Here is a 117,229-nt window from a genome sequence, read left to right as displayed (position 1 = left end):
ACCTGCCTGCCCTGAGCACCTCAGCCTGCACCTGCCCGGGATCCCAGAGGATTCTCCCCAGAGGATGTACAGATATCTGAAGGGAGGGTGTCAAGAGAAGAAGCCAGGCTCTGCTTAGTGAGGTCCAGCAATGGGACAGGAGGCCGAGGGCAGAAACACAGAAGTTCCAGCAGAATGTGAGGAAGAACTTCTTTATTGTGTGACTGAGCACTGGAACCGATTGCCCAGAGAAGCTGTGGATTCTCCCCCACTGGAGATACTCCAGAACAGCCTGGATGCAATCCCGTGCCGTGTGCTCTGGGATGACCCTGCTTGAGCAGGGAGCTTGGACGATGGAGGCTGGACCACCTGACGCCCGTGTTCCCTTCTAACCTGACCCCTTCGGTGATTCTCCGCAGGGAACAGCCCAGGCAGATTCCATACGGATACGTAGGCGTGCCTGCGCCCACCCCCGCCCCCTCACAAGCTGTCGCCGGGCGCTCAGTGCCGACCCCGGGGGCCGCAGGGCCCTCCCCAGCCATGGCGGTGCCCGCGCTCCCCTCACGCCGCCGGCTCGCGGCGGGGCGGGGCCAGCGCGCCCTCCCGGCGTGCCCCGCGCCGCTGTCATGGCGGCTCCCTGTGGCCGGTGCCCGCACATGGGCTGAGGGCTCGCACGGGCAGCGTGTGCGCCTCTGTGGGTGCCGGGGATCGCGGCCCCGAGCGCGGTGGTGCCGGGAAGCGGGGCGGGCCCGGGCGGCGGGACCATGCTGGCCCTGGAGCGCGCCCTGCTGAGGGGCTTCCTCAGCGCCGCGGAGTCCCTGGAGTGGAAGCAGGGCGAAGTCGCGGCCGCAGGTGAGGGGAGGTCCCGGCGTGGGGATGGTGCCCGCTCCTTGTGCGTGCCCGAAGCCACCGGGCTGAGCCGGGGCTGCGGCTGGCGGGTCCCTCCCGCGGGCGTTTTCACCTGCGGCGCCTGTCAGAGCCTCGCCGAGCTCCCGGGGGCTGTGCCCGCGCTGTAGCGGGGGGAGGCCGTGGGCTTGTCAGGCTGGAGGAGCTCCGGCACTGCGGGCAGGGCTGGGGCGGCAGCAGCGGCCGGGCCGCCGCACGGTTCCTTGGCCGCTCTCGGGGCCGCAGCGGGGCCGGTCCGGCAGGCGCCCCGGCAGCCGCCTGATGCCGGCACTCGGGAGGCTTGGAAGCACGGAGGGGCTCCCTCCGGCCGCCTCCCGAGGGAAAGGCTCCTGCCTGCCTGCCTGTTGGAGCTTGGCAGTCAGGTGGAACACGCTCTTGGAGCAGAACGTGGGAAGGAAGAGTCTGGCACGAGCTGCCTTTGCTATATTTATTAGTTATTCGGTCACAGTTGCTTGAGGGATCAATGGAAAATTGTCTCTTGAGGGGACTTGGTTAGACGCAGCTTTCCTGCAGGGGAGCGCAGCAGCTCTTAAAATGTAACCCTTGTCATGTAAAGGTGCTTCCATGTTTCAGGCAGACTGAAGTACTCAAGTCATGTGCCATGTTGTAGCATATTGAAAATCTCTTTTATCCTTACCTAAGCACTTACTGATTTTTGGAAAAGAGCCATACAGGACTAATTTACTTATGTGACTTTTCAATTGACCTTAGTTATTGTACTGTCCAGGAATGGTAGCTGATGTGACTGACATTTCTCACATCTGTCTTTTCAACAATGCTGTTTGTGGTATGGAGTTTTTCTGATTACTTTTTTTTTGGTCGGATTCTTTGTTAGCTTTGGTTTGTTTTGAGGAGCTTTATAGCATGCTGCTATAAGATGTGGGGAAAACTTGTTGAAGAAAGGCGTCTTGCAGTGGAGATAGAAAATGGTGGGGTTTGTGATGATTCTTAGTCATCATTTACATGGACCTCTCCTATTGATGATCCTGAAAATGAATTTAAAAGTTGTGACCTTGAATTTGTATAGTGTCCTATAAAAAGCTGCACAAAGAATCAAAAGCAGGTTTTACATGCTACAGTTATGTTACTGGAAAGAGAAGAACCTCATTGTTCCTCATTCATCAACATGTGTCCTCACAGCCCATAGTTATTGTACAAACTACAGCATTGCCTGTCTGGGCAACTATAATCCAATATAGAAAAGGTGTCATTTGGTGATAGAGTCTCTCCAAAGCACAGATTGGAGAAAAGCCTCTTGTTATTTCCATTCTCTGTGAGGGCATGATGTCAGCAGCATTGTGGTTCCACTGTATATGTCCTTCCAGGTACAGCTTAAAGTGTTTTTTAAATAATACACAGCACACATTATCTCTTACATCATTGTGGAGAACTGAAGTAAACTTCAGTCAGCAGTGTGGTGCAGGGACTTTAGAATGAATGTCTCTGTCACCCATTCCTATAGAGTCATCCATTGCTGTTATTGAAGGTGTGCCTGTTTTTGTAAAATTTCAAGTCCTTGTTTAGTTGGATGAGCTTGGGGGTGGTGTTCAATTCAGGTCTTTGCACAGCTGCTGCTTGTGTGGCTCCACTGCTGTGCCGGTGTTAAATTGGTTACCTGGCTGCTGATGTTAGTGCAGCTCAGGGAGCTGCAGTCCCCAGCTGGAGTCACAGGCTGATAGTGAGGCACTCATCCTGTGCACAGCTCTGCATTTGCTCAGCTGAACCATCACCAGCACCTACATCATCTGGTCAGAAACCAGTTAGTGCATCTGCATGAGCTGTGGCCACAACTGCAGGGTAGGCAGATAATGGTTTTGCTCAAGAATAGTAGATTTTAACATGGCCAGGTTGTTCCAACAATTGCTGTACTGATTGCACTGTAGCATATCTGAAGATAGCTTCTGTAAATAAAGTTGCAGCCTGGGTCAAGAACTTGATGAATCTGAAGCTTCTTAGAAATATATAGCATTTCTTGACTTCCCTTTGTATTGAAATCAGGCCTAAGAGCCAGTCCTGGGTCTAAATCCACCTTAGTAGTTACCCCTAAGGATCTGCTCCACGTGCAGGCTTTTCATTGAGGTAGTGGAGTTACCATAGGAGATAGTTCTTTTGTAAAGATAAAATCTCATTGCCCATTGCTTGTCAGGATTCCAAGCTTGTAAATGAAGGACTGAGCAGTTTCTGCAGTTTTGCATAAGGCTTTATTCACTGAACTCTGCAAATATTGAATCATTTTTATTTGTTGCATTTCCCCTAAGTAGATTCTCTGGTCTGTGACATTACTGTCTTATCTATAGCAGTTTACTGTTCATTTAAAATGTTTTGAAGGAAGAACATCCTGCTGTTATAATTGAAGTATTTCAAAAGGCCATCCATTTGTTTTTCCTGAAATTTTGTTTTATCTTCATCTGATTGTTTGTGTTTCACTGTAACTTTAATACAAATTATTTTGAATGAAGTGACACCTGCTCAAGTGCTGCTCTTGAGTTTCAGTGCAACTGCACTTTCCCTGCAGTGTAAATGAAGATACATTCTTTAGAAGGGGAGTGGTAGATATTTTCATTTCAATATGTTCGATAGGTCTTGAAAGACAAAAATGTTTGAAAGTTTACACTGATTTCTGTGTTGTTTTTTTTTCTCTTCCAGAAAGTGGATCATTATTGCAATTGATGTTTGATGGGAAATATGAGGCAATATTTTCAAATTCAGCCGTTCAGAATGTTTTCAGTGCATCTTCTATGACAGAGGAGAATATTGACACTTACTTGGAGAAACAGATTCTGGCATACCTGGATTGTTCTGCAGAGGTTGATAACGTGGAAAGGTGGAAGTTATTATTTATTATATGGAAGTCCAATAGAGGCTATGTTTGATTTTTACAAAAGGCATTTAAAATATGTAGAATTTGTATAGGGCCTTCAAAATCTTTGTACTGACAGGAAAGCAGAAAACAAATTTCTTGTTTTATTCTCCCTGCTCCCTTGTGCATCTATTAATTTCTGTCCAGTGAAAGAAACCCCTGTGATGCAGGGGTTTGTTGAAGAAGTTAGCTTTATTTACAGTGATTATCTCAGAAAGTTCTGATGTGCAGAAGTCACACATGTAAATTCATTTTGCCATATATCATCAAACAATTAACAGTTTTCTCTCTGAAATGTTGTATTACATTTATGTGGTTGCCTGAAGTACTGTGTAATGTTACTGTGCAAGCAATGCCTGTATTTCTAAGTCTGACTTATACTGAGGTTGTTCTACTCTTCTTAATGTAAAAACAAGTAAGGTGTTACTCATGGATACTGTTCATCAATTAATTATTTTCTTCCCAAGACTTTCTCTGATACAGTCTCTCTTAATTGTACTCTATGTGCTAATTGTTGCTGTTAAAGAGTTTGCATTTACTGTTCACGTTTTGCTGTGTAAATAATGAACAGACTGAAATCCAACATACTAGGGATAGTAGAAGCAGAGAACTATACATGTGTTGTATGTGTATGTATATATGTACATATATATATATATATAGTGTTTTAAAAGGTAAAAAATTTCACCAAAAGATAAGAGAAGATAAAGATTAAAGAATAAAAGTAAGAGGAAGGTAATTTTAACCAGTTAGTGTTGGCAGAATCCAAATATGTGTGTTTTGGTATGACACACATAAGCCTAAGAATTTTTACTAAAATATCAGAGAAAAAAAAAGAACTGGCATGTTTGAAAAACTGAGCTGAGATTTGTTCATGATCATGATGAGTTCTATGAGTTTTTGACACACTTTCTGGTGTGGTGCACAATAAAATGCACTCCTGCTTTCTGAGTTAGTGTTCAGAGGTTTTTCCTGTGCATGGTTTTTGTTGGGTGTTTCTTGTTTCTTTTGTTTACCTGACTTTGTTGTGCTGTTAGTATTAAATCTTAGCTGGATAAATTTTTTGATAATTCTAGATTCTGTTACCTTGTGGTAATTTGAATAATGTGATAAGGAGAGAAAAATCAGTCAGGACTTGAAACAGACTCAATCCTGATCTTAATTATTGCTTCAAATATGTGTTGCTGCCTTTTTAAGCCATTCAGCTTCTTGAAAGTGATCACAATCTGTATCAGTGGAACTTTATATTTATAGTGCACTCCTACTGCAGACAGCAAAGGAATTTGTTGCTTGGCTGCTTGCACTCTAGCTCTATGGTCTTTGTGGTTTTTCTTTTTTGCTCTACAGCTCTGGGCTATATTAGAAGCCCCCTTGCCAGAATATATGGAGGCAGATCTGCAATATTTAGCATTTCAGAAGCAGACAGAGGGTTTTTTGCCCAAGATGATAGCCTGAAGTTTTATTCAAAATGAAAGCAAAACCTGTCAGTGTCTGTCAGAAACACTACAAACTTTTGTTTGTAGCACCCAAGTGAATTTTTCTAGCTCCACTAGTAATAATTTAAGAAGTTTTGGGGCTGAAGGAACTAAGTTGTGGCTTTCTCTTATATAAAAACTTCTACTGAAGTTGCTTGTCTGAAAGACAGGTACTTTCCTATTTTAGTGTACTATCTTGGTCCTGGATGACTTTCTGGAGTGTGTTACATAGTTATTTTTCCTACCTGCAGACCCTGTGTCCTGTGAACGCCTTATGGAAGGAACCTATGTAACCTCTGCATCCATATTTAGCATTGCTTATGATGAAACTAGGGAGGGGATTTCTATCTTTTTTTAATGCCTAAAATGTAATTTTCTTTTTTTCCACTGAGTGATTCAAAGGAAGTGCAGCAAACCTCTTAAGTTCTAGCCCAGAAAATTCAGTAAGACACTGATTTTCTTGTGACTTTCTGTAGATGGGAGAAGTAAAAATATTTTTTTTTCTTGAATTGAAAGTTATAATTCTGGAGATTTAAAAACACAGTAGGAGTTGAATTCAATCAGAAAGAGAAAGTTTGATGATGAATCTTACCCTTTTTTGCACAATATAAACAGTGCAAAGTACAGTTCTGTAATAGTGTTAAAAGAACTCTTAAGGAGTTTGTTTTCTGAAGTTAAAACTGAGCAGCTTGAGGGCAAAACATCTCAAAATTTGTATCTAGATGGTAACTTCTTTGGACAAGTTCTCTGTAACTTTTTCCACTTTCAAAGCCATGGTTCTGTAACGAAAATTACTTAGCAGCATTTTAAAAAATCGTGCAACTTTTCTACCCTTTTAACTGATTGCCTTCTTTTCCCTGCCCCAGACACATTGGCACTTTAATCCTTTATGTCCTAAAAAATAAGCATTCCTTGTAATAATTGTGTTGAATAGGATTTTTTTGTTTTGCTTTTTTCCTGCTATTGCTACTCACTTCAGTGCTTAAAAGCTATTTTCTACAGAAAATGTAGCTTCATGGCTGTGTTCTAATCAGCAAAATTTGGAGGATGAAGCAATAGGATATGTGTTAACCATGCAGAGGGGAAAGGCCTTTTTGGTTTTTTTCCTAAACTCCATAGGAGGAAGGTGCATTCTTTGCCTGGTGTACAGTTTGATTCAAAAGACTGGAAGGAAATAGTGTGCAGGTTCCAAAATCTAAAGGAACAAGGAAATGAGCTCTAACACTGTTTTTCGTTGAGCCTGTATTTACTACTTCTACATATTCAACATATAAATGAATACTTGGAAAAAGAAGTCCATGCAATAAAGCTTGTTATGGTTTCCCAAATTGAAAACTGAATGGTATTTCCCATGGAACATCTGATGGTTGGTTAACTGGTGTGCTGTATGGAATGAAAACTGAAAATGAAGACATCCTTGCTGTTTCTGCATCTTGCTTTGATGTTCATGAATTAAAAAATAGCAAAGTTAGACACTGAGTAGTTTTGGCTACTATTTTTCAATTTATGGCATCACTAAAAAGAGCAGAAACCTGTAACTTCTTAAGCTGAACCTGGCCATTAAATATTTTTTCTTTTATTTTGTTTGTAAATTCTAGCATTGTATGCACATCCCTTTTTTTTTTGGAAATACAAATGCACTATTGTTTTTTATTTTTGAACAGCATTTGATACAGCAATATGAATATTAAGCATGTGATTCTGTATTGTGAAGAATGATTTGACTCAGTGTAAACAGTGTTAAAAAAAGGCAACACAACCCCCATTCACACAAAGAAAGGAAAAATGAGATGAATGGATACATATATCTAAGGATAAATGCAAAATAAACTATGTAGCTCACCCTAGCAAGGGGGACATTGGCAGCAGTCTCCGTGTTGCTTTTCAGGCAGCCTTTGGGAGGTGAGCATCTGCAGGTCTGCATTGTGAGTGTGAAGGGCAGTCAGGGAGACACAATGCATTTTCTTGGGAAAAAACCCAGGGGATAGGCAAGGGAGTTCAGCATTTGCAGGGATTACAGCTTGAAATTGGTTTTCTGATGCAGAGTGAGTGATAAGGAGACTGGGAGTTGGTCACGAATCTGAAATGGGGAAAAAAAATAATTTGGTGATGACAAATTAAACAGTGGAAAAACGGTATCCCAGCCACAGTAATGGATTTGGTTATCAGTTGTTCCAGAGGCATTCTGCATGGATAAAACTCTGTCTCTACAAGCAAGTTTGCTTTCCAGATAGATATCAGTAATGTTAAAATAAATAAATAAATTGTTACTAGTAGAAACTGTGTAAATTATAAAATAATGAAAATTATCTTCAAAAGACTGGAGTATCAAATAACAGTGCAGGGATGGTTGATTGTTCTGTGTTACCTTTCAGAAGCTTTGAAGTATAAGTTATCATGGGAGAAAAATGAAGAAATTTATACCAGTGTTGATATTTCATGTGTAATGGTAATAATTTAGCATACAATAATTGTGAGTGCTTTGTATTCTTGAGTTATTTGAAAGTTTAATGGTGATCTTGGTTATGTATTCACATATTCATATTTCCTAGCAGATAGTTACTGGCTGAATAATGACAGCCAGGAGATGTTACCTTGTCTTGTTCGACAGGAACTCTTTATGTCAGTCCTTGTTCTCTGAAAGATGGTTTTGGGTTTTTTTTGTTTGTTTTTTTTTTTAATTTTCAGTTAAATGTTCCCCACCCCTGCTTTCCTATTGTTCTGCATCTTTTGTTGCATTCTTGCCCACAAGCTGCTTGTTTGTGTGTGGCTTTTCTATTTTACTTTTGTTTTTAAGGGGTTGTATAACACTTTATTTTTTTGCTTTGATTGGAGCACTCTTACATCTCTAAGTTTCTGTTTTTACAAAAAGAAAGGACTAGGTTTTTCTGTTTCAATTATGCTCCTTAACATACCAGTGTTTATATCAAACCTGCACAATGAAAATGTAACTTTTTTGTAGTTAGGAGACCCATTTTCTGTGTGTTAGTTAATATAAGTCAATAAGGCTCTGAGCTATTAAGGTATCATAAAACAAACAAGAAGTCTGTGTATAAATCTCAAAAGTCTACACCTGTTAAATTAACCATTAAATTCAGAGAGATTGTGCCCTGCCTTCTGCAGACCACACAGATTATTTGCTGAAGAAATCATAGTAATGTAAAATGAGCTTAGTCTTGTAGATAAAGAAAATTTTGCAAAACCTGGTTTCAGAAATGAAAGTCTCTTAATTTCATCTTTCAATAAATTATTATTATTTAAAATAAAGGCCATGATGATGCTATTTACTGCCAAAGTATCTGAACCAACTTGAAGGGAGTATTCTAAATTTTTGATTTAATTTTTTTATTAGAGTGAGTGCAAATAAACAGTTATGTCAAAACAAAAATAAACTTGCTCTTTTGGAACATATGCTAATGCAGTATTTTCTCTGTGAAAATGCTGAGAGTTAGATGTATAGTAAGAAACTATAACAACCATGCAATATGCAAACACTGGATTATCTGCATCCTTTGCTAGTCTTCTGATCTCTGATAGTTATGTACAGCCTTAAATTGTGAAATATATAAACTCCACCTCCAAGATGTTGGGCATTAGTTACAACCTTTATAAACAAAACATGTTTCAAGGACTTTTGGTTTCCTATGTGCATTCTTGAATATTCCATTCATTGAACCCTCCTCATAGGAGAGTGATTTTTTGGGGGGTGTTTTGTTTGTTTGGGGTTTGTTTTTTTTTTTTTTTTGTTTGTTTGTTTGTTGTGGTTTTTTTTTTTGTAAAGCTGAGGGTTTTGAGCTAGCACAAGATTTAATCAGCTCTTGTAGCTTTAAGTGAAAATGTAATATATTGCTAATTGCTGTTCTTATCTGTATTGCAGGCAGAGGCTGATGTTTCTGCTTGGTGTGGGGAGTTTGCAGCTCTTCGTTCAAAGCAATTGGACTGGGCCTCCTGTTCAGTTAAAGCTTCAGGATTTTTTGCCACCTGCATTGTTACAGAAATTCTGTGAGGTAGGTTTGGATTTTTATAAGCTGTCCTTTTATTGTCTCTGCTTTTCACAAGTAACCATAGCACTGTGTCAGAGAAGGCACATCTTCAAGGTGGGGTGCTGAATGAATTGCCATAATCATCAATCCTACTGGCTGCTATTGCAGCATCTTCAGTTTTATCAGCAGTGTCCTAAAAGTAGTTACTGTTTCTGTACTTATTTCCTGCTGGAAATGTTGGGTTTGGATGGAGAAGGTATCTTTAATATAGGCACTTACTCAAAGGGCATTTTCAATCAATAAACTTTTTTATGTGTTTATTTTGGGATACATTCTTAACTGAATCGAAGAAAGATGTTTATAAATGGCTTAGAAATTTCCCCTCCTTAAGGAAAGGTAGAAGTTGCATATCTTGCAAATAGCAGAGTGTTTGGCAGATGGTAACAGTAGGTTTGTATGCTCAGTATCCTGTTATGCTCCTGAATGCCAAGTGAGTGGAGATAATATTAGTACAAAAATGCTAATTTATATAGAGTTTTTGGAAAGAGAAGGGAATGTGGGAGATGAAACTGAGGACTCTCAGTTTTATTTATTTTGTCATTATTTTATGTAGATTACTGATCAACCCCCTAACTTCTTTTAGTGAGATGTGTGTGTTGTTCCTCATGGCAGTACCACAGTCCAGACTCTTCTCACATGGGGTTTTAGCACAACTTCTTGATTTTTCTCTTGGGGTCAAAGCTGTGGTAAAATACTGATTGCTGCATTGTGTCAGTGAAGAACATATCAGTAGTTTCTGTTAATGCTGAATCTATACATGAGTTTGAATTTAGAATTTCACTAAGAATAGGGTATGGACCATGAGCAATGTAAGTGCTGTAAACTGAAATGAGGGGAAGTTGGAGTATATGAAAAGTTTCACATAAAACTGTTGGCTCTGCTGCCTTACTGTGGCATGTTTTTCCATAATTCATAAAGTCCTGCCGTATGTTCATTTGCAAGGTATTATTTCTAAATAACTAATTCAGATACAGTATTGCTCCTGTTTTTTTAAATAGATGTTTATAAATTTAGTTTATCTTTTAGGGCTGGCACAGTATGTAGGGGGATAGAATGTAAGAAAATAAAGGTAGTATGGAAAGTAATCTTAGACATAAGGCGTTTCAGCTGGGTTAATTATTAAAGATTAGGAGCAGGCCTGATTTTAACAGGCTGTGCCTGTAGCCAATAAGAAGAGTGTTATAAAAGAGTGGATTGGCTGGTTGAGGGGGAACTGGAGTCAGTGGCTACTGCAAGAAAAGGAAGAGTCAGTGATTAGAGGAGCTGCCTTTGAGAAACATCAAGGAGATACAAAACTCTTGCAATAAGGGGACAACAATATGGAACCTTTGCAATATAATGACAACAACAGTATGTATAGATAGGCTTATTTTTTGCATGACTTTTGATACTTGAAATTCAAATCTTGTCTTCTGATGACTAAATAAGTAACAGTGGAAACCAAGTGTACTAAACCTTTTGGGATGTGAAATGAGCAAAAGTTTTGAAGTGTGCTACCTCTGAAGGAAAAAGTAGTTCGTTTTGCCTTTGTATATGGTAAAAATAATAAAACCTAATAATTTGTTCATTATATTAAATATTATGATATTCTTACAAATTTTGGTTTCTGTTTACTGGAGAACTCTGTATTCTATGTTAGTGTGTATGCACAGGTTGCAGTCTAATGCAGTCTGCAGCCCAAGATGATACTTATGGGATTGCTGTCACTGACAGAGTTCAAAGACCTGGAAAATACAGTATTCATAATTTCTATTTGCCATTTCATAGAATCATTAAATGTTTTGACTTGGATGGGACTTTAAAGATCACCCAGTTCCAAGCCCTTGGCCATGAACTCTGGTCTGCCTTCCACTAGACCAGAGTTCCAGCCAATCTGGCCTTGAACGCTTGCAGGGAAGGAGCATCCACAGCTTCTCTGGGCACTCTGTTCCAGTGCCACAGCACCCTCACAGCAAAGAATTTCCTTGCCTATTGAAATATGAATCCCAGTATAACCAGTTAGATTGTGCCTGGGTCAGTGTGACCCTCGCTGCTGGGCCAAAGGCGGCACTGTGGTGCTTTACCCCAGAGATACCTTGCCTGCTGGAGATTGCAGCGGGGCACTGGTACAAGTCCAGGCTCGTCAGGACTCCGTTTACCTCAGGAGAGAGAGCTTCTGGCGATGGTGAAGAGAGAAAGGAGAAGATTCCGCTGGAGGGTTGCCAGATGTTTATTCCATGGGTACAGAGGTCTGAACCGGGGCAACTGCTGCCAACAGAATGGAGGCCGCATGGTCTCATTAACCTTTTAAGCTCCGGGACAGGGGAAGGGGAGGGGACAGGTGAGCTACCAACCAGGTGAAAGGGGCAGGGTCTCAAGGGACTAGGGACACCTATCCAATGTCCCCCAGGCCTGAGGGACCAATCACAGAACGCCTTGCTGGTATGTTAGGCTGATTGACAGGGCACACTCAGCAAGGGGCGAGGGGGAAGGGAGAGGGTATAGGCACACCTGGGAAGGGACCCGGAAGTTTAAAACAGGACATTGCAACACACCGCAACACTTGCCTAAACCTACTCCCTGTCAGTTTTGAGCCACTCCCCCTTGTTGTGTCACTCACTGCATGCCCTCCTAAATAGTCTTGCTCCCTCTTGTAGGTCCCCTTCAGGTACTGGAGGGCCACAATTAGGTCACCCCAAATCCTTTTTTTTCCAGGCAATTTAATTTAATGTCTGGAAGAATGATATACTAATTCCCTATTGAGTAAGGAAATCCTGTTTACTTTGTTATGTTTCTGCAGTGGCTGGGAGTGTGATGCTTTGAAATGTGTTTGCTTATGCAGGGGTTGTATTGCAGAAACTAAACTGGCAAGAGATTATAAGGGAAAACAGACTTTATTTCTAATGAGGGCTCCGTCAGACTTCCATATTGCTTCAGGGTTTAGCTATTTATGCATTCAGGCAGAAGTTTACCTTTATTTCTATTACTGTTATCTGTATTGTCTTCTGACATGTTTGTGTTGGTTTTTTTCCCAAGAGCACTACGCACTTACGTGCTAAAATATAATATCCAGTTCTCCTCTTTATTAAAAGTCTTAATTCAAAAGGTTTTGAATTATGTTTTGAATTCTCTTTATGTACTTTTCATTCCAAGGATTCTTAGTATATGAGCACTCTGTAAAAGTTAACATCTCAATAGTGACATTTTTTGTTTCCTTTAATCCAATTTTCCTTTCATGCATACACAGATATTCAGAGAATGTGGGTTAAAAATGGAGCTCTTAAGTTTCTCTGTCTGTTGTAACCTTGCATATTCTGTCATCAAGGTTGATACAATCTCTTTTTAAACAGATCATCCATTTTCTAGGTTTTCAAACTAAAATGATTTTTCCCACATCAAGGTTAAAGAATTACATCTTTGTGTTTCTTTTAGCCTGCTCTAAGTAATGTCACTAAATTTCACCTTTACAATGTCTCATTTATTTAATGAATATTTAAAAAACTCTTTATTTTCAGCACACTTATTGGATTAATCTTTGTTTCCAGGGTATATAACTGCTGCCATTTCTGTCCTTGGAAACGTTCACCTTTGGATCAGGGACATAGCTTCATTTTTGCTCTTAACTAACTTCTTTTCTTACAAGTGCCGTAAGGCTGCATGAGAGTGCAGTTATTTTAGTGAAGAATAAATAAAATAACCTCTTTAAGATGAGTTGTTAGTGGGGCCTCTTGGATGTCTTCAATAAACAATATTCATGAGTGTGTGTCTATTATTTCCCTTTCCTCCTTCAGTCTAGCCTTCTCTCTAAACTATGGTTACATTCATGTACTCTATTAAGATTTGGGTTTATATCCTGCAGAACGCACTTGTGATTTTCAGAGTCCACACAAAAGTAGCATTTTATTTATTAGATGTATTTCAGTTTTCTAAAATAACTGTGAGACTTTATCACACCACTGAATAGTCTGACTGATACCATGCTGCATTTTTTAATGAGTGAATGTGGTAAAAAAAGATTTAAAAATACTGAATTCTACTTAAGGTGGATTAGTAGGTCTTGTTTTGATCTTGTTGGGGTTAGACTACAACATTATTAATGAGCTCAGTGCTTAAAATAAGTGGCTTATAGTAATGGGCTCCTTGTGTCTTAAAAAAGTTGTCACTGCCTCTGCATGTAAGGGAATAAAAGATTTGAAACTGTTGGAGTTGGAGCATCTTTATTCTGCCTTAGGTTTCAGAGCTTCTCTGTATTACCTCATACAGCTGAGCTCAGTATTTTTAGAGGATGAACTGGAAAATTATGTGTAGTAGTACTAATGAAGACCACTGATGATTAAGAATGTTGAGAGGACAAGCTGCTTGATGCTTTATTTGTTGTCTGATTTCATATTCACAAATAGAATATATCTGGTAACAGTGAGAAGCTCCATCTGGAGGATCTCAATCTGTTAATTGATAATACCTGTAAACAACTGGTGGGAGTTCTCCAAATACATCTATCAACAGTTCTTGCTCTTCTTTTTGTAGCTTCCAGGCTGATCCAAAGGATAAGTTTTGGAATACAGTTTAATAATTCATTTTTTAAAATGTTTTTATTACTCATTCTTTTATGCATTATTTGATCCTTTTGCTGGAAGAGACTGAAATATTGCCATGCTTCTGTTGGAATCTCTAGTCATGGTCATAATTAATATGAAAAACACTAATGTACTATGTGGCACTACTGTCTCAAATCCAGTGTGATTCCTTGGTCTTGTTAATTCAGTCTGTTGAGAATTCCTTTTTCAGGTCCAGATGCTTCTATTAGCATGCACTAGCTAGGAAGAAAAAAATCTGTGCTTGACCAGCAAGATACAGGCTTTGAAAGTTATGCAGATTTCTCCCTCTTGTGGGGAATGTAAGGATGCATGATAAAGGCTAAATCTGGAGGCAGAGTCTTGTAAGCAAAGATAGTCTGCTAAAATTGCCTACAGTTTTGCCCTGCATTCTCTTGGTATGAATATAGAACAGACGGGGGAATCTTAATGCAGTCACTTCAAAAATTCCCCCTTAATAGCAGAGCAGAGTCACCTCATGAACAAGAGAGGGTTTATGAACAACAGCTTTCGTAACCAAAGTACTTCTTTGACATGTAGTGCTGTCAAGCAAGATTTGCTTGCAAGAGCTCACCATGGTTATCTTTAATCTGGACTCAGCTTTCCATAGGTAACGTGTAGGTGATTTGGCTTGTAAAACTGGGGACAGCCTCCTCTGTCATCTTGCCTACTTTTCAGAAAGTTGAAGAGAGAAGTATAAACATAACAGAGAAAAGTTATATACAAAAGCAGTATTTCCATTGCATTAGAGTGTAAAGAGTGAAAACTGTTTTCAAGGACCAAACCTTTGGCAGGTAACCTCAGTACATCCTCTGGTAATCTGAAATGTAGCTCGCCTTGGCTTTGCTAAATGACAAATTGTTGTCGAGTAGTCTTTGTATTTTTAAAAATATGAGAAGCTCAGTATATATGGCTTAGTAGCCACAGGCAGCAGCTTCCTGATCTGATCATTTGTTTGTCTACACCCCACCTTTGCTTCCGTTTAATCAAGTCTTCCCAAGCCTTTAGCCTGGCTTTGTCTACTTCTTTATGTCTGCACTTACCTTTTTATATACAGGGGAAGGTTCCCCAAGACAGGGAGAGCTGATGAAATGTTACAAAGGCCAGAGTGGTTCTCAATATAGAAGTAAAAGCATGCTGAATGCTCACTTTGCTTCTAGTCTATCATTAGCAAGAAAAGAACACTAATTCCCTAAACTAAAATTCTCATACACTCTATTTTTAGAGCTATTGAATGTGAATGGCAGGAGCTTTCTTCTGATTTTTCCCATTACTCAGGTGGCTCCAGTTGTGCAGGGAAATACTTTTTGAAATACTGTGAAAATTGAAATACACAGGAGTACTGTCCAGCTTGCAGTTGATTCAGGGCTTTAGTAGTAATAACTAAAAAGTAGCCATTAAGTTACTGTTTGTAAGTTGAATATAGAAATAAATAATCTCTGTGTTTCAGAGATTAAAAAATATTGATCTTGAATTGAGCTTAATTTGTGTGTATTTTGTGTGTTGATTTGTGATGGTCAAACAGAACCACTTGCCAATCCAGCAGAAGCTAGAGGACTACTCCAGTGATTTCTCTGCATGTGTTATGAAGTAATTATCTAGTATAATGTGTCTGTGCTTTAAGAATTACTCCTGAATAAAATAATTATGCTTTGTGATAAGTTTGATGCAGAATAGAAAGACTCAAAAATCTAACTAAGGAGCTAAAAATGGCTAAGGAGCATTATGTTAGCAAATCTTGGGTTGTGTCTGTTTCGAGATACATGAAATTTTGGAGCTACAAGATAGGTTCAATGCATTTTATGTTTAGGTGTTTAAACACAAGAACACAAGCTCAGAATTTCCTTTTGCTCTTAGCCAATGTTTTCGAGATTTGGTGGACTGCTGTTCTTAACTTTGCAGTCCTTGAAGCCATAAATCCTTAAGTATCTTCTTACTTGTAGCTGTTCTCTCACCTTAAAGACTACATCAGGGCAGTGAATTCTGCATGGCATGGATAATACAGTCTTAGAGCACAGGCTGGAAAAATGAATGTTGGTTTAAACTTTCTCAGGTAAAGGATGCCTGCATTTCTGCATGGGATTTATTTCATGAAAAAGAACATGGATTTGTTAAAATAGAAGATTGCATTTCTTTGGCTCTGGGACTTGTTGGCTTATTGTCAAAGCTGTAATATGTCATCTCAGCTTTCCCTTCTTCCTCCCTCATTCTTGTTAATGTTACATTAGCAGGACTGAGATTTGTGGTGAAAGGACCTGAAATGTGAATTTGAGATTAATTTGCTACTACAGTGCGTAAACAAGTACAGATAACTCTAGCATTGCAAGGCTGTTTCTGAAAAAGGTTTTATAACAAATCTCCTTTGCTTTCCTGTTGGATATTTTAAGTGTGGTCTACTCTGATTATAGAAAGAATCAAAAACATGCAGATAGGAAAAAGTTTACATTAAACTGAAAACTGTATTGAGTGTCCCACTATGTGTGTGTATTTGAAAAATTAATATTTATAAGTACTGATTGATGACTTTCCCCTCTCAAAATTACAGATGTTGATAAGGTTATTCCTTTCTGAATGGCCAGAGGTGCAACAGATCCAGTATATTTCCAGTTGACAGTTTTTTTCCTTTATTCTCTAGTGGTTTGTCTGACTGTTGTGATCATAATTTTCCACAGTGGGATTGGAATGCCTGCAGTGATGTCGTACAGGAATTCCCCTTTGTCCCAAATCATTGTCTGCAAAGTAAAAGTATTTTCAATGTTAATGCTAACTAAAAAACCCCATAGTAAATCAGTGTAAACTTAACAGAATAAACTTAAAGATTACTCTGTTATTAAAAGGTGATGTTGGAGATTCATATAGCATAACAATTTTTGTCTTTGATAGAACCTGTTGATACAGGTATTGAGAAGAGTTTCAAATAACTCAGGAATTATTTGTTTAGTTTGAAAAGCTGAAATGTGATTCAAGTAACTTATACCTTGGTTGTGTAGGCTGATTCAGAATCTTTCCCAGGCAAGTGACTTCAATGCAAGCTGTCATTGAACCTTCTGTTCTGCTTTCTCCTTTCCATTCCCCTTTGCTGCCCCTTTTATACCAACTGAAAACTAAAACCTTACTTTTTTGTTCATTAAGGAAATCTGTCATATGAGAGCCAGGAATAGACTGATAAATGGACATCTCCCTGAGCCTGAAGATAAACTGCTCAAATGCTTTCATTGTGTTAAAGGCAGGGGAGAATAGGTGACTGTCAGATGACAGTCACCACTGAGAGTCCCTGGAGAGCCACCTCAGGGCCATTAAGTGAAAGTGTTACTGTAGAGAACATCATACAGGAATGCATCCAAAGCAGAGAGAGTTTTTATTTATCAGACAAAGGGAATAAGGGCTCTGATATTGCTGTTCTGATGCCATTCCAACAGGAAGCTCCCTCAGGGGAAAGAAAACATAACATACACTGACAACACTGCAGGAATATCTAGTGTGTTTCAGTGCTGTAGGTTAATTTAATTATAAAATTGTTTTGTTTCTGTGATTGCAAATTGAATGGCATGGATTTACCAAGCTTTTCTCCTTAGATCATGGGAATGAATGTATTACTGGAATGTGGTTGGGGTTAGTTGACTGGATGACATGGCATTTCAGGTGGGAGGAAATCTGTGTCCTGCAGATTGCATTGATGTTATGTATCAGGACAGCAAGAAACAGTGTAGAATTTACCATGATTTGGTAAAAGGTTGAAACTCCTAGAGACAGAGTTTTAGGTTTTGTTTTGGTTTTGTTTTTTGGTTTTTTTTTTATGTTTTGAATAGACATTTTCCCTAAATACTTTAATAGCTTTTTTCTGTTCTATGTTACATTATTTTTTAATAAACTTAAGTTTCCTGAAACTTGTCTTTTTTCCCCCCTTCTTTTAGCCAAAAATGCTGCATGCAGCTATTCTGAAGATGTTGGTTCTAGATGGTGAATCAGTTTATAGTTTGACTTCTCATCCTATTTTGCTGCTTATAGCCAGGATAATCCTTGTGAATTCAAGACACAAACTCACATCTCTCCAGGTAAGAAGTATGTGACTAATGACTATGACTACCAGCGACTGCTTAATTGGTTCTCTCATTCTTTTCTTCGTACCTCATTGAATCATTCTGACTTCTATTTCTTTCCTTGTAGCCCTGAGGTTCTTCCCTCTAAGAAACAGTTAGGACAAAGTGATTTCAATTAATCACAAGTATCTTCTTCTTAAAGATAAGCTAGTTACTCACTGTCTTCCCTAAAAAAGAGGAAAGAGGTGTTCATTAGCTGGAAAAGTGAGAAAATTTAATACAGCCAACTTTATCCAGACTTTATACTTGGTGATATTATTTGTTAGGGGATTGCTGGGAATGCCCAGTAATGCAGCTTACATGTCCCTATACCCTTTTAAACAAGTTTTTGGATACTGTTAACCATTACTGTGTGAATTCTAACTCTAAATCTCTGTGTTTGTGTGTTAAAAACAAGCAGACATGGTGAAGCACTCTTAGAGGCTCTGTACCTCCCCTGTAGTTCGGCTGCAGCCTGGTTGGTAGCACGGCTCTCTGGAAGCGACGGACTCTTAACAGCAGCAACTTCTTTTTATTGAATTCCAGCTGAACAGAATTTGGCTAGAGATCAAAATGCCACATGGCCTCTCTTTATGCTTGGCTGACAACATCCATTCCCAGCTGGGTCTTTGTATGAGTGATGAATTAAACTGTGTGGGAGATGTTGGCTGTACTGCGTTTCTGGAAGCCAAGTTCTTCCATCGTTTTCCCTCTTATTCACAGATGAGTGCTGTTGAATTTCAGCAACTGGGTCAGTCAGATAAACAGCAAATGTACCTGGTATAGAGAATTCCCCTGATGCCTCCCCTAAGAATAACATAATGGGGAGCTTTATTCTACAGGGTTGAGGTTCAGTTATTTTTGTCTACATTAAGTTTGAATAGTAATTCAAAGGCAACAGCTGATAGGAAGTACTTTCATCAACAGGTTGATGTAGTAATTAAAGCTTGACCTTCTTGTTCTTTTCAGCTTAATTCAAAGGCGGCCTCTCAATACTTCTGCTGTTTTAATAGTAGCGCACATAAATTTAAAACAAAGTAAAATGCTTCAAAATGTATTATCTAGAGCATTAATAAAGCCCTGTATGATACCTCACATGTAAGATTAAATGCTTAAAAATAATCTGTAAGTTTTCAACTTGGTTCCCAGAAAACATTGCTGATAGAATACTGTACACAGCTCAGCTGGTTTATCTGAAACTTTAAAAATGTATTCTCACTGATTCTGTGATTTCTAAGTGGTGAGCATAAGGCCTCAGGACATTGTATCATTAAACTGGATACTCCATTGTGTGGGAAAGTTAATAGTTCATTGTATAAAGCTAAATTCAAGTAATATGAAACTTGTTACTTAAATTGATTAGATTTCTAAATAAATGATGAAATGTTGGGATCTGACCTCTTTCATGAAGCCTGTTTGTGTGCTTTACTCTGTCCAGCTTGGTATCAAAAGTCATCTTTCATTGCTCTTGGAAAGAGATGCTATTATTCTTTTTGATAGTTCCTCTCTAGGGACATTAGCATCAGCTCCATGTAATTAGTTTAGATGTTTGTGCTTGAATACTGCACAACCCGTAGGTCAGTCTGGGGCATACCTGCATAAAAAGTCCAGAAGATGGGTGCCTCTAAAACAATCAAACATCTTTCATAGAAAATGTTTGGTGTGCTAGCTGCACCAGAATAAATAACAATCATTAGAGCCTCTGTAGAGATGTACTCTACATTCACAGATTATAATCTTAAGTATAATTTTGAGACTAGAGTACTGAAATTAACTTTTCCATGCATTTTCTCCTGTGGCAACTAGAGAAGAGGTTAATAGACTGTGGGGAATTTATGGTTTGTGTACACAGCTTTCTAAAATCAGATATTTCCTGGGCTGTGGTTCAGCTCTGCGTGCTGTGGAGTGATTGCTTAGTTCAGTAACATCTTTGCCCTTCTGAAGTTCACATACAGACATTAGAACTATCAGTTGGGATTGTAATGTATTCTCAAGAGCAATTCTGCTCCCATTCTGCCTCTCTCAGTCTAATTTATGCTGCCACCTGAAGAAATAAAAAAAGGTCAAATAGAAGAGGTAAGAATGCATAGAAGGGTGACAGTGGATTATCAGAAATACTGAATGGCTTCTGTACAAACAGTAACTAAGTAGTTAGGACTCTTCAGGCTGGAAGATTGCTGAAGAATGAGATCATGGCTTTCTATTAAAATAATCTATGTGACAGAAAAGAAGATAAATAAGAAACAGCTGGATTTGGGGTTTTGGTTTTATTTTGGTCCTTTTCTGTTACAAGAGTTAGGAACTATGAAATCCAAGTAGCAAGTGACTGCTCCAGGATAAGTGTATGCAAGTATTCCTTTTTTCTGCCGTTCACAGTATTTGTTACCAGATGGTGGTACTAAAGATTTGCAGGGTTCAAAGAGCAGTTAGAGAAATTAATAGAGGGAAAATCCATAAAACCCTTGGAGCACCATAGAACTGCCTGGATCTGTTCATCTTTATGCTAGGCTATGTTTTTTTTTTATAATAAAACAGCTGTTTTAGACAGGTTTGATTTTTGAAAACTAGAATTGAATGGATCACAAAGTCTGTATTTTAAAACCACTTTAGTTTTTTTCTTTTATTTTCTTAAAGGTCTATACTTGCTATGCACTTGAAGTATCCATATTTTCTTTCAGACTTTACCTTGGTGGACTCTAAGATGTGTAAATATTCACCAGCAGTTGTTGGAGGAGAGATCACCTGAGCTATTTACTCTTGCCCAGGCCTGTATAAAACAAGGTATATTTCTAATTACTTATTTTATTGACTTGCAGCATCTCTTTTAGGATATCACAGGGGAGGGGAATTTGTAGTCATAACTGTTAAAATGCTCATAGACATTTAGGTAACTGCAATGACTAGAGAGGGAGCAGAATTTCACTTAAGTTGATATGGACTCGAAAGGCACATGCTATTTTTCAGCCTCTCAGATGAAAATGTGATTGTAGACAAAGGTTTTTTGACAGTGACTTGTTTTGAGACTCTTGGATACGGTTCTCAGAGATACATGATGTAAAATACACCTGAATATTTCGTGAGTTTCTTTCTGGTAGTTGTTGCTGCCTGGTGTCTCTTACCCGTTTATTTTCTCACTGAAGCCATCTGTAATTTCAATCAAGTACCTTCATAGTCCATAAAATACGTACTTCTAAACCTTTTATTGTCTTTGAGTAGTGAGTGTCTTGAATCACCCACTTGCTTGTCTATATCAAGTTCTCAAGAAAACTTTGTGTTACTAGAGAAAAAGACCTTCAAATTCAGGAGAAATTACATTTTTCTCAAATGAAAGACGTCTTCTATCACCTGAATAGAAGACAGCTGCAAGGATTCCCTGCTGTTCTGAAGCAGCCATTATGCAAAACCAATGGGATTTGGTGCAGTTTCCCATCCCTTTGGCCATGTGCCAGACGTGGTGTGGGTGCCAGAAGGATGTCATAAATTTGGGACATCAGTGCTTCTGGGCCACTGCATCAGGACTAGTAATGATGTGAAGCTTTCCTCAAAGGTCCTTGAAGTCTCAAAGTGCCTAAGGCTAAATAGCATTTACTCACAGTGCTTGATAGGCTGTGACTGCTTCTCAGTGTGCCACTTGAGCTCATCCTAGGGCTTTAGCACAAGTAATCTTGTATTCACGTCATTGAACCTTGCTAGCTGTGGAAAATCTAGTTGTAATGCACAATTAAACACTATAACATGATTTTTTTTCCTTTGAAATTATTTTGTGCCGCTCCATTCAAAAGCTGAGGTTTTGTGTGGTTTCCACCTGTACTTGCATGCCCAATATTTTATAGGCTTGGAGTAATATTTTTAAATTACTACTTTGTGGTTTTTTTTTTTTTTTAATTAAATCTCATCTTTGAAAAAGTTGTTACTAGCCAGGATTTATCTATGCAAATTTTGATTTAGTGAATTAAAAAAGCTGTGTAAAAACTATATTCAGACTTAGCAGCTTTCTATATTAAGTGAAAGGTTTTAAGGATTAACAAGTACTAACAAAAAAAAAGCCTAGGAGGTTTGAACAATAAAATCTCTTCATGCTAGATTTGACTGCCAATCTCTAAATTAAAAAAAAAAATTAGAGAAAATGTTTAAAAGATCCTCGATAATACTGTTTTTTATAGTAAGACTTTTAAACACCATTAATAAAGCTTATTTGAAAAATGAAGCATAAGAAGCCACCTCGGTGCTGTAACTGGGTAACCAGTCCTTTTTAAGTACTGTGATGCTGTAAGAGTTTTTTGAATTCTTATTATCTAAATATTTTTGCAAAATACAGAAATAAAGCATGAAGCCCAAAACTCACTTCCATTTAAGACTAATCAGATGAATAATTTTCAACTTAACGTCTGTATTTGCAGGAATATTCTCTTGTAACTTACTGTACTTTGATAGAACTTATATATATAAGAAATACAAATGCTTTTATGCTGAATGAAAAAATTCAAGTCTTCTTTCTCAAAGACTTCAGATCTGTTCACAGAGCTATTTTTTCCAGTACAGATGGAGAACATGATCTTTATCACTCAGGAAGTTGATGATCATTTAAAAAACAAACAAAAATTCAACACACAAAACAGCCAAACAGAAAATGGCTGAAAATGACCATTCAATGCTTGATCTGCTGTTGAAACTTTAATTAGAAGCTTTGTACTTAAGGGATGGGTATTAGTTCAGTATTTTGTTCTTATGTTCTTTAAAAGGTCCAATACAATTGGAGTTGTTTCTTTTCTGCAGAGGTGATATTTCCCACTTCAGCTTTGCTGTTAAATATAAGGAAAGATTGGACTTTTCTTTTTTCTGGTAATAATCCTTAGATGTAAAACTTGAAAAATGCTTTAAATCACATATATCTTCTATACACTGTTAGTGAATTTTTAAATGTGTGAAAGTGTAAAGAGCAACAGACTTTCTCTCATGGTAGATTGCTAAAATGGTATTTTTAAAATACCATTCTCTGGAACTGCATTCTCATATCTTTTTTTTTTTCTTAATTTGCAGTGACAGAAGCAGAAGCTTTGTTCACAGGTGGTGAAAGCTGGCACTTGGCAGTTCAGTTCCATCTTGAGTCTGCCTATACATTTTTGTTTTACTATGAATATAAAAAAGCTAAGCACTGTTTCAATATGGCTAAAGACATAACAAAACTGCAGGTTAATCTTACAGGTAAGTTTTGCTTGTAAAGTATAAGAGGATGATTGGTTGGACCAAACTAACCTATGGCTTGTTGTGGCCTTTTGTGACATTTCCAAGGAATAAATAACTGTACTTTGAAAAATCTTGATGTTTAACAGGTAGGTCTTACTTGTCTTCCAAGAATTAGTATTGCTTGCAAGAGAAATAGGACATCTAGTTAAAAAAATCATTCCAGAATGGTTATTTGAGGAGTTGGGGTATTATAAGCATTCTTCCTAGTGTTTGATGTCAAATTCTATGTCTCGTTGCATCTGCTGCTGTCATGATGAATATTTTTTGTTTTGTTTGTTTGGAGACACTTACAAAGGTGTCTGCATGATATTTGATGCAGTCTTTCACCTTTTGTGCCAGTAGCCTAGATCTGCTCTGTGTAAATAGCTTTTAGAAGTCACTCCCAGGACTGGTATCATCATGGAAAATAAGTAGGGAAGTTAAATTTCTGATGAACAGAAATCACAAGGATTCAGTCACTATGGAGACTTTATAATTATCCTTTCAGAACCTATTCTTTGGTGTCAGGGGGATCAGAGTGCTGCACTTAAAACCTTCCATGTATAGATATTGATCTATGGTCTAGCTGGTCCTGCTAGGCAGTCAAAATGACATAAGATCACACCTTTTCTTTGTGAGAACTTGTGATTATACCTGAGTAGAAATGCAGAAAACCTTGATCTGGTTTTTTCTTGTGGGAAGTGCTAAGGAGCTGAAACGTGCAACTTCCTTACTTGTTATATCACTGTATGTCACAAGGCTCATGCTCCTTCATATCTAGGTTGGAGATGCAGCTAATCCTATTTATATCATGAATCATTTTAATAATTTAATTTAAAATACCCGAAGCCATCAGCAGCAAAAAAAAAAAAAAGCTAAAGCACACAAAACAACAAATAATAACCCAAAGAAACACAAGCTCTCAGAAATTATGTGGAACTCCATGCTCAATTATTCAAAAGTTTTAAAAGCTTACTTTGAAAGATGTGTAATGAAAATAAAATATAATAGTTTGTATCTGAAGGAAATCTATATATTTCAATGGATCCTATCCTCTTTTCCCTGTATGCATGTGGTGTGTTCCAAGTATTTATTGCCAGCTTGGTATTATAAAGTACTTTTCTTTAAAATGAGTCAAAAATTTTCTTTTTTTTTTTTTTTAATTAAAAACGTCAATACCTATGATGATACTCTAGCTACAAAAATGCAATTAACTGAGAATAAGTAAAATCAACGAGACAGTCTTGGTGTTGGATTTTTTTTTTTCCTTTAAAGGAGATCTTCAGGTTTTGAATTAATAATTTCCTTAAAACCAACTTAGGAAAAAACCTTCTTGTTTGGAGAAGGAGAAAAAAGATTGGATGCAGTGGAATTATTTATATTTTTTATTACTTTACCAAGAGGTTATGATGGTCCCAGAGAAAGATTGTGGTGATACAGTATCTTGGAAAAATGTTTTGAAACTCCTAAATGTTCTGTGGTTTATCTCCATAAATCTATTAACATAGTTATGTCTAACCTGAAGGCAACTGAACTGAACATGTGGGAATTGTTGGCATTCTAGACAAATTCATTTGACATGCATGTTTGGGCTAAATGGCAGGAATGTTGCATCATCGAAAAAGACTTTGGTTTAATGTAAAAATCCAAGCTCTAGCAAAGACATTTTTAAGGCTTTTGGGAGGGATTTCCTTTTTAGGAAAGGATTTGGAGAGGTTTATATGCATTAATGGTTGTAATCCTTACTAGCTGAGTATTGTATTACAGCATGGAAATATGTATTGTTCTTACAACAGAGTTTTTAGGGCCGATATTTTCCAAAGTTATTTCAGTAATGTGTGAATAAATCATACTTGGTTTGTGTAAGTTTTTTAAGTCCCATTAATCCAAGTATGTATAGTGTTCATCTTTTATAGAAAAGCATCGTTATGCTCCTCACATTGAGGCATAACCATCAATAACTCTACAAAACAATTTCCAATATCCTTCTTTCATATAAATTTAGTGAAATGAAGAGTAGTAATCCAAAATAAATTTAAAATCGACAGATCTAGAGGATTAATAATTCTGAACTCTGAGATCTGTTTATTCTTTTCATACCCAGTAACGCATCTCTGGGAATATGAACACATCACTTTAAATATGAAACAGAAAGTGAAGTTTCTGTGTAGGTTCCTTTTACTTTGGGAGGATATACCATAGAATGTTAAGGGTTGAAAGGGACCTTAAAGATCAAGGACAGGGGCACTTCTCAGTACAGCAGGTTTCTCAAGGTGTTATCCAGCTGGCCTTGAACACTGCTGTGGTGGTAGTGGTATAAACCAACCAAAAGTTTTTCTCAGCTTTAACACACGTGATACATATTTTTCAAGTAAAAACCAGTATTTTGTCCCTGTAATAGCAAGAAAGTCTTAGGTTTAAAAAATGGGGTGGGAGGTGTGAGAGCATAATTAAATCCCAGTTTCTGAGTGGTAGTAAGCAATTTTATTGCTATCCAGAATAACTTTGCAAGTGTTTCCTTCAGCTGTTTAGGCAGTAAGACATAACATGAAGTGAATTACAGCATAGTGATTTTCAAGCAATATTAAAAAGGAGGATTGAATGCCACTGTGTAAAATTAGTAGGAATCATTAGACAGTATTTTGCTCTGTGTGTCTCTCTGCAGTGTGCTGTGTGATTTTCAACGTGATATTTTTAGAACCTTTTTCATTTCTTCATAAACTCTTAATACAGGGCTTTTCCACTAAAAGGGGTAATTGGCAGAAATGGAGAAATCAGTTTAATTTCTGGCTTCCCTGCTCATCTCTTTCCACTTTCAGGAAGAAAAGTTGTGTGCCTGCTATTTCAGTCCCTCTGCTGGATGAGGCTTATGGACTGTGGCCTCAGTCACATGTGCAGTCAATCATCTTTACCTCAAAGATTTTATATACTGAAAATTTTTCAAAATTATCACAAAAATAAGAACTTTATTTCATCTTAATTGGTTCTGCAAAAGCAGCAGATGGATTGCTAGCAGTGGATTAGCTCTCATTCCTCCATTTTACATTGTATTACAGTAATAATGAACAAGCCAACCTTCAAATTTTATAGAATAATTTTTAGCTCCATTTTTGGCTCTGATTATGAGCTAAAATTCTGTTATTTTAAGTTATTATCCTGAAATTACTCTCTTATTTCTCTGCATTTTACAAGCAAGTTGCTAACAGAAGAGGAACAGATGTTTTTCCTTACAATTTGGTATCAATGTCAATTACCACTTTAAAAACTAATAAAAATTGTCAGTGGGTCCAATAAGGAACTGAAGAAACAACTCTGGGTGGGGTCTCACGTTGTGCATTCTGAATCTTGGTTAATTCTTTATAGAGCCTTCACTGGTTTGCTGTTTCACTCACTCCTGATATTACTTTTATGGTATCTTATGTGCTGTATTCTGGCAACTTCATGTCTGTGATCCTTCTTCAAAGGATCTAACTCTTCAGATGAAGACTTGAAATATTTAAAATGATGGCCTGTAAGATATTTTTAAGATATTATGGGATTTTCATTTGCATAAATATCTCCATGTAGTCACTAACTTCTAGCAGGCAAATTGAACAATTGTTTCTGGTTTATTGCTTGGAAATAAGCAGAGAAGTGGTGAAACTTGATGACTAGGAGTTTTCAAAATGCTGGGTTATGGGGAATTTCATTAAAAGCAGCTTTGCTAGACCTACATAGCTGTGTTTGTAACGTGTACTACTTTGTGTGTTTGCTGGCAGTGAGAACACTGCAAAGAGATCAAGCAGAGGCTAACCACTGCTACATTTTATAGGTTAATTCTCCATGTATTTCTCTATTTTGTCTGGGGTTTTTTTGGTAGTAACTCTCTAGTATACTATTAGAGAACTAGTTTGTTGTGTTCATTAATATAAACATATTTTCTGTAGGTGCTTTGGGGAAGAGAACACGATTTCAGGAAAAATATGTTGCACAGCTTATTTTGGATGTCCAAAGAACAGATGGATTCTTCCTTCCTCACAGTGAACTAAGTCCAGCTGCAACACCTCTAGAAAGCTTGACAATAGTATGTATCTGAGAAGAATTGTTTTAATTTCTTAAAATGAAAATGTTCTGAGGCTTTTGTTGGGTGTCTACTAGAGAAAAGTGTGTTGTGCCTAGAGAAACTTAGCTGGGGTGTTTGAAAGTTCATGAAAGAACTGTGGCTCAGTAGTTTGCGCAGTATTAAAGGACATGGGGTAAAGCAACATATGAATGTCTGCAAGACAGATGTGGCTACTCAGCTAAGAGCATGTTTGCAAATATCATCTTCTACAGCTCATGCATTAATTTTTAGTGACTAAGAATGATGGAGCTAGGAAAACAGGTGAGAGGCAGATTTTCAAAGTAGTCTGCAAGACATCACAGGATTTCAGAGATTCCTGTGGACTGACAGACGTATTCAGTTACAGTGCAAAGATAGGAAATTGCTCTGTTTATTCCTGTGGCATGAATTATGTGAGTTGGTCCTACTGATCTTAAGGGTGTACATGATGACTTCAATTATAAATTGCTTGAGAATCACAGTATTGATTTAGGATGACATTTTTCCCCATAAGGAGATTTAAATTTATTTGAACTTCCTGAAGAAGCCAGAGATGAATTGAGCCATTATGGTCCCAAGTTTATACTTCAAGTAGGAAAGCCTTTATTAAAAAATACTGTGCCTTGGTAGACTTCCAGGTCAAGCAGGGATCTTAAGCAAAAAAAAATTGTCAATAATTCTCTATTTCAAAATTGAATGCATAAATATCTTAGGAGACTAATCTAGATTTTTCTTGTTTGCCCATTACCACATCCTTGGTGTTGCATTTGATTTGATGAAACAAGGTTGACTAAACATGTGACAACTTAGGCTTATGGTAGAGCTACATATGGCAACCCCTTGTGGGATAGTGAGAGCTCAGGGGAGGCTGCCTGGTGAATGTCACACTTAGTTATAGACTTCAGTTACAACTTACCTAGAACTAAATGATAGGATGCATTGTTCTTAGAGTTCCTAATTGGGATATTGTTTGAGTGTTTTTTCCCAGTTACTCACAAATTTCTGAAGTATTTGCTCCCAGGTCAGTTGCTGTGAAAGGAAAGCCTCAGGCTTGAGGTGATGAATAAGGACTCTTGATATGAAGTGGTATGTTAAAATAGTTTGATCAGTTTTAAACAATTCAGAGCTGTTTTTATATTTTAAGGAATGGAAATCAGGCTTTCAAGTTCTGGCATACAGTTACAGTTGAGTTCAGTTGATCAATATTTGTAGTGAAGCTAAAGTAATTAGGACCATTTATACAAGTTAGGTTTTTAAAATTATTTAGACCTGAAGGAGGAAATTGTAATTTATATTACACCTGATGAAGTATCATTATACTAGTTCAAAATTAATTTTCCACTGGAAGTGTTAGATAATCCTTCTATAGTTTAATACAGTAAGAGAAGAAAATGATGGTAATAAATTTGACTTTAAAACTGTGAATATCTTACTTATCCTCTTAAAATGAAAACTTATTTTCTTCACATTCTCTGTCAAATCACAATTTCCTTTCATTTATATAGTGATAAAATACTGTTGGTAAATGCATATAACTCACTTCAAAGCATTCCTGTTTGCTCTTTGTTCTTCTGTGGACCTTCATTTTGATCTTGCCAACGGAAGATATGAATGAGAAACAGCTACTACTGGGAAATTGAAGGGAAATTAATAGGAAATTTGAAAAACTGTTAATATAAATCCATTATCTGTTTTTAATAGTTTGTAAAAACTACTACTGGTAACTAAAAACCAGTAGTATGATAATTGGTTTCAGGACCAGTTTTGGTTTGGGTTTGTTTTTCAAGGGGAGAAGGAAGAAGTAGTATTGCAGCTACTTCCTCTTTGCTTGCAGCCAAGGAAATCTTTCATTGTTTTCAAACAAACACCGATTCTATGAATGGTAAATAAAAAGTGGAAATGGTAATTTGCACTTTTCAGACATAGATTAGATTATATTATTTTCTTCTTCAAGTTAAATAAATGATAGACAGTGAACTACAGGTAGCTTTTTTTTTTTTTTTGTAAAACTAAAGACTCTTTAAATAGAAAGTGTGTTCTGGAGGAAATTTTATGGAAAATCACAGGTAGTTGTCCAGGAGTAAAGGTTTTCAGAATGTGCTCGCTCAATGAGATCTTTTTAGTCTCTCTTGTTTTTTTGGTTTTTTAGTTTACCTTTACTGCCAGAAGTCATGGCTTATGTAGTTGGCTTTTACTGATACTTAAACAGGAATCCTTCAATTCCCAGATGTCCAAGGTGGCTAGCCTGAAAACCCACATTAATGACCATAACATCAATTTGTTTCAGTTGTCTGTACATATATAGTAGAGGATGAAATTGTTGATAATTCTATGAGTAACAGCTTGAAAAGGGAAGCTGCCTTAAGGCTTATTTAAATAGAAAATTGATATTAGCTAACCTTAGAGTTGCTCTGAATGCTGTTCCTCATGCATAAGAAACAATATATTTGTAGGAGAGATGTCTTGGGTGATAATTCTTTGTACTGGATTCATTACTTAGTTATTCTATCATAATGGTAAATTACTTTCCATTGTGTCCTTCTTTAATGGTAGTATTATCCTTTTTCAAACAAGTCTATAATTTTTCATATTTTGAAGGCATAATTCTGTCTATTTTATAATGTTCATTTTTTCTTCCGGCAGAATTATGATTTAAATGATGACACGCTGCTTAATGAGATCAAATTAGCAGATGCTGATCAGTACCAGGTACCTGATTTGTGTGCAGAAGAGCTTGCTGTAATCCTTGGAATATGGTAAGTTGGTTTATGGTTACTTTAAAAAAAAACCCAAAGAAACAACTGCATGAATCATTATTACAATGAAATAATGAAATGGTGAATTGAGGGGACATTTTTTCCTTATTATATAGTCTGGCTAAAAGGCTAAAAGATTTCTATTATAGATGGATAACATTTTCAGTTCTCTCACAGTGAGCAGTAATGTCCAGTTGAGAATTTTAGCAATAATTCATTAATAGCTATATTGTGGTTTTATCTTTAAAAAGCTTTATATTCTTTGTACTTAAAGTTAGTTACATTTCAGATTCAGCTGGCATTAGCTACCATACAGTGATAGCACTTCAGTGAATTTTGAAAACATTTTAGATTCTGCAGTTGGCAGCTTCCTGTGAGAATCAACCATCAAGCAAATGCCCTACTAGTCACTGAAATTGAGTATAAATTCAGTGTCTTTTACTAGTTAAAAACTATAGTATAAAGTCCTTGTGATTCTGCACCTTTGTTTTTTGCACCTTTTAGAAATTATATGCTACATGGGTTTTGTAAATAGCTTAGGAGAGCAAAAGGCAGGTTTGAGGTCTGAGGATCAGAAGTTAGGGCATGTGGAAGTATAATATAGTCAGTCAGTGACTCTGGTGCAGTGTTCACCATCGCTGACTTTCAAAGTGCTTTTCTGATCTCTGAGTTGCAAAATGATGGAATCTTTTAGATCCAGTTTGAGGACCATGTAGTGAACAGTGGGTTGACATAAATTCTGAGCCCACTCACTTTTAGTCTTTCACACTCTGACTTAAGTCAAGGCGAAGCTTTTCCCTTGCTGAGAACCATTTTCACGAGCACTGTACTTTTTAACACAGTATTGTTTTATGTTCAGGTTATATAATCCTTCCTGTTCCCTCCCTTCTGAAGGAAATTTTAATTTATGTACTGCTCTTTTTTGTTTTATTTTCCTTTTTTTAAGGGTACACTTTCAGTTTTACATTGGCTGGGTGCACAGTAGGTTTTTTGATCACAATGTTTGAGTTTGAAACCATCACTGTCATGTTCTGAGCAGTGGCTAGGAACCATATTGCCTGCCAGTTGTGTTTGGCAAGACAAAACTAAAGACAACCAACCAAATCAGTGTTGCTTCCCTGAAGGATTGGTAAACGCCATTTAGTGAGTGGGGTGATGTTTAGTGACTGAAGCTGTCGCAGTAAGAGATGGAGACAAGATTTGAGATCCAGCCATGTTGCAGAAAGGGTGTTTGTTGTACTAGGATGTCAGCTTTGAGAATTCTTCTTGTAACAGAGGAGAGTTTAGGCTTGGATTGCTGGCTGTACCCTTGGTGTCCATACCAGCTATTGTATGTCAATTTATGAGGAAGCATAGACGTGTTAAAGCATTTAAGAGCATTGGCTTTTAAGCAAAACATTCTTCTCAAGCCTTCTTCTATAGCAGGTTCTGGGCTTTAGTGCATGAGGACTGCAATTCTGGAGGGTAAATGCTTCATTTAATAATTAATAAGTTAGCTTTAGAATTTCTGTAATCTGTTTCATTTTTAATAGCTTTAGCAATGTTCCTTAATGTATTTCATCTTTCAAAATCAATTTTTGAAACATGTAGTCATAATCCAGAAAGTGATGCTTTGATGACTATTAATTCCACTGTTTCAAATATGGGTCATTAAGTCCCAAAGTTTGTAACTCATTAGTTAAGCTGAATACTTTATCCATTAGGTTGTCAAGGTAGACCTGATTAATCAGATTTAAGAATTGGTTGTAAGCTGCTGACAATTAGCTTTTGCTGTTTTACTAGAAAATACCTCTTTCTGCTGCACACTGCGTCTTATTCCAAGGTTCTGTTTAATCTGTCTAAAGAATGTCTGTTTCTCATTGTTGTCTTTCCCTCTTTTATTTCAATAAACTCCTTAAGACTCAAAAGCAGTGAGAAAATAGCTTACAAAACTGAATGATGTGATGATTAGTGACTTCTCTTCATATTGCTATGAAAAGATCCCTCATCTTACATCTTACTTAGTAGATCCTAAGTTCCACTCAGATTTCAACTCCTGAAATTCTCTGGGATGAACTGGTTTATCTGTCCTTGAAACCAGAACAAATGCAGGTCATAGAAATTAAATTTCTGTAAAGCAGTCTGACAAGAACTAACAGAGTCATTAGAAATGCTTAAAACTAAGGTACAGTTCTACTCTAGATTCAGATTCACATTATAGCTTTAAATTTTACTAGATTCGGTACGGAAAAATAATTAAAACAATTTAGTTGTTCTTCTATCTTTCAAGACTTACATTTTTGCACTTCAGGCTTTGTAAATGGATGTGGCAGAAATGGAAATCAGAGATCTATTTTAGCACTGTTTTTATCTGGAAGAGCTGCATCTATTAGCTTCAAAAAGGAGTGACAAAAATTGATCTGGAATAAGAAGAGGATTAATCCTTCCTGTTTGAAACAATTTATTTTTAGGATGATGAAAAATAAGTTCTACTTTTGTCACAATTTAGCTGTCCCTTGGTTTACCTGTGCTTTTCAAAGGCTATGGTCATGTCATTTAACATTCTCGTTGCCTAACTGCTGTTGAGTTGCTATAATCCTTGAACTTTTCTTGCTGCCTTTTTTTCCTCTTTTTTTTTTTTTTTTGTGTTTGTCTCCCTCCCCCATGCATAGAGAGACTTGCTGTTGTTTACCTGAAGTCTGTTGACTTGAGCTGACTATGTCCAGCCAACTAGAAGTCTGTCTGCTAGCAGCTGACATTGAATATGATAAAAAGGTTTAACTGGAGCAGTGAAATTCTTTATGACTTTCCTGTTTGCATGAAATTTTGCACAAGGCAGGGAAAAACTAGTGAGATAGATATCTATATATAGTTATAGGTATTTATCAGAATTTCTTTCCTAGATGTTACCTAAAAATTTCAAAACAGTGCACCAACAGCATATGCTTCTTTTTTTTTTTAATGTGGGGAGATGAGGGAAAATATACTGAAGCAATAGTTAATAAACTTTCCTTTATGTCCTTGTGGCCACAGTCAAATAGCTTGCTGAAGCTGATGGTGTTGTGAAACATCAGTATAAATGGTATGAAGTGTGTGTGGAACCTCCATCATGGGAAGCCAGGGGAGCAGACTGGGTAACAACCTGTCTGGAGAGGTTGCAGGAAGAAGAGCTGGAAGAGCTCTCAAGCTCTTCTAGAAATTGTTCTAAGTAGTGTGTGTGCATTTAAGGAGAAGAAATCATGCCTGAATATCCAGGCAAAGTAATCCCAAAGTAATGTAGGTTAAGTTAAGTAATAGGTTACAGACATAATTTCAGTCTGTAACCTATTATCACAATAAGTATCTTTGCAATTTTAGCCTAGAATGTGAAGTCTGCTGAAGAATTTAGTGTGATAAATTTGGGCTTATGTATATAGCCATTATATGGGTTTGGTGATAATCCATCATCTGTGGTACAGTTTGGGATATGTTTTCACTTGGTATCTTTGGTTTTAAAAGGGAGCTTGGATTATAGCTTTTGTTGGTTTTTGTGCAATTTGCTAATATCTCTTGTAGTATGTTTGTAAATGTTGGAGAGCTGTTGTATATGGAAAACATTCACCCACACAGAGTTGTAAGCCAGATTTCTTTATCATCTCTGTAAGCATATCCAACTCTGAATAAAATAATTTTAATTCTCACCTCTGTTTTCTTCTGATTTCCACCCTGTGAATAGTTCAAGGTAATGGCAATGCAGGTTAGTGAGAGATGGACTCCTGTGCTCATGTATTTTGAGTGACTAGGAGGGTGTTTGGCTGAGATAACCCTTCAGCACTACTTTAACATTAGTACTTTCTTGATTTGTAGAATCTGCATTCAGTTAGTTATAAGATTTTAACTCGAAACAGATCTCTGTAAAAGCAAACAATAGATTTTAAACTTTTTTTTAGTATTAGTGAAATTGTTATTCCCATAAGCTCAAACCAAGGAAGACATTTCACTTGATGATGGTATTGGGAAGGTACTTATAAAATATCTTAGTCCCCTAAAGGTTCCTTATTTCTGTGTTCTAGGTCTAGGTCATTTTCTGCGTGTACCATACTCCCATTTTTCATTTCCAGAATGTCCTTCAGATTTCTGCAAGTTTGAAAAATGTGTTCTGAATAATGTTATTCTAAAGATGAAATCAGCATTGTTTTATTTTTCTTTTCTCTTTACAGTATAGACTTCCAAAAGAACAATCCAATACACAAATTGACTGAAGAGGAACTTCTGGCTTTTACTTCAGTAAGTAACTTACCTGGTACTTAATAAACATTTTTTTACTTAATATTTAAGTACCAAGCAATAATCTATCAGTCACCCTAATCAGGAAACTGTTTGGAAACCAAATTGGTGTTAGTAGTCAGATGTTTCATTAATTTTTTCTTAGTTCGAAAAATTAAACTGTGCTGAATTTTAACATTATTCTCAGCCATCATCATGCTGGAAAAACTTGACATCTAAAAACTTACTTTCACCTCAAAACAGATACAAAACATTTTCATGTGTTTAAGTTTTATTCACTATATGAATTATAGTGTAATATGTGATTTTACAGCAAACTCTTCTGGTAACGTTAGTGTTGAAGGTGCTTTTCTTTAAACACTGTTCAGGAAGAGTCCTAAAGCAATTTTGGCTTTATTCTGTCAGATTTGTTCAGTCTGTATCCCATGTTCTGCTTTGACATGTTTCTTCCCAATTCAGTGGCTGATTTGCTGCAGAGCAAATCTGTAACTTCCAGTGAAGCTTTGAAAATTCTCAGTATTTTTTATATAATCATTTTTTATTGTTTTTTTACTTAAGGCACAATTTGCTTCTGCCTTGATCTTTTCTGCTTTTGTGAGGTTTTCAACATTAGTTTAGATGGGAGGATGTAAGGGAAAGACATCATTATGTTGTCTTTTTTGCCTACTTTCCTGAATGTTAGACTTAAGTTTGGGTGCAGGAAAGAGGACTTTCTCTCCTACTTAAGCCTTGTAGTAAGAGACTGTAGTGCTGTAGTAGTGTCATCTGAAAAAGTAAATTATGGCATCTCAGCAAAAACCCCTTGGATTTCACTTGAGCTAGAATCTTACCACTGACAGTTGTAGTTATGTGAAAAGATCAAGGAGACTAATCTAAGGTTAACTAGGGTAATGTTTGGCTGAGGGTTTTTTGGAAAAGGAGGTTGTGTCTGTGAGAAAAGATAATCCTAATCTTACTAGATACATGTAAAATAAGTTGGTTTAGAAGTACTGTGTGTTTAGGTCCCTCTGCTAGTGCAATATGTGTAAGAGGGGATGCATGAGGGAATTTTTGGGTTTTGTAGTTTTCTTTTTGTTGGTACAATGATTGTAGTGCTATAATTCCTCATTATATAATTTCTGAAGTATTTGGTTTTCAATTACAGTTTTGTTTTGGGTTTAGTGCGCTTTGTTTTATTTTTGTTGGTTTTTTTTTTTTTTCCCAAAAGGTAGGAACAGAGAACAGGAAAAAGTTGAAATGTAGAAAAAATGAGACTGTCTGCTCTCCTCTTGTAGTAATTGAAGTATCCAATAAGAATATTTGAGAATGATAACCATTAAAGGGGAAGAAAAGATTACAGAAATAACAAACACATATAAAGTAAGGAAATGTACACACAAAAGAAGCCTGTAGGAGTGACACCAAACTGGTGGACTGAGTACTGTAAGCTTTTTTTTCAAAAATGGTGAAACTATTCCAATACAGTTTTCCCCCCAAAAGTAATGTTAATACAGATGTATGAACTTGTAAGACATGCATGTAATTTCATTAAGACAAACCCTACCAATTTTGTTGTTAAAATAATGTAAAAACAGTATATAAAACAATAGAAGTAGGGTTTTCTCTGAAAACTCAGAACCTTGCTTCTCATATTTTATTTCCTAACTCTGTGCACTATTTTTTGTATACCCTTAGCTTGTGTCTCCTCACTACCACTATTGTTCACATCATTATTGGGTGGAAAACCAGCCATTATATACCTGAATCTTGAGATAACTTCTCCATTTATTCTGTCATTTTTATATTAAATGGAGCGATATTGTGATATTAGAATATCTTTAACTAAATTGACCCTACTCCTGTAGTGGTCTACTTCCAGAATACAGCAAGTATATAATTTGAATATTTTTAAAGTTTTACAACAGAGTAGAAAGAGTCAAGGTAGGCTGTGCACTAGGGAAGAGATAATCAGCCTTCCTGTCATCCTTTATCTGACATTGATTGACAGATAACCTGTTAGAGCAGGTGTAAGAAATCTGTTGGGTGAATTTTTCATCATGATGGGAAAATCAAACTGCATTTTTCTGCCATCTAGTGGCTGATCTCTCAAAAATCACAGGACAGCTGATTAACTTACTCTTTAATTATTTTATTGCAATGATTATGGGGAGCTTATGTTTTCATTTATTTACTTATAGTTTTTACAGAGCTGCTAAGTCAGCTATGGCTTGCCTCACACTTGTAAGATCAGCAGCCACTATCATGTTAGATCTCCAGAGAAACAGCTGAGAGATCTGGGTAGGCTTTCCTATCACCTTGTACTCAGAGTAGCAAAAAATGAAGTAGTATGGCAGTAGATGAAGAGGAATGTAGACCATACCAGTAAGGCAAAATTCAGTCAACAGCAGTGGCATAAAGAGGTAGCTGGTAGTCTAAATATTAAACAGTGATTTACTGAGGAGTAATAATTCTCGGTATCAGAATAGTGTTCCTTTAAACTTTTTTAAACCTTTTACTTAATGTTTCCATTAATTGGATGTAGGGACACAATTGAATCTTAGAATTATTTCCTCTTTTCATCTTGACCTATGATCCCAAGACACAAAAAGAACAAGTATGAATGGTAGTAACACCATCCCAGATCCTTCCTGGAAGCCAAAAGCAGGAATCAGATATTAGCTTATAATAGTTCTTTTCAGTAAATGTACCTTTTGTGGCTCTTGCATCTGAGCCTGTAATTGTGAATAGTCACTACAGAATTTCATGATGAAATCTCTGAGCTCTTCTGTGTCTCAGATCTGTCATTGAGGCAAATCCATCCCTGTGTTCCCTGGCAATAGGGATGTTCTGTGTCCATGTTAACACGGCCTTGGTGTGAGTATTAACACAGCCTTGGTTCCTACAGTGTCTGCTAGCTGAGGAAATTAAATGGCACCATAGCTCTTAGCACTTGGATTGAAGGTATTTCCAAGCTTTGGTACTGGCAAAACAGGCAAATGAGCACTGTATGAATGCTGCTCTAGTAATTTCTTTAGCATCAAACTGCTGTGTGTGTGTGTGTGAGCAGGCATCTTCTCAGCCTACATGTGGATTCCTAAATCTGCAGGCTGGTTAGATGGTTGTCATGCATTCATCTGATATCTACTGAAATTCATGTTTCCTCAGGAAAGCAAGGCATTTCAAGTTATCTTAGGAAACTTGAAAAATTACAAGGCATTTTTAATTGATCGGTATATCATCAAAAGATCCTCTTGCTTTAGGCACTGAAAAGCAAGTGCATGTGACCTGAAAATTCTCTCAAGCAGAGAGAATTACGATCTAGGTAGTACAGGAGGGAAAGGATGATCATATGGATCTCAAGTAGATGATATTATCCTGCCTTGTACTAGGTGCAGTTTGGAAAATTCTCATTCTAGACTCCATTTTATATGTGTAAAAGTTGAAAATTACTGGATCTGGAAGAGCTATCTATACCTGTATCTATATCTATTAAACAACATAACTTGTAATGCTAAAAATACCACTTTCAATGCACTGCTTGGCAACTGCAGTCAACTACCAAAGGATTGCTGCATTTAATTTACTGGAGTCACTTGGAAATAGTTGCTGTTGTCCTAAAAGCACTGTCTTTTGTAAAAAAGAATTGCTTTCAGTGTTGCTCATTTTGGAAGCAACTTGTGAGGGTGTATGTAGTCTCATTGACTGGGATAGCAGCTCTCATAACAAGAATTTGGACTTGAATTTTGTGATGTTCTAGTCAAATCTCAACCCATCAGTATAATACTTCAACTTTCAAGATGTTAGTCCAGAAGTGAAATTAGATGCACTAGATTTTTTTTTTTACTTATAGTTCAATTGTTGATAGAGTGTCTTCACATAAGAAGTAATGAAGCTTGCGTTCTACATGTTAGCATAAGACTGAACACAAAATTAAACATTTTTTTGAGGGGGATTGAATATTATTTTTTCACACTTAATAGCTTAGGGTAACAACTATAAATTTTTAAAATTAATCTATTATGTTAAGCACTTGGCCTTCTAAGAAAGCTAAGATATATTTTAGAAATCAAATATCACACAAGCCACTTCAGAGACACAGTTAAGTAGCTGGTGAACTTTCTGATTACCTAACTGACTATTGCATTCAAAAGCCATTTTAAGAGAGGGATGGCGGGACAGTAAAGCAGTAGTGACACTCGGTGTTTCTTGGTTCCTACGGTGTCTGCTAGCTGACACTGTAAATTAAATTAAATGTAAGTAAAGTAAATTAAATGGCACCATAGCTGTTATCAATTGTATTTAAGGTATTTACCAAGCTATTTACTGTTTTAAGAGGGGGATGGTGGGACAGTCAAGCAATAGTGACACTCAGTGCTTCTCTGGTACAATTACTGGTTTCTTCCCTTTAATAAATTTTTTGCTGGAGCTTTCTGTGTAGGATGTAGGAAGTAGACTATGCAAGAAACCAAAGAACTAAATCACTGCTGCTTACATGCTTTTACATTGGGATTTTGTAGATTAGTTTACTCCCAGGTCCCCAAATCAGTTTTTCAATGCTTAAATGTGCTTAATTGCCTTTAATTTTAGTGGATTATTTTTAATGGGAAAATATAATAGTGAAGTTCTGCTGCATTTTATATTGGTCAGCAGTTTTTCCCTAGAATTACACAAGTACATCACTGAGCTGTAAATCAGTGGCCAAAATACATTTTTAAGGAAAAAAATCCTTTTAGGAAATGAGCAAAAGTAAGCCTTAAAATAATTTCTGTTAAATATTTGTTGTTTGCATTATTTCAAATAGGTAATGCAGGTCAGACAGTATACCAAAGAGATGAAATGAACAACAGTGCTATGTAAGTGTGCATGATATAAAAAAAAAAAAATCAAGATTGTATTTAAGGCTTTATAGAAATGTTTTTGATGTGAACATAAGTTTTACAACTGGGGACTGCAAACTATTTCTGAAATGTAAAAAAGTTCCAGGAACATATGAAACATATATTTAAGAACTGATAAATATTCCTTTGTTATAATTTTAATATTATGCAATTCTTGTAGAGAAATATAGAAAATATTAAATACTGGATGGTGTTGCATTTTTCTTCTGCAAAAGAGAAAAATGTTTTCTTTAAAAAAAAGGCTAATAAGATTAGACTCTGCAATACAAGTTCTTGGAGCTTCATAGAAAGCTTACACTATAGCTTATAGTTTACATATCGGGAAAACAATGTTTCCTAGTCTAATATGATGGTCCAACAAATATCCAAGATTAAGGAGCTGCAGCTGGTCCTTAAAATTACCCATTCCATCTGTTGAAGTCCTTGAACAGTCCAGGAGAAATGTTTTTTGTGGTAAATGTGATGAGCACTTAGCCCAGCGTGGGAGAATATTACTTATTCCCCTTATTGGTGTATTATGATCAGGGGACATTGAGTGTCAGCAGTATTAACCTGTAGGGGACTGAGAGGAGAAAGTAACCAGTAACTGTGAGGGAGAAGTCTTGCTTTGTGCATCCCATGTCTTAGACCTGTGTTTGTATCCTTTGGAACCCATGAAAGATGAGAAGGAAGGGAAATGGAACCATGAAAATTTAGTTGCTTTGGTTTCTTAAAATCCTGAGCCTTCTCAGGATTTATGGAGAAGCTGAGCAGTCTTTTTTTAATCAAGTGGTGAAAGAGGGGAAAAGGAAGCTCTTGCAATTCTTCTCTCTGTGGACATTTTGAACAGGTGAGGATAACTTTCTAAAGAGGGAAAAAAAACTAGGGTAATAACTTGTATCTTGCTTGGACTACAGAATTGAAGTTAATTACCACCTCCTAATGAAAACAATGTATCATGCTGAAATTGTTCCTTTAATACTGAGAGGGATACCAAGGTCCAGTGGAGGATTTGGAGAATGTGGAACGAGTCTGCACAATCCAAGGAATACTATGTATTCCAAAGATAGACCAGATGGGAATGTTTTTCCCCAGTGTTGAGCTACTGATTCCATAAGAGACTGTTTTTACTGAGGAATTTTAGAATGGTTGGATTTTTTTTTTTTCCAGAGGTGGGCATTTATTGAGTGTAATAGAAGCTCATGTTGTATGGTACCTTTGAAAATCACAGTGAAGGATTACAGTGCACTTTTTATTGAGTGTGTGTGTGTATGAATATGCATATATGAATACTTTTTCTGCTTTTCACTGTAGAAGGGGGCATTGGGAGGAGGGAGTGGAAGGTGGAAATGGAAATGCTTTGTTTTTCTCATCTTTTCTATGGCATTTGTGATATTAATGTGGAACTAGGGAGCAATCAAATCACAGCATACGATATTTTTAATGTTAAGCCTTCCTATCAAAACTCTATAAAACTAACATGCCAATTTGGTTTCTAAAGAGAAGTTGTTTATATAGCTTAAATAAAAGCAGTGCATTTTTCTCGTCTGAGAAAATGGCTGCAGTTTTTTTATGTTTTATACGCAGCAAGAGTATTGAAAAGCTCATTAAGAGTGCCATGTGTCTCTACTGCTGTAACTTTTGTGGCTTTATAAAAAGTTTCTTTCATTTCTTTTCTAAGCTGTGTTGCCCATTTTGAATAGCCTCTGTTGGTTACAAGATTATAACACTGCAAAGGCTTTCTCTCAACAAAGCCCTGCTAGTTAACAAGTGAGACTTTAAGTAAATGAATTCAAAGCTAGTCCATTCTTTTTTTTTTTTCTTTCTTTTTTTTTTTTCTTCTAAAGGCTTTATTCAAAAGTCTGAATCATTTTACAGGAATGTCAGGATCTAAACACTTGCTAATTTAGTGCATGTATGCCTTCTGGCCGATCACACAGGTCTGGGAAATCAGATTGAGTGTAGCAAAAGAGAAGCTGCCTCTTTCTGCTGCATGTGCAAGGACTCCGCTGGATCTCTTGGAAGCTTGTTCACAAAGCATCTGGTACTTGGGTGTGCAGTGTTTTGTGGGTAGGAGACTGGCCTGCTGTTGTCAGTTATGTTTGCTGCATTTGGATGTTTCAGGGTAAAGTAACTGGGTGCTGTAGTACATGTGTTGCAGGGCAGGGGTGAAGCTTGCATTCCATTCCAAAACTGGGATTAAGTAACAGTCTGTCTGAAGTTGGTTTATTTTACAAAGTATCAGATTTCAGCATAATTGACACTTTTATCCCTTTCAACTTTGTTCTCCTCTGTGGTCTGCATTCTTCCCTCAGTCCATGGGATCCACAGCTCTGCTTGAATTATATCTTGCAAGAGATGATTCCTGATTTATTGTGTGCCTTTCTGAGCAAGAAATTTGGGATAGCCTTTCCTTTCTAGCATGGTGTGCTCTTTCGTATAACCCGTACAGAATTACTCAAGCAATAGATTTTAGTGGGCTCACTGTAACTGCACTGGTAAAAGAACACGGAAATAATGTTTATATATTAATAGATTTTTTGCCTGTCTAAGGGTTTGAGAAGTTAAGCAGACAAATTTGATGGCAATTAATAGCATTTTTTCCCACAGCAGCCCTTTCTTTTCCTCCTCCTCCTTTATCTATCAGCAGCTCACTTATTTTTTCTATCAGCCTCTCTGACAGCCAGTTGACATGTCCCAGGCTTCCCTTCCCCCTCTCATGTCCTTCACCAGTTATAACTATTATAATTTACGTCAGCAAGAAAATTTTCATTGCAACAAGAAGGTGAAATAAAACCCCCTATTCAACAGAATGCTGTCTGAGATATCATCTGAAGGAAATAAGACATTCTCACTGTTCTATCTGATGTTTAGTAACCCCTTTTTGGTGATATTATAATCATCACTTCACATGTTATCAGTACTAGCAGTCACTTTTGTTAGTGACTTCTATTCTGTGTATAATTCATTATATTTAGTGACTGTTTTGCTGGAGAGGGCACAGATGAGCTAAACAAGGTATAAATCCAATCCTCCCTTTTTTCAAAGTAAATTTTTTATTGTTTTACTACTGTATGAGGAAGAATTATTCTTAAAATTTATATAGCTATCATAATGTCTTGCTCTCATCTTCTCTACCTACCTAAATATCATCCTTTCATTTTTTTTTCTTCCTAACCCAATACTTCAAATATTACTCTAATCTTGCTTGTTCCATAGCATCTGAAAAAATAAAGGTGATTGAATTCTTGTTGCTAGTGTCTAAACAAGTTGAGTTTAATTTTCTCTGATGATATCATGTCTATGTTTCAACTGGAAGTAGAATATTTTTCATATCAGTTCACCAAACAATCTTTATGGTCTATGTTAAAGATGAAATATAGAACAAGTGACATATTTTTTGTGACTTAATACACTTTAGGATTGGTTTGATTACAATGTCATAGTCTTTGATTTCAGTCATGAAATACTGCAGTAATGAAATATTGCAGTCCCACCCAAGGTGTCTGAAATGTGCAAATCTGATACTCATTGATTCATTTGTCATCAGTAAAATGTCACTGTCCTGTTGTTCTTGGTTCTATTGGATTCAGTCAATTAGAGCTATTCTATTCTAGCTACTTTGGGAACTTGATAAGTAATAAAATTACCTTACCCTATTTCTGCATGACTCTTTTTCTGTTCCCCCAAAATTGGGGATGAAAAACTGAAATGGCTCCAAATTCTTCCTTTCCTTAATTCTTTTTTTCCTTTGGTCTTTTTTCATATTGAAGTCAGGTAGCCAAACTACTGGGAAGGATTTCTAATTGGTATTTTCTTTTGTACATTTATTGACAGACAGCTCAATATTTTTGAGGAAAAAAAAAGTTCAATCAAGTTCTAAGTCTATAAACCAATGGGCTTTTGAAAGGAGATGTAATGGAGAAAGATTTGGTGTAACTATTTTTGAAAAACTATTTTGAAAAACTGAAAGAAACACACCTTTTATTCATGGAAATACTGCTTTACTTGCTTAGCTGTCCTTGTTTGAGTAAATCCTGTTCTGTTCAGCAGTGATCTTGGTTATGGTTTTGAGCATTGTCCCGCCCTTGTATGAGGAGTTTGTTGTATGTTGTGGAAAACCATGGTGCCCTCTGGGCTACAGAAGGACAAGGATTCTCTCAAAGGAGATCTGATTCTGGTATTTCTACAGTATTTTCTTTGTTTTATCAGAGGCAGCACATTTAAATAGAAGAATGGAATTTTGAAGTACTGTTGGCCAGAAAGTAAGGTGTTATGGGTAAATTAACTTGTGAAACATTTAAATACATTTATATAGAGAGTATATGCACGTTTATTTTACACATATTTATAAAATGCTTGAATTCAGGTACTGATCACATATTATATGACTAAAGAGGAAGCTTTTATTCTTTCCAGTAGAATCCCATTGCTCAGCTGGATTTTTTTCTTACAGAAATAGATTTTTACTGGTATAATTTACAGACCAATAAAGCAAAGTATTATTTTTTAGGACTTATTTGTAACATCAAATATGCAGGAAAGCTTCATAATGTAGATCACATGTAGTGTTTGTGAGCCTTATGTAAAGTACTTTCCGATTTATGGCAAAATTATAAGTTATGTATATATGATAATATGGTGTAACATAAATACTTTTGACATGTTTGCATTGGCTGCATTAATCATAGCAAGTAGAGCAGTTAGTTATGAAGACTATTCAAATAATGGCCAATAAAATGCTTTTAAGCATCATGTTCTGCATGTTCGAATTTGCAAAAATGTTTTAAAATATTTGCACTAATGCTTTTCTATCTGGGAAGCTGAGATTTGGGGCCTTTTCTGAACAGAAATAAAAATCATGCCACTAGGTATTAGTTGATATATTTTGACATATTTGGGATTTTACTGTGTTGTCTATATTATCCTCATGCATGTCTTGCATTAATTAAATTGGAGCTTGGGCTTTTTTCTTCTTCTTGAAGACTTCATGTCTTGTGTCAGCTAGATTTTTCTTAAGTACATTTGTCAGAATTCATTGGGCAACACATTCTCCAATGAATTCTGTCTAGTCTAGGCGAAAGATGAAAGAGAAAATATTTTTACAGATTTCTATAAATAGACTGTGAAAGATTTTTCTGTGCTATGAGATTAGTTGTTTGATTTCATAGTTGCAGCATTAGGAGAGGGAAAGCCTATGTCTTGGGTATTGTACCTAATTTGGTTTTTGTTTGCTAGAAATGACGTTTTCTTTGGTTTTTAGTTTCATACCTATCTGTCAGAGCATTATTGTGTGAGAATAAAGGAATGAAATATGTTTAGAAATCAGTTTGTTTTTATTTTGAACAGCTTGCATGGTCTGAAGCAGTTAGTAGCTTAGTTGTAAGAGTCAGAAAGCAAGCAGGACATTTAGAGGCTGGGGTAAGGACACCATTCTCATCTTACAGCTTATTGTGCAAGAGCTGCAGTATGTGTTTCTATGTGTCTGTATATTGTGTCTTTTCCTGATCTATAATAGGCAAATGTTCATTTCTGTGTGTTGTAGCTGTAATAAAGCTGGGAAGTTGCAAACCATAGGGGTAGATAACTAAGATTGCCTCTTTTGTTTTTCCAAGTAAAATGTCTATGTATCTTCTTCAGACTAGACAGAAGGTGGACATTTTTTATGAAGATGGTGGCGAGGCACTGGAACAAGTTGCCCAGAGATGTGATATATGCCCCATCCCTGGATGGGGCATCCCTGGAAACATTCAAGGTCAAATTGCATGAGGCTCTGACTAACCTGTTCTAGTTCAAGATGCCCCTGATCATTGCAGGGAGACTGGACTAGATGGCTTTAAGGGTCACTGCCAACCCAACCCAACTCATTCTGTGATTCCTTGTCCAGTTTTCATAGTGATTTTAATAATTGCTGTGGTTTCTGTGCATAATACACTGGTCAGACACTAGACTGCTGTGTTTGAATCTTAATCCATTACAGCTCATGCTTGTAGCTTCTTTCCAGTCAAAGCACAACCCAGACACTGCCTTTTGTCCCTGATAAATATATTCAGATTATAGCTTCTCTCTTCACAACTCTCTCAGATTTAGGAATGCTATTCGCTTTGCCCACCAAGAGAGGATTTTCTTTCATGCTCTCCAGCAATCTCTCACTCTTTCCCCCACTAGTATTAGTCACTTGTGCTTGTGTCAGCTTCCCTTTTTGTTTACTCATCCATGCCATGTTCCTCTCGGCCCTTCTTTGTCAGTGCTTGCCTTTGTTTATCTTTCACTCTTGCTGTCTTCTTCCCTAATTTCTTTCTTGTTTGTATTGTATTGTATTATAATGTATTGCTGACTACTTTTAGTCCATTCCTTCCTCATTTTTGGTTGCTGCTAAAGGAGTTACTCTTCTTTCAGGACTACTGTGTCTTCAGGCTCTGAAAGGAAGGTGGTGGGGTTTTTTTTGCTCCTGGGTACTAAACTTTTGCACATAAGGTTAAAAGCCAAGGTGCTGGTGGCCTCCAACAGCTTGATGCTCTTGCATGTGAGAGCAGTAGCTCTTTAAAGAGACAAAATATTTCTGCTGGTGAAGTCAGGAAGGAACTGAGTGAAATTGAAATCAAGTAGCTTCTAATGGACGTTGAGACTTGCTAATGCACTCTTTCTGGGGAAACTGTCGAGGCTAACCTAGAAATCTCACTGGAACTGTCATCTCTAGCCATCTCCTATCCCCTTAGCCCACCAAGCAGTAAGTGAGGCATGCTTGTTGCATTAACATGTCACATTACTTGTGCACACCAGTATTGCAGTGTGTACACTGCTGAACCACAGAGACCATTGTAGGCACAATTCCTGCGGTGGATGCTGGCATTCGAAACGGGGAAAAGCCAGGTAAACACACTCCCTGCAGAGCCCTGTCTGGCATTGTGTGGTTTTTCTTTTGCTGTGTCTCACTGTTCTACAGACAGCAGTTCTTACAGACTGAAGGTTGGGAGAGTGTTTTATGGAACTTCTGTAATTTGTTCTGACATAGATGAATAATAAAGTCAGTGGCAGCCTTACTATAAATCACTGGTCTAGGCATGTAATTATTTCTGAATTTTTTTGGCTGTGCCTGTTACAGAAAAAAATGTGGTAGCTGATTTTTACTAGTTAACATCATTATTGGATTGGTTCACGAATGGGACATGTGTATTTTATAATGTAAAAGTTGTATGCAACTGTTATTCTTCTTGTGCCATTGACTGATGTTGAATTTAAGAAATTATGAAAACATTGAAATTAGTTGTTTTCAATAAGATAATTTAATGCCTTCTAGTGAGTCTGTGAAGGGAATTTTTAATGCTTCATTGTTCTGTGTAATTTTTATGGTTTTGCTCCAAATCTGTCTGAGAACAAGTATTTTTGCTGCCCTATATTCTCTGCTTGCAGAAGAGTCTCAGTTGAGGTATTTTAAGGATAGTTATTGTAAATGGATATTTGTGCTGAAGTTATCATTGTGGAATTAAAGATAAAAGTTGCTGTTAGAGTACAAATCTATGCAGCATCACATAACAGCAGTATATAAAGCAGCATTGTTCCAGAGGCTGTTGACAGGCCAAGTAAACAGGAAGTATCACTGGCAGTCTGTGGAAAAAACCGTAGTGGTGAGCTCATAAATGTGAGTAGGCAGGCAGAACAGACTAATCCCACCACCCTGGGTCAGTTGCATAAGGATGCAGGATCTGTCAGACCTAAAGAATTTTTCCAGTGATCTGGAGTTTTGAAAGCAGTGAGTTTGCCCTGAAAAGTTCAGGCAAGTATAGCAGAAAAAAGGGAATGGGGACCTTAATGTGTAGGTTTACCCAGATTTTGCTGAGTAAGAAGTACTACTTTAAAAAAAAAAAAAATTACCGACCCAAAGCAAGTATTGAGAAATGATGGGTTTTGTCTGTAGCTGCAGGCAGTAGTAACAAATCGAAAGATTAACAGTCATAACTGTCTCCCTGAAGAAAAAATTTCTATCAGCAGAGGATGAGTTAACCTGTAGCACTGTCTGTTCCAAAAATGCTCTTTGTCAGAGGAGAGGCAAGGCTGAGGGGGAGTAGAGCATGAAAGGCAGAGGGTTTAGGAGCCCACTGTGGTAGTTTGCAAGAGGAGTAGGGATTTACTTCTTCTCCCACATGACCAGTTATAACAAGTTAGAAAATATCCTTCAGTGACACAGTTTTTCTAAATTTCAGCCTTTTTGTCAGTCATTTGCTTTGTTTGTCTTGAGACTAAATAGATTGAAAGTCCACAGATAGCATGTACCATTGCATGCAGTCCTGAAATTATCTATTTTTGAAGTATGATATCTAGCCATTGTCAAACCAGATTCACTATTTTACTACCTGTGCACAGGAAAAAAATGCTCCTCTGGTTTTCAGGTTATAACCTTGAGATCACATGATGTATTGAGAATCCTGGCACAGATGGTGAAATTACAGAGGCTGAGCAGTTAAAACGAGAAATTTGCTCTTGTTAAATAACTAGGGAAATCCTTATCGTTGGTACCAAAGAGTTAAATTCTAGTCTTTTGTATCCAAAATTGTGATTTATTTCTGTTGAGATTGGGCCCTAGGAAATAAATGCAGTACTGTGATGTGGTATGGAAGTCTGTACTTACGCTGTTTCAGGAGTAATTCCAAACCACAGACCTGAAAAAAAACAATGCTACTACAGTCAAATCTGGCTGAAGTTGTTTGCAGCATAACACAGAATAAGTGATGTATTTGGCACCACAGAACAAGTGTCAGTCATATGGCTGGACTCCATTCTAAGTGAAAATAGAAGCCATATCTTATGTGGTTTACCCTTCACTAGTCATTGAAAGCTGATGCCTTTAAATAAAACAGTGCCTTCTTTTTTTTCATGACATTTCCTTTTCTCTAGTTTCTTTCTTCTCCTAAAAAAACAAGTTTAGAATCTCCAAGGAAAGCTTACTTCTGAACTTAAGTTGTCTCTTAAAATGAAAGTAAAAATGCAAACTGAAATACAACACAAAAACTAGATTAGGCAATAGCATTAAAAAAATCTTCTTTTACGTCTTAAATGAGGACACAAAATGTATACCACTTAGTATCATAAGAGAGTGTCAAGCTCTTAAAAACCTGCTAAATATCAGCCCACCAATGCCTGTTAATCTGGAAGAAAACGTACATAATTCTGGACGTGCAGGAGACATGTGCAGTTTGGTTGTATAAGTAAAACTGAACAACTAATTTGATTGCTAATGTCTTTGTACTGTTACTAGAAAGTAGGAAATCCTAAAGGGGAAAAGCATTGAAACATTTTCTTAGCCAATCCTGATCTGAGTTGATTATTTCATTGTGTCTAAAATTACTTTGAATTGTGATATTTGTTTCTTCCATAGCAAGTTATGTACCTGCATGCATGCAAGTGAAGTCAAGACTGCGTTATATGGAAGCAAAGAATGATGTTTATAACTCACTATAAGTCTCCATACTTTTTATTATATTTTTGTTCCATGCAGGCTAATATGAGCTAGCTTTTTTGTGTTTCTGTTACATTTGAATCCATACAAAGCTTTCTTTGAGTCTTTTGTTTCCAATGAAAATTCTCCATTGGGCATAGATCTTTGTATTCCTTTCACACAGCTCTTTTTGTGGTACATGGGAGACTTCCTCTGAAAAGGGAAGATTTCTCTAGTGCTTATTTTCTCTGACCTTTTTCCCTGTGCATTGTATCATGTAGGGGACACTGTGCTACCATTTCACTTTTATCTGCAGAGCTACATTCAGGGCTAGCTGGAAACACAGTCATCATGTGCTTGTGTTTCTTCTCTTTCTGACCAGAGATCTGTTTCCACTACCCCCGTGTTCATGTCAAAGAACACGTTTTATTTAATTTTTTAAATACACACAATATTTAGGTGTTTCTGAGTTGCAGGGTTATGGCATGAGACAGATTTTCCAAGAGAAAACATAGGAATATCCAACTTAAAAGCTGAGGAAATTCTTGATGTGTAGTCAGAAGATGTGAAGAGTATAATGGGGGAAGGAACAGCTATGGCATTTCATATGTTTGGTTATGAACCTTGTTCTAAGAGTGCTTAACCACTTCCCTTTAGACTCCTGAACAGCATGGCTGTGGAGATGGAGAGTGAGTTGTTTTGACTGGTGTTCTGCATGTGAGGAAGTGTACATGGAATCAGAAGGAGATAAAAATAACAGAACAACATGTTTAGATCTTTTAGTAAAAGCAGCACATCTAGATCTTTTCTATGATTCTTTTTGCTCTGTGTTCTTCAAAAAAATTCACTGAAGACGCAAAAATGACTTGAGATAATTCAGATTTCAGATGAGATGGTGATGGAGAATGGAAAGAGAAGTTGGATGTTCTCCTGACTAATATTATTTTGAAGAACAAAGACCAGGATAAGGCAGCCTCACTTTACTTGAATATTGCCTGTGTTTTCTTTGCTAATAAAAAGAAATGGAACAAAGAAGCTGTAAAGTCTGAGGGTATTTTCTTTTGGAAAGTCATCCTTAATCCCAATCAAGACTGTCAGCTTAGTATGCCGAGTCTGAGTATTGACTAACAAAGCAAAAGGTTGCTGGTGAATAATGTTGATCTGTTGCTGAGAAAAAGCTGTGTTGAGTTTTTTCAACCACAATTCTTTTAAGGCGAGGTAGAAGAGATGGCAATGACGTGTCTTGCTAGTTCTAATCACGTTGGTAACAATATATTTCAGCAGATAGTAGAACTAACTTCCAAGATTTCCTGCCTGATTTTTTTTTTTTTTTTTTAATTCCTGGAAATTCTAGGTACTACAGAAGTGGTACACGAGCCAGCACAGTTTCCAAGCTGATATAGCATACATAGTTGCCTAGAAGCAAGAATTCTCCCTTTGCAAGGTAGTTACCAGAAGGAGTAAGAGTTTCTGCTTAAAACAAATATCATGGAGGGGAGATATATTTGGAATGATAAGCAGGATAGAATCTGAGGCTAGCGGTGGGTGGATGTTTTCAAGACCTACCCATTTGCTACAGAACACTATTTAAGTAGGGTAAAAAAAATCTGTGGAAAATGCAGTTGAAGTGAAATTACATTAGCCTTCCTGTATTGTGATATTTTTTATATCTTCCAAGAAGAAAATTGATTCCAGAATTGTCTTATAACTTTTTAATTGATTGAGCGAGCTGCAAAATAACTCTTATATTGCATTTAATGTACCTTCAGATGTGATAAATTCCAGATACAATAAATTTCAGAGAGAGAGTCAGTCACATGTGGACTAAAATTGAATGAGGCACTTGAGATCATTAAATTGCCTTTAGGTAAGTGTGATATAATTGCTACTCTATTCAGTCTAGCATTCATTTCTAGATCAGTCTAGTACAGTGTAAGTAAGTAACTGTTTACCTAATAGGTTTCTAACGTTTTGCCTTATAAAGTGTGTATGGACAAAAAGAAAACTGAAAAAAAGTAATCAGTATGTATGTGTACACATATGTTTCATTTTAAAACACTCATAAATAATATTTTACTCCGAATCCATTAAATTATCCAAGCTTCTGAAATTATGTATATGAAAAAATCTCATTCATTTTGCATTGCTGTATACACTGAAGTATATAGCAATGCAAAAAAACAAAATATCAGATAGTGTATTCTTGTTTTAGTGGTAGGAATCAGCAAAAGGTACTCTGTATTTACAATGATGTAATGTTATAATTTGAGTGCTGAGGCTACCAGACAAGACTAGAAAAAGTGAATTTTAAAAATGCCATTCTAATTAAACTAGTCCCTTGATGCAGATCACTGATGGTGTTTTGGCCTCACTCTTGACTTTTTAACACCAAGAGGTATTTCTAATGGCTGTGGTTAAGAGCTTTAAGCCCAGCTCTGCTAATGATCAGCTAACACCTGTTGTGGTGAAAAGCTATTTTAGTTCAACAGTCCCAGGATTAGTTTTATGGACCAAAATAAACCCTTGTCATACAATTGAGTGAGTAGCTTTAGATTTTGGGGGAAAATATGCTGAATGTGTGGTCTAAATCTACTGAAATAGATGGAATATTAAAGCAGTCCTGGAAAATGGCACTGTGCAAATGCTGATGTCTCAGCCAGTGCGGGAGAGTAAATCTTCTTCTCTGTGACTTTAATACTTTCAGGATTTCTGCCCCTCATTTGCCTAACATAAAGTCAGAGAATTTTTTAAATCATGGTAATTGAAGAGGCCTTAAAAAAAACACAGATGATCATGATTGACTCTGTAGCATGATGTAGCAACTCACTGAAACACCAAGAGACCTAATAAACAAAAATACAGAACTTCTGCTAATGCACTTCATACAGACTCAAGCATTGCTTTATTTTTTATTTTGTTATTACAGTGCAAAGGTCTTGGCATAATGCTCTAAAGGTGCCATGTAGAATTTATATTAGATGCTGCTAGGCAAGAAAGTATTTAAGACGTAACCAAGTAATAACACATTTTTCTCATGCAGCATTGAAAAAGAAACACTAACACAGGACTTGGAATAATGCCTGAAATATTACTAATTAGAAGTGTATATGCAAGTTGTCGTGTTTGCAAAGAAAAAAATGTAAATTAGCCTTGTCTTGCTAGTTTTACCCTAAGACTGTTAAATCAATTAGTAATCTGTAACTCCAAAGACTTTGCATGTTGTTGGTTTTTAATTTCTAGTTGTTAAAGCCATATAAAAAATGATGCTTTTGGTTGCTACCTAAAATTGCAGTCTGTTTCACAGAAAAAGACATAAATTTTCAAGACATTTGCTCACGTGTTGATGTGACTTCTAATTTGCAGGATTAGTTGATAATATTTTGATTTTTTTCTGGTCCAAAACTGTTTGAATGACTGGAAGTGTAGGACAGAGTTCTGTGTTTAGTGAAAGTGTGAAATTAAAGAGATGTATCAAGGCATATACAGCACAGGGTTTGATAGCTGTCAAACATACCAACAGGGCCTTTGATCTTTGTTTGTTACCTGAGCAGTGCTTTTGACCTTGAGGAAGAAAAATGTAGTAGACTACAATGCACACTGGTGTGAGTATTCCTTCTGTTTAGATATTTTTTTAATAAAGCAACCAAAAACCAATCTGCAAAATCTCTTGGCTAGTCCATGCTAGGAACAATTTTCTGCATAAATTTGACTGTCTTTTCTTCTCTTCCTTCCTACTAGCCACTAAACATATCCACTGTCATAGTATTTATGGAAGCCTTGCATCCTCAAGGTATAAAAATATTACTGTCTTTGTTTGTGTCCCGTATCTGGTTTGTGTTGCTCTCCAAGGACATAATTGTGCCAAATAGGTTAGAATTTGTCCATTTGAAACAATAATCATCTGGAGTGAAATCCTAATGTGATTTTTTTTGTTGTTGGACCTTAGAAAATATGGAGGTGTTTGTCGATAATAAAATGTGACTGGAGAATGTACAGCTTGATTGCTCATGTCTAAAGCAATGTCAGTGATTATGGATGACAGAAGATGGAAAGAGTGGATGGTTTGAAATAATTTGCTTCATCGTCCTATCTGTTTGTTCCCAAGTTAATCACTGTTGATTGTTTAGAACTGTCACATACTGAAGATGTTTTATATAAATTGGGGATTGTACTGTGGATTCCATGAGTAGTTGTTCTCCTGTAGAAGCAGTAAAGGCAATAGGCTTGAATTTGATGTGTTGTGTTTTGTTGCTACCTCTTCCAATATACTGACCAAGAGGAAATCTTTATTAGCTGTCAGGCTTTGTTTGAATTTTGAACCTAAAGTGAAGTTGTCATGTGTTAAGGTGATACCCTCAAAGAAATGAAAAGTATTTCATATATATATTTAAGTATAGAAGAATGGAGTTGTTTCTGTCTCAACTTCAGATTATTCAATTTCAATAAAATGATGGTTTATGAAGACACTGGAGGAGCTTCCCTGTTAGTACAAAAAAAATAACCTCTCTGAAATTATAGCATTAAGTCTTTATCTGAGATGAATCAGATGGGCATTTACAGATACACATTTTAGTTTATGGCTCCATTTCAACTTTTATATAAAAATACATTTAGAGATTAACCTGCAGTAATTATGTATCATTACACATAACAACAGAGAGGCTTGGTGTATAACAACAATGGAAAATAAAAAGGAAAAGTCTTGGGGTAGCATTGCACTAAAGACAATGGTGTATCAAACACAAAAAGCTTTTTATTGTAATTGTTATTCAGTATTCTGCAATTCTGAATGCATTTTTATTTTTATTAGAAATTTAATTTCTGTGTATAAAGAGCATATTTTCTATAATAATTGCAAAATAGAAACTTTTAATTTAAATATAGATAACAGGAGAAATACTCCTTAAACTGGTTGCTAAGCAATTTTTTGCATTAAACTATTTATATACACCAGCACAACAGCATTCTGTGCATAAAAGCAATCCTTAGTCACACACATTGTATCAGCTTAAATATCAAATACTATTCCTTGACCATTTAAATATGCCTGTTTAGAGAACAGTAATGAATTTTAGTTGTTCATTGATTTGAGGGTTTGTGTATGTGTGCAGCTATTACAGTTTCCTCTTAATTTGCAGTCACTGAAGGATTGGTAAACTGCTGAGTGTTGTGATAAAAATAAAAATGCTAGGAGGAATTGGAGCTCTGTGAAACCTCAGCATGGTACTTTTGTTAGTGATGCCATGTAGTCAAATCTTCTGTTGATTCCTCTTTATTTTGAAATCTTTGGGGTGGGCATGTACAGCAGAATAGGTATGTATACTTGATTTGAACATACTTGATCTGTTTGAGCCAACAGGCAATTTTTACATGTTCCTACACTAAGCAGAAAAGCTAAAAGTGGTCATATGGACTGGCTTGTTCTGTTGCCAAGCCATGGTTCTGCTGCTTAATTGTAACTAGAAATTTAGTATTTTTCTTGCCCTCTTGATACTTGTGTTTTTTACTAAAACATAAAAAGTGCGCTGGTACTGGAAACCACTTAGTCACAAATGTGCTTTATTTTAATTTACAGGGTTCTAACAGAATTGTTTAAAGTTACAAATCTCATTTCAACCAGATGCTGCCAGTACTACTGCAGATCATTTGTGTTTGAGTTTGGTTAGTAAAGGAGTTAATATTTTAGGACTTTGCTCAAAAATTCTATTATTTTTGCATCCCTCTGGACCTTGGATTGCCTTAATCTTTCTTAGGCAATTAAAAATAGTTCCATAAAGTTCATTTAGCTGCTTTCCAGGGCAGTTTTCTGTACATACTTTTTTCCAGAAATGCAAGGAATACCTTTTATTAAACACTATTCTGTTGAAAAAACATGGATTTAATGAAAGGAAGTCTTTCCACAATAATGTGGCATCTTTCCGGTTTTTCTCTAAGTTGATTATTTTTAATTGTATTTCATTTGCTTTTTCAGTCACCAGTTAGTTTAGTGGTAGGAGAAATTTCCAAAAAATTTGATATTAACTAAGTGTCATTTGAACATGACTTTTCAGAAGAAAAACTTACATTAGTTGTACAGAAACTTAAGTGTCAGATTTTTTGGGTGAGAATACCATGTGGAAAGCAAATCACATTCCTCCCTAATATCATACTATTTTCTTCCTCTTGATCTTAGTCATGAATTCCATAGAAGTTTTTGCTAATTCTTTGCTGTGTACATAAAAACAAATGAAACAATTTTAAGTTAGCTTTCAGTAATAAAGTCATTCAGCAGAGATTAACAGATATATATACAAGCAAATGCACATTTTCCCTATTCATGCCTCAGTCATATTAGTGGGTTTTTAATGTACTCACCTGATAATTGTGCAGGATATAGGATGTGGGAAAGAAGCCATAGTAGTGTCTCATTTTACAGCAAAGCACAGAATGAGTTAAAAGTTAAAAGCTTGCTATTTTGCCTTGGGGTGTGTTGAAGAAATAAGGGTTTCATGTTAATTATCTGAATGAATTACTGAAAATCATTAAATAAGGATGTAATAGTTATATGAAACAAGGCTATTGACTCTTGACTATTGACAAGACTATTGGACTGTGGATGAATTAATCCACATGAGTAATCTGAAAATCTTAATGTGTGTTTTTTTTGAAAAGTAAACACCAAAGCTCCTGAAGTATGTTAACTGAAATGGATAATATAAGGAACTAAAAAGGAATATTTTTCTTTTTTTTCTCCTCTAAATCGTCCCCAGTGTTTTGTGCTTGTTTGTAACTTAAAATAAGTTAGTAAATAACCTGGGCTGAATGTGAATTAAGGGTCATGTCTTTGGAGGCATGACAGAGGACCAGAGCTATCCTTAGGGTGCCTCATGCCTGTGACTTCAGTGAAATACTTTCACCACATCTTGGCAATTTGGCCAACAAGCAGAATATTTTTGGTTCACTGATGGACTGATGTGCAAATTCTTAGGAATTCCACAAGTGGTTGCAATTTAAATTTCTTCGTTTCCAAGTCTATTTTCAGATGATAGCTCCATCATAGCAATCACAGTACTTTGCTAGGCTACTGATAGTTTATCAGTGAGCAAGCTTCAGGAGTAAAGCAATAACCTTACTGGATAGATTTATCATAAGGAAAAATTAGAAACCATTAAAATTAATTAGTGCTGCAGTTAATAACAATCATCTTTACCTATTCCAGGTTTTTTAGCATGTCTTATATGCCCAAATAAGCTCTTCCTGACTTTGATGACAGGAAGAATTCCTGTAGGAACTCCAGCTTTTTAAAATAGTAGATGCCGGAAGGCAAAAGAGTTGCTTTGACCAATCTTTACCTTCTCTAAGTTGTGACTGACTGATGCAGTTCTTTGTCTGTTTCTCTGACAGAAAGTTTTAAGAGTGATCAGGGAGTGCTTCACACCTAGGTTCAGTTCTGAATACTGAGGGTGAAATGGTTTGTTCATGGTATCTGAATTTTGGGTTTGACAGAAATCTGTGGCTGGGTTTGATCTGGGTGTCATCACTAATGTCACCTGTCTCACAATTCAGGTGTTACTTGGAATCACGATGTGGTTTGGGTTGATAGGGACCTTCCAGGCCATCCCGTTCCAACTCCCCTGCCGTGGGCAGGGACACCTTCCACTAGACCAGTTTGCTCAAAGCCTCTCTCTCCAACCTGCCCTTGGACACATTGAGGGATAGGGCATCAACAACTCCCTTGAGCAATCTGGAACAGGTTGCCAGAAGTTTATGTTGCCTTTTGTTCTTACATACTTATAAGTGTTGCTCAATAATGGACTACTTTGCTATTAAGACTTGTGACATCTTGTTTCATTTGAATGTCATATAAGGAAGTTATATTGAATTAAATATTCTGGTTTGTATAATTCTTTGGTCATTTCCTTTTTTACATTCTGATATGATGGGAGAGGATGATATTGTTTGTAGGAAAAAAATGTGTGAAAGAATTGGAGAACTACTTTTCCCATGTGAAAATATCCTATTCTGTGCAGAAAATGTTGCATAACCTTATTTCCTTTCATTTCTTCTCAGCTTGTCTAATCTTCCCGTGTTTCTCTTTCTTTATTTTATTATTCTCTCCCTAAAGTAAGAACAATGATAACTTCTGAATATTCTCGATAGTGGTCTTGCTTCAGAATTATTATTTTGTTAATTTTCTTAGCTGCCCTTGGTGCAGTATAATGAACTTCCAAGTATGTTGACAAAACCTGCATGTTTTTAGGTTGTTCCCCCTCCGATGTTTTATTTTAAAATATAATCCTATTAGCAGAGCCTAGGTTTAATTTCAGGTGAAAACATAAAGCTTTGGATCTTATGAGAAAGTATTTGTTATCTGGAACATTTGGACATTTAGGGTATAAGATTAAAGCTTGCCAGTGGTTATGGTTAGATGTTCTGAAACCATTCTTTACAGTCTTTGAGTATAAACATTTGTGCCCTTTATACATATGTTATTTCGATTTTTTGTGGTGCTTTAAACATTATAATTAGGCAATGATAAGGTGAACATTTGAATTCTGGCTCAAAAAAACCTCACAGGACTGTGAGCTCTGTATCAGTATAAAAGTACAAGTGCTTCTTAAATGCAAACTAGGTCTGCTTCTCATTGTCTTGTGCAGTTGCAATGTTTTTTTGTATCAATAAAACTGTTGGAAAAATTCAATTTTTCTTCTGTAATTTTACAGCAGATATACCTTTCATTTTATTTCATGAATACCTTTAAAAAGCAGGATTGTTATTCAAAATACGACTCGTCATTGCTCCTGCAAAGGAGTGAAATGTAATTATCTCTGCTTGTATTCCACCCTTTTTCTCTTCAGATTTCCTCCCTCCCTGTTTGAGTTTATGCACAGCTCATGCAGCTTGCTTGCTGAAATCACTGCTCAGGTGGTGGTGTGGGAGGTGCACGCAGAGACAGAGCTCTGCTCTCCTGGGCTGCCCGTTCTCCTGCAGAGCCACATGCTGTGGACCAGAAACTTTGTGCTCTGCCCTTCGTGGGCCACTTGCTTGAAGCAGGGAGAGAACAAGGACTCTGCTGCTGGACAAGGACAGCAATCAGACCCGAAAATATCTTTAGGAGTGTTATTAGCCAAGACTTTTAGTTGTCATTGTTCTTTTTCAAAGTTAATACTGATATCTACCACTAGATAGCACAGAAAAAAATACCTTGAAGTAAAAAATTAAATAGTATGACAGAATACTCATAGGGGAGAAAATAGGGAAAAGGGTGACCTTCCCCACAAAATAAGCTTTTAAAGTAAAAGAAACTTTGTTCTAGTGTTTGCCCAAGCAATTCCTTAAGGTATTTGATTTAGCAGCTACCTGGTATGGCTGCAAAACAATAAACTCAGACACCAATGTCCTGTGCTAGGAATGCCTTGCTTGTGTTTGTCTTAAGATGAAACTAAAATAGGTGTTTTAAGTTGGATGAAATAGAGGAGAGAGAGCTCTCAGAACTAGGACATCCACCAGTTACCAGATTTTGGTGATTGTCAAGTGCCCTTTTACAAACTATAATCTACAGAATAGAGAATGTTGTGATTGTGTTCCCTTAATTAATTCCAGATTCTCAGAACGTAGAGGACAGTATAGAAGCCTTTGGGTGCCTCTTAATCTGAGACTGAGGAGAAGTCCTGAAAGAGTCAGTGCAGAGATTCTTGCTCACAAAGGGTAGGATTAGTTGAGTGTTTGGTTGTTGCACAACAAACAAGCCTTCACACTGCCTTCATTTTTGCATTTGTTGTTGCCTCTCTTCCTATTGTAGTTTTGTTTGGAGGATATTTTTTTAGATTGGTTCTTTCTGCCTCCTTTCTTTTGAAATCATTAGGGAAAACAAAACCAGATTACAACATGACAGAAATTTGTCAGGCATTAAACACAAACCATGAGCAAATTATGCTTTTTAATGCTTTGGGAGATCTCTGAGAGGAAAGAATAAAACCACTGGGGCTTTTTCTCCAGTCTTCAAATATCTATAGACAAATATATTTTCTCAGAGAAGATGGATCATATTTGCAGTGTCAATAAAATTAGCAAGGGAGCTTTCCTGCTGTCTCACTTTTCAGAAATGGTATATTCTGTCTAAAACCATACTGGAAAGAATCCAGGCAGTCTGTAAATTATTAAGAGATACCAGAATTGTATTGGCTGCATGTCTTCTATTGGACTTTCCTGAAAATCAGTGGTTGGAGACTGGCACTAAGTTCCTGGCATCAGTGCAGCGTGTTCTAAGCGATAACTTAAAATTATTTTAGGAAAACTGCTTGCATAGATTATTCCATAGTCCCTATACATCTGCTAAAGTCAAAAATTCTCAAGTCATGGCAAGTTCTAGATTAATTAATGTTCTTCAGGTTCTTAGCAAATTTAACATTTTTCATGTGGAAATGCTGTTAACCTCGGCATCAGGGCACCTTGCATATGAGAAGAGGCCAAGAGAGAATTGGATTTGTTCAGCCTTGAGAAATAGGATCCCTGAAGCTGTCTGCAGCTACCCAGTATGCAGGTGTGGAAAAGGCTGAGCCAGTCAGCCCAGGATCAATTCTTCATTTTTCCTTTGATTCAAAGTAGCCATTTTAATTTGTGCAGTTTGGCCTGTGCACCCTATAGAAAGGAGTGCTGAAATCTCAGCATGGTCTTTTCACTATTTAAATATAATATCTTGTGAAAAACACATCTCTTCCACAGTGGTCCAAATAGCAAATATGGAATAAGCATGCAGTCCATTATTCCTTCTTATGGAGGATTCACATGTGAAATAAAGCACAGCATAGCTGAGAATGAGGAAGTGGTTTTGAAGGCCACTTTTTACATTGAAAATAGGTTAAGGTTATTTGTACAGCCCTCAGTTCATGAAATAAGTCCTCCAGCCACATATTTGACTTTCAGAATAGGAAACAGCATTCATGCTTGAGACCACTTTAAAAAATTTTACTGTCTTCAATGTCTTTAAGTAATGACAAAATGTTCTTATTGTCTGCAGTGCTTGCTCTCCCAGCCCAAGTTCTGGGCCATTCAGACATCAGCGTTACTCCTTCGGACCAAACTGGAGAAAGGAAGCACTCGCAGGATGGAGCGGGCAATGAAGCAGACTCAGGTAAGGCTTCTGAGCTGCCTTATTATAATATATGTATGTGTATAAATATAGAGTGTATGTGTATATATAATCAAATTCAAATAGGCAGGAGTTATGAGATTTTGCAGTTCCTCTCTGCAAACTGTACGAGATAATTTTCTAATTATGTCTCTAAATTAGATGCATAAAGCACAAATCCTTCTGTGTCTGCTAGTCTTGCGATAAGCTTATATGTACAGGTAATGAATCATCACTTTCAACAACATGACAAGTTTTGGAAGACTGAAATTAAAATCTATTTTTGTACCTGTATTTTCTGACTTAGGATCTGAAGAGTACATGTAGATGTTCTTGAACATCAGGCTGCTACTGCTATCAAAATTTTCAATATTTTTTTTCTCAAGTAAATCAGCTCTGTAAAGCACTGAAACTTAAATAGTCATTGGTATTGTGAGAACAAGAAAACACATTCATGAATAAAGCGGCAATTTCAATTTACCATTTTGATGTGATAGTTGGTGATTAGTATTTTTATTACAAGTTTGAGGCAGTGATTATTTAAATAATCTGAGTCCAAACAAAAAGAAGATTGTTTTTCCAATACAAAAAAGAAATGTTAAAATTCTGAAATGTGTCATCTAGTAGATTTATTTAATTTTTCTTTTCAAAAGAAGGGTCTACAGGCTTTATCAAGATTCTTTTAGATTCTTTTTTTCCTTCATATTACAGTTTTGTTAGCCCTTTGTCATCTTTATATAGCTAAGTCTTGTTATCACATGTGAACAGCAGGCACTTGTCTATGTCCATCACACTCCTGCTTGCTAAAACAGCCAGGAATGTAAAAAATTATCATTATGGTGCTATGTATTTAAATCCTGAAAAGCTGATGTTTCCTTTAAAATCATTATGATGTATGAGTCTTTAAAGGAGGGCATTTTGGATGTGCTGCTGCATTTTTCTTTTGCTGATGAAGACATGGAGTTGCTGTAGAGGAATTTCCTGTGGTCATTCATTAGGAGACTGTCAGAGAAGCCAGGATTCCAAATCTAGGAGATGTAGAATCTGACAGCACTTGGGAAGTGATCTCAGGATCCTTGATGCCCTAAGCCATAAAACAGTTGGAGTGCCTCCAACATTTTTGTCTAGCTCGATTAAACCTGAGTACTGGAAATTGTTATGTTAGACAGTTTGACAGTCTCATGACAGAAGCCTTCATGAAGGGGTTCTCTTAGCCAGTACATTTGTCTGACTTCTTGTGCTGCAACTGCAGTAATGCAAAGGATATTAGCATGGGCTGTGACATTTTGGGAGATGACCCCACGGTAGACAGAGAATCTGTGGTTTTAAGTATTTCCTTTAATCTTAATGCATTTATGTTTTCTTCCATTAAGCATTCTTGTCATGTGGATATAATTGCGTATTTGTATGCATTTGTGCTTGATGGTAGCAAGCTCAGTTTCCAAAAATAGTTAAAAGTTGTTTAATGATTTATATGTGCTAAATTAATCAAATAACTTGAATAACTTTCCAGCTAAGGCTTTCATTGCTGAGTTCCATCAGGATCATAATTTTTTTAATATCAGTGTTTCTAACAGTGCTAAGAAGGAATCGGAGAAGATACCATGAATGGTGTTATTTTCATACGTAGCATAAGTATTTTTTGATATATCATCTTCATGAAGACACTATGCTGGTGTATAATTTTCATTAAGATGCCAAAGACTGAGTGACTTCTACAGCTATTTATCAGTAGAAAATGGATTTCGAACCCACAGAATTTTCATACAAATGGATTTCATGGGTTCTTGTTTTACAAGTTCATTATTTACTAGTTCAGATTGCTGTAGAAAGATTAATTATGCTAGATTAAGGGAGGAGGTGTAAATGCGATTCTTCGCAATATCAGTCTTTTAAAGGGATTATAAAAATTCTTATAGAACAGCTTGAATAAGACGTGGTAAACCTTCTACATTCCTTTAGGGTTGTCTGAAAAGTGCATGAGCTGTTACAGGCTCTAGATTAGTGATGCTGGGACTCTCCTGTCTTATCTACTCTAATTTTTCTTCCATTCCCCATTTCCACCCTCACCTGCTCCTGTGCTGGGTCTGCAGCTGATAAACATATTTTTGAATGAATATCACTTAGTAGGCATATGCTGCTTTTCAGTCCTTAAACAAACCTGGCTACATTGTTGGTTTGTCAGAGAAAGCATTTTTCAACTCCCTTTTAGGCCCTACCATTGTAGGACTGACTATGTCTGTCTACATTATTTTAATTACTTGAAAATATTTGGTTGCAGCTCTTTTTGAAATGAGGGCATATTGGTTAAAAATTACTGCCAACCTACAAATATTAAATATATCCCTTCTTTATAACAGTTTTCATGAATTTAAGGGTTTTTTTCCTAATAAGAAAACTTCAAGAGGAATTGGAATGATCATTTTCAAAATCTTTTTCTGATTATTTTAGAAATCTGAACAACTAAGAATGCAGTCCTTGGAATGATTTTTGAAATTATCATTCTGGGTACTCTGGAATGTGCTTCAGCTAGTAGCTAGTGAGGAGGAGATACTTTTTCTGCATACTGCGGATTGTCTCTGTCCAGTTTTTGCTTAAATGGGGTTTGGATCTGCAAAACTAAGGTTAAAGATTTCTAAAGCCAGTAATTCTTTCAACCATTTTTCTCAGAAAAGGAAGCAGCAATTGAAAGCAAAACCAGTTATTTTACATTCCACTGGAATATTTAGTCATGACTGTATAACATACAGAGAAATGCAGATCAAGGGACTGCCAACTAAAATGTGTCTCTGGATGCAGTATGATATTTTTTAAGGTTGTGTGATTGTTTTTCTTCCATTTGGGTGAAGGTTCAGAAGGGTGAGAAGTATAGGTTGGAAAGAAAAATAGGAGGGAGAAAACAGGAACAAATGGGGGTAGGTTTTTGATAAAACCAGAAACCTGCTATTGCTCTATCAGTTTGGGGATCTTTACCTACCTTTTATTGTAAGAAAGTAAATCAGAAACTATTAATAGTGGAAGATGTGTTGAACGAAGCTGTTAAGCCACAAATTACTGCTGAAAGTGCAGTCAGAGCTCAAGTAACAGGATGGGAAAGAAAAAAATGGATTTTGAGTGGTCTAGAAGCTAGGCAAAAATGGGAAAAGTAAGGGATGATCTAAAAAAAACCACAAAAGAAAAAAAACCCCCCACAACCAAACCAGTTCAAAACACATAGAGTATCATCCCACTGTAGCTTCTTGATATATGAAATAGGTTTACTCTTTCATTTCAGTGAATTTGAAAGTATGAAGCAAAATGAATTAAAATGGTGGGCTGGAAACAAGACCATCATTTATTTAGTGCTGTATTATGCCAGCAGTGAAAGAGGTGAAGCTGCCATGTGCCTGGTACTCCAGCAGCCTGCTCAGGTTTATCCTACCTGGGATATCCCAGGTGTATCCTACCCTAACCTGACTGCCTACACTGGCTGCCTCTACATTTGCAGCTTTTGTCAGCTTGTTATGGGCCCCTTTTCTGCCTGGGATTTCTGCTGCTGGTTACACCTGGTGACAGCATGCCTGCAAGCTGATGGCTTGCCTTTCCTAGCACGTCGTACAGCACACGCAGGATTTCATACACTTCCCTCCTGCTTGCTTTTCTTGGCAGTAAAGGAATATGCCTGTTGGGGCAGAGAAATGTGTCTTGAAAAGGGTGTTTTAATAAGACTTCAGGAGAGCTGGGAGCAGACTAGCAATATTGTAGGCTAATCATTATGCCTAAGATTGAAAGGTCACATGAGATCTTGTTTTATATCCTTAGTCATACACAGATGTATGTGGTTGGGAATTCTGTCAACTGCCCTTTAATTTGCACTTAAATAATACTTCAGAGTGTCATTTTCGCCAGCAGCTAAAGGGATTTTTTTTTGTTTAAATTGTTTTTACTAAAGAAGCATGCTAGTTAGTGTTCTGTTCTTTCAAATCTGAAAAAAAAATTGTGCCTCTATAAAATGGAAAAGCTGATAGAGATTGAATAGAAGGCTGATAGAGATTGACAGAACTGGTGTCTTGAGCTTTATGAGATTGAACACAACTTTGCTGTTTTGTTAATTTCACATTGATAGGCTTTAAATGGTTATGGAAGAAAGTTATGTCATTTATCATAGAAATATATCCTTTTTATTTTCAAAAGTAAATGGCCACTTCCTTGCCAAATTGCTTGCTCTGCCTTTTTTTATTTGGTGGTGGTGGTTCTACATTGGACAAATTCAACATTTAAGGGAAGAGTTCAAAAAGGAGAGGGGAGCAGTCTTCCTCCCAAAAGGCTCATCTAGACAGGTTTGAGGCAAACATTTTTCCCTATTCTTTTGCTTCTCAAGTCATCTATCTTCCTGATCAGTCCCCTCAAACCACAGTTGGAGTAACAGAGAGAGACATGTAGCATAACCAGGGGAATGACAGCACCTGTATGTTCAGCAAAACTATTAGATCTCTGTACTAGGAGTTCCTGTTTCTTTCTTTAACTCCTTCTTGAATTCTAGGGGTACATTAAATAAGATTTTGATAGTTGCTTTTAGTTGTGGGTGGAATGGAGGAGGGGATTAAAGAGGAGGAAAATTCATTTTAATAAATTTGTTTCACATCATGTTGAAAGTTTTAGTGGAAAGTTGTTGGGATCTGGGATGTACTGGAGAGCTGAGGGAAATATAAATCACTTCCTTCAGGAGGGTAATAAGTGGATCACAGCCCTCTTCTATCCTGTGGAGATCCTGCACTGATATCCCAATAGTTCTTAACTATTATGAATCGTATTTATTATTAGAACACATGTTCCAAAAAGTGTTTTAGAAGATGAGAAAAGCCAGGTGTCTTATAAAACCAATCCTTACTGAATTCTATACAAGATCATAAGGTCTCCAGAACACTAGAAATAAACCTTATTACCTCAGAAAGCAATCTCACAAGAGAGTGACCTCTTGGTGATGGTTATGATTTCAGTCTCAAGGCACACATTTTCAGAACATATTTCATTTTGCTTAAACAGATGACATATTTGACAGAAGATGTTACATGACACAAGTGCGTCTGGGGATACACCAAACTCATTAGCACACTTCAAAATAATTAATGTGGTGGTGCTTGATCCTGTGTTTCTTCTCCTGTGTTATTATGGGGGTTGGAAGGGACAGGGAGGAGGGGGAATCAGAGATCCAGTCTGCCAAGAATTACTCAGGAATAACTAAAGTGGTTTTGTACCACTATCAAAAAGACAATATTGAGTAATTTCATTTTCTAGCTAATGATTTCTGCCTGAAAGTTTCCTACTGCACTCTTGGTTTTGCCAGTTTGGGTCAGCGCTATTACTGGTATGGGGGAAAGAATGAAACCATTCTTTCTGTGCTAAAGTTTCTTCATATTTTCTCAACTATTCTTGACAATTATGTTCAACACCTGAGCTGTTCCACTTCCAGTGTCAATGCACTTTCTAAAATAAGCCAAAAATATGAAGCCTCCAGTTTTTTCCCAAATGTTTCCCATTGAGCTTTAGTTCTGAAGACTTTTCTCCCCTTAGATTCTCTTCACTCGGTGTTGACATTTTGAAAGGTAGTGATAGGAGAATCCTTAAGCCATATTGAGCAGTAACACTGCATTTCTTTTATAAAGTGATGACAGAAAGTTGCAAAGAGAAATATGAGCACCAGCACACAACATTTGCATCGTTCCGCCTAAGCTTTGCTCTGGAAGGCATAAACGTTATAAGCTCCACTTCAGCAAATTAAGCAATTAAAATAATTAGTTCCACAGACCAGATGGCATGGAGGAGACACTATTCCTGTCTATTGCCAAATTGAATAGATGAAGACATACAGCTGTTGCTACATTTGAATAGATGAACCTTTACAGTTTTATGTCATAAGTCTCTTTACAGATCTGGAGATAGGTACCTCAAGGTGAGCTAACAAATCATATTTTGAAATAGCCCTGTGCTGCTAGACAGTCACACTGTCCAGCACACATGCCAGGTACTACAAACCAGACTCTGCCTTATCTCGAGGTAGTTGCCTGCTTCTCCTACATTGTAATTTAACTTGAATTTGACGGAGATAGTTGTTCTTTTCTTTCTTCATTCTCGTCTTTCCCCCTTTAGTGAAAAGCAGAAGACAGAGCTGATGCAAGAGGTCTTTGGATCTCTTTTTCAGCACTGACTGCTGTTGTGTCTTCTCCCATATCAAATGATTTGGGAGCTTTTATAGTAGTGTAACCACAGCATCTTGGAACTTAGCACAGGCGTACTATTTTGAGTCATATGCAGTTCCTCTATGGGTTTTGCACCCTTTGCGAAGTGTTTTATACCTGCTGTTCACCAGTGCCAGTACAACAAGTGGTCTGGTTTTTAAATCCACCCTTCATCAAGTAAACTTTTAAATCTAGCTTCTTCTACAGACTTCAGAGGAAATTCTGCTTACATCTTTTGATAAATCATAAAAGTACGTATTCGACAGGTGGAACAGCTTTTACTTTGGAAACAAAAACATTCAAGAAGGTACACTTGCTTGATAAGGGTAATGCAATAACTATAAAATGATAATTCATGTAAGTAACATGAATAAAAAATAAGTGTAAATGGCATAAAGAAGATAAAATACACCTTGTACTTTTCTGTAGATTTTGTTCTGGAAGTGAAGGCTTAAGCCATTAATAGGTTTTAACATTGAAACCCATATCCTAAACACTGGCACTCAGTAACTTTGTGTTCAGTATTTGTACAGAAATAACAGTAAGCTCATTTTGAAAGTCAGTAATGCTGCTGTGGTGTTGGAGACCTCATGTTTTGCCAGGCTTCTTTAGGTGGTAGTGTTTGACTACAGCAAAACATTGCCAAGGGCAGTTGCATTGGGGTGCTGTAATTTGCCTGGTACGCTGCTTGGCTCTGGGTTTCAAACAGAAAGGAAATCTTACGTCAGATGGTCATGAATCCAGTTATCTCCTACTCATGACCTTGACCTCTTTTGTGCTAATTTTGATATCAAAATGCTTTGTGTTTCATTTGAGATTGTTCGACTCATTTCCTCTTATGTGCTGTTCTTCCCCACCCACTGCAAGAGCCCTATTATAAAGAAATTGAAGCTTTTTTTAGTAAAATGTCTGTGAACAACTGAAGTGAATATTGTTTCTCAGTTGGCTAGTATTGTTTTTAAAGTGAAATGCACATTTGCAGGACCTGATATAATGAACCAAAACAGGCACATTAAGAATCTGCTATGTGACTCACTTTAGAAAAAATACTGATATACACAGTTCCAGCATGCTAATTAACTCCTGCCCCTGCATGCTTCCTTAAAACTATCAACATCATTTTGCATCTTAGAAGTTCACCTTGAGTTAGGCAAAAACTAAGTACTATTGGTTGTCCAGTGCCAGAAGTTCTTCTGTGTAGCTGCCTTACAAATTTTTGGCCTTCTCTTTTTCCTGCCATTGAAGTGATTGTATAGACGAAATGGATAGATTATGTTCAAGAGGTAGTCTCTTCCTCAATAATTTTTAAATTCTAAGTAACTGTGATATGAATAACTTCAGATGTTGAGGTTGCTTAAACATGTAGGGGATACTTAAGGAACAAGTTAAAGTGAAGAATGAATTTGTTTACCTGGAGACAAAGTAATCATGGCTGGGAAATAATGAGTTACCAGAATGTCATAAAAAATCAATTGGGAAATGTTGTATAGACATTAGCTTTCCAGTATTCCACCATATAAAATAGAAAAATTTAACAGTTTTAACTGGTATACCAAAGAATTAGACTGAAAGACCTCTTAGATAAAAGGTCCACTAGAGATAGTTAAACAAGTGTTATTTTCCGAAATGTTCACTTTTGGAAAGAAGATTAACAAAAAGTGATAAATTATTTTTTTCTTACAGACTAAGAAGTGTAGAATAATTGTTAAAAATTGGTAATTTAGTGGAATTTTAAATGTTGAATGCTTAAATATGTTAATATCTTTATGCATTCAATATCTCTATTGATTATACTGGCACCACTTGTAGAGCAACAAAGTTTAAAGTCCAAGTGATAATATGGTTATAACTAGGTTAAGAAACACTGGTCTTTCAATTAATGTTTATGTATTTCATTACTAAATGTTTTAAATTACACTTATAATCACTAATCTCTATTAATATCCAGCAGGACATGTTGTGATGCTGAGGTTAAAGGATCTGGTAAAAATCACTAACCAAATATCTGGAATTGAGAGTGTGTTGAAAGGGCAAACCAGCCTTCAGAAGCTGCCAGGCAGGTGCAAAGGTGTGTTTTCTTTCATAGCTTAAGACCTAATTTTTTCAGAATTGAGAAACTCTTTGGAAACTGATAGGACAAAAAGGTATGTTTTTTCATGTTTTCCTATACAATTAGGACTGAAACCCTAATATATGTTAATTTTAATGCACAATCAGAACTTGTGCATTTCTAAGATATTTATAAGAAAAGACAAAATTTGAAATGCAAAACTCATTTTGATAGTTGTCTTTTCATTACAAGGCATGTAATTTTGTTTAATTTGGATCATAATGTACACTTGCTTTATTTGCTAATCACACTTCCATTTCCATTTAAGAGTTTAAAAAGTCTTAAAACAGGGGCAAGTTAACTTCTTATTTTAGAAAATGAAAAATGCTGTTAATCATACTCTAAAATTTAAATTTAAAAAACCAAACAGGAATTTTCTACTAAAGGTAGAGTTGTCTTAAACATGTTTACATCATTGAAGGACAGTCTGATTCTCACTGCTGATGAAAATTCACCTTTTAAAGGAACAGAAGAAAAGATGCAAATTAAAAAAAAAAAAATTGGCAAAACCCAGATAAATGAAACAAACAAAACCCCAGCATAATTATTTGCTGACCATAATAGTATTGACATTTATTAATTCAAAATGTGTAAATTTGAGATAGTTCTCTCTGGCTCAGTCATTCTTCACCTTCAATGACACAAATCTGTAGGCTTATTTTGATTAGGGTAGTAGTCTATTAAAAATATGGAAGCTATTGCGTGAAATGGCTTTTAAAAATCAAATCAAGACAGAATTAATTTTTGCATTCTTTTCAGTTTTTAATCATTTTCCAGAACAATAAAAATATAAGCAGTCAACATGTAAAATGCCCTCATTATGATAGTTTTGGAGTTCCAATTCAGTAATGGTAATCAGCTTATTACAAGGAAGAAGTTAAATCAGGTAAATAAATTAAAGCAGTTCTCTTTGTCCTCTCTGTTTTCTGTGCAGAATCTTGCTGTGCAAAGCCTGCCAAATGCATGAGTTTTTCAATGTAATGAAAGATGCTAAATGCACTGGTTATTGTAGTTCCAGAAGTTCCAGGACCGTGGTGAACAGCACTGAAAGACAGAGAATGAATTCAGTCTTTAATTCAGGGTCATGCATGGAGTAGATAGTGCCTTCCTCTTTAATGAAATGAAGATGTACAAAAACAATTGCTGGGAAATAACATGATAACATGGAGGTAAATGTTATTGGTAGAAGTGCTTGTGTCTGTGTCTTTTAATATTTTGAAAGTGATCCAGCATTGTTCTGAAAAATTCTTTCATTAGAAGGTATTTTAGTGCTGCTTTACCCTTTGCAAGAAATGAGACTGAAGACTGCTTTTAGTTGTAGAAGTATCACTAGGAATGAATATGGAAATACTGGTTCTCTAATATTTGCAAAAGTTGGAATAGGTAATCAGTCAAAGACAACTTAGTAAGTCCCAATAACTAGTGGTCCTTGGTCTTGGCATATATATTCACTCAGAAAAAAAGCCTGAGTGGTCTGTCAGTAGAGCTTTTCTTTTCTCCTGATACAAAATAAATATTTTACTTCCTCAGATCAGCATGCAAACGATGATTTTAAGGGAAGCCAATGCATTTATTGCCAAAGGAGATTTTCAGTGGGAAGTCTGATAAAAACTGAAAAGAATTACTCTCAGGTGTTTAGGGGCAAGAAAGTGTTTGTAGAGCCAAATAGGGATAGAGTTTCAGCACAGTACATTGGATATATTTTACTTTTATTATGGAGGTCAACACCAAGGATAATCAAGGAGAATTCTTTGGAAAATTTGTTTCTTGTACACTATTAAGAGTAAGATTTCAGCAGATCAGTTTTCTACAGCAAAACTTTGAAGTATAAGCTGTAGAGATTTGTAATCTTTGACCTAGAGAATATGAATTCACAGAAAGTGGGAAGAAGGGGTTTGTAAAAAGGGCCATTACATTTTTGACAAATCCCTGTGAGATAACTACAGAAATAGGGATGGAAAATAATGCTTGAGGAAAAGACGAAATAGAAAAGAATGAACTATTGTGTAATCAACAAGGGGAAATGTTATTTTTCTTAGGTTTTTAGATTAAATTATTGTACCATTTACAGAAATAAGAACTAGTTTTATGTGAAATTAAAATGCTGATGCATTTAAATGAGTTTGTAACTGTGATGGAGTAGTGGAGATTGAGCACTGCTTTTTCTAAAAGATGTTTCTATTGAAAGAATTTCCATCATGCTGAGGGCTTCACTTTCCAGTAAGTTTCAAGGAGGGTTGGGTTATTAAAACATCCTACTTAATGTGGTGACTGCTGTGGTTTCTAAATGTTTGGAGATAGACAGTTTGGAGAATCTAGTATGTCAAGAATCAATTGATTGGAGAGATAAACTTTGCAATAGTGTGTGTTTGATGTAGCTTCTAACCAGAGAACTGATTTTTCTGGCCTAATTCAACTCATTTAGTTCCTCTTACGGCTTTAGTTATGAATTGAGGAATATATTTGGATTCTGAACTTTCCAAACTGATTTCATGATGATCAATTCAAATAATCACTGGGACTGGTGTATGGAGAGTTTTATAATCACAGAATCATGAAGTATGCTGAGTTGGAAGGGACCCACAAGGATCATCAGGTCCCACTCCTGGCCATGCACAGGACAGTCCCCAAGAGTCACACCATGTGCCTGAGAGCATTGTGCAAATGCTTCTTGAACTCTGCCAGGCTTGGTGCTGAGACCACTTCCCTGGAGGGCTCAGTCTGGTGTCCAGAGTATGATATGATAATGATTCTTTTCAATATTTCCATTTACTTTTGCAGTTAGCCAGTTTTTTTATAGTATAGGTTTCTGACTGAATATTGTAAATGATGACACTGTGGTTTTGTGGTAAGACTGAGGCATTTTGACAAATGTGGAGATGTTTTTGTAAGCAATATGACCTTCCATGCCAGAACTAGATTTTTAAATGACTAAATGTGGGATCTCAGCACCTCAGGACTGAGGTGCCGAGCCACCGAGACCACCCTTGGGGGGCTCGGGAGTCCTGGAATGTTGCCTAAAGTGTCTGGTGGCTGGACTTTGATCCTACACGGGAGACGACACCTGTATGAGGATAGGAGGACTTCACTGGGGTGAATGGTGAAGGGATTAGTTAATTAGAGGGTGAGACACAGGGCTTAAGATTGCTGTACAGGGGGGTTTAGAGAAGTAAGATGGAGGAATTGGGGCGTGTCCTGTCCTTCTTCTTCTTCTTCTTCTCCTCCATCTTCTGTGGTGATGGTGGCACTTTGGGATTGGTCATTACTGAAAGTGCACCGGACAATAAGAATAAAAAGGATTGGGGAAAAATGATAAATATTGTACACATAACTATGGGTATAAAGATAGGTGACTGTCCGGAGGACAGGACAGTGTGCTCATGGCTGGCTGCTGAGCCGAAAGAAAATCTTTTAGATAAACAATTAATAAACATAAAGACCGAAAGAAGAATTGAAGCCTCTTCTCGTCCTTTGATACGCGGGCTGCCCCAAGGCCACTCCGGGCCCTTCCAGGCCCTTCAAACAGCCGAAAACCGGACACATAAATATTTTTGTTTGTAGCTGTTATGCACGTTGCTGTGCTATACCTGCCCATTTTTCCGGATACAGATCTGGGAAAACATTGAAGTTGCCTAGAAATAGAAACATGTAGTAAATGATTCTACCACAGAACACTTCTGCTTTCTTTCTGTTTTCCCCTGTGTGAAATGCACATGAGCCAAGGTCATTAATAATGTTGCAGGTTCAGATACTTAAAAGATCAAAAATGCCAAATTATAGTGCCATCTTTAACTATTTCAGGAGCTCCCAGGCTCCACTTTGCCTTTTCTCTGGTGTGAAATCTGCCTTATTTCCTCTGGCTCTCTATTAAGGCTGAGGGTTGAATGAATGACCAGAAGCCCAGCAGGCTCCTGGGCTCATGTTCTTCTCTCCCCTAGAAAAAAATGGTAGCAGGAAGTAGGTGGTGGTGGCAGCTGCTGGTGAAAGAGTTAATTTGTGCTTCAGTACTCTCCCTCTGGCTCAGGGATAGTATCTTAGTATACTTAAGAGTATCTCAAGTAAAACAGGGGTAGCTGAAAGCAAAGTGCTAAGGTGTTCCTTTGGCAGCAGCATGATACCCCTTCCTGCAGGTCTGCAAGAAAATTGCCTCCAGTGCAGGAGTGGTTCCATTAGGACTTGCAGCTGATGGTCCTCAAGCAGTTGAAGACTGTTAACAGAGTTAAAGGATGTAAATGTTATCCTGGCTGTCTCTTGTGTCTATAGTACATGGTTTTGTTGGGCAAGGTTTTTGAGATGGTGAGTCCAGGGAAGTAGCAGAAGATTCTCTGTTGTCTTGTCTCTGTCCATCAACCAGTTTGGTGTGAGTGACCAGCACAGACCATAAAACTTTGTTCAGCTGACTGAAAATTTTTCATTTGGGCTGGTTTTTTTGATTGGTTGTATGCCAAACTGGCTATATGATTGTGGAAAGAACTGTGGTTTTGTGGATTCCTCCTTCTTTAATAAAGAGCTGAGTCTTCAGGGGAGCTTGATACACTTTTATTTGAATATGTCATACAGGCATGGAACATTTAATGCATTTAGAATGTTTTTATTTTCACTGGAAATTGAACTGATTTCAAACCTGTTGTTACTGAAGATGTTTATTTTTTTCTTTGGTGAGTAGATCAATGACTAACAGAGATTGATAGGGAGTTTGTTTGTTTTTCCCTGATGTATGGAGAGCTTTCCAGGAACATGTGAAGAACTGGATTGGATGTCTTTCAAGAAAATACATATATTGAAAACAGATTTCTTTACGTGTGACTGCTTTCTTTTGGTATAGCTAAAGTTTAAATGCTTTGCCCGTGTGTCATATTTCTAATGTACTTACCATCATACACTGTATGGTTTCTGGGTCAGGCTCAGCTACTGGAAGAATGTTTATTTCCTGCCAAGTAATTTTTCAACAGAAACTACTGGGTATCAGTCAAGGTTTCATTGTATAGGGCAGTTATTCTTAGGAAAAATTTCTTCTTGTAAGGAGTGAAAACAATGGGTGTCCCAAGATGTTATCTGAGATATTGTGGCTGGATTCAGAAAAAAAGAGACTGAACTTGTTTGTCTTTTCCCTTTATACTCCTGTCCCCTTCACCAAATGAGTAAAGATGTTCTTGAAGTTTTCATATGCATGAAAATAGCTGAAAAACAGGTAACAGCAAAAGAGCACTTTGCGATTGAAAAACCCCTATGAAAAATTGACTCTATTACTGAAAAAAGAGCTTCTGGCAATTAAAGGAGCAGAATTTTTGTGATTTCAAGTTATGGGTATCTAGCTAAGACTAGACATGATTTTCTTTCCTTTTCCCAGGTATCTTAGTAACATGAGAGAATTATGCTTGATGTGACTGCACCAAACCCAAATGTGCTTGCACCAAAGCAGTTACGTGAATACGTGGCATTTTGTTTTGTGCTGTGTTTTTTTCTTTGATATTTCTTTTGTATGACAGAATACCATCCAGTCTCTGCCCTAGGTAGGAAGCTGTAAATGTTTGCATGCTTGCAATTAGTGACAAGTCTTAAGTACTTTTTCTCTGGAATTCTTTTTATATTTAAAGTAATTGTTGTTTCAGAAATTACAGTCTAATTCTGAATTTTTTTTTTTTGCTGTGCATAAAGGTTTCTTTTGAATATTTATTCCTATTATGTTTACCTATGCTTTATATTAAAGCTTGGGTGAGGCTTTTCTTGCTATTTACAGATACTTTAACTTTTTTTTAAATTGCTTGTGTATATATACATTATGGTATGAGTTCGTATCAGCAAAATGCAAATGTGTGCTCTATGGTAGGTAAACCCAAGTCTACCAGGAACAGAAAAGGTACAGGATATTTCTGATAGATTGGTCTTTGTGAGCAGGGTGTTCCGGTTGGAATACAGGATAGATCAAATGGGTCATAGTTATGAAAGTTGATGACTATACCCAAACTAACAATTATATAATGCATAGAAAAATTATTAAAGGGTTTAGATTGACTATCCCCTTCCCTTCTTGGCTTTTCTGAGGAAGAACTGGATCTCTCAAAGAATATGTCTGTTATATATTACAAAACACAAATGTTTGATGTAACTTACTCTCTATAACAATTTATTGTAATGCCTGATGGGGCTGGGGAGGAAAGATTGCACCAACACAGAGGTGTCTGGTGCAAGAAGAGTCAGATCTTTATTAAAGGCTATAAGCAAGATCCTTGGCGCAAAATTGACACAACCTTTGTTTTAAAAAAATAATTTATTTGCTTATGCTTTTAAAGGGAATAACAACTTCAAATGCACCAAACTTGAACCATGTTAGGAAATTATCCAGTTGTAATCTGTCTTGGAGAGAATACTGCATTATTCTCAGGTTCAAGTTGAGTGCTGACAGTGAAATCAAACCTGTGTGCAAATGCCACAGAGAAAGCTGTCCTGAAAAAGCCTCTGCTAGCAGTCCTCTCAGCCTAAAAACTTTAGGTTTTTCAGTATTTGGTGAGGAATTGTTGGTGCCAAGAAGTTTCTTTGACTGTTTAGTGGGGAGAAGAAAAAGGGAGATAGAGAAGAATCCATGTTCCTTGTGTGTACTCGGTACTATTGCTACTTCTAGCCTTGAGAACTAAAGCATCTTAACTGAAGAATTCATCACAGTTAGCTACTAGAGCATTGCTTTGGGGTGGACAGTGCTGAATCCAGCACCAGCAGACCTCCTGTTTTAAGAGATCAGAAAGATTTCTCCATTGACTCTGTGGTGGGAGAGAAAAATAAGCAAAGTATTAGTTGGGGATTAGTCTGCTGTTTAACAAGGGATTACTCTAATTTGAGAGAATATGCATAGAAAATTTTTGTTTTCATTTCAGTTTAAGGAAATCAGCATTTTTTCCTTCTGTGTGTAAAGCTGCTAGAAACTGGGTCCATTTTCCATTCGTGGAGCCAGGAGTAACCTGGGTCAGTGAACATTGTGTTTTCTGTCAGAGTAATGACTACATACGATCAAGAAGTTTTTACCCAAGCATTGAACAAAGTAGGTAAAACACTGCTTTCAATGCAAACAGACTTAGGTTTGAAAATGTGCATCCGAAAGTCTTCTACTTGAATGTTTCACTTATTTTTGTTTCAAGTTGCATTATCTTGTTAGTAGTTTTTTCTCTGTGAAGCATCCTGAAATCTTGTCAGTTTCTGTGTTCCAGACACCCTGTGTCTTTTATTTGCCATACAAAGTAGGCAGTCAGTGCTATACAAAATGGTAAAGTTAGTTTTCATAAATTTTAGAGCAGTTTTTAGTTCCTGGGGAGCAATGTGATACACAGTCCTAGTTGGTTTAAATAAACACACCAATTGAGGTCAATCCTAACAAGCAGTAATTTGATTGGAAAAATGACTGAGAGGATGAATTTGCAAAATAAGCAAAAACATGAGTCTTCAAGGCTACAAGATCTTAATGAAACTTAGACTTGTATTTTAATGAGGTGTAAAAAAGAGGCAATATTTTTCTGCTTTTAAGCATTTAACTTTTGCAGAGTTCTCACAGGACGTTTTTATCCTCCTGAGAATGTGAATAATGTGAAATCTCCAGTAAGTAGTGGTCTTCAGCTTGGCATCTTTGCACAGAGTAAGAAATGGTCTGTTTAAGCTTCAGTGAATTGCAAATTACAATTTACAATAGTGATCATTGTCATAAATTTTCCTCAAGTATCTAGTGTCATAATTCCACTTTGAAAATTAGATAAATGAGTGGAAGGATTCTTCTTGATGTTGAAATGCACCCTTGCTTAATGGTTTTTTCTGTGTGTTTTGATGCCTTAGTTCTTAACTATTCAGAGATGGTTTCATTGTTTAACAGAAATATATAATTGTGAGCTCTGTGAGCTTTTACAAGGATAGCTTGTTATTTCCTTAAAGTCATTTTAGTTTCCATGCAACAAAGTTCTGTCTGAACTGTCAAAATGCTGTTTTGAATAATGGTTGAAAGTAAAACCCAATGAACTGGTTTTGAATCTATTCTTCTAGTGATAAAATTGGCAATCAATCAAGTAATCACTACTTTGTCGTAATCTCTGTAATGAAGTTTGGACCAGGCCAGAAATTACTATCTCCCATTTAGCAAAACTTTATTGCATTGTTATATGAAAGCATTTAATAGTTTTATCATTTCTGGCGTTGCTTCACTGGCAGTTTACATGTGACCATTGGATTTTAGAAGTCTGCATATGTCTCAGTTTGTCTTGGTGGTCTTGGTTTCAGGTGCTCTTGGGTTGACAAAGAGCTGTTGAATTAAGTGTGCTGTTTGAAATGTAAATGTGCGGTTTAATGTTTTTTTTTTTTTTTTAAAGTAAGATTATCAAAGGAGTGTAACTCAAGGTCTAATTACATATCCACAAGGTACTAAAATAGTTATAGTACTAGCTAAATTTGGAATACCCAATACATATTTCAGAGGAAAGAAATGTAAAAAATTCTGCATATTTAATTATCTCTATTTATCACCTGTTTTCTAATAGGCATACAGTTTGTGACTTTTAGACACTGATTATGTATATGTTCTTGAGGAAGAATGAAGGTTTTGTTAGTACTTTTCTGTGTTTATGAATTATTTTGTACACTGTTGTGGAAAAAGGTTGCAACAGTTACTGTTGTAATACATCCCAAATTAACTTGGACTTTAGTTCTTTCTTCTGCAGCATTTTTCAGACTTCATTGTTAGAAAATGTAACTTGGCAGAAGACAACTTGAAAAATAATAAAGCCAATTAATTTTTTGAAACATCAAGAATTTCGTAGATTTTTCTATTAAACAAGTATTTTAATATCACTGCCTCAAAAAAAGTTTATAGCATTTAGAATTAAATTTTTAAAAGTGTGAAATTTTGAATTTATCAATGAATCTTTTAAAGTTTTATAGAAGTCTGTACGTATTACAGGATCCACAAGAACTTAATGTTCCATAAGCTTAAAAAGAATCCCATTTAATAGAAGCTGTCTGTGAGACAAACTTCTGTGGAAGGAAATCAAAGGAGCTTTTTGATGATGAATGTTCCTGTTCATTCATAATTTTTGAAGTAAGCTTATGAATAAAATAAAAACTATGTAATTCCACAACCAGAGTTACACATATAGTTGCTGTTATTTTTTCAAAGCTTTCCTCTACTTTGTTTTTGAGTAAATAACGTAGGTGAGCTCAGTTCAGTTTGAGCTGTACACGTGCTAAGTTCTCGGGAACCATAGGATGGGTGAGATAGCAGGTTTGTTTTCCCTACAGATGTATTTTCACCTCTTTTCCCCCTTTGTCTCCAAACACCTTTCTTGCAAGCAGCTGGAATACATAGTTTGTATTCCACTATGTGTTGGTGCCCTGAGGCACCTCTGTGCCTGACACAAAGCCGTGACCCACCAAGCAGTCCCAAAGCTGGTGTCCATACTTCGATACTTTAATAGGTGTATAAATTGTGGAAATAGCTATGGGAACAGCTAGAATACTAGAGCAGGACAGTTGTGACACCAGCTTGCTGCTTATATGTCACCCAGAGGTAATGTACAGAAATGGAAGAAGCACAAGGAAAATGGAAGTGGTTTTATAGGCAGAGCATGGAAAGGTCAGGGTGATTTGTGGGATTTTCAGGAGTCTTCTGGCTTGGGAGAAAGAAGAAATTGAAGAAAAAGAACCCTAGAATTACAAGAATTTAATGAAAAGTGTGTCTGGAGTTTCTATGTTAGAAAAGACTGAAAGGCATTTTCCATTCATTGAATCAAGCTAAATCTGTGTCAAATATGGTAAAAACATGTGAGAAGCAGACAGCTTTGACGTGCTAGAGAAGGGTAAAAGCAGGACAAGATAATGCCACAGACACCATGTCAGCTGGGATTAGGTGATGGATTAACACAGTGGTTTATGGCTGGTGTGAGCATTCATGTAGGGAGGACTTGATGGGTGGACCATCACCACTGGAGTCCCAGAGGTATTAACTAGGGATTGATTCTGGCAGCCCGACAAGATTTCTAGACTGAGAAGCAGAAAAAAAGTCTAGAAAAAAACTTATCTAATCTTTCTGTTTATAAAATCATAAATAAAGAGAAATATCAAGGGTACCAGGATAAATCAAAGGGTATGAGGAAATAAAAGAAGGGTGGAGATAGCAGTACTGGTAAATGCACAGCACATGGTCAGGTAATAACGTGGTAAAGACTAGCATTTTAAAATAGGGTGTGGTTGGTGGAAAACAGCTGGATGCCTGGTTAGCAGTAGGACAAGGCAGGAAAACAGAATAAACAAGCTATGATGATTAACACTGTCTGTGAAGCAAGCTGTTGCATGGGGGAAGGAAACCGGGTGGAACAACTGTGACTGGAACACTAAAACTGGAAAGCGCTTGTTGGAAAAGATAGGTAAAGGAAAAAGTGGTGCAGTCACACTGTCTGTTACTGATATGAAAACCTGGGAAGAAGTGAGATGAATTGCATGGATAAAATGGAGGTTTTATTTGGGCCACAATGTTAAGTTTGGATAGGAGTAGTTGTATCTTCAGTGTTTTTGAGATGGGAGGTCCAGATGGAATTAGGTAGTTGCTGCACAAGCAAGGTGTTATGCTGTTTCCAGTAAGTTTTTGACAAGTATTAAATATCCTGCTCTTTTCAAAAGATAGGAATTTGGGGCTTTTTTGTTTGGCTGTGGGGGGATTTTTCCCCTAAGTAAGCTTTCATCAGGACATCCTTCAGGTGAAATGGATGGGAGAAAATGTTTACATACGGTTAGTATTACATGTAAGGGGTATTTTTAAAAGCAGGTAAACTATTTAATCTAGAATAAAGAGATTAAGAATAGAAAGAAACATGTGAAATTGCCATTTATTTACCTTAGATGCAAAAAGCAATCTAAGGATTATATTTTAACTAAAGGAACAAATCCCTGGGGGAGGGATTTCAGACCAGTTGGATGAATAACAAATTTAAAAACTGTACTGTAATAAGTTGAGAAATCAAACAGCATAATGTTATGGGAAAATGACAACTCAGAAACTGTAAGGGTGTAATAGCATTTCCAGAGATTAAGCACAGAGATAAGGTCTGGCTGAAAAGAAAAAAAAAGTTCTAACTCAGCTGCTGAAGATGAGGATGGTAAAACATGTGGAGTGGATGAAGAGATTGAAATTTGGTCAGGCTCAAAGATCAAAGCTGATATTGTATCTTGAAGACCTTAGTGGTGTTACACGTATGTTGAACACAGAAGCAAAGCAAGAATATATAATGGGAATGAACATACAAAAATTATGTGCAAGGTGGGGAAGTCCTTTACAAGCACCCTATACTTCAGTTGTGGATAATTACCAGCTGAGATTGATTGGAAAAGTGATTAGACTGAGATTGATAAGTAATTAAAGCCCTACTGTGATCATTTCAAATTAGCATGGTATGCTTATCCCAAACAGGCAGCCTATTGCACTGCTTCATCTCAGAGCAGACACTGGAGTGTGGGGTGGGGAAAACACATTGGAGTTTCTAGAGCTGTCTTTTCCTGTGTTCATGTGGCAATGGTCTACTCTTTGCTCATGATATAAAATTCCATCAAAACTATCTGGTTTTGTTGTGTCCAGACTGGATTATTGTTTCTCTGTATTGTGGCTTTGACTTTAGAACTCACTGCTGTGACAGTTTAAGCCTTGGGAAGAGGGTGTGTTACATGGTGGGGGAGCAACCTGTTAATGTTTTTAAATGTTGCCTGTGGAAGAACTCATATAATTTAGAATTGTGAATTTTAATTGGTTTCTGCTCTGTTTCTAAGTAAAAACTTGCAAGGCAGGAATCTGAGTCTCAAGTTAAACTAAGTCACAAAATCTTATATATGACTGTGTTGCAAGTATTCTGTGTTTACATACTTTTTTTATTACAGTGTATTTATGTTGAAGGTTATTAATGAAAATGTCTGCTCACTTGATAGTGCTCACTTGTTGAATTTATTGATTTATTGTTCTGTGATCTCATATCTGTTAGATATTAGCTGTGCAATAATGGTAGAATTCTCATTTTCTTGCTATTATACAGCCCAAATGTTATTTCTTCAAGCATTATTGAGAAACACGGAATTCAAAATTTAAGTAACTTATTTTCTATACTTCAATAGTAGACAGAATTGTCAAAGCTAATTTTTTCAATGTATTAAAGTGTGCATTAACCACAGATTTTTAGGACTTCTAAATTCATTGCTCTTTACTCTTCCTAAGGAATGTATAATATTCAGAAGTTCTACCTTCATTTTCAGTTTTGTTAGAACTCCAAACAGAGTACAGTACTGGTTTTGGGAAGGTAGAGAATTCTGCTTGTTAACAATCATACTGTCTTCTAACACATCACTTACATTTGGTTTTTCTGCTTGAGAAGTGTAGAAAGATATGGCCACACATTTTAAAATAAAATATGTTCTTCTGAGAAAATTTTTTCTTTGTATTTCTTTTGTATTTGTATTTCTGTTGGAACGGTAGAAATTAGAAAAGGGGAAGACAAAAAGTTAAAAACAACCCCAAAACTATTTTGATTCACTTAAAATATTTCTTGCCTTTCATTTCCTGTACTCCTCAAAAAAATTATTTTACAGGACATATCTAGGCGTTTCCTGCTTTTCTAAGGCCTAGAGCAATTGTTAGTTTTAAATTTTTCAGCTGTATTTTACTACATTGTTTAGTCTCATAAAATGGGTACCCAAGGAATTGGACAATTTTTTGGTTTAATTTTTGTTGCAACAGAGTATAGAAAAATGTGCTTCTGCATTGTATTAGAAGACTTCAGCAGAACTAAAACAGAGAAATGTAATGTATTCTATAGCTTGTATTCAAATAACTTCTAAAATTAAATGATATTACTTTAAAAGTTTTATTTTAATCTAACTCTTTTGGTTTGCCTGAAACTGTGTAAAGGAATGCAATTTTATTAGTATGTCATTTTCCTTACTGCAAATACAGCTCAGCCATTTGCTTAGCATAGGCTTCTGGATAATCTGTAGGAATAGGCCTCTGGAGATAATTTTATGAAAAAGAATGGGAATAAGATGAAATATGTGAAATATTAGTATTTAAAATTAGGAGGTTAAGCATCAATTTAGAGCCTAAATTATTGCTCCGTGTTGTGATTTCTTTTCTTATTAAAAGAATGAAGCCACTTAGTAAATCCCATTAACATCAATAACAGTTACAAGATGATTAGCAGTTTGAATCACAGCATTGATTTTATGCAGCTGTCAGTTGCATTATTAATATCAACAGTTTGGTTTAGAGAGAGGGAAAGAAGTGGTCCTATCAATTTTTTCCTTTAGCTTGGGAATCTTTGCATTCATTTTCAGAAAGCTGAGAAAATCCTGACATGTGTAGCACCATGTGTAAGTCTTTGAGTTATTAAAGAAAGTTTGATAGGTGAATCATGTGAACACAAGTAACTTAATATTCCCTTATTTATACACTGTCCTTGAATTTGCTACTTGATGGTGACTGGAATTTGAAGAGAGTTTCTCCCTTACCTTAAAATTTCTAATCACCTTTCTGGCTATAGCCTCCTTCATTATGGTGGGGTTTTTTTGCTATTGAATTTTGATTTAAATAACTTCGTAGTGGATTTTCAGAGAAAAAAATAGTGGTGCAATTTTTCTCTGTGAAAGTTGCCATTTTCTTTCAAAGGGCTTCAGAAGAAAATATTTCAACAATCCAAAGCTCCACCAAAAGAAAGAAAATAGCCTGAATTTAATTGTATGCCAAGTCACAATAATTTATTCTGTATTAGAACTGTTTCCAAAACCATGGTCCACTTTAATATGTTTGTCTTTCTTTTTTAAACAAGAAATGTCATGCCTAAAGCACATCAATTCTGTCTTAGGGGAAAGCTAGCTTAAGAACTGAAATGCATTAGGCAAAGTCACTACAATAGTTGATGCAGTATGACTCTGCAAGTGTTTAGTTGGGATTTTAAATTTGATTCTTATTCCTGGTATTGATTATAATTGTTTATAATTTCTCCAGTATGTCAAAAATGCCTAGAATTCTGAATACTTTGAATTTGTGGGGGGTTTAGGTTGATTAAATCTGAGTAAATACTAAATCAGGATATACTTTGCATTTACAGGCACTTGCAGACCAGTTTGAAAATACAAATACATCAGTGTCTGAACGCATGAAGATTTTCTACTGTTGTCAGGTGCCTCCACATTGGGCCATACAGGTGGGAAACAATCCCATTTCAGTCTTTACTTAAGAGTCAGTGGTGGTTGTCTTTGTTGCTGCATCACTCCAAAGTCAAGTGAGTGTGATGCAACTTTGAGTTGAAACTCTGTAGAAATAAAGACACAACCAAACATACACCAGGTGTTTCTGGAGAGAAGTCAAGTTCTACAGTGCTCTGCTTTCAGATGTCTTCTTCTGACATGTGCAGGAGTAATTGCTTTTTAGCGCAATTCTTCTTTATTTTCCTTTCTCCTGCAGTACAAAGTAGACTAAAACTTGCAAACTTCAAACATATTTCCTATTAAAATAAACTTGCCACTGTCTTACCTTTTATTACTGATTTACTTATGCTACTGTTACTACGTCTTTCTTGCCTTTTAAAGTTCACTTTGGGAAGTTATCATGGTGAAATCAGACAGGTTGGGAGTCAATAGTACACTGAAGAACTTGAGCTGAGAAAGCTTTTCTTTGGAGATAGTCCCCTCTTTTACTGGTACTGACAGGATTTTTTTATACCCATAACTATACTGTTAATCTTCATTTTCTAGAACAGAAATCTACACACTAAAGTCTTATCTGATGATACTGTATTTAACAAACTCAAGAAAATTGTTAACATTGCATACCTCCAAAGGTATTCGTGTTGGTTTACTTTTAATTGGTATTTTATTCCTTTTTGATTCCTAATCTCACTGCATGTTGTTTTAAGCAATCATATCATCTCCGAGCATTCTCAAGATTTTCTACATAACCTTTCAACAGGCACTTGCAATATAACCATCAAATATGGTTTTCATTTCCAGTTGTCAGAGTGGCATTTTCAATCCAAGCCAGTTTTCTAAGCCAAAGATAGAAATGCTAAAATAAGGATTTATAATGAAAGATGACTCAATCTTCTAGTCATACTAATGAAGACGCATTGCATATATAAATTTTACCAAATATAACTGTGCAAATTTAATTAAACATTAATGAGATTTAGTTTTAGACAATGACAAACCTTTTTTCCTAAGTGATTAATATCAAGCTAACAAAGACGTTTTCAGAGTTTGTTACATATTTATATTAAAGAATTGTAGCCAGATGTAATTTTTTTTTTACTACTGGTCTGTTCCCCTCTAGTAACTCCTTGGATTTGCAACAGATACTGAACCCAAACCAATAAAGATAGGTTCATACCATATGTAGAGAATTTCAGGGAGTCCATTCAGGATCGCCAAGTCCCCTGCAGAGGTTAACTGTGTGGTGCATAAGTAGCTGACCATACACAGAATGCTCCCATTTATTTTTCAGACCTATTTATCTGTCACACATAGTGCATGTTACCCTGATTTCAAAGGTTAAAACCCATTTGCAGTTTTAATCTTCTCTTAAAAAATAAAGACCAAAGATGACTTTTCAAAGTCATGGAAACATACCATCTTTGTTTTTGAATTGAAGACATTACTCATTTATTTTCATTAGTACATTGAAATAATAGCTGAATTTGAAATAACAAAGATGCTGACTGAACTGTGAGGAAGACTCAGCTAGGGAGTTGAACCTAAACTCAAATTCAGTATTGCTTTGTGTAAAAACCAACACCCTTTGGCAGTGGCTGTTTGGGACAGTGATTTCTCACAGCTACTGGACAGAATTGTATCAGAGCCTTTCTCTCCATCTTTGTTTCCCCACAGGTGCAGATTACTGTGACAAAGCTTTGCTAGAAGGGGCTTTAATTCCCGTCTTTGGCCTCTGTTTCCCACTCGGCATTCCCAACTTCCTGCTGCAGCTGCTCTCCAGCCACATGGGCCTCATTTAAGGGCTGGAAATTCATCTCTGTCAATTCATTCTTGCCATGTCCATTTCTATTTTTGCATTATGTTGTTAAATTGTTCAAAGCACAACAATTTTTATTCAGTTGGTGGGGGGGTTTTGAGATATATACACTGTTTGAGGCTCCAACCTTAAGTTTCAGAAGAAGAATTCTGTATTATCTGTCTGCTTCTTGTTGATGTCAGAAATGCCTCTAACATCTTTCTAAATTGTATCAGCATTATTTGCTACTTTCAGTACCTGGAATTTCTTATCTTTGCAGCGCCAGCTTGCAAACTTACTCTTTGAGCTGGGATGCACCAGCTCTGCCTTACAAATATTCGAGGAGCTGGAAATGTGGGAAGATGCAGTAATCTGCTATGAAAGAGCAGGACAACATGGAAAGGTAAGAAAAATGTTTCATGTAGCTGAGATCCCATCTTGAAATAGCATCTGAAAGGTGAAGGACTGTCTGGCTTTAGCTGGCAAAACACTAATGACACTCATTTCTACGGGGGGGGTCATCAAAGGAAAATCTGCCTAGGAAAAATAGAGACATAAGAGCTTGTCATAACTTGTGAATGCTAAAAGAATTGACTTGGAGTAATAGACACATGAAATAGAAGTTGGTAAATAAGAAGCAACTTGAGATGCAAAGAAGATTGTGATAGCAATACTTGAAAATATTCAAGGGTAATTGAATTAACTACTCTTTATAAACAGCAGTGTGGGCACTTGAGGAAAGCTGTAGCAGTCATTCATGATGGAGTCTTGAAACTTTGTCTGGAGGAGATATTAATTTTCTTTCCCACCTGATTTCAAACTATTAGCTGTAGTTTTTAAAAACACTTTAAATAGAGTAACATCGGTGTTTGATATATGTAATTGCTTAATGTTAACATATTCAAATTACAGAATCAAACACTTGAGACAAGAAGTGGTATAAGATTAAAAGACTTGACTTGTTAAGTCTGTGTTGATGTTTTCCTGAACTTCTCCATCACTTCTTTAGCACTGTTACTACTGTGTATGATTAGCTCCAAAGACAATTAAAAGCCATCACCTAACTCTGCATATCAGTGTTGTAACTCTAAAATTGCTGGTGACAGGCTATATTAGCCTTCCTATTGTTGCTTATTTTGCTTTGACTATTAGAGCAATGGTAGGAAGATTTTAGAAAATCATACCTGGTAGCAATGCCTACTTGTATGTAACTTTAGGCATTGCACTCTTTTGGGTGCAAACTCTCACACAGGCTGTATCAGGAACTTATGCTATCAAGCAGTGTTTTCAGAATTTATATAGATATTCAGAAACACCTAATTTCAGACAAAAATAGGGTTTTTTCTTCCTTTCCCTTCCTTTCCCTCTGTTTGGTGTATGGTAGCATTAAATGTATGGATGTACATGTGTCTTTACGATACCACAAGCACAAGGACTATGCTCTGATATCATTTTAGCTTAATGGAGATACATCATTTCAATTGATAGAAAAAAAACAGAATGCCTTATACTTACATGGTTTTTTTCCTAATAGTCATGCACCAAAGCCTAGATTTTGTTCATTATAAACTGACAAATATGTCTTGCTGGCAAATTCTGTGCCACATTGTGCATGCCTTGGGGATAGCATGCTAATATCACAGTCTTCTCAGTAAAATGGAGAAATAGAGGTCAGTATTTTCCATTTCCTGGAAATGCGTTCTGTCCTAGTTACATTCACAAACTGCCCTTAGGGAGTTATGAAAATGGCACTCAGAGAATAGGACAGGATATCTGACACAGGAAACTGCTTAGAAATGCTTTCAGAATGAGGGATTGTGCTGTGCTTTGAAAAAGAAAATGCTGTGTAAGTATGAAATAACAGAATTGCTGGAAGAAAGCTAGTTTTGGACCAAAAAAAGACAGAAAATTAGAAACATGTAGCTGTGCACCGAGGGGAATGAATATCTGTGCTCTTTATTGCAATGTGTTCCAAGTGTGAACTGCTCATATTTACCAAAAGTGTTTTGATGTTTTTAAACCTGGTAGTTATTTTTGTAGAAATGCACAAAAATCTACTGGAGTAGTATGTTGGCCACTAGATGTTCAAATCATTAATGGGCTTAGCATATATCTGTGCAAAAGAACAAAATCTGTTTAATAAACTTCTGAATGTTTTTCATTCCGAAATGCTTTTATATAGAAAACCTGAATTTAAATCCTAAAAAATTTAATAAAACTGCTAAATATCATCAATACCAATGTGATGAGTACGTACACATTAAAGTAAGTTTCCTCCTGTTTTGGAATTACCTGCTGATAAGGAAACAGAGCATGTAGATAAGGCCATGTGAAGCTCCACATTGTGCTGTTAGAAAATATGCAATTCATTTGGTTATAACAGGGCCATGTGGCAGTACAAGTTTTGCAGAGTAAGATGTCACTAACATTTAGCAAACTTTGTTGAGGATTTCTGACTAGATATGGCTCTAGATTCATTTGTTTTATAACCTGAACAAAAGTAGTAGGAAGTAATATTATTACATGCGTCAACAGAAAAGTAAGCGTGCCAAGCAATGAGAAAAATGGCACATAAGAAGGAGAAAAAACTAATATAAAACCTGAATGCACAGTATATTGATAGTTACTCATTGTATCCCTTTAACAGACTTGTTGCAAAAGGCAACATCTCTGTGTGTAGTGAGAACTGGTGTTGAAAAGTGCCCCTCTCCCTTCTTTTAACTGTGAGAAGTACCCAGAGGTCTCAAGAGTATTATTAACATGGGACAACTCTGTCTGAGGTGTAAGAGGTCTCTTCCACCTAACAATGGTACTATTTCCCTGCTGAAAGAAAAAGAAAGGGTGAACCAGAGATGTGACTTTTCAGTTCTTCCACTTGAAGTAAGGCCTTTCTCCCTTGCAAGAGCTCTGTAACATGGTAGCTGCTGACCTTTGATAGATTAGTGAGACCTGCCATTTGGCATCAGATGGATATTCCATCTTACAACAGCCTGTTTTCAACCCCATCTCCAATCCATCACCTCATGAGAGTATACAGCATGATACAGAGTCTGGTTTTAGACCAAAACATGTGTCACAGGGTTATTTTTCTTGTCTTGCATGACACAGATACCTCAGAACATTTGAGTGAGGAAACACAGTTATGGCAAGATCTCAAATGCCCACCTTTAAAGTCAGGTATGGCTTCCCAGATGTGAAGCACTACTACACTGATTAGTGCATGAGCTCATTCAAGAACTTGATTAATTTCACTATATATAGTAACAGTCACAGAAGGCAGGTAAGCATCCTCTATGTGGTTACAAAGCTAGGAAAGAGGAGTCAATGTGTTGCCCAGGGTCTTGCATGAAATTGCAGGGAAGATGAAATGAAAACCAGAGAGCTTTCCTTTCCTCTCACTTCCTTTTTCCATGCTCCTATGTTCTGCTTCTTCATGCTACTTCTCTGTTAGCCAAGCAGAAAAATGACTTTTTAGGAAATACTTTGAACTAGCAAAGGAATTAATTGTAAGAACTGCCAGATCAATGAAAAGTGAGGCTAATAGGGTCTTTTAGGAAATATATAACATTAAAATGTGGGAACACATGGATGGGATGGCAAGTGGAAATTAAGGGTTGGAAAGCCAGATGCAGAATTAATCATGAACTTGGTGTGCAGGAGTCTGCATAGTGAGTAATGAAGAGACACCGCCTCTTGTTTAAACTAGGCCCCTCTTTACTGATTGGACATTTTTGTGAAGTGTTGCCTGTTTCATTCCCATACCTCTCATTGTAGTTTGGAAGACAAGATCTTTCTTGTGTTTAAATCAACTGACTTTTGAGATTAGTATTGAATTCCATCCACTCTGGTACAGACTGTCCTGTGAAAAACCAGTGTTGTTATAAATGTACCTGATTCAGTCAGTGAGGATTATGCAGCTTCTTTTTTTTAAAAAAGTTATATTTAAATTGATAATTTCTGTATTATATCTTTCTAAATTTAGTTATAACTTTTAGTTATAAACACGCTTATTCATAATTAGTATCCCTTTAATGAGTAAGAATAAATGTCTAGTGGCTGCATTTCTTTTACTTATATTACATGCACTGTTGAAATATATTTTTTTATAATATTTGTTATTAAGGAAAGATTTGTTTTCGCAGAAGCAGGGTTCCTAGCAAAGATTAAATGGGATTTTTTGAAAACGTTTTACCACAAGGTTAGGAGAAAGGATTTTTCTCTTTCTTTTTTCCACCCCCATGAAATCCTAGGCAAGATGAGAAATCCAGTTTTAGAGTTTTATCTGGTTTTGTAGAAGGCAAATATTTTGATAACACAGGGGTTTTCTTTTAGTTTGATCTTTGTACTAGCCTTTAAATATTTAAGTAATAAAAATGTTTGCAACATGCCAGAGAGGTGATCAGATAGCTAATCAGATGAAGAAAAAGTCAGACTTCTGCTTATTTAATTCTCTGTTTTATCTGTGTGCTGAAGTATTTATGTTGGCAATGAATTCGTGTAAGCTTAGACCAGACCATGATGTTTTTATGCTCTTAAATATGAAGCACCATTAGCGAGTGGTTGTCTTTCCAGTCTAGGCATTGCCACATGGTAGCAATCTGAGCTTGGCAGTGCCCTGCAGAGGAAGTGGTGAAGATGCATCTTGCAGTGCACTTTTCACCTCGTATCTCCTTATACAGCAACATTTCCATGTTGTTTCTCAATGTGAATGGGAAAAAAACCCACCTTATCTTTTGATGTCTAATGTGGGTACTGCAAAAAATCAGCTCTCTCTGCTCTAGAAGAGAAAACCCTCTGTAATGTCTGTTATTAATATGCTATAGCAACTAATGGAGGCAGTTAAGAGGAAGTAAACTGCACTTTATCAAATCCCTGGAAGCCAGGCTGAATGGGGCTTTGATTAACCTGGTCTCATGGAAAGTGGGGCTGCAATTAGATGATACTCAATTTCCCTTCCAAACTAAACCACTCTGGGATTCTGTAAGTACAGTCTTCTGGTTAGGCAAGATTTTTCTACTGCTTTGGCTGGGCTAATTCTAAATGTTAAATAAGAGTTTCTTTGGCTTTTTTTAGAGAGCTGCTTCACAGGCACTTAAACACTTGCCATCAAGTTATTTTCCTAATAATTTGCCACCAATTTTCTTTCTAATGGAATTCTATTTTTGCTAATTTTAATATTCTTCTAGGAATCTAAACTTTTCTTCACACTTGTGCTCTTCAAATATTTGTAGACTTTACTGTTACTTTACAAAAATAATAGAAAGAATGAGATGCTAAAATTGCTATGCATTAAATATTTCAAACCAAGCATTTTTCTAAAGGTGATTTTCATATAGGTTTGATGAATTCTACTGATTGGAGTAAAAAAACTTCGCTTCTCTAAAGATTGTCTGAAGGTCAAAGATAGCAATTCTTACGCAAGAAAAGCAATCATAATTTAGATGCAGAGATGATAGCAGATTTCCTTTTAGGTAAAGGAGCTATGGTAGAAGAATGACTGGAGTTGCAATGTTGAACTTTAATTCTGTGGCAAGCAGTGTTGGATCTTTCTTGGTTTAGATGGTTCAAGTAGATCTTTTGTAAGAGAAAAATTACAGTCATCTGCATTGTGTATGTTGCATTTTTGCAGTGGGGGATTGAGGTAAGAGTTCCATCTGAACAACAGATCATCTGTCCAGTGTATTTATCTTTTCAAAGAGCCACAGAAAGCAGACTATCTCTTGTTTAAAAGTGAAACAATAATTTTATTGTTAGAGCAAAGATAGTGGCCCTGAGAAAAATAGCCGTTGAAAGTTTCTTACAGCCCGTAATAGATGTCTGGAAGACACAGCCTGTGTCTTCTTTTTCATAAAGCTGTATATATTTCAAATATATTTTATTTCAAAGATTTAGATAAATTTAGAATTTATGCATCTTGCATAAAAGAATGGCATTTCTACAGCCAACAGTATGAAAGTCAATGTGAGACACAATAGAATGGAAATCATTATTTTCAGAAAAGAGGAATTAGAGAAAAGAGAAGGAGAGTCGTTGCAGGAGTACTTACTCAGACATGTAAAAAAATGATGAACTTCTAGAATTGCAGATACTTTGTTGCTGTGAATTAGGTGTAGATTTGATGTCGAGGACTGGTATTTGTTCTTGGGACAGAATGCATACCTAAGATATAAAGAAAGATGTAAGCTCTTTCTTGTTTTTAGGGTTTAATTTTCCTTGGCGTGTTAAACCAAAAGCCACCATATTATGTTGAAGTGTTTCTTAGACATTAAGTTTGGAACCAGATTCTTTCTAGACTTTATCTTTGGTGCTGTGTTGGATAAAGATACCGTTTCCTCACTTGTCGTACTTCTTAATCTTCAGCTGATGATTGCAAGGTGCTAAAGCAGTGTTTGTTCAGGCAGGTAATTACCTGAAAACAAATTGTCTCATTATGTGTTGATTTCTCTTTGCTCTTTAACAGGCAGAAGAAATACTCAGGCGGGAGTTGGAGAAGAAGGAAACCCCAGGATTGTATTGTTTGCTTGGTGATGTTCTTAAGGACCACCAGTATTACGACAAGGCCTGGGAGCTTTCCAGGCACCGCAGCGCCCGCGCCCAGCGCTCCAAAGGCCTCCTGCACCTCCGCAACCGGGAATTCAGGGAGTGTGTGCAGTGCTTTGAACGTGCAGTGCAGATCAACCCTATGCAGGTGGGGAAGTTATGCACATATGGCTTTGGTTTTAATTTGTATGTTCAGTTTTGAATGATGACACTTCTTTAAAAGACAGTTCTGGGCACAGTTACCAAAATAAGAGTTTATTACTATTCTTAGCAAAATTTTCACCATGTACTTGGAAGACTGGCTGAAAATGGTAGTCTGAAATGAAGACATCCTTTTGCCTCCAGGTCTTTGCATGCAGGTAAATCTTTCCCTGTAGAACTCTTTCAAAGAAATTTCAAAGAGATGAAGCCACTGCAAATTAATAATTACCATGAAATAAATTCTGAACAAGTTATAAAGCCAAACAGTTCTAAGAGGAATGCAAATTTTAATGATAGTTTCCCTTCACCCTCTCTGAGTTTGCCCTGGCTTTGAGACAAATTCTCATCTCTGTATTTCACAGAAGTGTTTTTTGAATGTTCCAGTCTGTCTTGTTCTGGAGTCACTGAGAAGCGCTGTGTTATGCTTGTGATGACAGTAGCTTTTAGAACAACAATGCAACAAAATTGAAACCACAGTGGAAAGAGTACTCTTGATGAGGCTGGTTTCTCTTGCTGATCTTTGCAAGCTATTCTGCAGACAACTTTTGTAATCTTGTTTCAGTTTCTCAGCCACTAGATCCCATGCCAGTAAGGTTCACCCTGTGGAAGGTCTTCAGAAGTTAAAAAAGCTTCGTGGTTATTTATGTGTATAAATTGTGCTCCTCATAGCCATTTCTAGGTCCATGCAAAAGCAGGATATTTCTCCTTCTGTTCTTTGCCCCTCAAAGAGCACTGCTGAAGCTGCTGTTTTAAGTTCCATGTCACTAACTGGACATTTGCTTTAGAAAAAATTTTAAATGCCTCCAGCCTTTCAAGTAATTTTCATGAAGCTTTTTTTGTATTTCGCTGACGTATTTTATTCCAATAAATCAGAGTCTTATTCAGATGAACTCCAGATAACTTATAAACATCTTTAGAATAGAAAGTAAAATGAACAAAAATGTCAGCAAAATATATATTACTCAGATAGGAATTTTATTTAGATCAGGAAGACTTCCAGATAATAAAGGGCTTCAGGAGATGGCCTAGAGGGCTCAAAACTGAGAAATATTCTGCTGAAATGCTTTTTTATTTTGTATCCTTTCCAAAGGAAGTTTAGAATGAAAGGAAATCCAAGAAAAATAGGCCAGTCCATATAGGAAAGTGAACATTTCCTCCTCTTGTTGCTTAGGGAAGCTCTTTTTAAGATTCAGTTGAATTGTTTCAAACAAACAGATTGAGCAGCTAGATAGTGCAGATTGACATAACCATCTCCTGAATTCTGTCTGTATTCTGTGACTACAGAAATGAATTGTTTCCTATTCTAGAGCATCTTGTGGATCAAAGCGGAGTGGAAATTGATTCTAAATTCAAGAACTTTACCACAAGGAAAATAATAATTAATTAACTTATTAACTTGTTCCCAGAGTTGTGTATAATTTATCAGGTAAACAAAGACTCCCTGTTACAAAAAATTGTAAATTTTTTGTGATTATTGGAAACCTTTCTGAAGGAAGAGATTTTTAGACTGCACCAAGTGATTCCCCAAAATATGTAAAGGATAAAATCATTCTCTCTCGACCCTCCTTTAATCTTGTGTACTTTTTAGCCAGCCAGTCAATGGTCCTTGAGATCTTTGAGCTATATAAGCTATATAAGCCAATCTCTCTATCAGTCTTTGGGCAATCCACAAAAAAATGAAAACCTTGCAGTTCACATATACCTGAAACTTGTGTTCATTAGCACTGCTGCTCACAGAATTGCTTGTTCTAGTACACAGACACATTTCTGTTAATGACAGACACATTTCTCTTGTACTTTCACTGTGAGCATCTTGCAAGGCTTGACAAACAATTCCAGAGGTCAAAGAGCTCACACAGTCAGTTCTCAGTGGTGAAAGCCTGTGCAGTTCAGAAGTGAGACTGTGCTACTGTTGCTCATTAGATTCATAAGACATGCAGTGACTGTTTTTCCTCTCAGCCTTTACAGAAGCACTGTTTAACTTGTATCCTGAGCTGTAAAGTTGGAACTAACCTTCAATTTCATACTTGATTGCTGCAGTCTCTGCCCCCACTTTTCCTGTCCAGAAGTTACTAACCTAAAAAAAATATAAAGGGGAGTTAATGAGATAGCAGCCATGTGGGAGTGCTGGTGGACAAAAGAGCCTTAAAAATTGGATTGACTGTATGGTTATTTACTATTAGGATTGCCCTCTGAAATTTGAGTAACAAAATTTTCACTTCATGTGGAGTTTCTTCCTTGACTGATGAGTTTATGAATCATGAAAGTGACAGGTGTACAATGCTGAAAAGTAGGTTTTCGTGTTTGCCCAGGCCAAATGTAGTTGCTCATTCCATCTTCACCTATTTATCCACATGCTCCAGGGATGGGCCATCCACTTAGACCCTCATAAGCAAAAGTTTGTTTATTTCTTTTCTCAGTATTGTGAAGTTTGCCCACCAGGCTGCCAGGTCTGACAAAGATCAATGTCATGTGTTTGTGTTCTGGGATCTAAGGTTTGAAGCAGATTAACTATAAATTTTATAGCAGTTAAGTTAGAAGCAGATATAAGTTGAGTTTTAGAGACAGGAAAATGAGTTTAAAGTGGAGAGAACTGTAAGAATGTTTGCTACAGCTTGCAATTAGTCTGTGGAGGTAAAAGCTGCTTGTGTATGAGCCAACAGTGTTATCTTCAACTGTGTAAAATCCCTGATTTGAAAAAATTTTTAAGGTAATATTTCTGTGTTTAAATATTTGTTATGATTTCCTCAAGAGAACCTGAATTATCAGTTAGTTGCTTTAGAACTTGTACCCAAAACACAAGAGAATATAAATATTAAACAGACACCTCAAGAAGTAATGGTGTTGTTCAATATGAAGTTAATCTAACCTGTTTTTCCATCTTCCTCTTCCCCACCTCTTTCCCTTTCAAAAAAACTTCCCAAGAAAAACTGGGATTTTTTTTTTGACCTTGGCATATAGAATAGAGAAATGGCTGAATTTATTGCAGTAGAGTAGTAGAACCTGGACTGATTTTGCAACACCTTATAAAATGTCCTGTTTTGTTTTGACTGCATTCATTTAAAAAGCATAATGCTCTCAGAAAATGTTCTGTTAATGTATTTAGGGTTTAATCATTTTCTGAAAAACGAAACTTTTATAAAAGGTAATACTGGTTAGCTTGCAGCTCTTTGAGAATTAACCATGTGGCAAATCAGGAACTTGCTGTTAAAGAGCTATGAAAATGTATTTTGCTGTAATTTATACCATTTTCTGATACTATTTAGAGTAGAACAGACTATTTCAATTGGAAGGGACCTACAATGATCACCTGGTCCAAATGCTGACCAGTTCAGGGCTGACCAAGTTAAAGCACATTTTTTAAGGCATTCACCACATGCCTGTTGAACACTTGACAGCCTTGGGGCATCAGCCACCTCTAGGAAGATGTGTTCCAGTGTCTAACCGCCCTCTAGGTAAAGAAATGCTTGCTAATGTCCAGACTAAACCTCCCCTGGTGCAGCTTTGTACCATTCCCATGCATCTTGCCACTGGACAGCAGTTTTGTGTGAGCAGTGAGCCCTGGCAGCCCAAAAGGGCAGCGAATCCTGGGATGCATCAAACACAGCACGACCAGCAGGTCAAAAGGAGAGATTATCCTGCTGTTGAGCACTGTGTGCAGTTCTGGGCCCCACAATTTCAGAAAAATGTGAAGGTCCTTGAAAGCATCCAAAGGAAGTCTACAAAGCTGGAAGAAGGGCTGATTGGAAGGAACATCCTGAGAGGAGCGAGCTTGTCTAATTTGGAGAAAAGGAAGTTGAGACATGACCTTATTGTTCTCTACAGGTCCCTGAGAAGGGGAATGGAGAAGGGAGATGCTGAGTTCTCCTCCATGATTATCATTATTCATGAGAGGCATTTGGTTGTAACAAGTAAAGACTTTAAATGCAAGATTACTGAACTGGCCAAGTTCTGTTCTCTGTGCAAAACGTTAAGTACATTTCTATCTCTAAACATTGTGATAGAAACTTGAGAAGGTCGATGTCCTGACAAGAGAAGGAACTGTAATTTTTAACTGTTCCTGTTTGGTCATTTGAGATGTTTCATGTAAAAGTGTGATTACCTTGAAAAACATTTCCTTATGTATCATTTGACCTAATTGTAATAGTATAAAGTGAATGTGGATTTTTCACAAATAAAAGCAAAATATGCAGACCTCTAAGTAGCTATCACTTTGTTCTGTAATTGGAAATGGACTGTTAAAGAGCACTTCACAAATGGTCAAGTGATCTTCATGCAGTCAACACTTTTGCTTATCCATATTTATTAAAATTTTGAACCTAAAGTTTTTCTATAATCAGCGTACAGGATACTGTTTTTTCCAGTACAATACTGTCATAGGTGAAGATGGGTAAAAATCAACAAGAATTGTGTGTTCTCCCAGGGCAAATGATTTCTCTTGTGCTGAAATATCCGTGTATGTAGGTAACCATTAATTTTTTTTCTCCAGCTAGGTGTATGGTTTTCCTTGGGCTGTGCATACATTGCTTTGGAAGGCTACGAAGGTGCTGCCAAAGCATTTCAGCGCTGTGTCACATTGGAACCAGACGTATGTACTTTTGAACAAACTATTCAGATGGCTTATCTAAAAGCAGCAAGGATGTTTTCATTATAAACAAGCAAAGCAGTAATGAAAAACTTGTTTAAACCTTAGCCCTTTGAATAAATGAAGCTTCTTCATGAAGGATATATTTTTGTTGTAAGGCATCATAAAAATACCCAGTACTTAATTTTGTCCAAGTGGGTGTGTGAATGTTAAAATATATTTGAAAAAATCCTTTATGCTTGCACACATCACTAAAACAGACAAATGGGAATGACCAAATTGTGAGGAGAGATAAAAAGAGATAAAAACAAAAATTATATTCAAATATTTAGTCCTCTAAGTAATCAAATTCTCCTGAAAAAAAAAGTCAAGGTTACGTGTGGCAAGTGAATTTGTAACTGTGTATTTCAGGAGCACAGGGAGAATGGAGCTCGGCCATTTTTTCAGGATGCAGGACATGCATGTGTACAATGCTGTCGTTTGAATGTGCACTGAGACAGTGAAGGTGCCAGCTGAATTACCTGAGAAATACACTGACAATACTTTTGCCAGAAGGCCTGACTGTCAGCTTGTTGCTTCCTTAGAGTTAGTGCCATCTACTCAATAGAAACTGTTGTTATTCATTCTTTTCTCTTGGAAAAAAGAATGGGAAAGCAATGAGAGGTGACAGAGTATTCTTTTTTCTTTATTATAAAATGCAATAACTTCCTTAGGGGAAAAATGTACAGACAGACATCAATGGAATTCTTACTTTATATATTGGTTTTTGTTGTTGTTGTTCAGTGCAGTAAATTTACTTCCAAGTAGATATTAAAACTGGGTCCACTTATCTCTCATGGGCCTGTATTTAATTGTATTCATATGACTAAGCCAGCTGACTTCTCAATGGGTTAAATGGTGGGAGTTTTATAAGTAAAAGGTGCTGGACTGGCTCTCAGTTGGAGGTAAAACCTGTCTTTATACATCTGCAGCTGGAGCAATGTAGTGACCATTTTCATGAGTTAAGTCTAAGAAAGGTTTCCCAGCATGAGTAAAATGTTCTTTAAGCCTCAGGATAGATTTCATTACAAAGTACATTTCATTGCAGTGCTCAGACTCTATTCTTCAAATAATTTCTAGTTGTCACTTTGGTAAATTCAATGATGGGGCTTCACATTTCCTGTCAGGCAAAGGGCAGGAATCATCTCTGCTCATGTCTGCTGGTTTTACCTGAGGTGTGTTAGGGGACATCAGATCACTTCTGTCCAGTAGCAGAGTGGTGCAGCTGAAGTAGCTTCCAGCTAGTGAGAACTGAGGAGCTGCTGGGAGCACTGACCTTTCCAGCCATCCCAGCTAGATTCCAGAAGAGCATGCCTGTTTACAGCTGAGACTGAAGGCAAGAGCTGACTTAGTGTATTGCAACCCCAAGGCAGTTAATTCATATTTATATACCTGATTGTTGCTGATGTAGTCTAATATTTATGTATTTCAGTTTTAATATAATAATTTATACTTCAATGCAGTATTTTAACTGCCATTAGGAGGTTTGTGTCAATGTGTGATTAGCAAAATCAATTATATGTTTGGTAGTAGTTTCACTTATGTATTTTTACGAAGTAACCACAATGTAAGTGAATAAATTTTTTGGTCCTTCTCCTTTCTATCATTCCAGAATGCTGAGGCCTGGAACAATTTATCAACTGCTTATATCAGATTAAAGCAGAAGTAAGTACTTCAAAAGAATTAGAAGACATTGTTTCCAAAACAAGTAACTGTAGTTTCCTCTTTTTGACATGGAGTTTTTTTATTATTATAAGGTGCTTAACTCATAGTTTGCAATTCTTAGCCCTTCAGTGTTCTCTCTCAAGCTGGATCACTGGTAACTATTTTATTTTAGAGGAAATAATTTTGTAACTTTTGTACAAGTAACAGCCTCTCTCTACTTTTTTTTCTTGTTGGAGGTATGATATAGGAAGTACAACCAGTGCAAAATATTCATAATAAAGATGAATAATAAAAACGACTTGGAGCATGAAGTTAAGAAGATAGACCCATTTCAAGCAAACAATATATTCAGACCTATGTAATTTCATAGGATGTTTTCATCAGTAGATTTAAGGGAAACCCAGACAGTTTGGTTTTTATGTACAAAAGGAGATGGTATTCTGCACACATGCTAGCTGGCTTATTCTTCTCCCTCAAAACTAATGATTCCTACAAGAAGCTTTGAGCTAAGTGGACTGCCACTCTTATTTTGTATTTTTTATTTCAATGCAATGTAATAAAAGTTTACATGGAAGAATTTGATATTTAAGAATTTTCACATTATAACTTATTATCAAAGAATGAAACAAAAGAATACGATAAATTATTTTTAAAAACCTTACTTGAAATCTGACATCAATTTATATGGTTATGTAGTCAGGAGGCAAATAACAAAAGAGAGAAAGAATAGTAAGCTTGCATTAAAGTGTAAATTTATAAATGTACATAGGAAAAGTGAGAAGTAATATGGACTTAGGAGATAGATATGTCAATGGGAACAGGAGGGAGGAGAAAATGAAGTCTTAGTATAACTACACAAGGCTAAAAAGTAATGGAAAGCAAGAGCTTGTTTTAGCTTTTCAGTAGTTGCTTTTGTCTTCAGCGGTGCCTTGAGTATGTGCAATTCATGTGGTAGTTGCTCCTTCTTTTTCACACAATTCAAAATATCAGATGCTCAGTGTACTGGCTTATGCTTGTTTCATAAAAATATTTTTAATCAAAATAATTTTCTGTCTGCTATTCTGCTACAAGGCTGAGAAACTACTGAGTGATGAATTTCAGCTTACTGGTTTTATTATTCTTAATCTAGTCTTGTGATCTAATATGCTAAGCACTTACAAAACTTGTAACCTATTTGATATAGTAGCAAAATTAATAAATGGGGGCGTGTTACTGAGCTTTTCTTCCCACAGAATCATGTGAGATAGGACTCAATGTACAGTAAATTTTAAGTGAATATTACGTGTTGATAGCTGAGTGTGGCCTGTACTTGCTGTGGAATAGAAACTTCTTTGATTATTTGTGTAGTCACTTACAGGTCAAGACTGTGTGTGAGCTAGTTTAACTCTCTCTCAAAACAGAGAATATCTATAGTAGTACACTTAAATAATTTGTGTGGGGATACATAAATTCTTATGTTTCAAGCCTGCCAGAAGAAAAAACCCCCAAAAACTGGAGTGAGGATTTAACAAGAAGGAAAACAAAAGTAAGATATTTAAGTTAATAGCTTTCTTTCACTCCCTGAAAACAAATCCGGCTTTACTCCAAACAGGCTTTTAATTCAGGCCCACTCATAGGGCCTGAATTAATTGTGAATTTGGCCAAGGCTTGGCAGAGTCTCACTCACAGGCAAATATAACATAAGTACATTTTTTTGAAAAGTGTATGCAAGCAACTTGCTAACACCCAAAGGACAGGGGTCTTGTTGATTTTTGAGGTTGTTTGCTTTTTAAGACTCCACAAGTTTTGTGTATTCTGAATTTCCTCCAGAAAAATTAATTGTGATGAAAACAGACTCCATGCTTTGGTTTACCAGAAAAACTACTCTGTGTGCCAGGAGGTCTTTGAAATCTAGGTCTCACATTTCTCAGAATAAACTGGGACTGGCCCTCTGTCCTTTGAATGAAAGATTGCTGGTTTCCAAGACCAGATAATGCATTTGTACTGCCTACTGTTTCCTGTCTGGGTATGAATTTACTTAACTGGTTAAGGATACGCCATCATTATGTGATTGGTTAAATACACAGGGGGTTTGTTTTGAGAATCTAGAGGATTTTATTACATAGCAAGCATGATGATTTGTGGAATACTATTTCCATCCCATCCCTTCAGTATCTTGACTACATTTCCATCTTACTGGCATCTGCCCTCCTGATAGCTTATTAATTTTCAGGAAGGTAGGGGAGATGATACAGACTAACCCTACAGATGGTGGAGAGCAGTTGCAGAAACAATACTGTCAGAGAGCTGTGGCAGGTCCCAACTTCCATTGTAGCAAAATCCACAGAAGGAACAGGACTGTGTTTTTTTCTAATTTAATCTAGTAAAATCAGGGTCTGAAATTCCTTAGTGAGATTGTTAACAGGAGAAAACTCAATTCTTTGCACATGTATTCATCAGCATCACATCTATCAATATATCAGAAGAGAGAGAAAACATGGGAAGATCCTGCATGTGGGCTGTTCTGCTCTACCTATGCCAAATGACCTGTTTTCCTTGAACAATTTTGCTCTATCAGTCCATTCTCTTTGTATGTATTTGATAACTCTTAATATCATAACATTAGATTGGCAGTTATTTACATTTTTCCCTGCCCAAGCTATTTCAAACTTCTAATGGCCTGATCAACTACTTAGCTATTACATTGTCTTGGCTTGTGTTTACACTCTCTTGGACCCTCTTTTTGAAACTCAACCAACAGTTTCTTTGGGCTGTCTTTCTTTAGAGAAAACACTTTTAACAACTTAGTCAAGCAATATAGATCAAGTGAACTGCATATTTTGATAACAGGCCATCTTTATATGGTATTTATTAAAAAGAGATATATTGTTATGCCTTACCAAAGTAGCTTAGGAAAGCTCCATTTCAAGTCTTAATTTAAAGGAATGCATTCTTTTGTGGATTTTTACGTATCATGACTGTCAAACTGAGAGTGTGACTGTCCAACTTCAGTCTCTTAGAAAGAAACGTATCATTCCAGTTCTCTAGCAGGGTTATTTTAAAGTTTCAAATTTATTGCAACTTTTTGTAGTATGTTTAAGGCTTTAAACAGTAAACTCGCAAACCTCACCAGCACAGGCGTCAGATGGCATGTTGTTATCTGAGCATGGCATTACTGCTCTCCTGAGGAAATGGTCAAGAGTTGACTGCAGTGGATGCATATGAAAAACTAAAGATGCTTTGTAACTTGATGATGATTGTATAGGTATTGTGCTGTCCAGCTTTATTCCATAACACTTTCTCCTGTCAATATGAGATGGGTTAGATTGGAGAAGGACCCTAGTAGTATTTGGGGCCGTTCTGACACATTTGTACTGAGCAGGACAGCATCGGGGATCAGGTGGTGTAAGTAAACCTCCCAGCTTACCTAAAGATAAAAATGTTTGAAAATGATGGGCTTCTGTGCAATGGATATGCATGTTTACCATGTGCAAATGTTTAAAATAAATGTGATTAAAAAGTGTGTGATTAAATAAGTCAATACCATTCTGCATCTATCATGAACTCAGTGATTTTTAATTTTTTAACGTGTGTTACAACTGCAGCATGAGTAAGATTATTTTCTCATGGTTCCGGTTAAAAATTTGGAAAGGAAAATATTGACATAGATGGCAAAATTATGATACATTTTTGTAAAAAGAAATTAAAATTACAAGAGCTGAGAGACGTTACCTAGTTCGAATTACAGAGTGTACTATTGTATATAAACTAATATAAAATAGTTTGCAAGAGAGATTAAGGAATTATCAATATTGTAAATTACAAGCAATAGCTTTTGCATGGCACTGTGTTCTAAATGGGATTTTTTTAAATGAGATTTTTTAGTTAGACACAGTTAGCTGTGCCAACTGATTTTAGTGTAAAAATCTTCTGTAATAATGTATATTATTCTTTGATTATTGATTAGGACCAAAGCATTTCGAACCCTCCAAGAAGCTCTCAAGTGCAACTATGAGCACTGGCAAATATGGGAGAACTATCTTCTCACCAGTACAGACATTGGAGAGTTTTCAGAAGCAATTAAAGCTTATCACCGGCTCATGGACCTAAAAGAAAAGTACAAGGATACACAGGTGGGGAAATGTTCATATTTAGTCATCCTGTATGTTCGCTGATTTTTGTTCAGAGACAGAGAGATTGACGATAGCTGCTGATAGCTATGCTCTCAGTAATGATAGTGCACATGCCAATGAATTTATGTAGGCAAGTGATTTAAGTTTTGGAGAGTTAGACTCTACGAATAAATATTTAAAATTAAACTGGACAAAACTGAAAACATTTGCATCCAGATTGCATCAACTTTGTGAAAGCACATGTGTGAGCCTTGCAGTTTCAAGACCTATTTTTATATAAAACACAGTGCATAATCCCATCTTTCCATATTGTTCCTGCATATCCTGGTGTCAGAAATAATATCAATTATTTAGTTGCAAGAAAGGGAAGCTTTTCCCATGTATTGGAAAATTCCACAAATCAGCCTTTGAAAATGTACTGAATGCATTACAGTCATAATATTGATTCTTAATAACCAGAACAAAGAAAAATAAGAGGTATTTTGCTCATCTTTCACTGTAGTTCAGTTAAATTTTGTGTTTGTAAATGTATGCTCTGGACAAAATCCAGAAAACAGCTGGATTAAGCTGTTAAGCTACCTTAACAGCTTCAGCTGGAATGCTGCCTTGTCTGAAACCAAGTCCTGAACCTGGCAGGGTTTTGCACACTCAGTGAAAATAGCAAGGTGGAGCTGAAAGGCAAGCCAAAGAATCTCTCAAGGAGAATAATAAAACACCTTCAAGAGCCTTTGCAAAATTAGCAGATCTGGTTGAAGAGCTTATGAGCTCTTAGTGAGATTGTGTAGTACCAGGGTAAGAGGAACCAGCTGCTGCTGCTCATGGATCCAAAGAATGTTTTGTTTCTTGTCCCATAAAAAGAGAAAAAGTAGCTTTCCTGGGAATTTGAGTCCAGTGATGAGGAGAGAGAGCAGATAGAACTGGTTAAAATTGTGGAAACATCATTTGGTCATGGGGGATAGGGATGTTAAATACTTTGTTCACGTTACTTTTTAATAACAAATTGTACATGAGTGCAATGCTTATTACTAGTAAAGCCAGTCATGCACAGGATAACATTCTGTATGAATAAAATCTTTCAGGTTTGGTATAGCTAAACGTTAAACATTAGCACCAAAGAGTGTCAGTGGAAAACTGTGTTGTATGTGGTAAAGATTAGTGTGTTTGGCAGCTAGAGTAGTACCATAGTACTGGTGGGGCCTGGCATGGAGCATCTTGCAGATGGTTGACTTTTTTCAACTAATTTTTTTCTCATTTGCTGCTTAAAATAGCATTTTTAGGAGTGGTCTACTGTATTATTTAAAACAGACTGACAGCTGACTAGGAGTAGAGGTTTCTACATCTCTTTGCCCATTTGAGATATTTTGAGATGATACATATGCCTATTACTGTTATTTGTCAAATTTTATGCAATACATTTTATTAAAGGATTTGAGGATATTGCTTGCATTAAATTTCTATTTTTGTTGCATAACTTTTTTAATCTTGTTCTCGTACAACTTTTATAACTTTGAAGAAGTATATATGGTATCTTTCCTAAATTATTTTTGCATTTTAATTTTGGCTTCTCATATGTGAAGTGTTTTATGGGTTTCATTGTAACTTCTAATACAGTTGCCTAAATTAGGAGGATTTTACTAGTTGCCAAGAAAAACCTCAGGGCCTGATTAGAGAATTTCAGGCTTGAAACAATTATCTTACAAGAGGAGAATATTTCTGTAGCAAAACAAAAAAGCAGATAAAAATAAAAGCTTCTGCTGAAATTGTTTATAAAGTTCACCATTAATTGGTGAGCCTCTCCTTTTTTCCAACTGGACTGTTTGGAATAGGGATGATCTACAACCATCTTGTGCAATTGTATTTTGACAATCTGAAATAATGAACATGAGTAAATGAAAACATACACCATTGTTTCCATTCAACATAGTATGATCTTCTCTCAAGTTATACTTATTATTTGTAGTCATCATAGATTTTAATTGATAGACTACTAAGCTACATGACATAATGGTGAGAAGCGAGGTAGGAATTTTTAAAAAAATAAATATGCACAGGACTGGCAGAAACAAGTTGGGTCATGGATTCCAGTTCTTTGTGAAAACCAACTGCTTTTAGCATAATCATTGCTGCAGAATACCCCTTGTGAGACTGAATGTATAGATTACAAGTGTGCAATTGAATATGCAATTTGAAATACCCTTGATTTCTGTAGCTACATCAGACTTTTTAATTTTATTTCAGAATAGCATGAAGTCATATTTTTATATCACTGATTTCTTCTAATAATAGTAAAGCATTCAGATTCCTGTTGATGATTTCTGTTAGGCCATTGTTGTCCTTTGTGCCAGTCTTCTGCACACAGATTTGGGAAATTTTTCTTCTGTGCTGTTCTAGTTATTTAACAATGCCATCCTTGTGGCAAAGGTTCTGAGATAATGATATCGTGAAGGTTGAAGATAGGTATGCACAGATTCTACAGATAGGATTGGACAAGGAAGATGTAAAGGGCTCTTTATAAATGAGCAACAATGCAGTAAAAGATTACAGCAAATGACAGTTTCAAAAGTCTCAATTTGCTAGCATTGTGTATAAATGTTGAAAGCACACTTTCTTACCTTCCCTCCTTACTGGTTCTTAAAATTCTTCACATTTCCATGTATCTTTTCATGTTCACAAAGCTGAGAAATAGACCTGGAAAACCTTCACTCTATGTGTTATGTAATAAAATAGAAAGGTTAACTGAATTATCCATAGTAATTCCACTAGTAAATCAGTCACTAAAAAGTACCCAAGGAGAAAGCCTTACCTATTATAATCATCAGTTTGGTCTCTGAATTATTGATATCAGCTAGTAAATGTACCTGGAAGTTTTCTGCACTTCCTGATTGTACTAATTTCCATCACATGTGTGCTTATGGAGGCAATCAACCTTTTTTACTTGGAGTGTTGCAGTCTTCTGAATGACAGAGTTATTTTGTGGTTGGAAAAACTGTTTCAATGCAGTATTTCAGAAACCATATCTTCATTATGTGCTGTCAAAGGTTATGAATAGAGAAGTATAGACAAAGGATTCCACTTTGCTATTCTGTGCTATTGAGATTCTAGCAAAGTTTTTCATCAAGTACCATCAAGTACCCTTTCCATCAAGTACCATCCACATTTCAGCAGTTCATGTTGCCAAACCATTTCTGGCTAAAGGCCACAAGAGCATGTTCCAAGGGGATCTTGAAAAGCGAGGGTAGGAATTAATAACTTCTGGAGCTCTACTTCATTTAAGTAGCTCGCTAATGACAATTGTCTTTATTATAAAATCCTTCGTTTGGAAGGGAAATAGGGAGAACTTGCAGACTGCAAATTTGTCATTTTGGATCTGTTATCTGAGGGTTCCCATCTTTCTTATGCACCGTCAAGTTTGATTAGTATTAGTGAAGCATCTGAAAATGGTTTGACCAAGAGAATTTTTATATGAAAGGAGTTGTTTGGAGAACAATTGTGAAATGAGAGTAACTGATGAAAATCACTGCATTTGTAAATGACTTGGTTTATTTCTAAGGTTTTGTCTCACAGTATCTTTTGTTCAATTTGTAGTAAACACATTATTCACAAAAGCAAAGGAGAAGGAGGCATGCAGGTGGTGTGATGTCATACTAAACATGAACTCTCTGGTCATATGGAGCGCAGTTCATTAAAAGAGGCATGAAGGAAATCAACCAACCAAAAAAATCCTCTATTGCTTGTTTGGGATCTTGGGCCAACAGAGAGCATTGCTGTATAGTTTAGTGTGTATGGCAGTTTAAAATCTCTCAAAGACAAATTTTAACTTTTTTGGCAACCTAAATTGCAAAACTCTGCTACACTGCTAATACTTCTGGATGATTAGTACAATTCACTTGCAGTTTGAAATAACTTTATTTAACAAGTGTGGACAACCAAGCATTAATGATTCATTACTGTTTAATGGACCCTTTAATCTGGGTCTTGACACTAGTTTCATTTTAACTGCTGTAGTGCCAAAGCTTACATGATGGATTACAAAAAAAGGAAATGGATTATTGTGATAGAAGTGTAAGTAAAATCAAGACTCTATGGGAATAGGGCTAATTTTACAGTTGCTACATCCTACTGATTAAGGGAACTCTTTTTTAATGCACAAACAACATAAAACTTTTTTTAAAAAAGCTTTAAAACGTTTGATTATTATATATGATATTCAAATGAACTAACATTTGGACTTTGATTAACAGTTTTGTTGAACTAAGAAATTGATTGAGAAGTCATATATCTGCGTGTGAATCCTCAGGACCAGTTCTGGTTACGTGTCAAAAGAGAACATAGTTTAGTGTTTTCTTGCACCTATGTTTTTTTTGTTACAGTGCTTTAGTAATGGAAATATCAGCACTTGCTGGTGCTTTTCTAGCAACTCATTATAGAAGACCTGGTTAATGATGGGATTTGGTGCCCTATATTCCAAATTATGAATATAAATTGGACTATTAATAGTTGATCATATTTTCTGTTATCTTAAGTGAATTTTAAGAGATCTTGAAGAAACTGCTAGTTTGTCATATCATTTTATAAGGAATGTGAGTGACTGCTGTGGTTTTGGGAGGACAAGAGGGGAGCTGTTTAACTCATATTCAGTTGTTACTGTGAGGCTATTAGTTCTGAAAAGATACCAGATAGATGTTTATTTAATATAATTATCAGCCATTTTGATTGATTTGGGTTGTTCTGCCAAGAATTTTCTGTATCTGATAAAACTCATTATTTTTTGGGATGCATTGTAATTGAGTCATTCTACAGAAGAAAAGTTATTTTAGGAAAATGACATATCACAAGTGCTAAACTGGGGGTGTTTTTATTCTGAGTGTCATATACTTTGATACTGTCATAATTTTTGCATTTCTTTCTGCCAGTGAACTGCATCTTGATTTGTGAGGTGTTTTTGTAAGGTTTGCAGCTATTCACAGGTCATCTTTGAAGTTAGTTTTATTACTGTCTTGTTATTAATAGTGCTGTGTATGAGATTTCATGTTGTTAGTGTCACGTGGACAAAAATGAGGAAGCATTAAAGTTGCCAAATTACAGGCTCACAAGTCAGGAAGTACCAGCATGAAGGTGTTTGTGCAGCTCTTACTTGCCTATCTTGAATGCAAGCCTGATGAAACTTCCATTTTGTTTTCATCCTTATTTCTTCCCCGGTCCCTGTGTCTCCTGCACTGCACAGGACAGGTATTACTCACTTGATAATCCACAGCTTTTCTGGGGTTTATTTTCTTCTAATTCATCATAGGATCTACTGCCTTAATTTACATTTGCTGTTTCCTATTTTGCTGAGGAGAAACTAAGGCAAAGTGACTCTATTTTCTAGTTTTTTGTGTCCAGTTTGGGACAAAAAGACTGGTATGATGTTGCATTTTTTACATGCAAAACCAATCTTCCACCAGGAGCTGCACGTTCTCAGCATTTCTGCAGGTCAGATCCCACATTCTCAAGCCAGTGATTCAAAAAGTATGGCCACTAATGAGTATTTGTGGAAGAGTTTGATGGAACAGATTTGTCTAGTAAATCACCAGGAGTGCTTTAACAACAGATTCCCAAGGTGGTATTCCATTGCCTTCCTGTTTCCATCTTATCCACTGTACATCTTTCACTTTCTGCAGGTTGTTAAATAGAGGTCCTGTAAAAAAGTGTCTACCATTACCTGAATTAATTTGGCTCAGCCTATTTACTGATCTTTTTATAACTGTGTTAGAAGGTGAAAATACCTATAAGATATTTTCTGCCTCAGTTTCCTTTACCCAAATTTCTGTCTTGTATTTTTGACCTCTTCACCTGCACCAACATAGAATCTTACAGATGAGGTTTAAATCAGTGGAATTAGTCCATGTATTTCTTAGTAAATTCTGTACTTGCCATATGGCACAATCATTAATAGAGACCAAACATTACAGATAACAGTATATATACTGATGTTGATTTGGTTTGAAATAACAACTCTCTCCTGCTGCTTTTTTAAGGTGCTGGCTATTCTGGTCAGAGCAGTGGTGAATGGTCTGGCAGATCGTGCTGGAGAGGTATCAAGTGGACTGAAGGGGAAACTGCAAGAGCTTTTGGGCAGAGTCACTTCACGAGTGACAAATGATGGGGAAATCTGGAGACTTTATGCCCAACTTTATGGAAATGGAGAGAATGACAGTAGTGAAGATATTGAAAAGGTAAGAACTATAGTGCTATAGTAGAACATGCTCTTGTTCCAGACCTGTTTTGCTTTAGTGTTTTATAGGCTAATTATCTTTTCTTTGTGTTCCTACAGCACACATTTTTGTTACAACAGAAGCAAGATGTTTTACATCCGTTTTCTTGGACTTGAAAAAAAAATCTATTTTTTACCAGTGTTTAATTTCAAAACATCCTATCACATCCTACACAGCATATATGTATGGTCCTGAATTTGTATTCTGAAACTTTTCTTGGCAACACTCTAATATCTATAATCAAATAGTGGTGTGAGCTTTGGCTTTTTTAAAATTGAAATATTTGGTTCAGAAGATAGAATATTACAGCTTCTGAAAAAAAAAACGATCTTAAAGGCATGATCCAGTACTAGCATAAGCCATCTGTGCTGTTTGTAATCACTAAGGGAAAATGCACGTAAAATAATCTACACCACAGAGTACCCAGAGTAGAAATTTTTTGTCCTTATTTAGTTTAAAATGGAATTAAATAATAATATTTAATCCTTCGTCTGTTGAACCATTGGTTTCTCTTTACCCATCACTGATTTTGCTATGTTAACTTCAATTTCATGTCCTTATCACTTCCCAAGGAATTAAGTTGATAGCATTTCCAGAATAACCACTCTGCACTGCTAGAAGTGTTTACTTTGTTGTATACTGGAGCGTGCTTTGAATTGTATATTAAATTTCAAAAAGTTCAAATAGCCTTGCACAGTTCAAAAATAATTAAGGGTCATCAGATCTTCACTGAAGTTGAAAATACACAGGGTCAGCATTCAGTGTATGTTCACCAATGGGGGTTTGCCTTTGGCCTGGGCAAAAAATGCCTCTCTGGAGGATTGCTTAATATCAAGCAGGGAAGATGATTAGGCGTACGAATTGTATTCCTGTGGGCCTAAATTTATAATCATTTGTGCCTTGCTCATTGTCTCTTTGTGCTCTGCCCTGTGAAGAGCCTTGTTTAGTCATTGTTGGTGTCTGTTATACCTCCAATTCCTCCTTTTGTCTTCTCTATTTTTCTTTACAGCTGAAAAGTAAAAGGGATTTGGCCTATTTAGAATGCAGAAATACAGACGCTGCAATATCCTGTAATATATCCTCAAATTCTTACTCAGACATGCAAAGCAGCAGAGGCCCTGTCTATACTATGAATGTAATCATTTCAGAATCTGGTTACATCATGGTATTTTTAACTAACCCAGTTAAAAACGTGGTTTCAATTTGTAGAGTATAGACAGTACTTTAACTGTGTTTCCTAATCAGGCTGTTGTGGAACACACAGTCTGTCTTGCCTGACAGATGGAATGATGTTTATAAATACTTAAGGTATGCTTACATGTGTATCCAAATATCCTGGTATGACAGTACCACAGATCCAGATCACAAAAGAACAAAACTGCCTAAAGCCACAGCATGTGTTAATTTACATGTAAAAATTAATTTGCAATGCACCAAATAATCACTGATTTCTGATATCATGTAATGAAGTAAAAATTATAAAACCTGTATTTATTGGCTTCACAAGCACCATCACGGGTCAGTCAGATATTCAGTGAATATAACCGTATTTGTGGAAAAATTCTAGATATGTAGAATAGATATGTAGTCAGTTTGCCACCCACATTTATTAGGCAAAAGATCAGTGTATTCTAAAAGGGCATTATTTACTATACTGTGGCATCAAAGGACAAAGAGATGGGAACAAACCTTTAAATGTGTCGTGCACATCCTTACAAATGTAGAGTTTGACCTTTACTCTATACCTTCCATTCTGCACCTTATCTAGCGCAGGTTTGATTATATTTAACCAATTTTGTTCCTAACATTGAATTTGAAAGAACAATCTTGTATGTGTGGCTATTTTAAAAGAGTGTCTTGGTTGCTGGGGGTTTTTACTTTTCTGTTCTGCTGATACATCTGATGCCACATTAGTCACTGGGGTCTACAGTCAAAATTCACAGCAGTGCTTTGTAAATGGAATCAAAGTTGGTCAAGGTTTGCAAGTTAGGTTTGTGGTTCTGTTTTGGATTTTTTTTCTTTAGCTTAGCATATATTTACTCTCACACTTCAGTGTATCTGAACTGCCACCTCATTCAGTACTTCTTTCTTCCCTACACTGGGATGCAGTCCAGTCCACACCTTTCCCACTGAGGAATCTTTCCAGCCTTCAAGTTTCCTGCTGATCCATCCCAGGCCATGAATCCCTTCTGTTCCTTGAACTTTCCCCATCTCATAACTGTTTCCTTTCAGGATAAATCCAGGTTCCAGAAGTGCAAATAAACAGTCCACAAGACTTTGAATTCTTTTCCCTCCTTGACATCTGTCAGCAACCCCCCCCTAATTTGCTGCTCTGGCTCAGACACATGTAGACTGAAATAAGACTGCTGTAAAAACTGATGTTCCTTCTCTTGGAAATTCTTGCCTCTGCTTGCCAGAACTACTACCAGTTATAACCTAGGTTATTATGAAAAAAAAAAGTAATTCACTCTGATTTGACTTACTATCCCTTTATTGCCATTTACAGCAGCATGAGCAGTTCAGTCACCTGTGCCATTGTGAGAGAAGGTGGAAGCTTCTGGAGTGACAACCCTCACAATCAGAAGTCTTTACTGTGCTCACGTATATGTCCCACACTGAAACTTTTTTATTCTTTTATATTAAATTCTTTAAAAAGGTAACTGCAGAGTTGTCACTGGACTAAGCCATGTAACTTCTGGCATGTATTTGTTTCATGTTTTTGATGCTGTAGAAAGAAAACAAAATTCAAAAGCAAAAATCAATTTCTTCTGTCAAAATTATTTTATTCACCTTAATGGGATCCTCCTTCCACATTGTTTACATATTTTTCCTGTTCACACTGAGAACCAGAGCAGTATGGCAACTAACGGCTACATCTATAAAATGCATATTTCCCGAGATTACATATACAGGAAGAAAGCTTTGATGTATTCACTTAAAATTTTTTAGATATGAATTTGCTGTTTGAAGTGTGAATGCAAGTATTTTTCTGTTTTTCATGTGCATTTAATTATGATGACTTGGCAAACATGGGTCACATCCATCAGTCTAGACAGATTTTTAAAAGATAAAAATTAGACAGATGTTACTTTATATGCTTCTCATACTTGAGCTGCAGTAGTGGTGAAGCACATCTGTGTTACAGCTGGCGCTTACTGCTGCAGAGGAGGACACCACTACAACTCACAGGAAATCAAGTATAGTAAAGATAGATTCATTTTCAGCATTCACCACTAATTTTGTAGAAACTTAAAACTAATTTAGTTTCCTAGTTAATTTTCTGACATACTAATAATTTTTTCCTCCTTGCAGTCACTGCAGTATCTCACTAAGGCACATAAATGTGAAATTCAATCAAGTGATTGGGAGAAAGACGTTTCTTCTTTTAAGGACGTGGTGAAAGGAGCCATTGAGATTGCACATGGTATGTTCTCCCTTTTATTTTTCATGAAGAGTGTAACAAATATTTATTAAGCTTAGTAGCAAAATAATACTCTACCTATTGTATTTATTCCTACTACTAGGAGTCCTGTAGCAGAGAGTATCATCCTGATACTGCATACAAAATATACTTGGAATGAGGCAGAAATTGTGTAGGGTGAGTCAGTAAACATGAGACTGGTAAATGTGGAATCAATTAATTTCATGATCTAGCAACTTCATAAAGCAAGTGAAAATGCATCTGCAGTTCATCTCAGTCCTCAGATCATCAAATAAATTGTTTAATTGAGTATGCTAGTCAGGAAATGAATGAAACTTACTAAGATTATTCCCTGTTCTGTGGTACTTAGGTTTAAGAAGGATACAGATACCTGTTGTGTTTAGAGTTATCTTCTCAAAATTACTTGGCTTTTTTTTTTACGTTTTTGGGGGTGGGGTTGGGAATGAGACATTTAAAATTATCTGTGGAGGGCATCAAGATCTTTAATTAAATGTTTTTGTTTAAAGATTATTGCTAGAGTGGTAATGCTTTTTTTGTTTTGGGGTCTTTCTGTGTTTGGATTCTAGTGGCTATAAAATGCAGCAAGAACAAATCTAATAATCAGGAAGCTTTGCAGATACTTTCTTCAGCTCGACTCAACTTACGTGGCTTGTCATCCAAGGCAAAGGTAGGAATGTTTGAAAGGTAGGAATTTTGTTTGAAAGCTAGAAGTCTTTGTTCTGTTGCCAGAATTTCTCTGTTTTGAATCAATTATAGATCAAATAATACCTGCCTGTTGCAGTGCATCATCAGGTGATGTTCATCTCCATGCTGTTGAGGATTCCAGTTTTAAGTAAACTTTTATTTCCCTTCTTCCTGCTAGGCTTCAATTGCAATACTAGTCTAAGAAACAGCACTGACATTTTAGAGTAAGGTAGAACTTGACTTAAAATGTTGGGCAAACAGATTTGAATGTTTGATAGTAATCAGTCATTTCAAAGACCTGTTTTTAATGTAAGTAGTCATGGGATAAACTGGGCAGTCTCAGAAAAAATGGATCTAAACCTGCAGAAAGGACCCAGATGTATCAAGATTCCTTTGCATCACTTGGGGTGTTTTAAAAAGAGTTATTTATTAAAAGACAGAACTAATTTTTAATCTGGTTTTTGTGGATACCCTACCAATTCAGATGTCAATTACTTGAAAAAGTCATCATATTTGAATCGTACATTTTCTGTTAAAATACACATCTTGTCCTAAAGAGGAAATCCTCCTGCTTGTGGAGTTAGCAACTGTGAATCACAGAGCTGAAGTTTTATAATCTGTGCTTGTGCTACAAAGTGTTGATTTGTCATCAGCATGCTAAACTTGGCTCATTTTCTCTTAAGTTCTTTAATTTTAAGGATAAAAGCCTAGGAAAGTTGCATAAGTGAACACAAGCTGGATCTGTAACTCAGCTTTTAGATACAGGTATAGGTAAGACTTTCAAATGTGTTGAAAAAAGAGACAACATATTTTTGCTCTTACAAAATATGATTGTGTTTTCTTTAAAAAAGGTGCATAGACTGAATAATACTGTAGAGAAAGCACTAAATGACATACATTATATGAATGCAAGTCCAGGTGGTTTCTATTATGAAAGATGATTTATTATCTGAAAGATTACTAATATCAGTCTAGTAAACTCTATTTCAAGTTCCAAAGGCACTAATTAAATGAACCTCTATATTATTGGCAGCTAATGATTTTCTGTTACTTCTGAAAAAACTGTCATATTAGAAATGGAGCATTTTATGTGAACTCACTGGTTTTGCATCCCATCCAAGATGCCATCCTACTTTGAATTTGAAGTAATATTGAATGTTCCAAGTATGTTGTAATTTAAAAACTCAGTCATCTTCTGTCAGATCCTATGCACAAACAGTTTAGCACTGTTTGTCTGTCCAAGCTTGACTGCATCTCATTTAGCTGCCCTGGGAGTCAATATTAGTGTGAGGATTTTTTTTAATTTTTAAATTCAGCTGAATAAAACACTTTAAAAATGGGCTAAGAACAGACTCACTAGTTAATATTTCAGGAGGAATAAAAGAATAGTGAAAATAACTGATAAAATTCCAAAATTTTGTAGCCAGGACATGCAATTGGAACAAATAAGTAGAACAGGTGAAACAGTGTCACTGCTTCCAGGATCTCCATCTCTTGATGTTTGAGCTCCTGTGTGTGTCGGACTCATGAAGCACCCGCAATCTGTCAAAGGCTGCAGATCAGAAATGTGCTGTTTCTGGGCTCTTTTCTGCACAGGGCCTGCTGGGCAGTCACATGCTGTGGCAAATAGCACAGTGGGCACTCTTCTGCTCCTGTCCCAATGCACCCTTTGGATCTGACATCATTTGTAAATGCATGAAAGGTGGGCACTGTTGGGGAGACATAGGGCACAAAGCCCAAAGAATGATGGTGGTTGAAATGTCCCCCAGGCTGTCTCTAGCTGAATAAATTTCTCTGTGTAGAAAAAAAAATTTAAAAAGAGAAAATAATTATATCATTCTGATTTATTTACCTGTCTTACCAGAAATAGCCACATTTTTCTGTCACACTCCCAGTGTAAAGTTTTTTGGGCTGGAAATCAAAGTTTCTGTACTTGTAGCATGAATATGTTCCTATTGTCGTGTAAGATGTTCCTTATTTCAGTGACAACATTATTTTGAGGCACAGTGAATACCTTAGTTCAAGCTTTTTATGTACAGTTTTGTTTATATACATATCTGTATTATCCCATTATGTTTTGATGATATACTGATGTACAGATGTACTCCAGAGCAACTTTTGTTTTCTTGGTTTGTTTTTGTCTCTAAATGTAGGCTTTTTGATTGTGTCAAATGAAGTGTGAATCACTCTCCCTTTACATAATGAAGGGAAGAAATATGTTTGGGTGTCCCCCTTCCCCATATTTGTGTGTAGCAGTACCTCACATAGCCTCAGTATTAAATATATGAAGATTATGATTGCTCGTGAGTTAGCTGCTTTTTTGTTGTTGTTGTTTCTGTTAATGTCTTAAGGTCTTTAAGAACAATTTTTATTACTCTGTAGTGTTTTGTTTTCTCTGGTATAACTAGTTACACACAGGTGAGTGCCTCCACCCATGCATGTCTTGATATCAAATGTGAAAAAATATTTACTTGAAGTTTTACAGAAAATGAAGCAACAGAATATGAAACTGGGGAAAATGGTCATTAAAATTCACAACCAATTTGTCAGTAGGTGGGCTTATAAACTGCAGTGGCAAAATATGAGATGCTCTTCTAATTTGAGTTTCATGAAAAAGTCCTTTACTTTCAATGGAATCAGGAGTCAGCGTAGGCAGTCAGGTCAGAGCAGAAACCCCACGTCCACAGGAGGATTTGACTCTTCTGTCACAATATCAGGGTGGTGGCACAGATTTCAGGTCTATATGCAAGGTGTGTGTCAATATGTGTGTGTGTGTATAACTTCTGTTTATTAGCCACAAAATGGCCTTTTATTTGTGTAAGATACCATCATAGTTTCCAAAATTATGAAAAGCAGTATAGAGTTTATGAGTTTCCTGTATTTTGTCTCTCCCCTGAAGGAGACAAACTGTATTTATCTTTTAAAGGTATTTCTTTATAAAGTACTTACAAGTATTTCTTTTTGTTGTGCAGCAACTTTTCATAGATGTAACAAGTAATGAAGTTCACAGTGAGATAGCTGATGAGGTGACAGCTATGGACAACATGATTGCTGAACTTCAGGAGCTGAGCAACCAGCTGAGAGACCAGTGCTGACATATGGACCAAATTCTGGGACAGGATAATTATAATGACATGTTTCTTTTGCTGATGAAATGGCAACAACACTTTCAATAAATACATTTCTGTATGGTGCTGTTCTTGTGGTCAGCTTTTTTCAAAGTTCCTGCTGCCTTTTAAGATTCTTTCTTACCTCGTCCCACTGTCTTACAGAGTTGCATATTTTGGTTCTTCAGCCCCAGATTTCCTGGAAGAGAGCTGCTGATGTTTGTAAGGTGATTATGGAGGATTAGTTCTGCCTGCTTCATCCACCTTGGTGCTGGGGTGCTGGAGGATGCCCCACCCAAGGGAGGGGAGCAGGGGAGGTGCTGGTCTGGAGGAGATGAAGAAGAAAGCAGCAGAGGTGGGAGCTGAGCCCAGCCAAGTTCCCATTTTAATTCAGTGTTAATTGCTTACAGGGTAGGAGTGGGGTACTGAGAGCAATAATTGAGTCTTTTTTGTTCTTCAGGTAATACAGTTAAGGTAGAAGGCTGTTTGTTGCATTAGGATTTGCAAACAGTTATTACTTAAAGCAGTATTAGTTTGTTCAATATACATAACCTGTGTCCTGTGGGCAATATACTGGTACTACATTTGGGCCTTTTATAGGCAGGGGGATTTCCCCCACTGAGGCAGCAATAAAACTGCAGTCTAATCTAAAATACTTCCATTTGACTAGACCCAAGTGTCTTATTTTCGTCTGGAATATTTTGCATGGTTTCATTTTTCAGCATCTTTGCTACTGCTCTTCTTAAATTAAGATTTTTTTCAGGGTTTTCCAGAAACCTGTGTGAAATAATTCCCTCACATATATGGTTTTGGCTTGATCCTCCATATCAGAATGGTGTGGTTATCTATCTTCTGGCTTTGTAGAGTCTGTGGTAAGAATTTTCCCCCTGAAGAGAGAGCCAGAAGGTAAAAGTAAACCAAACAATTATTTTGATTTGAAGTAGCAGTACATGCATGTTATTTTCGTGCATGAAGGGGTAAACCATCTTAACACAATTATAAAGCTGCACATCCTTGTAAGGCTCTTAGAATGGAGAATAATTTATTTTTTGAGAGTATTTAAACATGAGGTTCCCACAAAGATTGCCATCTTAGTAATATGCTTACCTGCTAGTGAAGGACAGCTGCCTCCAAAACACCTCTTTGTTGAAATTGCCCAGAAGGAGAGGAGATATTATAAGTTTTTACAGAGGGAATTTGCCTTAGCTGCTTCTATTTTGCTCATACATATAATGAGAAGTCCACCTGACTGCAAAAAAAAAGGGCTGACAGTTTTGTGACAGACTCCACCAGTACCATCTTTTTGATATGTCATTGTGTTTTGATGTGACTTAACCTTATTCACTAAGGAAAAGAAAGTATCTTTAAAACTATTATTTTGTTCCCAGCACTAAGTTTTTTAGGAAGAAGGGGTTTAGTGGGATAGTTCAGTGGCAGAAAAATCTTCAATTTTTGTAGTAATCTTATGGCAAATTTTAGACTGGAACTATATCCCATGATTAGCTTGAAAACATGAGATTTGAATTCTGTTGTCTTGATTTAAAAGACATTAATTCTATTGAGTCTACCTGAGACACTTTTATAGCTGCAGTTTGGTGGTGCAGAACATGAAGCCAGATTCTTTTTTGTGTAGTGGTTTCTGCCTACCATTTAAAAAAGATAGATGGGAAATTAACACTTCATGTGGAATATTAGAAGAGTCTGTGGAAAAGCCTTCAAGTCCTTTTCCTTTCGATTTTGTTATTTTGAAATTTCTTCCTGTTTCTTTGCCTAAGGTGGTCAAATGAAAAAGTCATTCTGCTCTTTGAGTAGTTTCTGCTCTTACAGTACCTCACATGTTTTCTCAGCACAGATCTTTTCCACATTTGTGCCTCGCTGTCTTAGTAGATGCATGGAATGTACACAGCTTTGTCTTTCCCCTAATACAGGAAAAGCCTGGTGACAGCAGACAGGGTGTTCCTGTTTGTAGAGGGGGATGACTAGTGTTGTGACAGCACATCAGTTTTCCTGTCACAATTAATGTAGTAAAGAGGAGATGTCTGCAGAGACTTATAAATGCACAAATGGAATATGTACAGACAATATACATGGTGTGAAAGATGGCAAGGCAGGAGCTGACTCATCATTGAGGAGTCTGGCTTTTCAGGGCAGATGATGCCAGATGACCTCAGCCACTTCATCCATGAGACTGAAGACCTGATGTAAATAAATCTCTCTACCAGGTATGTACTTGCTACCTCTTCCTGTGTATTGGTGGATCTTCCACAGATACAAGGTGAGCCCATACTTTGAGTTTCTTTGGAGATCGTCACAAGCCTTTTTAAACTTTCCAGACACAAAAAACCATGTCACTTATGTGTGGTGCTGATTTTCTGTGTTCATGCCAGCAGTATTTGGTTCAGAATAGCTTTAGGAGACCATTGTCATGAATACAATGTCTCTATAAAAGCTCTGGCTGTCAAAAAAATTCTGGCTAGTATTGAAAGAGGAAGAATCATTTCCTAAACAGACTTCAGACTTTTCAGCTCTCCATCTTATGGGAAGCGTCTGTCTTCTTACTTGGATCACTTTCATGACAGCTGCAGAATACTTGAGAGTTTAGCAAAACTGTGCAGTCCTTTCCTAATACAGTTGTCACAT

At 36.5% G+C, this 117,229-nt stretch overlaps 1 protein-coding gene across 2 annotated transcripts; it reads left to right on the top strand.

The window, feature by feature from the left end:
• The first annotated feature begins 584 nt into the window (after window positions 1–584).
• On the top strand, window positions 585–114,677 carry TTC27 (tetratricopeptide repeat domain 27). 2 transcript variants are annotated; one of them, XM_064708735.1, is made up of 20 exons: window positions 585–831; window positions 3,532–3,709; window positions 9,098–9,227; window positions 17,752–17,892; window positions 20,595–20,697; window positions 22,957–23,121; window positions 27,069–27,205; window positions 29,867–29,979; window positions 34,158–34,224; window positions 59,516–59,629; window positions 82,066–82,161; window positions 84,241–84,363; window positions 90,421–90,648; window positions 95,191–95,289; window positions 96,938–96,990; window positions 100,937–101,102; window positions 107,120–107,317; window positions 110,669–110,780; window positions 111,365–111,465; window positions 114,455–114,677. In XM_064708735.1, the coding sequence occupies exons 1-20, from the start codon at window positions 744–746 to the stop codon at window positions 114,575–114,577; spliced, it is 2,535 nt and encodes an 844-aa protein (XP_064564805.1). In that variant the 5' UTR covers window positions 585–743; the 3' UTR covers window positions 114,578–114,677. The 2 variants fall into 2 exon arrangements, with proteins under 2 accessions (XP_064564805.1, XP_064564807.1); XM_064708737.1 differs by lacking the exons at window positions 585–831; window positions 3,532–3,709; window positions 9,098–9,227 and adding an exon at window positions 10,508–10,613.
• Window positions 114,678–117,229: the final 2,552 nt, after the last annotated feature.

The sequence above is a fragment of the Zonotrichia leucophrys genome, chromosome 3 (assembly GCF_028769735.1).
Source record: "Zonotrichia leucophrys gambelii isolate GWCS_2022_RI chromosome 3, RI_Zleu_2.0, whole genome shotgun sequence".
NCBI lineage: Eukaryota > Metazoa > Chordata > Aves > Passeriformes > Passerellidae > Zonotrichia > Zonotrichia leucophrys.
This window is presented reverse-complemented; position numbering and strand designations above follow the sequence as displayed.

Coding starts and splice junctions, on each gene's coding strand:
- TTC27 (XM_064708735.1), top strand. CDS start 744: ATGCTGGCCCTGGAGCGCGCCCTGCTGAGGGGCTTCCTCAGCGCCGCG. Junction 59,630..82,065: donor GGGCAATGAAGCAGACTCAG/GTAAGGCTTCTG, acceptor TTGCATTTACAG/GCACTTGCAGACCAGTTTGA. Junction 84,364..90,420: donor GAGCAGGACAACATGGAAAG/GTAAGAAAAATG, acceptor GCTCTTTAACAG/GCAGAAGAAATACTCAGGCG.